The sequence below is a fragment of the Bos mutus genome, chromosome 7 (genome assembly GCF_027580195.1).
Source record: "Bos mutus isolate GX-2022 chromosome 7, NWIPB_WYAK_1.1, whole genome shotgun sequence".
Lineage (NCBI taxonomy): Eukaryota > Metazoa > Chordata > Mammalia > Artiodactyla > Bovidae > Bos > Bos mutus.
This window is the reverse complement of record NC_091623.1, coordinates 83,085,492-83,186,460: the sequence shown is the minus strand read 5'-3', so window position 1 is coordinate 83,186,460 and position 100,969 is coordinate 83,085,492. Positions and strand designations below refer to the sequence as shown.

Genomic DNA, 100,969 nt, shown 5'->3' with positions numbered 1-100,969 from the left:
GAGTCAGTTCTTCGCATCAGGTGGCCAAAGTATTGGAGCTTGAGCTTCAGCATCAGTCCTTTCAACGTTGTATCTTTAGAGAAGAGTAAACTGAGGCGCTCAGCCGGGATCCGGAGGCTGCTCTTTGAAGGAGGTTCCCGGAGGGGGCTGGTGGAAGGAGAGCCCTGCTGCCGCTGGGGGGTGGGGTGGGGTGGTGTGTGGCACGGGGCACTAGGTCTGTCCAAGCATTTGAAAAGGACGTCCCCTTCCTGCCTCCCTCCCCAGGCCTCAATTTCCCCACTGTCCCCCGGGGGCAGGGGTCACAGCCCGGCAGCGGCGAGGGGGCCGCTGTGTCCCCTGGGGCTGGGGCTTCGGTGTCCCCGTCCTTGCCTCGGGGCTGGGTGTCCCTGGCCCGCCGCCGGGGCCTGGCCGGGACGTGGCCGAGCGTCCGCCCGGCGTGTCCAGCCTCCAGGCTCCGCCTTAGCCCGCCTCCGGGCGCCCGTCACTTCCTGCCGGGCCCAGAGAAGGCCCTGCCGGGCGGCGACGGCAGCAGCGGCGGCGGAATCCAAGCTATGGTCGTTCTGGAGAACCCTGAGGCCGGTCCCGAGGAAGCAGCGGCGGCGGCGAGGGTCGTCCCGGGCGGGCGGCGGACGCTGTGAGCGCTGCTTGGGGGCGGGGAGGGCGCGCTTCCGGGGCCCCCACCCCTTACCCATCGCGGGCGGCAGCCCCCGCCCCGCCCCTTTTCCTGGGGGTACCCCACTCGAGTGGAGCTAGGTGGCGAGGGGCTTTGTTGTTACAGGGTGTTCCTGGGGAAACCCCATCCCCGTCACGCCTGGGTACTTGCCAGAGTGCAGGGGCGCACCCCCGCGTCCGCGTTTGCGGAGCCCCGGGCGCTGGAGTCCCGGAGCCTCGGGGGTCCCAGGCGCCGAATAGCCGGCTCCGGGGAGGCGCTGCCGCTGCGCGCGATGTACCCGTCACCGCGCTGGTGGTGATCTGGAGTTTTCCCACTAGCAGCTGTTCGTGTCTCCAAGCTGGGGATTCACCCAGCACCGGTCCTGGGTACCCGTCGGGGTTGTCTGCCCCCAACTTCCAGGCGGACGCGCTCTTTGTTTTTCTCCGGGTGAACACCCAGAAGAAAGGGGGTCTTACACAGCCGGTTAACACGAGGCTGTGTCCTGGGATGTAGACTGGAAGCGGGTGGACGACCCCATATGGGTACCCACCCACCCCCGGGGTTGGGGGGCGTCGTAGGTTTCTTCCTAACCCGAGTATTTATGCAGAAATCCCCGCGGTCCACCCTGGTTGCTTGTTCCGTTTCTGCTCCTTCATGGGCGTCCAAGCGGCCTGGGCAGGTTAGTACCCGCTGTTGTGCCTCGGTCTCCCCATCTGTAAAATGGAACAACGGGCCCCCTCTCAGAGTGGCTGGGGTCGGTGACCCTGCGGTTGGAGGTACCCAGAAAAGTGGACCATCTGTTCTTTGATAATTATCTTAAATAGCATACTATTGTAGGTGTCTTAAAATAATTTTATCATTTTGGTATTTTATGATTGCTTTATTGTATTTTTTATTTGGTGTTATTACTTCCACCCTGCTATTTACCCAGAAGGTATACCGGTGTCTATAGATGTGGTTATTTACCCCCTTTTAAAGGGCCTTAACCACCCAAAGTGGGTAATTTACCTGACAGCAGAGTCCCTCTGACCTGTCCCCACCCTCCTCACCTCTGTGTCCTGGGTGGGGTGGTGGTTTGCTCCCCAGTCAGCCCCACCCCAACCTGAGTCACCTCCGCTCTGAGCCCTCCTTGGTTTCCTGCTGGGGAAGTAGGTTCCTCTCTGGCCTGTCCCTGGGGGAGGGGCTGGTGCCTGAGAAGGTGTATTTTTGCCCAGGGGAGGGGATGTCAAAGGCCAGTCTCAAAACTGGGGAGCAGAGTTGGGGGAGGCAAAGGAGCCTGTCTGTCCTCCCTGGGGCCAACCTGGCTTAGCAGCTGTTCCCACCGTCAGGCCCGTCCATCCCTGTTGGATGTTGGCCCCTGCCAGGTGTAGACTTTTCCCCGAGGCCTGCCTGGTCTAGGAAACCTCAGGTGCCTGTCTGTGTGGTCAGTTTCCCCGTCTGTAAAGTGGTCTCTTTGGGTGGCCAGGGAAGCTGGCCACCCAAATGAACTGGCACTTGGGTGAGTATAAACAGAAGTTCAGGTATTCATTCAACAAATAGCTCTTGAGAACCTGCTGGGGGCCAGGTGCTGAGGGCCCAGCAGGGGCAGAGAGGGACCCTGTCCTTATCATTTGGGGTTAGTGAAGGAGGTGAGAACCAGGAGTAAACAAGTGTGAGGGCCAGCTGGTTGCCGATGCCAACTGGTGAAGCCCGAAACGGGGCTGATTGGGCCAGCTTGGGGGCGGGGTGGTTACCAGGAAGGTAACTTCTGAGCCTAGACTGGGAACCAGGAAAAGGTTGCTTCAGGCAGGAGGCTAAGCACATGCAAAGGCCCTGAGGTGGGTTTAAAATGCAGTAAAAGGACTCAGTGCCTGGAGCAGAGGGAGTGAAAGGGAGAGACAGGGTGGGGCATGGATGCCCTGCTATCAGCCCCAAGGCTCCTGATGGAAGGTGCTGGGATCCTAGAGAGCAGCAAGGCCCAGGAGCCCAGTGGGACCAGGCAAGTGCACTGCCAGGCCAGGGAGGGGCTGAGCCTTGCCTTGAGGGTGCTGGGGAGCCACAGGTAGTGGTGGAGCAGGGCAGGGAGCAGTTGGATCTTAGCACAGTGGGGTGTGGTCTGAGGGGCCCACCAGACCTGAGTTTGAGCCCCTGGCCCCACTGTGGCCCCAGAGGGAAGCAGAGGCTGGTGGCTTGGGAGTGGTCCTGCTCAGACCAGGTTCCAACCCTGGTTCCACGTTGGGTCCTGAGGTAACAGGGAGCCTCACACCCCAAGGGCCTGAGCTCTCCCTGAGCCCTGCCCAGCTCTAATGTTCCCAACAGCTCCCCCCCGGATGTGGTCTTGTTATCAGCCCTACCAGGCACCATCCTGGCATGCGTCCAGCTGCTGGGGTGGAGACCCAGGTTTCAGAGCCCTGAGGAGGCCACGGCTGAATCTGGAGCTTGGGGTGTTGGTGCCTGGGCCTCGGGAAGGTCACATCCAGCCTCAGAGTCATTGGCTATGTGCTGACTTGACTTGCCCCATCCTCTCCTAGCTGCCCTCTTTGCAGCTGTGGGATCTTGGGATAAAGACTTTGCTCCTTGGTTTGCAAATCTGAATAAAGGGTGTCTTGTCTGGACAGTAGTATTTGGCTCCTATTGTGACAGTGATTGATTAACTAAGGACTGTCACTTAACCAGGAATGTTGCTGTGATCAATCTTGTGGCTCAGGGGGTGAGCTCTCACTCATAGGAGGAAACCAAGCAGAGGTGTGTGTCCTGGTTTCTCTTGGCTCTGAGTGCCCCTCCTGGACTGGCAGGGGGCCATTCTTATCCTCTTTGCAGAGAGAGACCTGAGGCTCTGGGTCATATCATTAAGTATCATAGCTGGGATTAAAGCTCAAGGCTGAGATACCAGGCTTGACCCCTGCCTCTGCCTGCATGCTAGTCTCCTATTTTGCTTTTCTTATTGGCTGCTCAGTGCTTCTTGTGGGATCTTAGTTCCCTGACCAGGGACTGAATCCAGGCCCCAGTAGTGAAAGTATGTGAATCCTATCCGCTGATTGTGTGTCTCCACTGATGGGTACTTATCCCAGATTAATTTATCAATCAGCTAATTCTCCATAGATTTTTGCCTAACATATAGTATCATCCATGAAGTCTGCCCCACTCCAATCTCAGGAGACAGGGCTGGGGCTCATCAGCCTGTTTGCTTCCTGATCAAGATGTAACAACCTTTCTGTCCAGGGCAAAAACTTAACGCTGGGGACTCTGTTTTGTTCAATGGCTAAACTGTGTCCGACTCTTTGCGACCCTATCTATGTATGGCCACATGCCAGTCTTCCCCGTCCTTCACTATCTCCCGGAATTTCCTCAAACTCATGTCCATTGAGTCAGTGGTGCCATCCAACCATCTCATCCTCTGCGCCCCCTTCTCCTGCCCTCAATCTTCCCCAGATCAGGGTCTTTTCCAGTGAGAAAGCTCTTCACATAAAGTGGCCAAAGTATTGGAGCTTCAGCTTCACCATCAGTCCTTCCAGTGAATATTCAGGGTTGATTTCCTTTAGGACTGACTGGTTTGATCTCTTTGCAGTCCAGGGGACTCTGAAGAGTCTTCTCCAAGGCCACAATTCGAAAGCATCAGTTCTTCAGTGCTCAGCCTTCTTTATGGTCCAACTGTCAAACATCCATACATGACTACTAGAAAAACCATGGCTTTGACTATACAGGCCTTTGTTGGCAAAGTGATGTCTTTGCTTTTTAATACGCTGGCTAGGTTTGTCATAGCTTTCCTTTCAAGGACTTATATATGTATAAGCCTTAATAAGCATGGCCTTCACTCCTAACCTCTTTGAGGCACCTTGTTTCATATCCTAGGGCTTCATGGCATTTTCTAGCAGCTGTTTGTGCATGAGGACTCACACTGCTGTTTTTAATTTGTGTCTTGGGATCACCCAAACACCAGGAAAGTTTGGGTGAAATTCTGGACTCTGGGTTCTACTCAGTCTTGGAATCATGGAGTTTTGTTGGAGACCTGATTGGGTGATTATTTTCTGAGCACCTGCTGTATGCCAGACCGGGGTGCACTGGACACCAGACCCTACCTGTGCCTGGAGGTCATGGTGGGTTTTAGGCAGGGAGGTAGGAGTTGTGGCCATCAGGAGAAGAAAGCAGTGAGGGGCTGGGGAGGTTTGAACAGAAGGCAAAAGGAGATGGGAGTGACAAGCGAGGAGCCTGGGGCACGGGAATCCACTGGGGTGGGGGACAGCCAGCACAGAGCGGGTGCCTGGTGGGCTAGGGCAAGGAGGAAGGGGGAGTTCTGGCACCCGAGACCCTCCGAAGCTCAGAATCTACCATCAGCCTCTCAGCATGAGGGTTTCTGAGACTGATGGGACCCTCCTCTCAGCCCATAGTCAGGGGCTGATCATGACAGCTCTGCAGCTTCTTACCAGGAAGTTTCCATTCAATACCTGCCCCCTCCCTCCCTCAAAGCCACCTACTGCCCAGCCCTCAGGTCCCCAGTGGGAGGCCTGCCTGGGCCACTAATCCATTTCCAGGATTAGTACCTGTGCTCACAGGGGGCCACTCTGCCTGCTTCCCCCATCCAGGCCTTGAGCACATAGCAGGGGGGCTCTGGGGGCACAAGGCAGGTGGGTTCAGGTAGCGCCTTAGCTTCTGGGGGCTGTTTTCTGGTTTACCTGCTATCAGAGGCTGGGGATTGGGGGGGCAGGTAGGAATGCATCATCAAATTAAATCTCTTGAGAAACTCCCAGAGGAAGGAGACGCGGGCCTCACTGGCTTGCAGCTCAAACCTGGAAGCCCAGGAGCACAGGGAGCAGCTTCCTCAGCCCCCTCACTGCCCCCACCAATGTGTGGCTTCCCTTCAGTGAGCCTTGGTTTACTCATCTGTCCTCAGTGGTATCTGCCTCCTGAGCGATGTGGCACAGTGACATTCTAAGGGTCCAGGGCTCCATGTGCAATGGGGGTGAGCTTCCCACTGCAGAGGGAAACCAAGCTGGGGTTGGCTGTGAGAGAGTGGTGATGGTAGGGTTCTTCCTGGGGGTCCTGGCCTGTTTTGGCCCTGAGGACTGCCCCCCCAACCCCAAACCCGACCCACAGGCCCCTTCCGGGCTGCCTGCCCGCTCTAGCCAGCTCCCAGGTGAAGAGGCTGTCGGCCTCCCGGCGGAAGCAGCACTTCATCAACCAGGCTGTGCGGAACTCAGACCTCGTGCCCAAGGCCAAGGGGCGGAAGAGCCTCCAGCGCCTGGAGAACAGTGAGCAGGGGTCGAAGGGCGCCTCCTGGGGGCTCCTAGGCCTCAGACAGCAATGGCGTGCATGTTCTGTTATCTGAGCCTGGCCCTGAGCTGGACAATGTGAGGAAGCTCTGGGCATTGGAGCTGGGGCCCTAAAGGTGGTGTAGGAATTCAACAAGCCAAGCCAGGGCGATGTAGGAGGAGTTCTGGAGGCTGGATGGTTCCTGTGTCTTCTGGGAAAGACAGCTGGAGTGTGGAGGAGGGGAGGCTGGTGTGAGCCGGAGAGTAAAGGCCCTAAATATAGAAGTGGGGTGGATGGGAGGAAACATGGGCCTCTGGACCCCATGAAGCCTGGGGTGACCCCCAGCCCAGAGACTGTTTGTTTCCATTTAGCACAGTACCTCCTGACCCTGCTGGAGACAGATGGAGCAACACCTGGCCCAGAGGATGGGGACCTGGCACCCCCCGCGGCACCTGGCATCTTTGCAGAAGCCTGCAGCAATGAGACCTATGTGGAGGTGGGGCCCCATGTCCTGCCTGGCTCCCCCCTCCCCCAAACCACCAGCACTGCCTGCACTGAACCCTCTCTGGTTCCTTGATGAACGTCCCTGGGTCTCCCTCAAGAGGCCAGCAACCCCTCCACCCCAAAACCTTCCAGCACCTGAGGTTCGTTTGCTTACCTTGGAATTACTGACAGAATTGGGGATGTATTTGGTCCATACTGACACCCCCCAACACAGATGATCCACAAACTGTTGACCCAGTGGTCAAATGTGTCCACGAGGAGTAATTCCGTGCGCTTGTGGCCCCACCATGTGCATTGGCCAAATAGGGTAACTGAGGCTTGAGAGTGCACAGTTATCAGTCAGGGCCTGCCTGCCTCTCTTCCAGATCTGGAACGACTTCATGAACCGCTCAGGGGAGGAGCAGGAGCGTGTTCTCCGCTACCTGGAGGATGAGGGCAAGAGCAAGGCGCGGAGGAGGGGGCCTACCCGCGGGGAAGACCGGCGGAGAGGTGGGTCTGGATTTAGGGTGCAAGTGGCAGTCAGAGGCATGATGGGTGCGTGGCCTGGGGGGGAGGGGTGTCAGAGGGTGGGGGCGTGGCCTAGGGTGAGAGGGTGGGGCCAGGGAAGGCAGGGAGGAGCCTGGTGTGGGGGTGGGACCAGAACAAGTCGGGGTGGAGTCTGATATATAGGTGGGGCTTGGTAGATGGGAGGACCCCGGTGTGAGCCGGGCCGGTGTGGGTGGGGTGGAGTCTCGTGTGTGGGTGGGGCTTGGGGCTCTGCTCCCTCATCTGCCTCCACTGCTCGGACTCTCGCAGAGGACCCGGCCTATACGCCCCGGGAGTGCTTCCAGCGCATCAGCAGGCGTCTGCGAGCTGTCCTCAAGCGGAGCCGTATTCCCATGGTGAGTACCAGGCCCCGGCCTTGTACTCTCTTGCCTCTCTTTGTCTTTGGTCTTTCTTGAAGGCCTTTTTTCTCAGCTTCTTAATTGGGGGCTGGCTTGAGGGGAGACCAGAAACCCAGTGAACGGGGTGTGATGGAGAAGATGGGCAGGATACAGACCAGTGTGATCAGAGTGCAGGACTCAGGGCTGGTTTAGGGCTCTCCTTGAGGGTGGGAGCGTCAGGGGCAAGGAAGTTGGGTACTAAAGGATGTGTAGGAGTTCACCAGGCAGAAGGCTGAGACATTCAAAAGTGTGGATATGTCTAAGTGCCTGGTATCCTTGGAAACGGTTAAGTAGCTTCATGTAGTGAGTCAGAGGCCACATTTGAACCCAAGGCTTTGGGCTCCAGAGGCTGGCATGGATTTGGGGGGCCAGGGTGCCATAGTTGGCCTGACTGCTGGACCTGTCTCTCCTACAGGAAACACTGGAGACCTGGGAGGAGCGGCTGCTGAGGTTTTTCTCTGTGTCCCCCCAGGCCGTGTACACGGCCATGCTGGACAACAGGTGAATATGTGGGGGCAGGTGCAGTGGGCACCCCCCTCCCACGGTGCCAAGCTCAGGCCATTCACCACCCATTCTCTGCAGCTTTGAGAGGCTCCTGCTTCACGCCATCTGCCAGTACATGGATCTCATCTCAGCCAGTAAGTACCTGGTGGCCCTGGGCCCCAGTTAGCTGATTCTGTCCTGGGGAAACTGAGGCTGGGCTTACTGGAGTCTGTTCACCCAGCAGTAGGCATCAGGGGAGGAGGGACCTCATGAGCACAAAGGTAACAGGGGGATGCTGCCTTAATTCAACAGCAGCTCCTGTACCTCTGTCCCCATGATGGATGATGCTGTGGACACAGACAAGCCTCTGTCTGCATCTTCAGGGGCCTGATGAAATGAGGGGACCCCAGTGTCTGTAGAGTTCTCACTTAGCTGTAGCCCACCTCCACAGTGCCACAAGTGTGACTTTTGGCAAGTCTCCCCTCCAGGGGCCAGCACCCCCTTTTTCAGTGTGGAGGCTCTTGGGACAAAGTCCCCCCAGGGAGGGTCCTTGCAGGCCCTTCGTGGCCCTTGGCATCCCATCCATACTCTCCAGGCCTATATGTCTCCTGCCCAGAGTTGCAGAGGAGACAGTTTCCATGGCAACCCCAAGATGATTCCTCTCAGGATGGCTCTGAGGGAGGTGTAGCTCCCACACTTGCTTTTGTTCCCACTGACTTGGTATGGAGGGGCTGGCTGGGGGTGCTTCTCTGCCAGAGTAGGACCCTGGCCTGAACATAGGAGAACAGCCCTGGAATATGGGGATCAAGGGAGAGGGAACAGCCAGGGCAGAGGCTGGGAGGTGGGCCTAGCTTGGGTTATGTACCTCTATATTCAGGTTTTGGGGTGACACGAGTTGGGAAAAGGGAGGTCAGTGGGGACTGAGTCACCCAGGGCCTGGAGTGTCCTCTGAGGGGGTGGGAGACCAAAGGGGCAGGACCCTCGTTTAGTCCCCTTGACACTGGGCCAGTGTGTCTCAGTAGTACATCTGGGTGCCATTAGGACACGGGATAAGTAATGGGAGAGGGAAGGCAGGCTGGAAGTAGGAGCTGCTGAATACACTGCCCTGGGACCTGGGGGTGGGGCAACCTAACTCACGCGGGAACCCTCCCTCAGGGTGGGCGGAGGGCTCGGTCTCTGGGTGTCAGCACCCTCGCCTTTCTTCCCGATCTTACCTGTCTCCGCTGCAGGCGCCGACCTGGAGGGCAAGCGGCAGATGAAGGTCAGCAATCGCCACCTGGATTTCCTGCCGCCAGGGCTGCTCCTGTCCGCCTACCTGGAGCAGCGCAGCTGATGGCGGCCCCACCCCCATCCCCAACCCCAGCGCCAAGACCTCCAGTACCATCCGCTCAAATATCTTTTATTATTTTTAGAATTCTGCCTTGGAAACGTGCTCTTCCCCTTGGGGTGGCCCCCGCCCCCTCCCCGCCCAGCTTTCCAGATTAAAGCTGGCAGCTGGGCTGCCTGAGCTATCCGCCTCCAGGCTCTGACTGGGGAGGAGGCACCCGGCCTGGTCACTTCCCTGCCACTTCCTCGGTGGGCGATTTTGGCCCCGTGTGATGCTCAAGTGAGGAGGGAGAGGCTGGGTTTTTATCATTCTTAATGAATTTGGCATGATTTGTTGTGGATTTTTACATATCCCTTTTGAGAAGAAAAAAAACCAAAAACTCACCCCAAGTGATAAATCGGGGGGCTTCATTCCAGTCCCTGCTTGACCCTCTCCCAGTTTTTGGCTTGGGTCTCTGGGGCTGCGCCCCTCTTCGCAGGAGTGTAACATTTTTGTGTATGTGTGTGTGCGTGCTCGAGCCTGTGTGTTCCCGGTGACCCAGGACAGGAGCTTCATCTTAAAAAATGTGTCACCCTCTTTGGAGAATGTGTGTTGCCTTCCTGGTGCCCTTTGGTTGCCCTTAGGGCCCCATCTGCTCTACACACCCCTCTCCCATTGTACTGGGGACGTGGGACTTCCAGACAGAAGCCTCCACCCTCAGACTGTCCTCTTCCCCTCTCTGTGTCCTCCGCCCCCAGTCTGGCTCTGAGGTGTCCTCCTGCTGGTCACCCTGGCCTGGCACAGGAGCGCAGGGCTGGGAGACTGCCCCACTCTCTCCCTCCCACAACCCCCGTGGGTGTGGCTAGTTGTGCTTTGGGAAAAGCAGAGTGTTCAATAAATTTCTGGTGCTCTGGTCTCTTGCTGTGGTTTTCCCTTGGGGCAGGGCTGGGGATGCTCCAGGCACTCACGATGCCCTTGGGTCCTGGTCATTGAGGGATGCAGGCCTAAGGAGAAGGCTAGTGCTGAGTGAGACCCCAGGTGGAGGCAGGTGTGTGTGAAGACTCTGCCAGGAGATCCTGGCTCTTGGCTATGCTGCCCTGGCTGGTCCTCTCCTGGGTGCCCAGGCTGAAACCCTAACTCTTCCACCTGCCACCTGTGTGACCTCCAAAGAGGTCACTTGTGTGAGCTTCCCGAGTGGCTGAACACAATACACCACACTGCAGTTTAAAAACCACAGGAATTTGAGGGACTTCTCTGGTGCTCTAGTGGCTAGGACAGCACTCCCAATGGAGGGGGCCTGGGATCGATCCCTGGTCAGGGAAATAGATTGTACATGCTGCAACTAAGACCTGGCAAAAAAACAAAACAGGAATTTATTGGCACCCAGTTCTAGAGTCAGAAGTCCAAGATCAAGGTGTCCCAGTGTCCTACTCCCTCTGGAGGCTCCAGGGGAAGGTCCAGTCCCTGCCTCTTCCAGCTTCTAGGGGCTCCAGCCTCCCTTGGCTTGTGACCACATCCTTCAAGCCTCTGATTCTGTCTTCATATGGCTTCCTCCCCCATGTTTTCCATCTGTGTGTGTCTGGGACTGGCTGTGTGTCCTGCAGGGCCCCTTAGCCTGAGTTTTCTGCTGTTCCCATGGAGCCACACCAGAGCTCCCTGCTTTCCATGGGGATCCTTGCTACTGACCTCTGCTGATCTCCAAGTGTCTGAAGGTGGAGTATCCATGTTAACTACTGAAAATTCTCCAGGAGAGATTTTTCTCTTTCACCCTGTGTATTCAGTATTTATTTAGCCAATTCTATCAGTACGGATGCCTGGGCATTTACTTTTTAGTTTGTGTTGTGATCTAATATTCCTTTTTCTTGCTTAGAGTGTTCAAGATTTGGCTTCTGGGAGCCCCTTCAATGGCTTGTGTACAGGTCTCAGTGAGGCACCCCTATATTTATTTATTTGAGAAACGGCCTTACTTTCTGCTGCTACAAGATGCACAGGGCTTCTTGGTATATTCCTGCTTTATCCTGGTTTGGTGGTGGTTTAGTCGCTAAGTCGTGTCTTGCTACCCCGTGGGCTGTAGCCCGCCAGGCTCCTCTGTCCATGGGATTTTCCAGGAAAGGATACTGGAGTGGATTGCCATTTCCTTCTCTAGGGGATCTTCCCGACCCAGGGAATCAAACCCAGGTCTTCTGCATTGCAGGCAGATTCTTTACCGACTGAGCTACAAGGGTGTCTTCTATTTTAACAGGCATTGAAAAAGTTTTACATGTAGATACTAAATAATGGAACTCCCAAGGGCTTGTTAGGAGGACACAAAGAAATATTAATACTCGAATAACCAGCTTGAAGCTTCCCCACCTGCCAAGGGCACTGAATTTCCAGTGCCCGGAGGACACCCTTATGGGCAGAAAGAGAAGAGGAACTAAAAAGCCTCTTGATGAAAGTGAAAGAGGAGAGTGAAGAAGCTGGCTTAAAACTCAACATTCAAGAAACTAAGATTTTGGCATCAGGTCCCATCACCTCATGGCAATAGATGGGGAAACAATGGAAACCGTGACAGACTTTATTTTCTTGGGCTCCAAAATCACTGCAGATGGTGACTGTAGCCATGAAATTAAAAGACTTGGAAAAAAAGCTTGACCTTGGGAAAAAAGCTATGACCAACCTAAACAGTGTATTAAAAAGCAGAGACATTATTTTGCCTACAAAGATCAGTCTAGTCAAAGCTAGGGTTTTTCCAGTATGGATGTGAGAGTTGGACCGTAAAGAAAGCTGAGCCCCGAAGAACTGATGCTTTTGAACTGTGGTGTTGGAGAAGACCCTTGAGAGTCCCTTGGACTGCATGGAGATCAAACCAGTCAATCCTAAAGGAAATCAGTCCTGAATATTCATTGGAAGGACTGATGCTGAAGCTGAAGCTCCAATACGTTGGCCACCTGATGCGAAGAACTGACTAATTGGAAAGGACCCTGATTCTCGGAAACATTGAAGGCAGGAGGAGAAGGGGACAACAGAAGATGAGATGGTTGGATGGTATCACCGACTCGATGAACATGAGTTTGAGTAAGCTCCGGGAGTTGGTGATGGACAGGGAAGCGTGGCATGTTGCAGTCCATGGGGTCGCAGAGAGTCGGACACAACTGAGCGACTGAATTGAACTGAGAGCACCGGCTGGGGTCAGGGCACGGGTGTGGGGCCCAGGGCAAGCCCACAGGCTGCCTCCAGATCCACGCGGACTCCATCCTGTCCAGCTTCCTGGTTGGCTGTGTGGGTTCTCCACACACCGCGTCCCTAGACAGCCCGGTCCCCAGACCTTTGCCCAGGTGTTGCCTGCTGACTGCATACCCTTCCCCTGCAATCAATCCCTTGTCTTTATGGAAAAGACCTTCCAAACTGGGGAGAGTCCGACAGCTTTTGGAGCAGGAATTGAGGATAGAGACTAATTCTACCGGCCCTTGATGGGTTAAGTTAGCTTGCTTATGAGCGATTTACAACACCTTGGCTAGATATCGTGAAATTAAGCCAAAATATGGAACGCTTCACGAATTTGCGTGTCATCCTTGCGCAGGGGCCATGCTAATCTTCTCTGTATCGTTCCAATTTTAGTATATGTGCTGCCGAAGCGAGCACGAACTAGAAGGAGACGCCAGAACTATTTATAGTAGAAAGAATCAAATACTTTTCGCTGAGGGTGAATTCTATTAAAACCCAATCGAGCAATTTTCCCCTTTTCTTTACGAAACTAGTGCAATCACAGCTTAATCTAAGGGAATTATTCACTTAATTAAGAAAGTGTTTGTTTTTTCCACCAAATATAACGCAGATGGCTGTTGGAAAGCCGCGATCGCATGCAAATTACCCCGGAAGCGGGGCGGAGCCACTGAGGTCCCAGAAGTCTCCGGGAAGCAGCCGGGCTGCGCGGGAGACTCGTTGGTCCTGGGAAGATGGCGGCGCCGGAGTTGGGGCGTTAGAGCGAATGCAGACGGCAGCCTCCTTCTCGGTGGGCGTACAGGCTGGTCCAGTGAGTGCGGGGCTGGGGGCTTGGGCAGTCGACCAGCCTCCGGATGGCGCCGACGCTGCTGGGATTGTGGGTCGGAGCAGGGCCTGTGGAGTCAGAGGGCGGTCCTGGAGAGCAGAGGGTGCTGGGTACGCTCCCTGAATGCGCTGGGCGTGGTCTGGGGGTCGTGGCGGAAATTTGGGGTGACCTGAGGCGCCCTGCGTTGGGCGGTGGAAAATCGGGGAGGGCCTAAGGTTGTACCTCCCCGGGGAGGGCCTGGGATGCATTTGAGGCGGATCTTAGGGACTGTCGGGTGGCTTGGGGCGGGTCCTGGGTGGCCAGGTGTGTGGAGGAGGCGCTTTGGGATTGTTTTGGAAACTTTGGGATAAAAACAGAAGTTCAGGCCGGGCCAGGGGAAGCCAGGGACAAATTGAGAGTGGGGTCTGGAAAGCACATTTTGTAGGGGCGGGGCCGGAGGGCTTTGGGGCAGAGCTTAAAAAGACTGCTGTTTGGGCTTGTGGACGGGGTCTCAGTGTTCCGGGGCGAGGCTTTAAGAAGGAGCGGGTAATGTGATTGGGAAGGTGAAAGGAAATAACCTTAGTCGCTGCTGGGCGCAAAGAGCTTGCTCAGGAAGGGTTCACTGACCCTTTCTGTACCCCTGGAAGCCAGGCCCCAAGGTGCTGCCTAACCCCCACCCTGCCTCCCTGCCTCTGTCTAAGGCAGCCTCACTGGTTCTCCTGTGTCCACGGGCTCCTTCTTAAGAATAGACCTGGGTGCTACCTCTCATCGCAGCTTTCACTGTCCTCGTCACGGTGCACCTGGACCAGTGCCATCACCTCTACCCCATTCCCCAGCCGTGCCCTCCAGACAGCCAGAGGGGCCTGTGAAACAGAAACAGGCTTCTTGGGGCTCCCATCTCCCTCCAGGTGAAACCCCCAGGCCCTGCAAGACCTGCCTCATCCCCTCCCCATCCTTACCTTGCTCCACGCCCCCACTCACTCTGTTCCTGCTCTGCAGGCCCAGACACTGCTTGAGCACCCCAGGCTCAGTCAAGCCTCTGGGCCTTTGAACTGGCTCTTCTCTCCGCTTGACATGCTCTTCCTTCCAGCTGCATGGATTGATCCCTGGCCATGCTTGTGTAAAACGCAGCTCCCTGGCCACACGCAGGGCAGGGGTTGAGTCCACTTTGTCCCCTGTGGTAACCAGCATCCATCAGCGCACTCAGGGCCTGCAGGCACCCTGTGAAGATGGATGACAAGCCTGTCTTCCCTCCTGTAGGAGCTGGTGACCGTCCTCCCTGTGTGACCTTGGCAATTGGGAGCCATGGACCTGGCTTACATCTGTGAGTGGGAGAAATGGCCCAAGAGCACCCACTGCCCGTCGGGTCCCCTGGCCTGCACCTGGTCCTGCCGCAACCTCATCGCCTTCACCACAGACCTGCGCAGTGATGACCAAGGTGTGCCACCCCCCATCCCAGGGCCCCTCATAGGGCCCTCCCCCCCCAGCTCCCATGGGCTTTCCTCCTCTGAGACAGGGGTGGTGAGGGGCACAGAGATAACCTTGAGGAACGGCCGCGGCTGCGGGGCAGGGGGAGAGGGGGCAGTGGCCGCTTGTGGCTTGCTGAGGCTCCTGAGGGAGTTTTCCAGCCGCGTGTGTCACCATCAGCTTTGCGGTGCACTCAGCCACAGGGCTGGTATTCTTCCCACCACAGAGCAATATGCACTTCTTAGAGAGAATTAGGAAAACATGAAACTTTAGCATGAGAACCCTAACCTTCCATGGAGAGACACCTGCTGTTAGTGTTTTGGGTCCATTTTGAAAGCACAGTTGTAACCTCACAGAAGGCAGGGTCATGGGTCTCCCCTCAGGCTGCCTGTGTATAAATCATGTTTCTGGAGCCCCTGCAACCTGGCTTCAACACTTCCTAATGGGCTTCGACACCCCAATCCCCTGGGGTGGTTGGGCACCAGGCCGTTGTTGCTGCACTGACCTCACTGTCCTTGCAGACCTGACCCGCATGATCCATATCCTGGACACTGAGCATCCCTGGGACGTGCACTCCATCCGCTCAGAGCACAGTGAGGCCATCACCTGCCTGGAGTGGGACCAGTCCGGTGAGGGCAGCCCCCACCCTGAATGCCAGGGCTACCTGCTCTGTCTTCCTGGCCTTGGCCCTGGGCTCAGAGCTGGGACTTGAAACCCTGACCTGTGCCTTTGAGGCTTCTGCTCTTCTCGCCCCTGTTTCTGAACTCGCCTGTGCTGGTCCCTTGCTCTACACCTCCAGTCTGGCCCCCCACCCTGATGGACTGTGGAGATGGGGCTTGTGACAGAGGTTTGCCCAATCTCCCCCTTCTCCCCAGGCTCTCGTCTGCTGTCAGCTGATGCCGATGGGCAGATCAAGTGCTGGAGCATGGCTGACCACCTGGCCAACAGCTGGGAGAGCCCCGTGGGCAGCGTGGTGGAAGGGGACCCCATTGTGGCCTTGTCCTGGCTGCACAACGGTGTGAAACTGGCCCTGCACGTGGAAAAGGTGGATGTCCTGCCTGGGGGAGCAGGCCTCAAGCCCAAGGAGGTCTTGGCTCCTCCTCTCATGGTGCCAGGCTGTCATACCTGCCACCCAGTTGTCAGCATCTGTGTTGCTAGCATCTCGTACATGGTTGATGTGGTGACAGCCCTTGATTCCTGTCTGCACCCCACGGTTCAGCCTGGTGTCCCCCTGAGAGGGGAGCCTCCTGGATTAGGGTGCTGAGTTCAGTCTCCAAGTCATACCTCAGCCATCCTCATTGTCAAGTGGGGCCAGGGGCTGGGCCAGGGTTCAGTATGAGAAAGCAAGGGGGGCTTGGTCAGGGCCATGCCTGGGTGAGGCCTATGGCAGCAGCAAGAGCTCACGTGGCTTGGTCAGCTCTGCTCCCAAGCCAGGAGGCCCTCCTAGAATGATGCTGTGGGAAATGACCTTTCCGTCCCTTCCCTGTGTCTGCCTCCTGTTCCTTCTCCCCTAGGGAGTGACTCATTGCAAGGCTTACTGCCTAACCATCTGGACCGTTTTTTCTGTGGGAGGTTTCTTTTTCAGACTTTTAGCATCTCCCCTTGGGGCTCATTTGGGGGCTTTGGCTTCTTTCTTTCCAACACTGCTCTCACCTACACGTCCGGGAAACTCAGCTGGGGCTGTGGTCAGCCCTGCCCTCCCTGGATGTCTAGTCCCATGAGCCTGGGGGTGCCTGGGTGAGCTTAGTAAGTCTGCTCCTCGTCCCCAGACAGAGGGGCAGAGTCTCCCACTGCTCGGAGGAGCTCTGTGCAGTCTCCAGCTCGTGCTGTTTCAGTGACAGATGCTTTGTGCTGACAGAAAGGAGTCAGGGGGGCAGGCCTCCCTAGGGTCTGCCCCTAGGGATGCTGGGAAAGGCAAAGCTGGGGCAGAGGCCAGCGCAGCAGTGGCTGGTGGCCCAGGGGCGAAAAGATGAAAGAGCAGTGGCAGCTGCGCTTCCCAGCACTGCCTGCAGGGGGCATATCTGAGTCCTGCAGCCACTTGCCTGGTGCCCAGCTTGTTCTGTGCACTGGCTCAGGCGTGCTCCCACACTGCCCACGCACGGAGCCCGGAGTGGCTGAACTGAGCAATTGAGAACACTGGATGTCTGTCTGGCCCTAAGGAAAACACAGCTGACTGCTGTCCCTCATGTGTCTAGCTATGACCTCCTTATGCTTGGACATGCAGACAAGGACACTGAGGGTCAGAGAGGCCTGTGTCACCCAGCGCTCAGTGGCTGAAGCTGAATCTGACCTCAGGCTTGGACTCTTGAGGCTTCTGCTGCCTGGTTCCTCTGTGTTCCTGAGGGTGCGGTTCCCAGGAGGGGGTCCTTGGGCCACGAAGGTAGACCCCTAGAGGCCGAGCATGAACTGGACCCCCCACCCCCACCCCCCTGCAGCTGACCCCTCCCCTCCCTTACAGTCTGGTGCCTCCAGCTTCGGGGAAAAGTTCTCCCGCGTCAAGTTCTCGCCATCGCTCACACTGTTCGGGGGCAAGCCCATGGAGGGCTGGATCGCTGTCACGGTCAGCGGCCTGGTCACTGTGTCCCTGCTCAAGCCCAGCGGGCAGGTGCTCACCTCGACTGAAAGCCTGTGCCGGCTGCGCGGCCGCGTGGCTCTGGCCGACATTGCCTTCACAGGTGGCGGCAACATTGTGGTGGCCACGGCGGATGGCAGCAGTGCGTCACCGGTCCAGCTGTACAAGGTGTGCGTGAGCGTGGTCAATGAGAAGTGCCGCATTGACACCGAGCTCCTGCCCTCGCTCTTCATGCGCTGCACCACCGACCTCAGCCGCCGCGACCGGCTGCCCGCCATCACCCACCTGAAGTTCCTGGCCCGCGACATGTCGGAGCAGGTGAGCCCACCCTGCCACCTCAAGGCTAAACCCCCACCTGGGCGGGGCTGCTCCCTCCAGGGGCTCCTGCCTTTTCCAGCTTCTAGAGGCACCGCATCTCTGCCTTGCGGCCCCTCCCTCCATCTTCACAGCCAACAGTGCAAATCCCCCGTCTCTCTGCCTCTGACCCTCCGCCTCCCTCTTATAAGGACCCTGTGATGACACTGGGCCCCCTGGGGAAACCAGGGTCATCCCTATCTCAGGGGTCTTAGCTTAATCCCTCCTGCCAAGTCTCCTCTGCTCCATAAGGTGATGTATCCCCGGGTCCCAGGACCAGGATGCGGGGGGGGGGGTCTCTGGGGGCAGAGTTGAGCTACCTGCACCAGGTTCCCTGAGGTCCCTCGTAGCCTTGTACTGACCAGCCCTAGCTTCACCAGTCCCTGATGTGTTTCCCTGGTACCTTTGCTTCCCGCCAGGGCACCATGGATGACCGTCTCCAGCACAGCACAGCACTCCCCAGGGCAGTGAGGACAGTGGGTGGGCAGATGCAGACGCGGGCCAGGCGGGCCTGGGTTGTACCCACAATGGCATGTGAGCCCTAAGACGAGCCAGAACCCCGCAGAGGCCATGGGCTGTTCTAGGCCCCTCACCACGCACCCATCCCTAGGTACTGCTGTGTGCATCCAGCCAGACGAGCAGTGTGGTGGAGTGTTGGTCGCTGCGCAAGGAGGGACTTCCTGTGAACAATATCTTCCAGCAGCTCTCTCCGGCTGGTGAGTCGCCCAGGTGGCCAGGCACACTCAGACTACCCTGGGTGCAGCGAGGCGGCACCATGGTGGCCTGAGTTTGCTAGAACGTGCCCACCTCTCCCTCCCTCTCTGACCTTGCACCCACGTGGATCCCCACGTCCCCGCCAGAGGGGCCCGCTTCCTGATACCTATGTGGCTGAGATGCCGGGGGTGAACCGCGGCCACATAGCCCGGGGCGTTCCTGCTGCCAGTAGTGCTCATGGCCCTGGAGTGACTGGCCTGAGTCAAGAGGCCCCTGAGGTCCATCCACCCGCAGGTGGGTTACATACGCTGCTCAACACAGTCCCAGAGGAGTTGTGTGAGGGTGGTCGGCTGCACCTCCTGAGTGGGGTCCTGGCCCTTCCCGAGTCCCAGGCTGGCCCTGCTCCCCACCTGCTGTGCGGTCCCACCCTGGGACCTTATCACAGTAGGACCAGACTTCACTCAGAAGGGCCTCCCGTCCTGGTGGAGCCTCTTCCCGAGGCAGGCATCCAGGTGCTCAAGGGTCTCTGCTGAGTTCACCTGCTGCCCCCACACCCCATCCCTTGTCCCAGCCTCACGGCCCTGTGGGCTCTTAGACCTGCCTCTCCTGCCCCTTCCTCCTAACCTTTGCCCACACTGGTCTCCCTCGGGCCCCACCCTACCAGCTACTGTCCAGCCCGCAGTAGAGGCGGTGGCCTGACTTGGGTGGATAGTGGGTCCAGGTAGACTCAGGCAAGCTGTTCAGCCTCTGACAGCAGCCACTGTCCTCTGTGACCTAGAAACGGCCAAGGCCGTCAGGAAGCCAGTGTGGGCAGCTGGTGCGGGCCTGGCCTGAACGTGCTCCCTCTCTAGGGATAGCCTTGGCTGTCACCGTGACAGCTCTGCTCAGTGCTGCCCCTCTCTGGGCCTCTCTCTCCCTGTGGGATGACATTTTCCAGGAGACTCCTCTTGCTGAGACGTCTGGGGCAGAGCTCTCAGGACAGGTGGGCGCAGAGGTGTGTTATCACAGCCAGCCTCAAACTCTGTTTCAGAAACAGAGCTGGACACTCCTGGGTCGGGCCACCTCACTGCTCCTGGATGCTCCTAGGTTGGGCCACCTCACTGCTCCGGCCTGCTTCCCTAAGTCTGCCGGCCCCCTGGGGCAGCTGGAGTGCTGGCCACCAGCTGGGTGCCTGGGCTTGTCTCAGCGTCACCTTGGTGTCTGGGCACCTCTGCCCACAGCACGCAGAGACCAAGCCCAGATGGATGGGAACCACCCCGCCTCTTGCTGGGGGGCTCCATTGTGGCACCGAGGGTATGGGTGCCAGGAGGGGCCTGTCTGTCCCCCTCCTGAGGGAGCTGGGGTCCACCTAGGACCTCTTGGACCACAGGGACAGAGAACCCCGTGCACACCAGTCAAGTCCACAGGAGAATTTTGGGGTTTGTGTGGCAGCAAGGTCTGGGATGGGTTCCCCTCCTCGGCACGTTGGCTCCTTCGAGGGGACAAGGTGGCCACCCCTGCCCCCTGACAGCTGCTTGCCCAGGCAGACACCTCCTCCCGTCGCTGTGAAGGGCCCAGAACCGGGCCCTGTGGGGGACCCCCGCCCCCTTCCCTGCTCCTGTGAGTTGGCTGGGAGCCCCAGGAGGGGAAGGGCGCTGGGTCCAGTCCACCCTTGTTGCGTTTCAGTCTCGTCTTCGTTTTGTTGCCCCTTGTCTCCCACACCCCCTTTCAGTTGGTGACAAACAACCCACAATTCTCAAATGGCGGATTCTGTCAGCCACCAATGACCTGGACCGTGTGTCTGCTGTGGCACTGCCCAAGCTGCCCATCTCACTCACCAACACTGACCTGAAGGTGGCCAGTGACACCCAGTTCTACCCCGGCCTCGGTACAGTGTTTCAGGGTTCCTGGGGGTCAGAGGGAGGGGTGCACTGTGGCCTTGGCCTCCAGTCTCAGGGTCATGGGAACCTGGCCCAGCCTTATGTCAGTCCCAGTGGGGATGAGGACACTGCTCTTGATATCCAGTGAGCTAGAAAGGCTCTGAGGTTGCCAACAAGCTGAGCACGGTGCAGCCACTTCCCATTGTCCAAGGCTGGGCTCAGCCGCTTGACCTGCATGTGCCCCCAGGGCTGGCCCTGGCCTTCCACGACGGCAGTGTCCACATCGTGCACCGGCTCTCACTGCAGACCATGGCCATCTTCTACAGCTCTGCCGCCCCGCGCCCCATAGACGAGCCAGCTCTCAAGCGCCCCCGGACCACAGGCCCCGCCGTCCACTTCAAGGCCATGCAACTCTCCTGGACCTCCCTGGCCCTCGTGGGCATTGACAACCACGGCAGGGTCAGTGCTGTGCTGGGGGTGCCAAGAGTGCGGGGCCTATGCCTCTGTGGGGTGTGGTCATTGTTGCAGGGTGAGGCCTGTGGCCTGCGGGGGTTGCGCAGGAGGTGGCTTAGGGTGGCTTCTCCTCACGTGGGGTTCTGACGCCTCCCCCACCTTTCCCCCGCATGCACGCCAGGTGCCCTGTGTTGGCCTCTTGCCTCTCAAAAGAACCCATCCATGGCCTGGCAAGAGGACAGGTGCCTCGCAACATCCACTCTCACACTTGCTTACACACATCTACATGTGTTTACACACTTGGTCACACATGCATGTGCCCCCTACTCCCCAGGAAATCACTATCGGGCAGTGTACCTACTTGGCCCTACCCTCGGCATCTGGGATGGGTGGGGTAGGGATGGGTTTGGCCTGGTGAGAGGGACCATGCGGCCCCCAAGTGGACTTGCAGGCCCTGCCACCCCACAGGCACACCCTTGGTGGAAAGGGCTCTGTTCATGCCCCCTGGCCAGGCTGTGGCTCTGTAGCCCTCCCAGGTGACAGGAAATGAGGCAGGCCAGGACCCCACATGGGCTGAGCCCGCCCTGTCCCTGGTGCTCAGACTCCCATCCCCTCACGCCCCGCCCTCTCCCCACAGCTGAGCATGTTGCGCATCTCGCCATCCATGGGCCATTCGCTGGACGTGGGGTTGGCCCTGCGGCACCTGCTTTTCCTGCTGGAGTACTGCATGGTGACTGGCTATGACTGGTGGGACATCCTGCTGCACGTGCAGCCCGGCATGGTGCAGAGCCTGGTGGAGAAGCTGCATGAGGAGTACACACGCCAGAAGGCCGAGCTGCAGCAGGTGCCGGCCCCTCCCCGCCCTCCCCTGGGGCCCCCTTCTTACCCGTGGGTCAGGCAGCCCACCTCCCTGCCTTCTCAGCCCAGGAGGGTGCGGTTGCAGGCCTGGCTGCACCTGCCTCTGAGTGTCAGTGGAGGCCTTTGCCCCTGCGATAAGAACAGTGACCTCGAGTTTTAAAGATGAGAGGGGCAGGAAGAAATGATCCCCCAGACGCAACCTGGCGTAACTGCAGACCTAGAGCCTCCATGAGGTCAGCACTGCTAGGAATCCGGAATTGTCCTCTGTGCCTCGGTCTCCAACACGAGGAGGAAACAGAAAGGAGAAGTCGCGTGGTTTTTAGCAGCCCGCTCAGATGTGCGAGAGCTCGGATGTGCGGGGCTTAGATCTGAGAGAGCTCAGATGTGAGAGGGTGCTGCCGGTGTGAACTGCACAGGAGGGAGCTGGCTTCAGAGCCAGGAATGCCGCTAGCGTCCAGCCACTCAGTGCTCGGCTGAGCTGTGTACGCGCACATTGATGCTGTCAGTCCTTCAGTCGTGGCATCCCAGGAGACATCAGGGTCGAGGAGTGAGGTGGGGTAGAGCAGCATCCCCGCCCCTATCCACTTCATGCCAGGCACCCCCAAATCGTTAGGGATCCCAGACGTGGCCCTTTGGCCCCTGGGGTAGACCCACCCACAGGTTGAAACCCTGCTGTCCTGTGAGGGAAGGTTCTACTTGATTCTGCCAGAAGGAGGGCAAGGCCCAGAGATTTAGCCCCTTGCCCATTGGGCCCAGCGCCTTGCTCTGGCCCCGCCCTGAGGCGCGAGCCCCAATTGCTCACATCATGGCCACCCAGGTCCTGTCCACCCGGATCCTGGCCATGAAGGCCTCGCTGTGCAAGCTGTCGCCCTGCACGGTGACCCGCGTGTGTGACTACCACGCAAAGCTTTTCCTCATCGCCATCAGCTCCACGCTGAAGTCGCTGCTGCGCCCGCACGTGCTCAACACACCCGACAAAAGTCCTGGCGACCGGTTGACCGAAATCTGTGCCAAGATCACAGACGTCGGTGGGTCCAGCTCCATCCTGCAGGCCACCCTGGGTCCCACCCCCACCCTCCAAGTGCCCTTGCTGTCTGCCAGGGAGGATCCCTCAGGTGTCTTGCATGTGCTCCCCTCCCCCCACCACTGCCCTTGGGGACATGGTGGGTGTTACTGGGAACAAAGATGAGGCAGCCTGGGTGGCATCCCCAGGGGCACTGTATGTGTGGGCGCCTGGAGGCCGGTGGGAACTCCAGGCTGTCCTGCCCAGGGGGTCCAAGGGGCGTCAGGTGTCCTGAAGCCCTGCTGTGGGTACCCGGAGCCTCTCCCTCCAGCCCTGCCCTCCAGGACCCCCTATGTGAGGTCCCAGCCTCCCCTGACTGCCTGTCCCCTCCCAGACATTGACAAGGTCATGATCAACCTCAAGACGGAGGAGTTCGTTCTGGACATGAACACGCTCCAGGCACTGCAGCAGCTCCTGCAGTGGGTGGGCGACTTTGTGCTGTACCTGCTGGCCAGTCTGCCCAACCAGGTGTGCCCTCCGCCCCACTTCCTCCAGCTCAGCTCCTCCCAGAAGCCCCACCCTTCCCCAAAGGCCATCTGATGGCAACTCACAGAGGTCCTGGAATGCTCAAACACGAAAGTACACAACCAGAACCTTCCTCCCCATAGGGCTCCCCGCTGCGACCAGGCCACAGCTTCCTGCGGGATGGCACGTCGCTGGGCATGCTGCGAGAGCTGATGGTTGTCATCCGCATCTGGGGCCTGCTGAAGCCCAGCTGCCTGCCTGTGTACACGGCTACCTCAGACACTCAGGACAGCATGTCCCTTCTCTTTCGCCTGCTCACCAAGCTCTGGATCTGCTGTAAGACAACTACTCCTCTTCTCTCATTTCCCCACCAAAATACAAGCCCTGGCTGAGTCCCCCCAGCATAATGTAATCTCCTATTGGTCAAATTTGCTCTGTTGTGGTCCCCCTACTATTTCCCCAGCACCTAGCACAGATCCAGGCACACCGTGGGTGCTCAGTAAACATTGGCCACTCTTAGGCTCCTATTTGTCCTGTGTCATGTGTTTCTGGGACCAGGCTTTGTCATTGTTGCCTCCCTGATGCCAGGAAGGGCACCCAGTACTCGCTGCACATTTTTTAAATAAATAAACGGGTCCCCATTTTACAGAGGAGAGGACCAGGCCCGAGAAGGGGGAAGAGCTTCCCAGGCTCCTCAAGAAGTCAGGGCAGGGCTGGGGCCTGCACCTGGCGCTCTGTGAGCCTGGAGGAGGCCATGATGCCTCCTGGTGGGCAGTGCTGTGGGCAGGGCCGCTAAGCATGATGTCCTGTGTCCCCTGTTCCCCCCGCAGGTCGTGACGAGGGTCCCACAAGTGAGCCAGACGAGGCGCTGGTGGATGAGTGCTGCCTACTGCCCAGCCAGCTGCTCATCCCCAGCCTGGACTGGCTGCCTGTTAGTGATGGACTGGTCAGCCGCCTGCAGCCCAAGCAGCCCCTGCGCCTGCACTTTGGCAAGGCCCCTGCTCTTCCTGGTAGCTCCACTGGTCTGCAGCTGGATGGCCTCATCAGGTATGCGCACTCACCTCTGACTCAGGGCCCTGGATACCTTTTCTTTCAGAAGAGTCTCCCTTAGACCTGCCTGACATTCCCTGTCACACGTCTGTCTCAGGGCCTCTGCCCATGCTGCGCCTGCTGCTTCCTTCCAGCCTGACCTGAGTGCTACCCCCGATACTCCTCCCCTCCCTTGCCCCTGAGATTCCTCCTTGCCCCCAGACTCCTCCCCGCCCCACCCACCTCCCCTGCCCTGTCACTTCCCTCCATCCAGACACTATACTGTACTATAGTGTACAGGTCATCGGCTTGTACTAATTTGTGTCCTTGCTTGTCCGGGTGACGTCATCTTCCCCCTAGCCTGTCACGGCCCGCATGGAGGGCCCACTTGGCCAACCTTGGTTACTTGGGCTCCAGCCCCTCTGGAGCTCAGGTTCACACCCCAAGCCCCCACCATAAATCGCGCTGCAGCCCAGAGTGCCTGGCAGGTCCCAAGGTGCCAGGAAGCAGAACACTCTTAGGCAGACCTTGCTGGGAGTGACCTCGGGGGCCATTCTTTGGATGTACGGAGTCCAGAAAGCCCAGGCCTGCTGAGGGAGCAGCACCCTGGGTGGGGGTTTGTCCCCACTTTACAGGCAGGTAATCTCAATCTCCGAGGGACAGTCCAGAGATAGACACCAGGCCAGAAGGCGAACCTAGGACTCCACAGGCCACCTCCCATTCAGGGTGTCATGGGATGGATTCTCAAGTGGTCCTTTACTGGGGAGGGGCCTTAGCGTCCCCACAGCCCCCTTCCCCTCCGGGAAGACTCTGGGCCTTCCTCCTCCACTTCCGGATTTTCTTTCTCATCTCTAAAGCCGTGGGAGGAACGGCTTGATGAATCACACACTTGTGGTTTGTGCTCGAGTTTCAGGAAACACTTTACACAGAGAGGCGGCTGGTCGCCAAAGGGCTTTCACACTCTAGGAAGTTTTCAAACTTGTGTGATACGAGTGCCCCAGCCTCAGAAATCCTGATGGGCTCGCTCCACTCTGCTCCAGGCGTCACCCTCAGCAGGGGCCTGTGGGCAGAGGGTGTGTAGGAGTCTGGCTCCTGGATTCTCCGTGTTCTTACACACGCTTTGCCTCTAGGAGATTGACCCGTACGTCTGTATGTGCGCATGTGCTTGTGTCTGCGTGTGTGCATGCATGTGTGCGCCCATGCACGTGCACACCCCCGAGCCTTCCCCTGCTCCTCTCCATCAGGGCGCCGGGCCAGCCCAAGATGGACCACCTGCGGAGGCTGCACCTGGGCGCCTACCCCACGGAGGCCTGCAAGGCGTGTACCAGGTGAGTGGCTGCAGGAGATGCCATTCCACTCCGCCACTGGCAGCTTCGCAGCCGACGGGCCAGGGTCCCAGGATTGTGTCTGTCTGGGGCTCCTGAGTGGGTATCCCTGGCGGTCTTGATAAAGGGTGAGGCCGAGGTGGGGGGTAGCAGCGAGCGGCTGGCCCAAGCCTGCCTTCTTGGGGCTCCCAGTGGTCTGACAAGGGCAGAGATGGAGGAGTGGCCGCCTCCGCGCTGCTCGTGCACATGGGGCCTCGCTTGCTGCCAGACGACCCCAGGGTCACACCACTAGGCTTGGCCCAGCCTCTGTCCACTCAGGGAAGTGAGGGGTGGTATTGAGTGGGGACAGAAGGCTATAGAGGAATTAGCTCACTGTGTGGGGTGTAGGGGTGCAGGGAACACGATCCTGAGGTGGAGTAGCATGTGCCAGGCCCTGTGGCTACAGCCGGCCTGCCTGGCACCCCACCCACCTGCTTGCTCTATCTGCAGGTGCGGCTGCGTCACCATGCTCAAGTCGCCCAACAAGACCACCGCCGTCAAACAGTGGGAGCAGCGCTGGATTAAGAACTGCCTGTGTGGGGGGCTCTGGTGGCGCATGCCCCTCAGCTACCCCTGACTACATCCCGGCTTGTAAGTGCATTCTTTTTCTTTCTTTTCTTCTCTCTTTTTTTCACTTGTTATGGCCTTTAATTCTTAGTTGAATAATTTTTTTAAAGTTATTATAGTAAGGATTACAGTGTTGTTTCTGGCATACAGCACAGTGATTGAGTCATATGTATACACACGTGTTCTTTTTCATACCTTGTCCATTATGGCTTATGATAGCATATTGAATATAGTTCCCTGTGCTGTACAGTAGGACCTTGTTGTTCATCCTTTTTATAGTAGCAGTGTGTATCTGCTCTTCCCACACTCCCAGTTTACCCCTCCCCTCTCTCCCTTTGGTACCATAAATTGGCATTCTTTGTTTGAGTTGGGTTCTGTTTTGTAAATAAGTTCATTTGTGTCATAGTTTAGATTGACATGTAAGTGATACCAAGTGATATTTGTCTTTTTTTGTGTGTGTCTGACTTACTTCACTTAGCATGACAATCTCTGGGCCCATCCACTGCTGCTGAAAGTGGGACTCTTCTTTTTTGTGGCTGAGCGATATTGCATTGTGTATCTATGTGCCATGTGTCTATCCATTCATCTGTTGATAGACCTTTAGGTTGTTTCCATGTCTTGACAGTCCTGAATGGTGCTACAGTGAACATTGAGGGGCATGTGTCTTTTTGAATTATAATTTTGCCTGGATATTTGCCCAGGAGTGAGAATGCTCATTTTCTGAGGAACCTCCGTACTGTTCTCCACAGTGGCTGCACCAACTTACATTCCCACCAACAATGTAGGAAGGTTTCCTTTTCTCCATGCCTTCACCAGAATTCGCAGACTTTTAAACTATGGCCGTTCTGACTGGTGTGAGGTGAATCCTCATTGTAGTTTTTGTTTGAGTTTCTTTAATAATTAGCGATGTGAAGCATATTTTCATGTGTCTATTGGCCACCCATATGTCTTCTTTGGAGAAATGTCCATATAGATCTTCTGCCAATTTTTTTGATTGGGTTGGTTTTTGATATTGAGCTATATGAGTCGTTTATATACTTTGGAAATTGCACCCTTGTCAGTTGCATCGTTTCCAAATATTTTCTCCCATTCTGTAGGTTGTCTTTCGTTTTGTTTATGGTTTCTTCTGCTGTGCAAAATGTCAGTGGATTCCTGAGGAACTTACAGGAAAGCCATGCTATCCTCTTGCCAGTGACAGAGCAGCCATGTGCTCCAGACCTTCGCTGGGTGTTCTTAGACACCACCACCCTGGAACTATGCTTTGGGGGCCTTGTCTGCTGCGCCAGCACCCCTGTAACCTACAGGGCCAGTGAGGACACAGCCTGAAGCCTCAAGTTGGCACCTCAGCCCAGCCGTCAAGCCTCTTTCTCCCTCGGAGCCTGTTGATTTATCTGGGAGGAGGACCTAGCCACGTGATCACCCTGCGAGGTGGTAACTGAGATAGGCTGGGGCCTGCCCCAGGCAGAACCACGGCAAGTGCCGCCCCTCAGGACCCCAAGGACCCCTAGGTCCCAGTTCAGAGGGTCCAGGATCTGAGGACTCTGCTTTAGAACATGACACATGAAGCTGCCAGGCGTCCAGTGGCCGCTGTCAACTGACACCAACCGGGTGTCAGCCTCGGGTCCCCCACCTGTACCTGTCACTGCTGTCTCTGACATGGGCAGGCCCCAGAAACGTCCCCCTGGGCAGCAGGTGTCTTGTTGGTGTCCTGGGCGCCACCCCCCCACAGCCCATCCCCCTCCACAGGCATGGGATTCTGTGCCTGTGTGTGTTGCTTTCCTGCTTGGCCAGCATTTATTGAGCACCTACTGTCTACCAGACGCAGGCGTCCCAGCGGGGAGCAGTGGGCTGGATGTGGGTGGGGGCTGCTCCCTACTGCCTGGGTTCCTGCACACAGGAGTATCTCTGTCTCTTTCTGCCTCCCTGCCTTCCTCCCCTCCCCCACCAGGTTTTTGGGAGCTCAGGCTGTGGCCCCCAGGGGTCCTGCCTCACCAGCAACCACTCTCACCGATTATGTGGCTCCCCAGAGTCCAGACACAGTACTTGCCTGTTAAGCAGTAATTGCTTCTCTTGTTTTCCTTCTGGAAGCTCGAGGGAGGGCAGGCTGGGTAGGCGTCCTGCGGAGGTCAGCATGCTGCCTGCTGTGTCAGGCTTTCAGGGACTGGCAGCGCTCCAGGGGCCCCATTACCTGGGCCAGTTGGCCCACCTGCCTGTGGCCCCAGCACTCAGGGGTGTCCATGTCTTGCTATCTGAGTGGTGCTTTCTGCAGGGACCTGTGGGGTACCCCCCACCCTGTGCTGCTGCTGGCACCCCAGCCCCTTGGAGAAACGGGCCTGAAATGGGCAGCCTCTCTGGCGGAGCGGCACATGGCCCAGGTTCTTGCATATATTTTCTCAGCCTTTTACCTCATTTGACCATGTATTTTTTAAGCCACTTACCTTTCTGAAGTCATTCTAAAGTCTTTAAAGCAGCTACTTGTTTTAGAAAAGTGAGCGTGTTTCTTGCACTCATATTTCATTGCTGTAAGGTTAAATAGTGGGGGTTTACACCACAGCCACCATCCTCAGATGCTCCCTGGAGGACGAGTCCTGGTCCCTTCCCCTTGGACCTGCTCCGACCCATCCTGTGCAGGGGAGGTGGTGCCGGCTGACCTGGGGTTGGTGGGACCTGGCCTGGCTCCTGGGCCTCCTCCTAGAGCCTCTGGACACCTGCAGGCTGGCCCCTTGGGTCTGGTCACCCAGGGGATGGAGCAGGGACACCCCCATGCCTGTGTGACCCCGACCCGCACAAGCTGAGTGAGATGAAGGGGATGGGATGGCTCAGCATCACCGAGTTTAGGGCAGCTTGTCACTGAGTGGTGGATGACCGGAGTGTCCAAGAGCCGCTGTGACGAGCCCAATGGGCATGCCCATGCCTGGCTATCCAGAAACGTCAGGTCATCTGAGGGCCCTGTTGGAAAGCCTTCCAGGTTGGGAGGGGGTTTGTGGGTGGGGAGGTTTCCTTGCCCCTCATCCTTCCCCCACCCCATGTCCACACAGGTCCCCTTCTGGGGACAAGAGCAGGCATTCCTGTGACAGGAAGAGGCAGTTCGGTCCCTCTGATTGGATGTCTCCTGTGCCCTCAGTCTCCTCAGAGCCAGGCCCATGGGACCCCATTGTGGCTGAGGAGGCTGAAGACACCATCCTCCAGATAGAAGTGGAAGCAGAAGCCCTTCAGGGTCCAGGGTCACAGATGACTGCAGCAACGTGCCCCCCACACACACACACCCGGGTATATGGTAGGAGCCTGTGTCTCCCACTGGAGGCCTACAGTCCCCTCTACCTCCACCTGCCCCACCAGCTCCATCTGGTTCTGCTCCAGCCACTGACCTCAGGGGCTGTTGCTCACTGTTTTATCTCATCTGTACCCCCAACTAGTGTTGCCAGATAAAATGCAGGAGAACAGTTAAGTCTGAATTTCAGATGGACAATGAATGGTATTTTAGTCTAAATCTGTCCCCAATATTACATGGGACATAGGACATACTTAACAAAATTTTCCTGAAACTCTCATGTAACTGGACAGCCTGCATTTTTGTTTGCTAAATCTGGTAATCCTACTGCTCCACCTCCCAACTGGATCATTTCAGGGTCACTTCCCAGTGTCTTGGCTTAATTCAGGAAGTAACCATGGGAGGAGTGAGTCTGTGATGGCTGACTGACCAGCAGTTACGTTTTCCTTTCCACTCTCACTTAAGTGCATGCAGCTTCTTAAATCCCACATGAAAAAAAAATCCTGAGCACACCTAGGAGAACCCCCAGCCCATCATCAGTATCACTCAGAAGTTCCATCCATGCATCTGGGAATATTTGACCTGGTTGCTATGAGCAGGGCTGGGTCTTAGCTGTGTCTCAAGAGCTTCCATGTAAATGAACGCTTCATAGCAGGAAAACACCTGGCCAGTTTCCAGTTCCAGTTCCTCGGGCACATGACCATCTCTCAGACCCTCAATCTCTTTATTGACCAAAGGGAGGTCAGAGGTTCCCTTTGTGGGTCAGGCTTAACATCTGGGGCCAAGTAGGTGCTGGGCTTCAATGGCCCCTTGTCCAAGTGGGAGAGGGCCCAGGGCCTCAGTCCCTGGGTTCTGCCCTGTCATCTTGCACAGAAGGGTAAAACCAAGACCCAGGAAGGTGGTGAGTCATCTGGGCCCCCAATCAGTGGAGCTGCTCTGGGACACCAGTCAGCTTTGGACAGTCAGTGAGTCACACTGCATGTGAGGCCGGCCTCTGAACGCGACCAGGTGCCTTGCTGGGGGCTGAATTCCAGGCTGCTCAGGAGAGTCGCATAGCGTCTCTGAGCGTTTCCCCATTTGGGACACGGTTCTAAGAACACAAACTGTCTGTGTACCTAGATCTCAGCCCAGAGCAGGGTCTTGCACACAGTAGGCCTTCACATTCCTCTTGAGAAGTGGAAACCAAGGGGACACTACCCCAACCCGCACCCCTTGCTAGGTCTCAGGACACTTCTATTTCCTGGGAAGAGTAAGGGCGCCACCGTGTGGCCTAGGCATAAAGTGAAGCCAGGCTTGAAGGGCATGGGGCCTCCGGACTTGAACCTGAATGCCCTTCCTTCAGGCACGTCTCAGCCTTTCGGTTGCCTTCTGGTACATCATTACCAGAACTCCGCCACCCCCTCAGTCTGCTCGCTTTGGTCGACTCCTGCAGGCAGCATGCAATCAATAAAGGCGGACCGGGTGCAGGAATGGATGATTTTATTGCTCGGGCCCCGTGACCGCAGCCTCTCAGGGCCTCCTCAGGCGGCTGCGCCCTCAGCCATGACGCCGTCGATCCAGGACACGTAGCTCGCCAAGCGCGTGTAGATACCGGGCTTCTTGTGGTTGCCGCAGATCCGTGAACCCGAGGTGACCACGCCCTCGGCCACGCTGCCGCACACCAGCGGGCCTCCGGAGTCGCCCTGCGGGGAGCAGGGTCGTGAGGTACGGTACAGGCCCGCCCTCCCGCATCCTGGTTCGGCTCCACTAGAGCCTGCTGCCGGAGAAGGCAATGGCACCCCACTCCAGTACTCTTGCCTGGAAAATCCATGGACAAAGGAGCCTGGTAGGCTGCAGTCCATGGGGTCGCTAAGAGTCGGACACGACTGAGCGACTTCACTTTCACTTTCCACTTTCATGCATTGGAGAAAGAAATGGCAACCCACTCCAGTGTTCTTGCCTGGAGAACCCCAGGGATGGGGAAGCCTCGTGGGCTGCCGTCTCTGGGGTCGCACAGAGTCGGACACGACTGAAGCGACTTAGCAGCAGCAGCAGCAGAGCCTGCTGCAGTTCCAGCCTGTTGCAATTCCGCTCAGCCCTGAGGCCCCAATCATTCCCTCACTGTTCAGTTTCCCCAGGGTACACCCACCTCCGCCCGTCAAGGCCTCGCCTCCGGATTTTCGGTTCCGCCACTTCAAGCTCCACTCCCGCCCTCCGTCCCAGTCTCTGCGCAGCAGCCCCTCGAAGCCTTCAAGCTCGGGTCCCAACGCATCCACATCCTCTCCCAGTTGTCACCTCTCCTCCCAACCCTTTTTTGTCCTCAGGCCAGCCGTGCCCGTCCGGCCTGTCCGAGTGCGCTGCCCTTCTGCTGGCCCCGCCCTCCAACATACGTGCCCTTCTCTGCCCCGTCCCCAGGGCGCCCGCCCCTCTCCTGGACCCACCCCCAACAGGCTGGTCCCCTGTCTGTCCCGCCCCTCTACTGGCCCCACCCACAGTAGATCTGCCCCGCCGCCCCGCCCCTCTACAGGCCCCAACCCAAGCAGGCTGGTACCCTCTCCGTCCCGCCCCGCCTGCGCACCTTGCAGGTGTCCCGGCGGTTGCTCTCCGCGCACATCATTCGCTCAGTGATGGTGCCGTCGTGATACGTTCGCAGGTTGCAGGTGGCGCGGTCGAGCACCGGCAGGAGTAGGTGCTGCAGGCGGTCGGGTTTCCGGCCGGTGTGGCTGACCACGCCCCAGCCTGCCACATCGCAGAGAGTGCCCGCAGCCACGTCGCGGTCTTCGCGCTGCCATGGCAGGAGCTGCACGGCAGGGCCCAGCACGGCTTTCTCAGAGAGCTGGGGGATGGGGCAGAAGCCAGTGTTATGGCCAGGGCGGGGCGGAGCCCCAGAGCAACGGGGGGACTGCGGCTAGACCCAACAGACCTGCAGCAGGAGTAGGTCGTGGTCTATGGTCTCTGTCCGGCTGCCCGGGTGGGGCACTACTCGGAGCACGTCGTACAGGCGCTTGGAGGGCTCCGGCTGCGACAGGGAGTGCGCGCCCAGGAGGACCTGCACCTTCCCATCGGCCCTGGGAGTGGGGTGGACGCACATCAGAACCACGTCCCTTCGCTCCGCCCCGCCCCGCCTGGCCCCGTTCTTTGCCCCGGGCCACTCACACGTCCTCCAGGCAGTGCGCTGCGCTCATCACCCACTGCTCTGCTATCAGGAAGCCTCCGCACACGTGCTTGCCGTTCACCTGCACGGATGCCATGTAGGGCCGGGAGTGGGATGGAGCCTCCTGGCCACGCAGGATCCGGCCACGGGGCTGTGCCGCTAGAAGTAGGCAGGTCAGCGTGAGGACCTCGGGGGTAACTGCAGCCCAGCCCTCGGGATCCCCCATCGACTGCAACACCCCACCCTCCATTGGCTGTAACACCCCCTCAGACCTGGAATTCCATCCTGCAATCCTCCCCAACAGAATCACAACCTCCGGGGGCCCCAGGGAGGAACAGCTGAGAAGACATACAATAGGGAGTGAGGGAACCTGGGGAAAACCCCATGCCTACACACTGGGCCTGATGGCTTCAATTTAAACACGAGGAAAGTGGGGCTGCCCAAACCCAACATCCCTGCCAGCATTTGCCTCTCGGTTTTCCAGTGTGTGGAAAGCTAGATGCAAAGTTTTAAGAATATCCCCTGGCAGTCAAGTGGTTGGGACTCTCATTGCCAAGAGCAGGGGTTCAATCCCTGGTCAGGGAATAAGATCCTGCAAGCTGCTTGGCACCTCCAAAACAAAAAACAACCCCCAAATCCCTAAAATTTGGAGAATTCCTTGGTTTCCAGAGCCTTCTGTTCACGTGGGGCTGGGGAATAGTCCCGTTTGATGGAGGGGCCACCTCGATGACTGCCCTGCAAGCTGGTGGCCCCCATTGGTCATCCCGCATCCACTCACCACACAGGGCTGTCCCGAGGAGGATCAGAACCACCAGGTGCAGGGATCTGTCTGCCATGATGCCTCCGTGGCCTTGACACTGACCCAGTCAGGACCGTGGGGGTGCTTTTATGAGGCTGGAAGGAGGCGGGCGCTCCCACAGGCCCTATCTGCCGGGTGGGCATCGGCCCAGTTGGAGAAAGGGAAGCTGCCTGTCCATTCTCCCCAGGGGTGCGGTTCTCTCCCACGGACTTTGTACTGAGTATAGACGGGCTGCTGGGTATGCCAGCTACCCCTGTGAGCCTGACCCAGGGCCAGCCCTGGTGTGGGAAGCTGCCCCTCCGATGGGCAGCAGGCTGAGCAGAGGGATGGACCCACCCTTAGCCCCCCAGCCCAGTCCCCCCTAGTGCCTACCCAGCTCCAAAAGTTTCGCAACAGCAGCTGAAGACCACAGTCTGTAAACAACCCACTTCCTCCTTTTCCGCTCCTCCCTTTTTTCTCTTCCTCCTACAACTTGGAGAAGAGGTCCGGTGGGGGTGGGGAGAGGTCATCCAACACCCTTGTTCCCACTGGTGTGGCTCTGGAGCTTGATACCCCAAGTAGAATATGGGAAAAGTGATGTGTAGGGGTGACTGGAAAGACTGGATAAAAGTGACAGAAAACCAAGGCAAACCGGGTAGAACTTTCAACAAGGAAATTACACGCAAAGTTCATGGGTCCACCTTCAGCTATAGTTTGATCCAGGCACCTTAACAAGGTCAGGTCTCCCTCTGGTTCCTTCTTTCCTCCTTGATGACTTTTTTCCTTCATTGTTGTGGCCCCAGGGGCCCTAGACTCAGCCCAGAAGCTGGGTCAGTCCCTCTACAAATTCCCCATCACTGTAGCCAGCGTCTCAAGCCTGTCTCGGATTGGCCGAACTTGGATCTCATGCCCCTAAACCATCTTTTGCAGGCAGAGGATGAAAGGTTCTGATGAGCAGAACCTGAGTTACATGGTCCTCTGTAAGTTGGGGATGGTGGGTCAATATCTCATGAACCTACTAGAGGGAGATGCTGGGTACTCCCAGAAGAGTGGGGAGGACCTCAAGCTGTGAGCTGTTCCCAGTGGAAGCAGTGCACCATCTTTCCCCTTCTCCTTCTTTTCACAGTGAAAAGAAAATTAGAAAACAACATAGCAAATGTGATTTGTTAGATCCTGACATGTTTCCATACTAAAATCAGAATCTCTGAAACAAAAGCACATTTGCAAGTGGAGTCCAGATTATGTAAGTAAGCGTATTGGAAATTGCGACAAAATTTGGAAATGACCCAACAAGACAGGTCAGTTCAATGAATAACCCCACGTGTCCCCAGATGCTCTGTTGACCTGGGAAGACTTCCAGGGTATAGTATTAAGTGGAAAAAGCGATTGCTGGGCAGTGGGTCACATTTCTGAGCCACTGGCACTAGTTGGGAGGTATACCTTCAGGAAGAGCCAGCAGACAGAGGGACTAGCAAAAGTCAGGACCTTCAGGTAGGGCCAGGCTGGTGTGCCCCACTAGCGGGATGGGGGGGTGTGGTGCAGAGAGGAATTTATCCTGGCCTCGTGGTGTGGGGTCAGGGGTGGGGGAGGGGGCACTGCCTGATGTTACTTCTCAAATTTATTTGCTGGCTTAGGCAATTGATTCTCCCACCATCAGCCTGTGAGCTGCATGATGGCAGAGGCCGCATGTGTTGTGGGCCCCTGGGGGTTCCTTCCCAAGCCCAGGGAAGCAAAAGAGGGGTACAGGCTGGTCGCCTCCCCAGGGCTGTTGTGACCCCTTCGGGCTGAAGTGTTTCCTTGTGAGACATCTGACATCTTTGCCTCCCTCCCCCCCCCCACCTCCCCACCAAGGCTGAGGAGAAGGGGGAGGGACTGTCTCCCCACTCAGTGAAGCCGAGGCTGGCCTAGGACCCCAACTCCTGGCTGGCTGCTTCCTAGACAGTGCCTCACTCTTTACTGCAGGGAAACAGAGGCTCAGAGGCAGCACACAAGTTACTCAAAGTCACAGAGCTGGGGCTCGAACCCAGGCTCTTGAGAGTGACTTCATAGCTGTTTGCCCCTCTGCTTCCTCATCTGTAAAGTGGGGCACTCATGGGACCTGCCTCAAGGGCAGAGAGAGGACCAGCTGAGTGAATACTTGCAAAGACTCAGAATGATGTCTGTGCTTGTAAGCACGTGTGAACACCTGCTGTAGTGCTCTGCGTTATCACCACCTGCAGCACTGGTTTAATTGTTTGCTGCTCCTGCTAAGTCGCTTCAGTTGTGTCCGACTCTGTGCGACCCCATAGATGGCAGTCCACCCGCCTCTCGCATCCCTGGGATTCTCCAGCCAAGAACACTGGAGTGGGTTGCCATTTCCTTCTCCAGTGCATAAAAGTGAAAGTGAAGTCGGTCAGTCATGTCCAACTCCTAGTGACCCTGTGGACTGCAGCCTACCAGGCTTCTCCGTCCAAGAAATAGCAACTGGGATCCTTTTGTGGAAGGTAGAGACGGGACTTCTTACCCCAGGGCCCTGAATCAGCCACCACCTGGTGGCAGCGTACTCGTGACACTCCCAAGACCTTCTCCTGAGGACTTTTCAAGACTCAGTTGTACAACCAACAAACACGCAGACACCTTCTACAAAACAGAGAGAGGTTTTTATTGTGCCAGATGCTGAGTGATGCTTCATGGGAAGGGCCCAGCCAAGGGCAGGTGAGGGGGCGTGACAGGTACAGCCTTTCTAGTGGGTCCTGCCCGTGGGGTCCCTGGGGTGGAGAGAGGGGCCATCGTCGTCACTGTAGCGCCGGATGATAGAGTTGATCCAGTTGGCAAACTTGGCGACAGAGGCAAAGGAGTCTGGGAAGACCCCAGAGCCGCAACCCCCACGGATGAAGGAATCGATCCCATGGACCAGCCCGTTGCAGACCAGGGGCCCACCGGAGTCCCCCTGTGGAGCCAGACAAATTGGAGGCTAGGGTTCCCGGCCCAGCCCTCTCAGTTCCACCTACCTGCCCTTCAGGGTGGGGAAGATATTCCAGGGGTCTGGCTACAGCAGCCTGGGAGGGGGTGGGGTAGGGGCTGGGGGCACCCAGGGTACTTACAAAGCAGATGCCAGCGTGCCGGCGTGGCACCAGGGTGCACACGTTGGTGGGGCGGCAGAGGCCAGTCACCACAGTCACGTTGAGCTGCTGCAGGATTTGGGGCGGTGGCCGGTTCGTGCCCAGACGGCCCCAGCCCATGGCCACGCACCGAACACCTTCGCCCACGCCCTGGTCCTGGGCAGGCAACCGGGCCACCTGCACGTTGGCATTGAGGGTGGCCATCCTATTGAGCTGCAGAGGAGGGTGGTGGGGTACGAAGCAGTCACGGGGGAGTGGCGGCGAGCCACAGCTGTGACTCTGGGGCCAGGTTCCCCCGCGGAGGCTCTACCATTGTCCCGGGGTGTTTAAGAGCAGGACGCCCACCCTCTGCATGCGTCCCATCGAGCCTCACTTTCCCCGTCTGTAAAGTGGGAGGAACCACCATGGCCGAGGCCACGTCTCTGGACGTGTCTTTTATATTTTATTTATTTATTTGGATGCGTGGGGTCTTAGTTGCAGCATGCGGGATCTAGTTTCCCAACCAGGGATTGAACCTGGGCCCCCTGAATTTGGGCGTGCAGAGTCTTCCCTGGACCACCAGGGAAGTCCCTGAATGTGTCCTGTCTTGGGTGCAGTAAACAGTAGGTGTTCAACAGAACAAACCGTGGGCCACACCAGCGACCATAAGGCCCTTGTTCTAGAACATTCTCAGAGAATAATCATAGCTGTGCAAGCAGAGGGGAAAGGTAGGTTTCTGCCTCCAGACTCCCACCCACCGAATGTAGGTAATTTTGCCCCATTTCCAAAGAGGGAGGCCGTCGGTGCCCACCGCTAGCAAAGACAGCTGCTCAGAGCTTCTGGCTGTCTTATCTAATCTCTGGCAGCCCTGCGGGGTGCGGGGGTGTACTTCTCCATTTCACAGCGGGGTGATTGAAGCACCGGGATTAGTGGAGACACCAGGTCTGCCCCCGCCCGCCGCACCCCCTAGTCTCCTGCCCCTCCCCCCCTCCCCAAGCCTCTCAGGGCGCTGCACCTGCCCTGCCCGCCCCGCCCCCCGCGCACCTGGAGAACCACGACGTCGTTCTGCAGGCTCAAGGGGTCGAAGCCGTTTTCAAAGACCCTCCGGACTCTGAACATCTGCCGGGTTCGCTCCTGCCGCCGCAGGTTATGCGCCCCCAGCACCACGCGCACCGATCGAAAGTTCCTGGGGTCGGGGGCGGACAGGAGGTGATGGCGGCGGAGAGACCCTGCTGGGGCGCAGGGGGACCCTGCAAACCCTCGCGCTTTTGCCGGAAGCCCCCACCCTGGGCCGGCCCCACGCCCCTCGCGCCGGGACCCCGATGTGTGCGCGCGCGGAGACACTCACAGGCCGTTCAGACAATGCGCTGCCGACAGTACGAAGTTGCGCGCAATGAGCGTGGCGCCGCAGAAGTGGCCTCCGCGCCGCTGCAGCGAAGCTATGAAGGGCCAGGCATGCGGCCGGGCCGCCCGGCCCCCCACGATCTCCGAGGCCAGCGCGGGGCCTGGGGGCACGGGCAGGGGTGGGGCGGTAAGCGGAGGAGGAACCCCCCGACCCCTGGAACCCCCACCAGGGCCCCGCAGGGTTGGGCTCTTCTATTGCTTGTCACCCAGAGAGGGGAGGGGGCGTGTACGGTCCTCTTGCTCCGTCGCAGCCAGACCTGAAGTCCCCACAGGGTGCGGGGTGAACCCCCCCCCCGTCACCCTCACAACTCAGAACCTCAGTCTCCTCCTCATCCCATGAGGAGGAGGGGGCCGGCAGGGTCCAGGGTGAGTGGAGAGGGGGAAGCAGAAGACCAGGGACAGACTCGGCCCCACTCACCACCCAGCAGCAGGGCCAGCAGAATGGGGGCCAGGGCGGGGCTGAAGTGTCTGCAGCTTTGGGTCATGGTCGGTTGGGGGCTCCAGGGTTTCTGCCCTCTGTGCCCACCTGTCCCTCTTATAGTCCCCACTCCCGGAGGCAGTTGCAGTTGTTAACGGTGGGGTCAGGTGCCCCTACTTCCTCTCCCCATCCCGGGGACTGGGGGACGGCTGACTGGGTGATGGGAAGAACAGTTGGGGAAGGACCTGTGCAAGTGACCAGGAGGCTCCAGGAGGGTCACCAGTTCAAACTCAGGGTGCATGATTAAACCCTAATGTCAGATAGACATCTTTTTAACATAAGTGTATCCCACATATGAGCATGGGATGTAGTTATGAACAAAGTTTATCCAACATTGAAGGTTAGTAGGGTGTCCTATGTAAGTGAAGTGAAAGTTAGTCGCACAGTTGTGTCCGACTCTTTGCAATCCCATGGACTGTACCCCCCCAGGCTCCTCTGTCCTTGGAATTTTCCAGGCAATAATCCTGGAGTGGGTTGCCATTTCCTTCTCCAGGGGATCTTCCTGAGTCAGGGATCGAACCCAGGTCTCCTGCACTGCAGGCAAATTCTTTACCACCTGAGCCACTAGGGAAGCCAATATTTCCTACATGTAGTTATGTTCAAAGTTAGTTTATCTGACATTCAAAGTTAGCAGGGCGTCCTGTATTTTTGCTAAATGTGGTCATGCACGCATGCGTGCTAGGTCGCTCAGTTGTGTCCGACTCTTAGCAACCCCATGGACTGTAGCCTGCCAGGCTCCTCTCTGTCCATGGGATTCTCCAGGCAAGAATACTGGTCACTCTGGCCCAAAGGAATTGTTTGGGATGCCACGTGCCTCAGTTTCACCAGGGCTCTCTGATAACAGCAATCATGTGCACCCAGCTCTGTCCTAATATTTTGCAGGCATAGCGGGGTCTCCACATCAGCCACCTGCCCAGTGACATGGTTGGGGGAGCTGGGCTTTGAACCCAAAATTCACAGCTATAGGGGGGCTTGCTGACTTCCTCGGCTTTGGATGTCCCTCTGGGAGCCTGGATTTCCAACCTCTGGTCTTTGGTTGCTGCTCCTAACAGGGAACTCACTTCTACCTGGGATTCGGTCAATCTCTGGGGCCCTCCGAGGTTCTGGGAAGGAACCCCTCCCAACCCATCCCACCATTGCCCCTCTGAACTCTGAAACCCCTTCCAGCCGGAGCCAGGGGAGAGAATTCCCTCCTGGGCCTGGAGGTTGGACCATGGATCTCCATCCAAGTTTGAGAGCTTTGGTATGGACCTTGGAAGAGCTCAAGCTGGACAAGGGAGATGGGGTCCCCCAGGGCCAATCCCCAGCCCCACGGCACCCGTCCCCCTCCCCCCACCCACCTCCCAACCCCAGCTGCTCCAGCTGCAACGGCCGTAGCCAAGGCTGTCGCAAGAAGCAACGTTCTCCTGGCTTGGAGCAAGCCTTGGGGCGGGAACCAACGGATCCATCTGAGGAAGAGGTGGGCGGGGGCACCCAGGGACACCCAGAGCCCAGCTAAGGTGGGAATCCAGTTTGTCCCTGGATCCCCCCACCCCTGGTGTGTGGCCATAAGCAAGTCAACCCCCACCTCTCCCCTCTTGGCAGGCTCCCCACTTTGTTGAGTTAAAGCTACCATAGAGCACTTGGTAAGCACCTGCTGTATACATAACCCAGTTTCCAGAGGGGGTGGGGAGAATGGAGGAGGCTTAAACAAAGTTAGATCTTTTGAGGACCACCTGCATGCTACATCCTCGCAGGTCACGATGGCTAAACTTGTGGACTCCAGGGGACTTGCCCTCTGTGACTTCAGGCCCTCTCCAAGCCTCAGTTTCCTCATCTGTAAAATGGAAGCTGTAGGTTCCCATCTCACGAGATTGTCCCACGGATTAAATGAATGAACTTGTGTGAAGTTCTTAGATAAGAAAGTGCTGTCCTTGAGGGTTTGTTAACCATTAACCCTCTCCCAGAGGGTATGGTGATGATTCTCTTGGGGGTGTTCTGGTTCCCATCAGAGTAGTGATGCCACGTGGAGCATCTCACAGGACAATGCTGCTCTGGAGGCCAGGGGATCCTGTGTTGTTGGGGGCCGCCCTGCTCTCCCGGCCAGCCCCCTCCCTGGGTCGCTTCTCCGCGGCATCCTGTTTATAATTCCTGTGGCTTGGTCCTCCCCTGAATGTCAACAGCCTTGTCAACCTCCAGAAGTCAGCCCCAGCTCCCAGGCCTGTGTTCTCTCCTCCCCTCCTTGGAGCTAATCCTTTTTGTGCAGAACTTTCCTCTGACTCATCAAACATACACACACACACACACACACACACCACACGCACACTCATGTGCTGGAGCTCATAGAAAATAGAAAACACCCGGGGCTGTTTTTTTCTGGGTCTTTCGGTTCCCATCAATGGGCTCAGTCCAACATGCCCTCCAGCAAACCTCATTTGTCCCCAGTGTGGCGGGAGAGGTCCCTCTGGGCTTTTTATAGAAACCACTTCCCTGCGGTGAGCCTGTGGGAGCTGTGGGGGGGAATTCCCGGCCCTCCCCTGACGTTTATCAGCGGGGGTTTCCCAGAATTCCGGCCTTGCCCCAGGTCTCAGCGCAGGCTCGCTCCTGCTGCTGCTACAAACCAGCTTCAGCTCCTCCACTGGGGTGGTCAGCTGAGTTGTGAAACAGTTAAAAAGGCAGCTGGCCTGAGGGGATTCTGGCTCCAGCTTGAATTTGTGTGCCTCCACCAGGTGGCAGCAGAGTAAATCAATAACCAAAGAGCTGCCTTCCAACACTGGTGTGTGCCCAGAGCAGGTTGGCTCCTCTCTCTGAGCCTCCGTTGCTGCATTGCCATGGCCACCTGCCCTCTCCATGGCTGGCCCGTGACCCCTACCTCTGCCTTGCCTCAGGCTCCTCCTCTAGACCCCAGGTCATCTGGTGGCCGTGTGTGCTCCAGCCCTGCCCTTCCCTGACCTGCTCTCCCTCCCCAACTCAGCTGGCCTTGCTGTTCCCCACATCCCCAAGCTACTTCTGATGTAGGGCCCTTGCCGGGTCTGTGCCTTGTCTGCACAACCCTTCTTTTGTTCCTATTCCTCCACTGGGAGTCAGCTCAGGCATTGCCACCTCCTCCAGGAAGCCTTCCTGATAGCCCTGTACTGGCCCCTGACTTGTTCAGGAGCCCCACAGGCCCTGGGTATCCCAGGTTGTGATGGCTTAGTCAAGAGGCCATGTTGATGAAAGGGCTTCCCTGGTGGCTCAGACAGTAAAGAATCTGCCTGCAATGCAGGAGTCCCGGGCTTGATCCCTGGGTCAGGAGAATCCCCTGGAGAAGGGAATGGCTACGTACTCCAGAATTCCTGCCTGGAGAATTTCGTGGGCAGAGGAGCCTGGCAGACTGCAGTCCATGGACTCACAAAGAGTCGGACATGATTGAGCAACTAACTAATACACACAGAACTGGACAGGACACCCCCAGCCCCCAGAGCCAGAGTGGGGCTCCTTGGACACTTGGAAATGTGTGGGGTGACTCCATTTTCCAGATGAGGAAACAGAGGCACAGAGAGGGGCAGCCACTTGCCCAGGGTCACACAGGCAGGGTTGTGGGCATCTGGGGAGTGGGATCCATGGTGACCTGGGCCCTCATCTGACCTCCAGGCCTTTGTTCTCACCCCCACCTCGAGTTTGGGGTTTCAGGACCCAGACACTGAGGAACCTGACCCACTCTCCCCGACATCGCCCTTGGGAAGGACACACAGGAGCCAGGGAGGTGGTTCAGCTTTTATTGACGGCACAGGTGGGGCTGCCAGGGAGGGGGAGAGGGGGCACAGACACAGAAACAGGCCTCTGTCCACAGCGCCTGCAGGGGTTCTGGGGGCCTCAGGGGCTGTCCTTGCCCCCCACGCTGCTCAGCACGGAGTTGATCCAGTCCACATAGAGGGAGACGCGAGCAAAGAAGTCGGGGTACTGGCCAGTGGCACATCCCCGGATCACGAAGGAGTCCACGCCATGGAGTACCCCATTACAGATTAAGGGGCCCCCGGAGTCCCCCTGTGGAGGGGCAGATTGTTCCATCCCTCAGGCCAGGCCAGCAGCCAGACGAGGCTGCCTGGGGAAGGGGCCGAGCAGGGGTGAAATGCTCCCCCTTCTCACTGAAGGCACTCCAGTGAGACAGGGAGATGGGTGTGGCCACAGAGTGGGAGTTGGTCACCCACTCGAGGGGCTTCCGGATGGATGAGCCCCCAGACCCACAAAGGCCACATCACCTTTGTGTGCCCACCTTCCAGATGGGGAGGTGGAGGTGCAGCAGCTGCTCAGGAAGGAGAAGGCAGAGCTGGGTCCCCGCTTCCCACCCTCCCTCCTGGGGCGGTTCCTGCGGTCCCTGCGCCAGAGCCGCCGATACTTACAAAGCAGATGCCAGCGCTGCGTCGGGGCACGTAGGTGCACACGTTCTGTGGCCGGCACAGGAAGGTGACCACGGTGACATTGAGCTCCTGTAGGACCTGGGGCAGCGGCTCGAGGGTGCCCAGGCGGCCCCAGCCCATAGCCAGGCACTGGGTGCCATGGGGCAGTGGCTGGGCCTGCTGGGGGAGCTGAGCCACAGCTACATGGGTGTTGAGGGTGGCCGGCTGGTCCAACTACGGCAGAGGGCGGGGGTGGGGAGGCAGTGAGCTCCTGCCTCCAGACCCACATCCACCCACAGACCATTATCCCAAAGTGCCTCCTCCTGGCTTTCGCACATGCTGTTCCCTCTGCCTGGCTCAAGGGTCACCTCCTCAAGGGAGGCTGTCCTGATCACCCTCCAAACTCACAAGGGCTCAGTTTAACCTTCCTTGAGGCCGTGAGCCACCTGTTTGTAGCACTGGTCACTGTGGTGTTCATTCACATACAAAGCACTTATTGAGCACCAACTGTATGCTTTTTTTTTTAACTATTTATTTGACTGTGTTGGGTCTTCTTAGTTGCAGCATGCGAACTGTTTGTTAGGGCATATGGGATCTAGTTCCCTGACCAGGGATCGAACCCAGGGCCCCTGCATTGGGAGCACAGAGTCTTGCCACTCGACCACCAGGGAAGTCACCCAACTGTATGCTTGATCCTGGCTAAGACCTAGGGACACTACGTCTCTGCTCTGGGAGCTGATCTTTGGGCCAGGAAGGGCTGAGAAGAGGAGGGCAAGTGGCACAGTCAAGGGAAGTAGAGCCTCATCCTGAACAGTGAGTGGGGGGGCATCACTCAGGTGACACAGGGACAGACTAGGGGAGGCCTCCCTGAGGAGGGGAGGCTGGTGCCAAAGCTGTGGGTGTCCAGTCGCTTCAGTCATGCCAACTCTTTGTGACCCCATGGACTGTAGCCCGCCAGGCTTCTCCATCCATGGGATTCTCCAGGCAAGAGTACTGGAGTGGGTTGCCATGCCCTCCTCCAGGGGATCTTCCAGACCCAGGGACTGAACTCTCATTTCTTGCATCTCCTGCATTGCAGGTGGGTGATTCTTTATCCACTGAGCTATCTGGGAAGCCAAAGGTGAGGGTATCTGGGAACAGTGCAGGGAGGGGGTAGGGGACACCGCTGGGCAAAGTCCATGAGGGGGGTGGGGATGGGATGGGGGGTCCCCGCATACTCCGAAGTTGGTGCCTGGCTCGGCCTCCGGCTGGCAGCGAGAGGCACTGGAGGGTGGAGCACAGCGCAGGCACCGCCCACCTACCTGCAGCAGGAGCACGTCATTCAGCTTCTCCTGCGGGTTGTAGTTGTTCTCAAACAGGCGACTGATGCCGAGCCTCTGCTGGGTGGGCTCGGGGGTCTGCAGGCGGTGGGCCCCCAGCACCACGCGCACGCGCTGCGGGTTCCTGACGGTCGGGGCGTTCGTGCTAAGCCTATCCGTGCTCCCTACTCCCGTCCTGAGGCCAAGGTGCAGCCCCTCGGGAACTCCCCACCGCTGCCCCAAGAGACCCGCCACCCCGTCTGCATCTTGCCCCCGAGGGTTGGGCCCCTGGCTTGAGCTCATCCTCCTGGGGCATCAGGGGGCCACGTCGGGCGGGGCGGGAGCGGGCAGGGCAGGTGCCCGCCTAGTCCGGGATGACAGGGTTGGGCAGGTGGACGGATGGAAGGGTGAGGCCAGGAGAAGCTCAAGCAGGGCCTCAACCCCGACTCGGACCCTCGGGCAGGCCCGCCCTCCGCCCCCCGGACCCTGGACCCCACAGCAGGTCCGTCCTCCCCCTCAGACCCCGGCCCATCACTCGCCGGCGCACTCACAAGTTGTTCAGGCAGTGAGCGGCGGTCAGCACGAAGCTCGGGTGCACCAGGGTCCCCCCGCAGAAGTGGCTGCCGGAAGCCAGCTGCAGCGACGCCACGTAGGGGCGCGAGTGGGGCTGGGCTTCCCTCCCGCCCACGATCTCCACGGCCCGGGCTGCTCCTGGGGACGCGGGGGTCAGGGGCAGTCGCCTCTTCTGACGCCCCCGCCCCACCTCCAGGGAACCCAGACAGGGGACAGGGGAGGAGGCAGAGTCGCTGCCTGGCCCGGAATCCCACGGAGCCTGCGTTTCCCTATCTGCAAATTGGGGGTCCCATGGCAACACCGACTGGGGTCTGATGGGGGAAAGGGACCTGGCCTGGGACTGTTAGTGCTGGGTGGAGAGCCCCGAGGTCATCATCATTACTCCTGGAGGCTCTGGGAGGCCCGGTGCCCAGCCCTGGGGGCCAGGAGATGGACAAGCTGAGGCATGAGTCAGCCTCCTTGGGGTGAGAGTGGAGGCCCCTCACCCGGGGCCTCCTATGACACCTGCCTCATTCATCCGGTCACATGTTCATTGGTGTGCCTTCACACATGTATTAAGCGCTTGCTGTGTGCCAGGCACTGTGTGGGGATTCCGGTTACACTGTGTCCCCAGGACACCTGCCTGGGCAGGAGGTACTAGGTTTTGCCCACTTCACAGATGGGGAAACAGACCCTCCCCCTCCTTTCCTCCTACCTTCCCCTTGAGGCCCCCATCCTGAGCCTAAGCCTGCCTCACTCTCCCCACCTGGGCGGTGAGGGTGTGGGACAGGTGGACAGTTGGGCAGACATGGACCCCACTCACCACCCAGCAGCACGGCCAGCAGCACTGGGGCCAGGGAGGGGCTAGGGCGTCTGCAGCTTCCAGGCATGGTCCAGCGGTGCCCCTTGCCCACCCGCCCACCCCCTCTTATAGTCTCATTCAGCAGGCCGTTGGGGTTGCCCCACGCCTGAGTTGGGCGTCCCCACTTCCTCCTTACAACTCCAGGGCCTCAGGAAGCTTGGGGTTTAAAGCTACACCCCAAGAAGGCTGCAGGGGCTTCAAGCTCAGGCTCAGGGTCCCGCCCCACCTCCAAGAGGTGTGGGAAGCTGGCTAGCACCCACCCCCTGCTGAGGTCCTCTGGGCCAGGGGGCAATGTGGCCACAGCCCTCCAGCCTTCCACATTTCCAAGGGGACATTGCCCCCCTCCTACAGGGTCCCCGTAGCCCCAGCAAGGTGGGACGTGGCTGGTGTGTGCAGGGCTTAGGGTGAAGCCCCTTCTGTGGGACATAAAAGGGAATGGGGGGCGGGTCTCAGCACCCTTCACCTTCTCACACCCACAGGGTCATCTCTCTGCCCTGACTTTGTCTGAGGGATTCATGCTTCATTCCATAGCAGAGTTCTGGCCTGGGGTGGTCTTCCCCCAGGGATACCTGTGGTCATCATGACTGGGGTGGGGGCACCTGGCATGGAGTGGCTGAGGCCAGAGATGCTGCTCTGTATCGAGGGTGGGAGGGTGGGGGAGACTTGGGTGCCCAAGAGACATTTATTTATTTGTGTTTTTATTTATAACTGGCTCAAACCTACAGAAGCATAGGTAGAAGAGCTCATGAAATTGGGGGGCAAAAACACACTTTTCAGGTTTTTTATGTTGAAACCATTTCACGCTTACAGAAGCCTGCAAAATTCCCAGACTTGCTGCCACGGCATCCCTGGGACCCTGGTCTTGCACAAATGTTATCTCTTCCACAGGTTGCCTGGATGTCACAATCACCCGTCTCTGGTTCAGGAGCCCTCCTGTGTCTCCTCGGCTCTGGGGCAGCTGCTCAGCCTTTCCTGTCCCTCCTATTGTGTACTGGTGGGCATTTGGAGCTTATGTGGGGCCCCCACAAGGAGTCGGGATCTGCGTCCTGGGCGGAGGTCCCACAGACTCCAGGTCCCTCCTGCCAAGTCACACTTCCCCCTTTGGAAAGATCTAGTGTCTGGGAGGATCGTCCGAGGCAGAAACAGCCTGTTCTGCCTTTTGCCCGCTGAGGTCCCCTGCATCGGCCGCCCCATCTCTGCCAACGTACTTTTATTTTCCAAATTTTATTGAGTATGGTTGATTTACAACATTGTGTTAATTTCTTCTGTACAGCAAAGTGACTAAGTTATACATATATGTATATATATCCTTTTCCATCATAGTTTATCATAGGATATTGAATATAATTCCCTGCGCTCTACAGTAAGATCTTGTTGTTTATCCCTCCTACTTATACTAGTTTGCATCTGCTAATCCCAGACTCCCAGTACAGCCTTTCCCCACCCTCCTATCCCCTTGGCAATCACAAGTCTGTTCTTTATGTCTGTTTTGTAGATATGTTCATTTGTGTCATATTTTAGATTCCACATACAAGTGATATCGTGTGGTACTTGTCTTTCTTTTTCTGACTCACTTCATTCGGTCTGAGAGTCTCTAGTCCGTCCATGTTGCTGCAGATGGCACATTCCATTCTTTTTTATGGCTGAGTAGTATTCCATTGTATGCACATGCCACAGCTTCATTCTGTTCTCAGTGGATGTTTAGGTTACTTCCATGTCTTGGCTATTGCAAATGGAACTGCTGTGAACATAGGGCCGCATATATCTTTTGGAATTCTAGTTTTGTCTGGGTGTGTGCCCGGGAATGGGATTGCAGGATCATATGGTAGCTCTAATTTTAGCTTTTCAAGGAACCTCCATCCTGTTCTCCACAGTGACTGTTCCAATTTACATTCCCACCAACGGTGTAGAAGGGTTCCCTTTTCTCTACACTCTCTCCCTCATTTGCTGTTTGTAGACTTAAAAAAAAAAATTATTTGGCTGTGTCAGGTCTTAGTGGCATCATGTGGTATCTTTCATTACTGCACACAGACTCTCTAGTTGTGGAGTGGGGCCTCAGTAGTTGCAGTGTGTGGCATTAATTGCTCCAAGGCATGTGGGATCTTAGTTCCCTGACCAGGGATTGAACCCATGTCCTTTGCATTGCAAGGCGAATTCTTAACCACTGGATCACTAGGGCAGACCCATTTGTAGACTTTTTTAAAGTTAATTATTTTTGGCTGTGCTGAGTCTTTATTGCTGTGCACAGGCTTTTCTCTAGTTGAGACAAGAGGGGGCTACTCTAGTTGTGGTGCACAGGCTTCTGTTTGCAGTGGCTTCTCTTGTGGAACATGGGCTCTAGGCATCTGGGCTCAGTAGTTGTGGAGCAGGGCTCAGTTGTCCCTCGGCAGTGGATCAGAGATTGAAACTGTGAGCCCTGCATTGGCAGGCAGATTCTTTTTTTTTTTTGAGACATTTTATTTTTTTAATGCCTACATAAACTGCTTTAGTATGGATGCACCATGAATTTTTTTCCCTGAACTTTTAACTTTTTGTTTTGTATCTGGGTACAATGGCAGCCCACTCCAGTACTCTTGCCTGGAGAATCCCATGGACGGAGGAGCCTGGTAGGCTGCAGTCCATGGGGTCGCTAAGAGTCGGACACGACTGAGCGACTTCACTTTCACTTTTCACTTTCATGCATTGGAGAAGGAAATGGCAACCCACTCCAGTGTTCTTGCCTGGAGAATCCCAGGGACGTGGGAGCCTGGTGGGCTGCCGTCTATGGGGTCGCACAGAGTCGGACACGACTGTGGCGACTTAGCAGCAGCATAGCTAATTAACAATGTTGTAGTAGTTTCAGGTGAACAGCTAAAGGCCCCAGTCATACATATGCATGTATCCATTCTCCTCCAAACCCTCCTCCCATCCAGGCTGGCACATAACATTGAGTAAAGTTCCATGTGCTATAAAATAGGTCCTTGTTGGTTTTCCATTTTGAATACAGCAGTGTGTACATGACCTTCCTAAACCCCTTAACTATCCTCCCCCTGCCCTCGCAACCATAATTTCCTTTTCTAAGTCTGTGAGTCTTTTTATGTTTTGTAAGTAAGTGGTTTGTATCGTTGCTTTGCAGATTCCACATGTAAGGACTGTCATACCGTGTCTCTCCTTCTATGTTGGACTTCACTTCGCTCAGTGTGACACTCTCTAGGTTCATCCATGTTGCTGTGAATGGCATTATTTCATTCTTTTAAATGGCTGAGTAATATTCTATTATATATATATACACATATGTTATATATATATATACACCACATTTTCTTTATCCTTTCCTCTGTTGTTGGACATTTAAGTTGCTTCTGTGTCTTGGCTATTTTAAACAGTGCTTCTATGAACATAGGGGTGCAGGTATCCTTTCAGATAATGTTTTTCTCCAGACATATGCCCAGGAGTAGGATTTCAGGGTCATATGGTAGCTCTATTTTTAGTTTTTAAGGAACCTCCATACTGTTCTCCATAGTGGTTGTACCAGTTTACATTCCTACCAGCAGTGCAGGTATGTACACTGTATATACAGTGTACCTTTTCTCTATACCCTCTCCAGCATTTGTTATGAATTCAAAAATACATTTATTTATTTATTTGGCTGCACCAGGTCTTAGTTGCAGCATGTGGAATCATTAGTTGTAGCATGTGGGATCTAGTTCCCTGACCGGGGATTGAACCCAGGCCCCCTGCATTGGGAACGTGAAGTCTTAGCCATTGGACTACCAGGGAAGTCCCTGTAGTTTTTTTGATGCCGGCCATTCTGACTGGTGTTTTGATTTGCGTTTCTCTAATAATTAGCAATGTTGAACATCTTTTTACCTGCCTGTTGGCCATCTTTATGTCCTCTTTGGAGAAATGTCTATTCAGGTCCTCTGCCCATTTTTTGTGTGGGCTGTTTGTTTTGATGCTGTTAAGCATCATAAACTGCTTATATATTTTGGAGGCTAATCCCTTATTAGTCACACTTTTACAAATATTTTATCCCAATCTGTGGGTTGTCTTTTCATTTTGTTTTTTGTTTCCTTTGCTATGCAAAAACTTTTGAGCTTAAGTAGGTCCCATCTATTTGTTTTTATTTCCATTTTTCCAGGAGATGGATCAAAAAAGATGCTGCTGTAATTTATGTCAGAGGATTTTCTGCCTATGTTTTCCTCTAGGAGTTTTATAGTATCTGGTCTCACATTTAGGTCTTTAATCCATTTTGAGCTTATTTTTGGGTATAGATGTAAAGAATGATCTGACTTCCTTTTTGCATGTGGCTGTCCAGTTTTCCCAGGACCATTTGTTGAAGAGACTGTCTTTTCAGCATTGTATAGTCTTGCCTGTTTTGCCATAGATTAATTGGCATAGGTGCATGAGTTTATTCCTGGGTTTTCTCTCCTGTTCTCTCCTGACCTATGTTTCTACTGTTGTGCCAGTACCATACTGTTTTGATGACTATAGCTTTGTAGTATAGTCTGAAGTGAGGGAGCCTGACTCCTCCAGCTCTGTTTTTCTTTTTCAAAATTGACTTGGCAGGCAGATTCATAACTACTGGACTGTCAGAGAAGTCCCTTGAAGACTTTAATGGTGGCCATTCTGACTGATGTGAGGTAATACCTCATTGTAGTTTTGATTTGCATTTCTCTATGAATTAGCAATGTAGAGCAGCTTTTTGTGTGCCTGTTGGCCATCTGTATTGCTGACACATTTTTAATTCATGCATCAGCCCAGTCACTTGGGAAAGGTCCCCAGGTCCTCCTGCAGGGCGTCTGCCACAGCTCTGGGTGTGGCTCTGACGTGTCCCCACAGAACCCCGGGGCTGCTATGCTCTCTGCTTTCAGAACAGGATTTTCTCTTTCAACAAGAGCATCTTTGCAGACTAGCTCCTTCTGGTCCAGCAGGCTGGTTGCTCAGTGCCTCGGTTCCCCCACCTGTATGGTGAGGTGGGGCTCTCACGGCAAGTATACTGGAGTGGTTTGACATTCCCTCCTCTGGTGGATCAGATTTTTTCAGAACTCTCCACTATGACCCCTCAGTCTTGGGGTGGCCCTACATTGCATGGCTCATAGCTTCATTGAGTTATGCTTATGCTTTCGGACTGTGGTCCTGGAGCAGACTCTTGAGAGTCTCTTAGACTGCAGGGAGATCAAACCAGTCAATCCTAGAGGAAATCAACCCTGAATATTCATTGGAAGGACTGATGCTGATGCTGAAACTCCAATACTTTGGTCACCTGATGTGATGAACCAACTCATCGGGAAACCAACTTTTCCTGATGCAGGGAAAGATTGAGGGCAGGAGGAGAAGAGGGCAACAGAGAATGAGATGGTTGAATGTCATCACCAATTCAGTGGACATGAACTTGGGCATACTCCGGGAGATGATGTGAGACAGGGAAGCCTGGTGTGCTGCAGTCCACAGGGTTGCAAAGAGTCGGACACAACTTGGTAACTGAACAGTAGTGGGGTGATGGTAGTCATAGTCCCTCCCCAGGGCTGACAGTGGGAGGGGGCATAAATGAGAGCATAGGAGGGTGCTGGGCACACGGTGAGCAGAGGTGCCAGCCTGTCACACCAGGCTCCATAGTCCCTCACCTGGGTTCACATTCTGCTGTGCTTTGTGAATCTGGGCTGGGCACACCACTTCTCTGAGCCTCAGTTTCCCCATCTGTTAGTGATGGGGGTGATGAGAACATCCCCATGTCAGGGGTTGATTCACCGGATACAGAAGAGAGTTCCATGAACTGTCAGCTGATGAAATAGGACACACACACAGAGCATCACTCAGTCCTGAAAAGGAGAAACTTGCTACCACGTGGACAGTCCCTGAGAACACGATGCTCAGTGAGAGGAGCAGACACAGAAAGACACACAGGGTGTGAGTCCACTGATGGGAAACGTCCAGAACAGGCCGATCCACAGACACAGAGAGTGGGTTCCTGGTTGTCAGGGGCTTGGGGAGAAGAAGGGTGACTGCTGATGGTGATGGGGCTTCTTTTGGGGTGATGGAATATTCTGGAATTAGAGGTGGTGGTTGCACAATCCAGTCACTGTACTAAATGCCACTGAATTGTTAAGTGGGTGAATTATATGTATGGTATGTGAAGTACATTTCAATAAATCTTTAACCAAAGAAAGAAAAAGAAACACACACACATAACTTTGCTAGAGAATGGCCCAGGAGGTCCTGGCAGGGAGCTCTCACCCACCAAAGAGCCTCTCAGAGTCAGGGGGCATTCACGGCATCGGTCACAACAGGAGGATGGCCTGGGGTCCGCCTCTCTGCTCCAGGCCGGGGATGGGGGCCGGCAGGTGAGCGCAGGACTCGGGGGCTTCCTGAAGGCAGAGGCTGGTCTGGAAGATGGGACAGTGTGGGCCTGGGTGGGGAGCTGGGGGCACTGGGGGCCGTAACTTGGAGGAACTCTCTGGGGCCTCTGGGGGTCAGGCCCATGGGTGGAGAGGAAGCAGGGCTAGAAGCTGCGGCTTTGTCCCCTTCCTACTCCAACTGTGGCTGGCGCAACAGACAACGGTCTTGGGAACTGGAGCTGGGAGGGGGCCAAGCAGACCTGAGCGACACACCTGGGATCCAGGGAGGGTGAGGGAGAGAGGCTCATCCTCAGAGTTTCTGCCTCTTTTTGCTCTTCTCTCTTTAAGAAAGGAAAACACTCCATCCTCGAGGGTGTCAGTGTCTGGGGCTCCAAGCTGGGACCCTCTGCTCTGGGACCCCAATCCCCAGGGCCTCAGTTTCCCCATCTGAACAATGAACAGGTGGGGCCCCTGGACTGTTCTGGGCTCCTGAGACACACGTTTCTCTCTGGGTTTCAGTTTGCCCCTCTGTAAAGAGGACCCATTATGAAGCCCCAATACACCTCCTGGTAAAATCATGGTACTAAATATCAATGTTCAAGTAGAACTTGTACATGAATGTCCATAGCAACCGGCTTCACAACAGCCAGGGTGGAACCAACCCAGATGACCATCCACAGATGATGGTTACACATCACAGGAGCATCACTCAGCCCTGAGAAGAGGAAAAGCCCTGACACATGCTATCACACGGACAGACCCTGAAAACATGATGCTCAGTGAAAGAAGCAGGCAGGACATACAGGGTGTGATTCCACTGATGGGAAATGTCCAGAACAGGCAGATCCACAGACACAGAGACTGGGTTCCTGGTTGTCATGGGGTGGGGGAGAAGATGGGAGGTGATGTGGATGGGAGTGGGCTTCTATTGGGGTGATGGAATGTCCTGGAATTGGATAGCGAGGTTTGGATGGTGAGGGCTGCACAGCCTAGTGAAATACACTAGTTATATTTTGAATTATACACTTAAAAAAAGTGAATGTTATATTATGTGAATTTCATCAATAACTTATGAAAAACAAATAAACTCAATGAATATTAAGGGTTGATTTTCTTTAGGATTGACTGGTATAATCTCCTTGCAGTCTAAGGGACTCTCAAGAGTCTTCTCCAGCACCACAATTTGAAAGCATCAATTCTTTGGCGCTCATCCTTCTTTATGGTCCAACTCTCATATCCATACATGACTACTGGAAAAACCATAGCTTTCGCTATACAGGCTTTTGTCAGCAAATGATGTCTCTGCTTTTTAATACACTGTCTAGGCTTGTCATAGCTTTTCTTCCAAGGAGTAAGCATCTTTTAGTTTCATGGCTACAGTCACAGTCCACAATGATTTTGGAGCCCAAGGAAATAAAATCTGTCACTGCTTCTACTCTTTCCCCTTCTATTTGCCATGAAGTGATGGGACCACAGATGTCATGATCTTAGTTTTTCTAATATTGATTCATTATTCCCCAGGTATTTTTATAACGTTTCATGTCTTGTTCATTTATTTTTGACTGTGCTGGGTCTTCGTTGCCACATGCAGGCTTTCTCTGGTTTGTGGCGAGTGGGGGCTACTCTTTGTTGCACTTCTCAGGCTTCTCATTGTGGTGGCTTCTTTTGTTGTGGAGCACAGGATCTAGGTGCTTGGGCTTCAGTATTTGCAGTACTGGGGCTTAGTTGACCCTCAGCATGTGGGATCTTCCCAGACCAAGGATCAAACCTGTGTCCCCTACATTGGCAGGCAGATCTTTAACCACTGGACCATCAGGGAAGTTCCTAAGTATATTTTTAAAATGCATGTATAATATGTAATTGGTACTAATATATAATGTAAGATTTAACTTAAAAAAATATATATATATATATTTATTTATTTGACTGTGCCAGGTTTTAGTTGTAGCATGTAGGATCTAGTTCCCGACCCAGGATTGAACCCAGGCCGCCTACATTGTGAGCATGGAGTCTTAGCTACTGGACCCCAGGGAAGTCTGTGATTTACAATTTTATTTTAGTTTAATACATTATATGTATTAAGTTTTACGTATCATTTATACAGTTATATTTATTATGTTTTATAGGTTCTTTATACAAGTATATTTATGTTTTATACATCATTATATAATTATATTTATTGTTTAATGTTTATATTTTAGTTCCTTTCATATTAGGCTCATTATCTTTCTGTGATTCAAGTGGCAGTCTAAAGCCAGTTTCTCATTTGTTTCTTGACTTCGCTGTACAATATACAGCCGGCCCTCAGTGGTCGCACATTCCACACCCACGGATTTAACCCACCACAAATCAAAAATATTTGGAAAAAAATTTACCAGAAAGTTCTAGAAAGTAAAACTTGAATTTGCTGTAGGCAGGCAGCTATTTGCACAGCATTGACATTGTATTATATAAAGTGCACAGAGGATGTATGTAGGTCACTTGCAAATATGACACCATTTGATATAAGGGACTTGAGCATCTGGGGATTTGGGCATCCATGAGGGTCCTGGAGCCAAGCCCCTGCAGACACTAAGCGTTGGTAACAGTGATCTGTTAGTCGCTCAGCCCTGTTCCACTCTGCGCAACCACAAGGACTGTAGCCCACCAGGCTCCTCCTTCTATGGGATTCTCCAGGAAAGAATACTGGAGTGGGTTGCCATTCCCTTCTCCAGGGATCTTCCCCACTCAGGGATCAAACCTACATCTCCTGCATTGCAGGCAGATTCTTCACCATCTGAGCCACCAGGAAAGCCCCAGGGGTGACTGTATTCCCCACCAACATGACAGATGGTTCGTGGGGGCTGTAATCTCACAGGTGTGGGTTCAGAGCCCAGCTCTGGCTGTGTGGCCTCAGGGGAGTCACCCAATCTCTGTGAGCCTCGGTGCTGCCTCTGTGGAGTGGAGGTCACGAGAGCCCCTGGTTCCCAGGACCGTGATCAGATTCCATGAGTGGAGACCCCTGGGGTGGATGCCACTCTTGTGGGCAGAGGTCCTGGCACTGGGCCCCCAGCCCCCGCCCGCCCCCAAAGAGCAGAGTCAGGCGCCGTGGGCAGAATGGGGACAGATCCTTTATTAGAGTCACAACCGCGGGGGCCGGGGTGGGGTAGAGTGCAGGTCGGGGCTGAACTCTGGCTGCGGAGCGCCCCCTGCAGGCTGGGCAGGGTCCGTCAGGCCGGCTGGTTTATAACTGAGTCAATCCAGTTCCTGAAGAGGGCCACGCGCGCGAAGAAGTCGGTGCCCCTACCGCAGGGCCCCCGGGACCAGGAGGCCACGCCGTGTGCCAGGCCGTTGCAGACGAGAGGGGTGCCGCCATCCCCCTGCAAGGGCGGCAGGAGGGTCAGGGCGCCCGAGGCCCAGCCCTCCACCCCGCTCCTGCCCAGAACACCACCGCTGCCACCCACAGAAGCTGCTCATGCCCCTGGCCCTTTCTACGTGCTGTTCCTCTGCCTGTGCTTTTTCCTACTTTTGCTCGCAGCTCGGGTCTTAAATGCCGCCCCCATCTCCTCAACTTCCTAAGGCCCCAGGCTGCTGCACACCCCTGTTTTTTTTTTTTTTTCCACATCCCTGTCTTAATAGCTGATGCCCAAGCCCTTCAAGCACAAGCTATGGGAGCTCCTGGCTCCAGAAGGGCAGTCTCTCCTGTTCCCTCTTGTGTCTCCAGCCCCCAGCATAGGGCTTGGCAGGCAGAGTTGAATAAATACTGTTTCTCAGGCTCCAATATTTGAAACATCTAGTTCTAATTGAATACTTAATCCCAGGGTGAGTTCTGAACTTGCTTTCTCTCCCCCAAGAGGAGCTCACAATCTCTCAAGACCCCTCCTCCCCCACCACACCGAGCCCACACCAGATAACACCCAGCGGGTACCTGGCAGATGCCACCCCGTCGGGTGAGGACGCCAGTGCACACGTTGTTGGGGCGACACTGGTTTGCAGGTGTCACGGTAACATTGAGGACCCTTGGAACTCGGGAGAGACGCCCCCTACGCCGTCGGGTGCCCCAGCCTGCAACCTGGCACCCGGTGCCGGCTTCCACTGTGGCATTCTGCTCCGGCAGTGGTACCAGCGCCACGCTGCTGGTGAGGTTGGCCTGACGGTCCAGCTGGTGAGGGAAACTGGGTCAGGAGAGGGCATAACTGGGGGCCAGCTGGGAGCCAGAGAGGCAGCAACATGAGTTCTGATCTGGAAAGCAGTTTGGGTTCAAACCCCAGTTTAGGCAGTAATCTGCTGTGGAGTGAGTGAGTGAAGTCGCTTAGTCCTGTCCGGCTCTTTGCAACCCCATGGACTGTAGCCCACCAGGCTCCTGGCCAAATGAGTTTACCTTTTGGGCCTCTGGTTCCTCCAGAGAAGGAATCAATGGTCCTTACTGCAAACGTGGTTGAGAGACCATGAAGGTGAAGAGCTCGCCCAGGAAATGCAGATAAAACAAAGCACCACCCTCCATCCTCGGTCAGGATTGGCAGGAAAAAAATTTTTTTTTCCTAAATATGGAACACTTCACGAATTTGCATGTCATCCTTGCGCAGGGGCCATGCTAGTCTTCTCTGTATCATTCCAATTTTAGTATATGTGCTGCCAAAGTGAGCACTGGCAGAAAAATTAAAAAAATCATAATATGCAGTGTCAGTAAAGATGTGGCGAAACGGGCAGTTTTAAATTCTGCTAGTGGGAGAGTAAGTTGGCCTAGCTGTTGTGGCTGCTCTGGAAAAACTTTCACAAAGAAATATGCACAAAAACTCACTGTGATTCTGTCATAACAAAAACATCTGGAAACAACTTCAGTGTCCAGGATCCAGAGGTTGGCTAAGTGGATTGTGCACTTGGCTGTACGATTTACACACTAGGCTCTGTGCACATGGCTTGTCCCCACTTAGCCCCTCAGGCCAACACCAGCTCCCTGCTCATTTTCCCACCTGCAGCAGCAGCACGTCGTTCAGGTTCTGCTGGGGGTCATAGCCATTCTCGCTGACACTCCTGATGAAGAAAGTCTGCCGGGACCGCTCGCGACGCCTCAGGTCATAGGCACCCAGCACCACGGTGGCAATCCCGGTGTTCCTAAGAGCAGCGGGGGCAGATACCAGGCTGGGCTTCCCCAGAAGCCCCCAGCCTTCTACAACCACTGGGTGGGCACTTACACAGGGGCAGGCTTGCAAATAAGGTAGGAAATTACAAGCCTGCTGGCTCGCGGCCCGGGAGCCAGAGGAAGGACATCAGTGATAGTCAGGCCTCTGTCCATCCTCCTTTTGTGGCTGCATCTCGCTCTGTTTCCAGGGCCCCATTTCCCTCTCTAAGCCCCTCAACCCTTCCTAAGACCAGCCCCCCTTGCCAAGCCCCTCCCCTCCTCACCTGCGAGGCACACCCACCCCCCCACTCTCCCCCAACCCCTCTGAGCTCTCTCCCTCTCCCAGCCCCCCTGCCCACTCCATGGCCCTCGGCTCACCGGCTCTGGAAGCAGCTGGCCGCTGTCAGGACAAAGTTGGGGTGGATCAGAGCGCCCCCACAGAAATGCCTCCCTTGGTTCTGGATGGAAGCCAGGAACGGGAGCTCCTGCGGCCGGGCCTTCCTGCCTCCCACTATGTCCACCAGAGGGGCCGAGCCTGGGGGGAGAGGAGGGTGTGCTGCAGCCTCCCAGTCTCAGCCCCATACCCAGGGAGACCCCAGCCTCCCGCACTCCTGTTCCCTAAAAGGACAGGTCCCCACCCTCCCAGGGCTGGTCGGGGCCAGCTTGCCTGTGTGGCCTGGGCTCGGTTGCTTCACTGTCCCTCCCTGAGCCTTGTGTCTGGGAAACTGGGGCCAGCACCCGCCAGTCCCTCTCCCCCAGGCCTGTCCCCTGCAGTTGAACCTCTGCACAGATGCGGACGCCCGGCCTGGGGTGAGCACTCACCAGCCCTGGAGGTTGCTAGCAGGCTGGCCAGCATGGCCAGGAGTCTGAGTGCTGTCATGACGGGGCTGCTGAGGGTGGCTGGGGACAGGGCGCCCTTATACCCTGGGGCCTCAGCCGTTAGCGCATACCCGCCCAGGCCCAGCCCCTCCTGGCGGGAGCAGAGGAAGTTGCCCAAAACCTCCCCAGCTGGCTGCTCCTGGAACCTGCCTGGATCCTCCAAGTGCCAGCTTGCACCCTCTGTCTTCCCCTCTGGATACTGGGCCACCCCTCAGTGTGGGTCAGGCCACCACCCAGCTGCCACTCGTGGCTCTGCCCAGCTTCCTAGCCTGAGCACCGGGGCCCACCACTGCCCACCTGGTCTGGGATTGAGTCCTGCTGCCTTTGTGTGTGTGTGTTCTTTACTGCTTTTTATTTTATTATTTATTTGGCTGTGCCGGATCTTAGTTGGGGCATGTGGGAATCTTTCAATCGCAGCGTGCGGGATCTAGTGCCCCTACCAGGGACTGAACCTGGGCCCCTGCATTGGGAACGTGGAATCTTTGCTGCTGGACCACCAGGGAAGTCCCTGTTTTTTTTTTTTTTTAAACAGCTTTACTGAGATATAATTCAAGTACCACACAATTCACTGAATTAAAGTGTGCAGTTTCATGGTTTTCAGTATCTTCACAGAGTTATGCAGCCATCACCCGAATTTTAGAACATTCCATCACCCCAAAAGAAAAAAGTAGCTATGGGAAGTCACACCCCATCCCCCAACTCCTGATAACCATGAACCCACTCTCTGTGCCTGTGGATTTGCCTGTTCTTGACGTTTCCCATCAGTGGAATCACACACTCTGTGGCCTTTTGTGGCCAGCTTTTTACCTACAGGATTTTTATCTGTAGGTACGTGGCTGGGTCCTTCACCTGCCCTTAGTCTGTGCATCTATATAGTGGGCAGGTGCGTGGAGCCCCCAGAGCCTTGAGATTCTGGAGACATTGCCTGCCCTTCTCTGGCCTCAAAGTAGGGTCTTCAGAAGTTTTAGGCATCCAGTACCTGAGCAAGAGATGAGGCCAAGCGGGGAGGAAGACAGGGTTGCATATCCAGAATATATAAAGAGCTCTCACAGCTCAACAACAAAAACAAACCATCCACTTAAAAATGGGCAGAGGGTTTGAATAGACATCTCTTCCAAGATACACAAACAGCCAACATGCCATGAAGATGCTTAAAATTATTAGTCATCAAGGAAATGCAAATGAAAACCACAGCGAGACACCACTTCACACCCACTAGGATGGCTAGGATGAAAAGGGCAGAACAAACACAGTGTTGGTGAGGAGGTGGGAAACTGGAACTCAGACACATTGGCTGAGATGCAAAACCCTGCAGCCGCTAGGGAAAGCCAGGCAGCTCCTCAAACACTGGATTATCCTGTTACTCAGCAGCTCCACTCCAAGGTGCAGGCCCAGGAAAACTGAAAACAGGGCCCAGAAACCTGCACACGCATGTTCACAGTGTGAGTCACAGCTGCCAGGAGTTGGAGGCAACCAAATGCCCTTCAGCAGACAAACGTGTCCCTCCACACATGAGAGCATCCCTCAGCTGTGAAGAGGGGTGAAGCCCTGACACTTGCTACCACGTGGACAGACCCTGAGAACACGATGCTCAGTGAGAGAAGCAGACACAGAAAGACACACAGGGTGTGATTCCACTGATGGGAAATGTCCAGAACAGTTCGATCCACAGACACAGAGAGTGGGTTCCTGGTTGTCAGGGACTGTGGATTTAGGGGGTTAGGGGAATAATAGCTGAAGGAAACAGGGTTTCTTTGGGGGACATGTTCTAGAATTAAGTGGTTGCACAACTCTAAATGTTCCAAAAGCCAGTGGATGGTATAATTTACGATGGCTGATCTTATGTCACGTGAATTTCACATCAATTTAAAAATTTTACTTATTTTTGACACCTCAGCTTTTATTATTTATTTATTTATGGCTGTGCTGGGTCTTTGCTGCCATGCGGGCTTTCTCTAGTTGCAGTGAGCCAAGGACTACTCTCTAGTTGCATTGTGGGGGCTTCTCACTGCAGTTGCTTCTCTTGTGGAGCACGGGCTCTAGGGCATATGGGCTTTACCAGTTTCACCACTTGGGCTCAGTAGTTGTGGCACATGGGCTCAGTTGCTCTGCAACATGTGGGATCTTCCTGGACCAGAGATTGAACCCACATCCTCTGCATTGGCAGGTAAATTCTTAACAACTGGACCATCAGCGAAGTGTTCTGACAGGTGACACCAAGCGGTTGGACTGGTGGTGGACCCCACGTCTCAGATCACCAGTTGGTGTCTGGGGCTGTTGGGGGCTGTTCCAGGGCAGTCCTGGGGAAGGTGGAGGGAGCAGGTGTCAGGGTCCTGTGCTAGGCCTCAGGGTCCTCCGCCTTGCTGAAATGGTGGGGTCCTCGGGTTCAGACTGATCACTGCTGTGTTTATGGTCCCACAGCTGAGCCGTGTCCCCAGCATGGCCCCCAGGACCGGATCCTACCCCAGTTCAGTGTCCGCCCCCGAAGACTGCTTCCCATCTCCACCCTCCTAGGATCCCACCCATGCACCCCCGCTACCCCCTGCCCCGAGTCCCCAGCATGCCACCCACCCTGTCCGTTCCTTGGACCCAGCTGCTGTCTTGCTCAGAGCACAGCCGGTTGAGCTGGGTGACCCTGGGGTCCAGAGGTCCATCCCTTCCTACTGGGTGACCTCAGGGGCCCCGTTTTGGGCCTCAGTTTCCCTGTCTGTGCAGCAGGACATTAACGCCCCCCCCCCATAGAGCTGTGTTGAGCGTCAAGTGTATTAATGTGTTCAGGAGTCTCTGAGCAGCACCTAGTGTGTTCCACCCTCTTGCCTGCTCTAAACTCTGCCATGGCTCCCTAGTGCCCAGAATCAAGTTGTCACCCCCCCACCCGCCAACCCCTCACCCCTGGCTGCTGCTGGGCCATGTACCATCAGAGCTGGACCTCACTCCCTCTCCACCACTGGGGATCGACAGGAGGAAGAAGCCCCCCACCCCTCCTGATACTGCTCCAGACTCTCTCCTGGTTCCCCAAGCTGTCAGGAAGGTCTCCAGGGACATCCCTTCGTTTCTGCCCAGCCCCCAGGAGGCATCAAACATGATTGCCCCATTTCCCTTCCTCCTACCTCCAGAGGACAGTTTGTGGTCACCTTTCAACACCAGCGATTCCCAACGGCTGTCCAGCCCAGGCTCTGCCCCTGCCTGGCAGAGAAACGGAGTCCAGGTGGGCATCAGGCCTGGGGAGGTGGGACAGACATGCCAAATGTGTCACGTACACCAAGCCATCTTGTTATGCCCATTTCCAGGTGAGGAAACTGAGGCCCCGGTGGGATCAGCTCTCTGGACCCCACCCTTAACCACACGGAGGATCATCTTTGAAGACACATGGAGTTGATTCTCTTAACCCAAGAAAGGCCACAGTCAGGAAGGGTCTGGAGTATGGCCGGCTGCACACACTGGGCTCTCCGGCAGCGCAGCCCTCCCCCACCCCACCCCCATCCAACTGGACGTTTAACCGCGGGTCTGATTTTGAGGGTCTGTCTCGGTTCTCGACGGCTCCCCTGAGACTGTACCGAGCTAGGTGTATAGGAGATAGTGAACAAAATGAGCCGAAGAAAATTCTGCCGTCTGGGGCCTGGAGACTGTGGACAGTGATTTAAGTGCTCGGGGGCCTGTTTCCCCACTTGTTAAACGACGGTTAGCTGGCCCCCACCCCTCATGACTGTGGAAACACCTGCAAACAGCAAGCGCTGCCTAAGGAGCCTCACGTGAATTCACCACGAGGGCCCTTCCGCCCCGCGAGCATCGCGGAGCATCCCGGGCTGTGCGCCTCGGATGCTGTGAGCCAGGCGAGGGGCCGCGGTCGGACCAGGGGAGGGTGGACCCCGAGTGGCTGAGGGAAGATGCAGGGCAGGTGGGCGAGGCGCGGGCCCGGGAGTGAGACAGCGCCCCCATCCCCACCCCCAGCTTCTTTTGTCTCCCGATGGCCCGGGCGCTCAGGGAACTCGCCATGGAAACGCGTACCGGGGAGGGGGGCAGAGACGCGGGAGACCCGGAGATCCCGCCCGCGTCCAGCCTGGATGGGGCTCCCCGGGACCATCTGAGCCGCTCGGGAGGGGAAGAGCCCGCAGACCCCGGTTCGTGCTCCCTCCTGCGGGGGACGTAGATCTGAGAGACCCAGAGACCGAGGGCGCGGAGCAGGGAGGCGGGGACGGCGACGGACGCGCGCGGCGCCCTCAACGCGCCGAGACAAAGAGCCCCCGCCCCTCGCGCAGCCTCCAGGCCGCCCGGCGCGGGGTCTCAGGCCGGGCGGGGCCGCTCGCTCCCCGCCCCCCCTCCGCCCCTGCGGGGGCGGGGCCGGCTTTGTGCCAGCAGCGCCGCAGCCCCCGCCGCCGCCAGCTCCGCCCTCCGAGCGCGGGCGCGCCAGGTGAGGGGCCTGCGGGCGGAGCGCGGACCCCACCCCTCCACCGGCTCCGGCCCTCGGGGTCCTGGAGGCCCCAGCCCTGACTCGCGGGTGGGACCCCAGCCCGGAGGCTCTCGACCAGGCCGACCCCGCCCTCTCTGCCGAGCCCTCTCGCGGCTCCTCCATCCGGGGAGGCAGCCGGAGGGTTGGGCAGGACCGCAGTGCGCCAGGGGCGGCCACGGCCCCCGCCTCGCGGCCTCAGTTTCCCTGGGCGTTTTCTGCGCATCCCGGCCCGCCCCTCCTCCGCGGGCGCCGGGCAACTGGTCCCCCAGGGCTCAGTCTGCGCCTCCCCTCCTCCAGCGCGGCTTTGTCCCCTCCAACTACGGTTTGTGGCGCCCCGGGCACGATGATCTCAACCAAGGAGAAGAATAAAAGCCCGAAGGACAGCATGACGCTTCTGCCCTGCTTCTACTTCGTGGAGGTGACTGGGGGGAGGTCGCGCTGGTGGGGGCGGGGCAGAGGCCTCCGTTCAGCCGGCCCTCGGGACCCCCACGCCGAGGGACCGGGGCGAGCACAGCAAGGGACCTGGGTGTGTGGGGCAGCGGGGAGGGCTGTCAGAACAGTTGGGCTCTGCAGGACGAGTAGGAGTTGCAAGAGAATGTTCTAGGCTTTGCGGGAGCTGGATAGATGCTCAAGGCGGGATCTTCAGTCCGGGGTTCCGGTCAGCAGCTCACACGAAGGGGCTGGAGCAAGGTGCTGGGGGCGCGGTGGGCGGGCGGGGAGTGGGGCGCGCAGTATAGATATGATGTCTTCCTGCAATGTGAAGGCCGGAGGCCTGAGTGTCTGAATTGAAATTCCTCCTCTGCTAATCGTGGAGGCTCGTGCACTTCCCTGAGCTCTGACAGAACAGGCTCCGCATGTAGTGAGGGCCTTAGGAGTGCTGCAAAATAAGATAGTAAGTGCAGCCACCGGGCACATACTGAGCGCTAATGAAGGGTTGGTGAGGCGAATCCACCTGATCAGAACCTGGGTTACCCACAATGCCACAATGCTCGCCAGGCCAGGAAACCCGGCTGGAGTGAGGGGCCCAGACTGGGCGTGGGTGGAGAAGTCCCCCGGACCTGAGCAGATAGTACCCAACCCTACCCTGAGCAGGGTCACCCAGACAGCTGGTTACCTCCCCCACAGGCAGAAAACCTGGTTAGTTTTTCAAGTTTGCATTTGAATCCTTATTACAGTAGGTTATTCCTCCTCAGTGTTCTACAGGCCACACGGAGGCAGCCCCTCACCCTCAGTTTCTCCCAACTTCCCACTACTCTCACCTGTGTGCCTTTCCAGAACACCTTTCACCCAGCCTTTCACTTTTCACCTGGGCTTCCCAGGTGGCGCTAGTGGTGAAGAACCGGCCTGCCAGTGCAGGAGAGTAAGAGATGTGAGTTCAATCCCTGGATCGGGAAGATTCCCAGAAGAGCAGGGCAGCCCACTCCAGTATCCTTGCCTGGAGAATCACCATGGACAGTGAGCCTGGTGGGCTTCAGTCTGTGGGGTGGCAAAGAGTCTGACAGGACTACAGCCAGCCTCCCATTCAAGTTCACCATATGTAGCCCTTCCCCCACCACCTGTAGAAACGCAGGTTCTGCCTTCAGCCTTTTTTTTTTTTTTTTTTTTGGCTTCAGGCAGGGTCTTAGTTGTGGAATGCAGGATCTTTAGTTTCAGCATGTGGGATCTAGTTCCCTGACCAGCGATCAAACCTGGGCTCCTGGGAGTGCAGAGTCTTAGCCACTGGACCACCAGTGAAGTCCCTGACCTTGGCGTTTCTAGCAGAGATCTTTGTTTACCATCGCCCCATCATTTTTCACTGCCCTGTAGTACTCCAGTGCCAGCCCTAGGGAGTTGGGCGTTTGGGGGGTTCCTAGTCTTGATGTCTCACAAACATTCCTGCTGCCAAGTCGCTTCAGTCGTGTTCGACTCTGTGCGACCCCAGAGATGGCAACCCACCAGGCTCCCCCATCCCTGGGATTCTCCAAGCAAGAACACTGGGGTGGGTTGCCATTTCCTTCTCCAATGCATGAAAGTGAAAAGTGAAAGTGAAGTCACTCAGTTGTGTCTGACTCTTAGCAACCCCGTGGACTGCAGCCCACCAGGCTGCTCCGCCCATGGGATTTTCCAGGCAAGAGTACTAGGAGACTGTAAACTCTTTGGCCTGTGTCATCCTGCACAGAATGCAGAGCTTGTCTGCATTGTGCATCTCTATTGAGCAGGGTGTGGAAAGACCCCAAATTCCTCCTACTGAGGCCCCTGCACTTGCCTGTTTCCCCATAGTTGTGTCTGCACCTGTGTTGGTGATGTTTGAATTTTGACCAACCCAAGAGGTGCAAAGCCATATCCCAGCCCTGGTGTGCATTTCCTGTACTGCCAGCATTATGTTTGTGTGTGCGTGCTAAGTCCCTTCAATAGTGTCAGACTCTTTGCAACCCTGTGGGCTGTATCCCACCAGGTTCCTCCGTCCATGGGCTTTTCCGGGCAGGAATACTGGAGTGGGTTGCTAGTTGCTATTTCCTCCTCCAGGGGATCTTCCAGACCCAGGGATCGAACCTGCATCCCTTAACATCTCCTGGATTGGGAGGCAAGTTCTTTACCACTAGTGCTGCCTGAAAAGTCCAAGAATACTGGAGTGGGTAGTCACTGCCTTTTCCAGGAAGTATTCCCGACCCAGGGATCGAACCCAGGTCTCCTGAATTGCAGGCAGATTCTTTACCGTCTGAGCCACCGGGGAAGCCCAGTATTACATTTATTCATTCTTAAATACACATGCCCCCAAAGCAAGCACAGTAGCTTGCCATTGTGAGTGTGTGAATGATTTTCCTTTGGGGCGGATATGCTCTGAGGGGTTCCTGGTTTTCAGCTGAGGGTCTCTGGAAGCAGTGAGAAGTGGGTGATGTGATTTAGGAGGCACTTACAGACCCTCAGGGAGTGGCAGACTCTGAAGTGGGGCCTCTGCCACTAACCCACCCTGCCACCAGGTGCTTCCAGCTGGATCTGGCAGGGAGATGTGGGCAGAGGGCTGGAGGAGAAGCAGGGGGAGCTGGCCAGGCATTACAGCCACTTTGCCGGGGACTTGGAAAGACATGGGGGAGGTCTTCAACGTGACCCTCTAGTGGAAAGGTTTGCTGGTTTTAAGTTGTACGCTAAACCCTCTCTGTGGCCGGACACCATCTGCCCACTGAGCCAGATGCTAAGCACTTGGACTGTGTTTGCTCGTCCAGTCCTACACAGACATCCTGGGGGGTGGCCACTGTATTGTTCCTGTTTTCAGCTCGGAAGACTGAGGCACAGGGAAGGGGAGGAGCCATGATGCAAGCCCAGGCAGGTGGCCATGAACTGCTTCACTCAGCTGCCTTGGGCCTCCTGCCTTCATGCAGCAGGTGCTCTATAAATGCTCCTTGGACACCAGCCCAGCTCCTTCAAACCCAGCTCACCCAACTTTGGCATTTCCCCTCTGGAAGCCTCCAGCCAGGATTGCATGGAGGGTGGAGGCCCCGCTCAAGGCACTGTAGAGACAGAGCTGGGAGCTTCCCAAGGCAGCTGAGCCCCCTTAGGGGCCCACCTACACTCTGGTCCCAGAGGTGGCCCCAGTGGATATGTCAGGTTGAGACCCCTGGACCAGAAAGGGAGGCAGAGGACACTGGGAGGGTTTGCCTCCGTTGGAATCTGCTCAGTCAGTGCTTTGCAGTACGAGTAGCTGAGTGAGTGGTGGTGTACAGCCTGCCCCGCTGCCCTCCTCGAGCACACTGTTGGTGACTCGGTCAGGTGCAGCTCAGCTTTCCCGAACCTCAACCTCCCACCTGTTCCTCATAACTGCTCTGAGCAAGAAAAAACGTCACGTGTGCCCTCTGCCTATCACCTGGGGGCACATGATCAGGTTGTGCAGAAGGACAGTTGTATGAATGAGCAACTCAAAAGAATTCATTTATAAATAAAAATTCATTTATTCAGGCCCAACACCCATGTTCCTGGGGCTTAGTGTGAAGCTGGCATGTAGGGGTATGGGGTGCAGAGGAGAAATAGCAGCAGAAGAGATGAACAGGCTGGAGCCAGGAAGGGTGTCTCCAAGGAGGGCAGGACCCCAGAGGCAGGTCTAAGTGCATCCATCCATCCATCCCTGAGAGAAGAGGCCAAGAGGCAGGAACCTGTCTGCCCTTCCCAGATTGTTCAAGGCAGCAAAGGTGCCTTGGAGAGAAATGAATGAAGTGATTAGTGGGTGGATGGATGGATGGAAGGATGGGTGAGTGGGTAAGTGGATGGGTAGAAGGAATGAAAAAAAGAAGCAAGCAAATGTGAGTGGATGGATGGAAGGTAGATTGATCGGTGAATGATGGAGAATGGTTGCTTGGATGGATGGGAAAAAGGGAGGATGGATGGTGGACTGGATGGATGACACTTGACTGGGGGGAATAAATGAGTTGATGGATGGGTGGGTGGGTGGGTGCATGATGGGTGAGTGGGTCAATGGATGGGTAGATAGATGGGTGAGCAAGTAGGTGTATATATGGGTGGATGAAAGGAAACAGCCAAACAGGCATAAGTGGATGGATGAATGAATGGTGGATTGATGGATGGAGTTGAGAGATGGATAGATGGATGATAGGTGGGTGGAATAGTCAGGGCATGGATAGATGGGTGGTACATGGGAGCATGGGTGGTCAGATGGATGGATAATGAATAAATGGATGGAAAATTGTTGTAAGTTTATGGATGATGTTTTTGAATAAATGAATGATAGATGGATGGGTTAATGGAGGGACGGGTCAATGGGTGAGTGGATGGGTGGGTAAGTTGATGGGTGGAAGGAAGGATGGAGGATGATGGATGGCAGGGTAATGTGGCTGGCTGGGTGGGCTGATGGATGGGAAATGAATAAATGGATAGAAAGAATTGGAAGTTGATGGATAGAGGGATGGGTGTTTGGACAAATTGATGATTCAATGTGTGGGTTGATGGATAGATGGTAAGTGGATGGATAGTTGGTTCATGGATGGATGTGCGGATGGGTGGATGGAAGGAAGGAAGGGTGGGTGGGTAGATGAGTGGTGGGCAGAAGGATGAATGGAAGCATGGGCAGGTGAGTAGGTGGGTGGATGGAAGGATGGATGAGTGAGTGGAGGGAAGGAAGGAATGAATCATGGGTGAATGGATAGGTAGGTGGATAGATAGATGGAGGTAGATGGCTGATGGAAATTTATGGAAGGATGGATGGGAGAATGGGTAGATGGACGAACAGATGGGTGGATGGGTGAGTGGTTTGATGGTTAGAAAATGGATAAATGAATAGATGGGGGTTAATGGATGGAGGGATGATTGAATGGATGGGTAATGGATGTATGGTGGATTTATTTTGGGAGGGGGGATGGCAGGTGGGTAGATGGATGGATGGGAGAGTGAGTGGATGGATGGATGGGTGGCCAGATGGAAGGGAGCAGGTGTGGGTGGATGAAAGGATGGTGGATGGATGGGTGAATACATGAAGGAAGGAAGGAGGGGTGGATGGACGGTAGATTGCATGGATGATGGAAGGACAGCAGAAGGGATGTGTATATGGATGGATGGATAGAAGGGAGGGTGGGTGGATGGATGGATGTTGGAATTTGGGGGTGGAGGATAGGTGTTTAGATGAAAGGATAATTGGATGAGTGGATGAATGGAATGATGGATGGATGATAGGTGGATGGATGGGAGGATAGGTGGGTAGATAGGATGAATGTAAGGAAGAAAGGAAGGAAAAGATGAGTGGATGGATGGATGGATGATAGATGGGAGGAAGGATGAGTTAGTAGGTGAGTGTCAGATAATGAATAAATGGATGGACAGATGTTGCAAGTTGATGGACAGAGGGGTGGGTGTTTGGATGAAAGGATAAATGGTTTAATTGGTGGTGGCTGGATGGATGGGCTGATGGAGGAAGGAAGCAAGCATGAGTAAATGGATGAATGGATTGTGGATTGATGGATGGATGATGGAAGACAATGGCTAGATGGGTGGGTGGGTGGATGGATAGAAGGAATGAAAGATGAGGGGATAGATGGATAGAGGTGGGTGAGTGGATGATGGAAGGATGGATGAATTGATGGTGATGATGGTGAATGCATAATGGAAGATGATGGATGAATGCTGGATGGGGCAGTGGGTGGATTGATGGATGGATGGACAGAAGGAAGGGAAGATCAGCAGATAGATGGGTGAGGGTCAGATGGATGGAAAATGACTAAATGAATAGATGGATGTTGGAAGTTGATAGGGTGATTAGTGGATTGACGAATTAATCTTGGGTGCACGAATGGCTCTGTTAGATGCACAGATGGGTGGTGGGTGACTCAGTTGATGAATGAGCTGATCAGTGGGTGAACAGCACGGATGGGTGGACAAGTCAGTGACGGGACTGAATTTGTGGGCGGATGACTCACTCAGTGAATGAGTGTGGTGTGACCCTGGCCAGCGTTCTTCCTGCAGCTGCCCATAGTGGCATCCTCCATCGTGTCCCTCTACTTCCTGGAGCTGACCGACCTCTTCAAGCCAGCTAAGGTGGGCTTCCAGTGCTACGACCGCACGCTGTCCATGCCCTACGTGGAAACAAGTGAAGAGCTCATCCCACTGCTCATGCTCCTCAGCTTGGCCTTTGCTGCACCTGCAGCCTCGGTGAGTCCCAGGGCAGGGCGGGGCTGGCTGTGGGCCCCCGGCTGGAGCCTTGCTGAGCACCTCCATGTCCACAGATCATGGTGGGTGAGGGCATGCTGTACTGTCTACAGTCCCGGCTGTGGGGCCGCAGCGGGGGCCCAGGTGGGCCCGAGGGCAGCATCCATGCCGGCGGCTGCAACTTCAACTCCTTCCTTCGGCGGACGGTGCGCTTTGTAGGTGAGTCCCCCATGGCATCTGCACACTGAGGGTGGTGGGTCTGGCCCCAGCTCCCGTGTCTGGCCCTTGCACTCCCACCCCACAGGTGTCCACGTATTTGGCCTGTGTGCCACGGCCCTGGTGACTGACGTGATCCAGCTGGCCACGGGCTACCACGCACCCTTCTTCCTGACTGTCTGCAAACCCAACTACACCCTGTTGGGCACATCGTGTGAGGCCAATCCCTACATCACACAGGATATATGCTCTGGCCACGACACCCATGCCATCCTGTCTGCCCGGTGAGCATGCCTGGCCCTGTCCCAACAAGCATGTAGGGAAACTAAGGCAGGTCCCAGAGCCTTAGGGCTCACATGGGTGTTTCTTACAGGAAGACGTTTCCGTCCCAGCATGCCACTCTGTCTGCCTTTGCTGCTGTCTACGTGTCGGTGAGTGCTGCCCCACACCCCAGATGCCCCACAGGGACCAACTGCCCTAACCACCCACCTGTCCCCCGGCAGATGTACTTCAACTCGGTCATCTCGGACACCACCAAGCTGCTGAAGCCCATCCTGGTGTTCTCCTTCGCCATTGCAGCGGGCGTCTGCGGCCTCACCCAGATCACGCAGTACCGCAGCCACCCGGTGGACGTCTACGCAGGCTTCCTCATTGGGGCTGGCATAGCGGCCTACCTGGTGAGGGGCCGAATAGGGAGGCCCAGGGGGAAGGCCAGCCACCCCTCCCCACCCCCGCCCAAGGGGATGCTGCCATCTTCTCCCTTGGGAGCTGGAGGCAGACTCTCATGAGCCCAGACTTGCCAAATGTGCAAAGTAACCAGAAGCCAGAATTTGTCCTGTGGGGAAAAAGGTGGACTTCCCCCTCTCTGACCCCCAAGGCATGTCTGTGGCCCGGTGGGGACCCTAGTCTCCAGCCACAGGCCTCACACCCAGTCCCCATCTCATCTCTAGGCCTGCCATGCAGTGGGCAACTTCCAGGCCCCACCAGCAGAGAGACCAGTGGCCGTGGTGCCAACTAAGGACGCGCTAAGGGCTCTGACCCAGCGGGGCCATGACTCGGTGTACCAGCAGAACAAGTCCGTGAGCACCGATGAGCTAGGTCCACCCAGCCGGTTGGAGGGTGTGCCCCGGCCCGTGGCCCGCGACAAGACCTCGCTGGGCAGCCTAAAGCGGGCCAGTGTGGATGTGGACCTGCTGGCCCCGCGCAGCCCCATGGGCAAGGAGAACATGGTGACCTTCAGCCACACACTGCCCCGTGTCAGCACGCCCTCGCTAGACGACCCCGCCCGCCGCCACATGACCATCCATGTTCCACTGGACGCCTCCCGCTCCAAGCAGCTCATTAGTGAATGGAAGCAGAAGTCACTGGAGGGCCGAGGCCTGGGGCTACCGGATGAGGGCAGCCCTGCACACCTGCGGGCACCCGCAGAGCCCATGGCTGAGGAGGAAGAGGAGGAGGAGGAGGAAGAGGAGGAGGAGGAGGAGGAGGAGGAGGGGAGGAAGGGGGTCCAGCACCTCCCTCACTGTACCCCACAGTCCAGGCTCGGCCAGGGCTCGGGCCACGCGTTATCCTGCCGCCTCGGCCTGGACCGCAACCTCTGGTTCATATCCCTGAGGAGGGGGCCCAGGCAGCAGCTGGCCTGTCCCCCAACAGCAGCGCAGCTGTGCGGGCCAAGTGGCTCATGATGGCTGAGAAGAGTGGAGCAGCAGCGGCCATAGCCTCGGCCCAGCCCCGCATGGCCAACCCGCCCCGGCTGCTGCAGGTCATTGCCATGTCCAAAGCTCCAGGTGCACCCGGCCCCAAGGCAGCCGAGACGGCTTCCTCATCTAGTGCCAGCTCTGACTCCTCCCAGTACAGGTCACCGTCTGACCGCGATTCTGCCAGCATTGTCACCATTGATGCACACGCACCCCACCACCCTGTGGTCCACCTGTCTGCGGGTAATGGGCCCTGGGAGTGGAAGGCAGCGGGAGTCGGGGCCAAGGTCGTGGAGGGAGAGGGTGGCTATGAGCTCGGGGACCTGGCCCGCAGCTTCCGCGGTGGGGCCAAGCCCCCAGGCATCTCCCCAGGCTCATCAGTCAGTGACGTGGACCAGGAAGAGCCACGGTTTGGGGCCGTGGCCACTGTCAACCTGGCCACGGGTGAGGGGCTGCCCCCACTGGGCGCAGTCGATGGTGTGCTGGGACCAGGCAGCCGGGAGTCGACGCTGCGTCGAAAAGCAGGCCCAGCGCTTGGTGATCGGGAAGCAGCGGAAGCCGAGGCCGAGAGCTACTACCGGAAGATGCAGGCTGCGCGCAGGTTCAAGGACTGAGGGCGGGGGTGGGGGTGGGGCAGGGGGGTCTTGGTAGACAATAAAAGGTGATCCTGGAGAAGAGCTCACAGTCTGAGTCTTTCTGGAGTACTGGGTGTAGGGGTGGGGCCGAAACCCCCACACATGAAGGGTAACATGGCTGAGTTTACAGAAAGGAAACAGCAGTGAAATCAACAGGCCCAATAAAGAGGGGAATCAAGTGCAGGATACAGAGAGTTTATTCAGAGTCCAGTACAGACTGGCCAGACCGCCTTCTACATGTGGACAGGAAAAAAGAGCCTACAGAAAAGGTAGGAGTTGTTATAAAATCGCTTTAATTCAGTTCTCTCTGCATTACAAGCCGGCAGTGGGCGGGGCCTGCCGTGCTCCTTACAATACTGAGCCTGTAATTGCTGTTATCAAAATATACATCTGTGTCACCATAAAAAACCGCATTTGCTGCCCCTCACGTCTTACAACAGGTATAAAAAATTATAAATATTTACACCCTTGTTCCACCCCGACATGGAAACTTGAGGCCCAGGCCCCGAAGTGAGGGCCGGCCAGCAGAGGCCTGCGTGCAGGGCACCCCTTGGACCCGTGAGTGCAGGACGAGGCGTGAAGACCGGAGGGGAGGGCTGTTGCCCCACCTCCTGGGGTCCCAGCATTAGAGGCAGGAGAAAAACAGAAACAAAACTTTGGTCCAAAATTTGCAGGAAAAAAAGAAACCCTGAAAGTTGAAGAGCACTTGTCCTCAGAGAAAGGACAGTCAGGTGTGAGTAAGGCATCGGGCGGCAGATGCCGGCCCCGCTGTGTCTGCCCTGGAAACTAGATCCTGCCCTGCGACTCAACGACAAGGAATAAAATAAAAGTACAGTATACAAGGTCATACCACAAGGAGAAAGTTTAGGTTACACTCATACCATTTTTATCATCTTGCTATATAAAAAGTTACTTAAAACTATTTCTTTTGCATATAAATGAAAAAGATTAGAATATTTGGTCAACTGGAAATATTGCTAGGCACAGGTGTCTGCAGCTGCATCGAAGCATAATACAGAGATTACAGTGAAAACAAAGCTGAAGAAGCAACAGGGAAGGGTCCGGGGAGGCCCCAAGGCTGGGGGAGAATCACACACTTGATTAAAGGATTGGGTGGCGGCCACAGCCCCCCACCACACCAGGCACATGATCCCAGGGGAGGCTGACCCCGCAAGCCCTGCCAGGGCAGCGGGTTTAAGGCACAAGAAAGCCAAGTGGGGGTTTAGGAGCGCCCGCCCTGCAGGCGGCAAAGGCACAGGCAGGGGCCGGGCGGGTGGTGCCATCCACCGTCACCAAGAGCTTGAGGCTGGCACCCCACCTCCCCAAGGTGAGCAAGTGAATTAGATTTAATTTCTTTTAAAAACAGGTAAACTGATTTCTCTTTTAAAAAAATAAAATCTCTGGTCTTTTAAGGTCACTTCAGCTGCTTTTTAAAGTGGCTTTTTATCTGGAATGATGGAAGTTGTTGCCGGGTGCCCGGCAGGCTGGTCCTGGGTGGCGGCCTAGATGGTGGACTTGGAGAAGGACACCCGCAGGTGGTGGTTCTCACCCAGGTCATGGTTGTGCAGGTCGATGAGTGCCTGGATGGCCTCCTCCACTGAGCCCATCTGGATCAGCGCCATCTTGCGGTCCTTCCTGCAAGGAGTGGGAGAACACAAGCATGAGGAGCCGCAAGGGGCCAGGGAGCCTAGGGGCAGTGGGGGAGGGGACTCTGCTTACTGGAAGAACTTGAACCCTTTGACGATCCCGCCGTTACTGGAGAAAAGAATCTTGAGGTCATCCTCAGAGATGGAGGGCCTGTAAGTGGAGAGAGATGTAAGCCTGTCTGTGCAAGGTCAAGGTCATTCCCTCAGGACAGGAATGTCCAGGGATTCGGGGGTGGGGGGGTGCCCAGAAATGAGGGATAAGATGATGGAAGCATCTGAGAGGCAGAGGCACTCACGGGATGTTGGAGAGGTGCAGAGTGGCCGAGGGTGGGAAGATGTTCTGGAAGTTCTTGGAGCCAGGCTTCTTGAAGCGGTGCAGGGGCGAGTTTCCATAGTCCTTGGTCAGGCCCTGGTCCTCCTGGCCCTCGCGGGGCAGCTGCACACTCTGGTGCTTAGAGAGTGTGATGCGCACTGGCTTTCCGTGCAGCTTGTGCCCATTGAGGTGACTCATGGCTGGGGGCGGGGCAGAGGGAGAGACAGCATACGTGACCTGAGGGCCCTGGGTACCACCAACAGCCCTGCCCTCCCTGGCCACCCCTTACCCAGCTGTGCCTGGCTCCCATCGGCCATCTGCACCAGGGCGTTCTCCTTCTTGTTGAACAGGACCTTCACACGCTGCACATCTCCATACACGCCTTCAAAAGCACAGGGACAGGGGGCTGAGCCCCAGGCCCCAGCCACCCACCCACCGTCCCCACGACCCACACTCCCACACAGGGCTGGCTCTCCCCAGTTTGCTTATTCTGCCTCTGAGAACCTGTCTAGACACAGGGAGCATGACTGGGAGGGCTGCCTTCCGCAAAGAAGCCATAAAATCCAGGAAAGGTCAATTGCCAAGGAACCATCCTGTAGCATGCTACCGACACATTTACGCTGCCAACAGCATGCGGGTAGGGAACCATGCTCTATAGAATCCAAATAAATACGCAAACCGCAGCCCAGACCGCACGCATCGGAATCTCAGGGCGTAACAACCACCTCAATTACATGAAAACAAGGTAATAAAAGTGTGAACGATAACATACCGAAAAGAATAAAGAGGCTTTGGGGTGTGACTCTCTTTAGAGGACAGCAGAGCAAGGCAGCGAGGGACAGGGAAAGGGAGAGGTCAGGGGGCGAGTTGCCAATCGTCCACCACGAGGAGGCAGCCCCGCAGGCGTGCAGGTTGATGGATGATGAAGTTGTCAGGATGTTAATATTCAAGGGCAGGTTGGTTTCCGGAGAGCAGGGTTTGAGGGGGAATTTTTTTTTTTTTTTATTTATTTATGGTTTTGTTTTGTTTCAAGCAACAACAGGAAGCAGAAGTACCGTGCAGTCAGTTGGCAAAGAAATTCCGGATCAGGGCAAGAAAAAAAATTGGGAAAGGGGAAGGGGAGAAAAGAAAAAAAGTAGCAAAAACACAGGTCAGTAAATACATAAGAAAACACGCGGTGCCCCATCAGTCAAGACCACACACATTACAGGCCACACGCCGGGCAGACAGCCGGAGCACCCTCCGCGGGGAGGAGGCGGCGCCTGCTGGCCCCCCACTCGCTCCCCCAACCAGGCCCTCCAGGAACCGTCTCCTCAGCCCGCACCGGAGCCTCCAGTCAGGCTCGCCGGGCGCTGCGAGCGGACAGCTTGGCCAGAGGAACTGGGACAGGACTGGGGAGACTGAGAGTCACACGAGGTCAGACAGGCAGGAGAGCAGCTCATTAAACAAGAACCCCGTCTCTCGAGAAGCAAATACTGAGCCTCGCTCACTGGACCCCAGCTCCCTGAGCTAATCCAGCCCCAAGACAAGCCAGGCCTGGCTGCCACCTCAGGGACTGCCGGGTGGCCTCAGCTTGCACCCTCCCCTCAAGGCGCCCCTCTGCAGGCCAAGGTTCGCTGGGCTGGAAATTTCAAGTTTGTTCTCATGTACCAAATACTTCAACTCTCAACATCGTGAAATTAGGAACGTAAATTAAGATGTTAAGGAAACAAGAGAACTCCAAGCACTGCGGGAAAGGAGGCAGCAGTGAGTGACGTCAGCGCAGAGAGGAGGATGGGGACGCCCACGGGCACTGGCTGGGCCTGGCCCAGCTCCAGAGCCCAGTGCCCGGTCAGAGGCTCCATCTGCACTAGGACTAGGGGCACTCCCAATTCCTAATTCCCGGAGGCGCCACGTACCTCAGGGTTGAGATTGCTGACCAGCAGGACAGAGTTGCCTGCCCCCGCCAGGCCTGGGATGGCGATCCGGCCCGCTGCCGCTGCTGCTGCCGCTGCCGACGGAATAGCCAGAGGGGCCAAAGCCCCATGCACATTAGGAACAGAGAGACCTGCAGGGTGAATGGGGTTAGCTGAGTGTGGTGCCCACAGTCTCCACAAGGAAATCGGTCTTGCCCATCCTCATGCAAACAGAGATGCAGGGGGTGGGTGGGGGCATCAGCCTGGCCCCCAGCCCTGCAACCCTCCATGCTCCTCAGAGCACACCACCGTACTGGCCTGACCACCTATATGTGCCAACAACACAGAAGACTCAGGCTTCTCAGACACAAGATCGAGCCCGGTGGCCTCGGCTGTGCGTGCACGCAGGTGCCCGTCACCATGCAAACAGCATGCCGGGCATAACAGGCTCAAGACTATTCCGCGTGTGGGCGCCTGGCCCCCGGGAGGGATGCTCAGGTGTGCTCACCCAGCGCATGCCGCTCCGCTTACCAGGCCGCTCAAAATGCACTACTAGGGGCGCATCCCTCCAACCACAGGCGCTGGTCCTCAGCGGCTCAGCAGCCCGGCCACGCCTGCCCTGTCCAGACTCCGCGCCCAGAAGGCTAGACCCCCGTACTGCGCCACGTTGGCCGCCGGGGAAGCAGAGCTACTGGCGAGATGTGGACATGCAGAGGCGGCGCTGGGGCGAGTATGTGAGTACCTGCGGCTTGAGGAATTGCAAAGGTGGGAGGGAAACCAGCTCCTGCATACGGAGAGGCTGACATTATACCAGGCGCACCTAGAAACAAACGAGACACTAATCATCGCACCCACGGGTGCGAGCCGGCTGCCAGGGCCCCACCCGCAAGTGCGGGGTGGGCTGTGCGGGCGCCTAGCCTGAACTACGAGTCCTGCCTGGGTGGCCTGCCCCCCGGCGTCTCACCAAAGGCAGCAGCCATGGTCTGGTCCAGCGAGGGCTGGCTGTCACCGGACGGCAGGTCAGGGCGCGTGTAGTCGCGGCTCTTGTCGTTGTTATACTTGACGTTTAGGCTGGTGAGCTTGGAGAAGTCGATGCGCAGTGTGCAGCATGCGTTGTAGATGTTCTGGCCGTCCAATGACTGTGAGGACAGTGAGGAGGCTGTCAGCAGGTGCCTGGCGGCCAGGGGCACGGCTGCCCTGGGGACCACTCACCAGCTTGGCGTGCTGGGCGCTCACGGGGTCCGCGTATTGCAGCAATGCCTGGAACTGGTTGTTCTTGGTGAAAGTGATGATCTTAAGAACAGTGCCAAACTTGGAGAAGATCTGTGGGAGAAGCTGGTGGGTCAGCCTGGGCCCAGGCACCAGCCCCACTGCCCACAGCTGAAGCCCAGTGCCCTTACCTGGTGCAGCACGTCCAGGGTCACTGGGTAGAAGAGGTTCTCCACGATGATCCTAAGCACTGGGCTCTGGCCAGCCATGGCCATGCCCGCATCCACCGCCGCGGCCGAGGCTGCCAGGGCCAGGTTTCCTGACTGGACTGAGTTCACAGCCTGCAAGGCCGCCTGGGCCCGCTGTGAGGACAGTACTGTGAGTCCCCCAGCCCCAACCCCGCCTGCCCCACCCTGCCCCCACCCACCCACACCTGAGGGTGCCGCACCGCCTGGTTAGGGGAGCTGTCTGTCTTGAGCTCCTTGTGGTTGGAGAACTGGATGTAGATGGGCTGGCCGCGCAGCACAGGCGTCACCGACGTGTAGTAGTTCACCATGGTGTTGGCAGCCTCTTCTGTGTGCATCTCGATGAAGGCCTGGGCATGGGAACAAGGTGAGCTGACTCATACCAGGGATGCCTCTGGGACCCACCCCAACTGGCCCAGGCCTCGTACCTGATTCTTCCCTTTCAGCATCAGGAGATTGGTGACCTTTCCGAAGGGCAGCCCCAGGGAAATGACCTCCCCCTCGGTGACATCGCCGGGCAGCTTGCGGATGTGGATCACCCTGGAGGGCACGCCGCACTCCTGCTGTCCCCCTTGAACTTCTTGCTGTCGTTTCCATTTGCTGCAAAAAAGCACTGAGTCACATAGGGCACCCCAGGCTCCCTCAGAGCGGGGCGCTCCCTGGCACCGGGAGGTTTCCGGGCTGAAGTAGTCCCCACACTTGGCTCCCAGAACTGTGCAGTAGGCAGGTGCAGGGACCAGGCAGGGCAGTGGGCGGGTGGGGTTACCTGTGGACGCCGAGGTGCCGCTCATGATAAAGGGTCCGTTAGTGACGCAGGCAGAGAAGAGTTCGTCAGATCCCCGCTGCAAGAGAAGCAAGGTGAACCCAGTGTCCTCGCTGAGGCCCCTGATCCTCCCTACCAGGGCCCACATAGTTCCTTTCCCGCCGGTGGAGCCCTTGGGGCTCTCCCCAGGCAGGGACAGAGGCTGTCCCCTCCTAGGCCTCTGCGTGTCATGGCCACCTCCACCTTCCATCTCCCCACCCCCCTCACCAGTGTCTGGGGTCTGCATGGCTCAGGCTCACAGACCGTGAGGACAAAGCCCCCTTGTCCCCCTGTGGCCACCCGCAGGAGTATGTCCTACTTTCCAGTCTGAGGAAACCGGAGCCCAGCGACCAGAAACACCACCTCTTCAGGCGGCAGGTACCTTGGTGACCAACAGGCTTCCCAACTGCCCCTGTGGGTGGGCTCCCAGCCCATGTTATGTCCAGAAATTCCCTCGTTAGTCTCAATCTAATAGAATCAACTTCCAGAACCCCTTGAGAAGCAGCTTAAACAAGGAGAAAGGCAAACAGCCTCCTGCCGGCTGGGCGATGAGACCCCAGAGGGCCATCCACCTGTGATTTCCTCGATACATGAAACCAGCGCCTGGCAGCAACAGGAGACCAGCCTCCCAGCCTTGACCCTTCTCCCTCAACCCGCCTTTCCGCCAGCTCGCCCTCCTCACATCAAGGACACCTTATCTCTGCCCTTCCCCTAAACTGCCAGCCAGTTCAGCCACTTACAAACAAGTAGGCTCCACATACAGGACACCTCCCCACCTTCCGTGGTCCAGCATTGAAGTGCCCCAGAGCCCCTTCAGGTGCTGACCCCCTCCCCAGCCCTCAGGACAGAAAAGTGGGCACAGCCAGGCCAAGGCTATGAGGCTAAGAGAATGTTCTGGGCCTCCTCACTGCCAGACCGCCAGCTATAGGCACGCCGACGAACCCAGATCCCAAACTCCCCAGCACCAGAGGCTCTCAGAGCACTGCTTGGTTTTAATGCGTACAGGTTGAAGTTGGATGTAAATGAAGCAAAGTGTTAGCCCCACCAGCAGGCAGACCTGCCCCATCATGCCTTTCCTCACTGCCCTGGCGTGGGGCGGGGGGGACCTGGACTCATCCAGGCTAAACAAACCAGAAACCAGGTGGAACACACCTGAGCCCCATTCCCACCTAAGCTGCAGGGAAGTCGACTTGGAGGCCTACCAACCCCTCCCCTCAGGTCACAAAAGCCCCCTGGCCAGAGCTAGACAAGAATAGACAGGGCACCCAAGTGGCTCCCACACAGACGCCAGCTGCACAACCTTAAAAAGGGCATCTCAGCTCCTGTCAACAGGTGATGGACGGGGGAAGAACTCCCTCCAGAGGGGGTCGTTCTTAGCTCCAACTCCCTTTTCACAGCAGATTGCCTGGCATGAATACCTATGTGGTCTGCCCACTTGGCAACCCCCCTCCCCCCAGCATAAGGAAGTGCAGGTAGTGACCTGAGGCTCACCAGGGACTGCCCACTGGGGGCGCAGAGAGCGCACACAGACAGAACCCTGGGGGGACAAAGAGCAGGCCAAGCTGCACTAGAGCCCCTGCTCTAAAATCAACTCAGCACCACCAGGAAGCCCCCGAAGCGTGCCCGGAGCCAGGGACAGCAGCAGCTAAGCACCACTACATCCCAACACCTGTCACTCGGGGCACAGCTCGTGCTTATCCTGAGAGGGGGGACCCAGGATGCCCTCCCGGAGGCACCCACGCTGGTGCACCCTCAGCCTCTGGAAGCGGCCTGGCTGGATGGGCCCCCACGGAAACAGGGGGGTGGGGGGTGTCACCGTGCCAGTTACAAGCACACCTGGATGAGATCCCCTCCCTCCCTCCTCTCGCCACCAAACAGGTTTTATCTGCAGGAAGATCAGGAAGGCTTGCGTGTGAAGAGTCCACCTGGGAAAACCGAAACCAGCCCAGGCCCCACAGCCAGAAACTAGCTGCTGCCTGCTCCCAGGGATAATGGGCTACCCCCAGGGCTGAGGTGGACACCCGGTCTCTGCCAGCGAGGCCCCCTTCTCGGAGCAAAAGTGAGCTCGACGAGAACATCCTCAGAAGCACCTCCATCCGCCCCAGAATCCCCAGGGATCCTCCCAACCCATGCCCACCCCTTAAACGGCCTGGGGAAGAAACTTCCACTTTTTCCACTTGAAACTGTCAAGAGTCCCATCAGCCCGCGGGCATCCCAGCTCCAACCAGATGCAGTTCTGGACTTCAGGGGAAAGGTCCTGAAGTCAGGGCGGGTGCCCCTCACCTCAGAGGAGCCACCCACCCCGTACTCCTACTACAGAGCAGGCTGTGGCATACCACCCCCCACCCCCAGCCCGGCAATGGGAGCACACAGGCCGCAGAGTGAACGGGCGGAAGGAGAAAGCGACGTCCCCAGTGCCTACCTTTGTACCAACTGCTATGTCTGGGACGATGCTGCAGAGAGAGAGAGAAAAAGGAGACATCAGCAAGGAGCACCCACCACATGCCAGCAGCATGGGCTCCAGGGGCGGCAGGAGCCCCTGCTCCAGGACTTCAGCAATGAGGCGGCTTGGGGAAGGGAAGGGAGGTGTCCTCTCTCTAATCGCCACTTGAAAAGGAGCCATCATTGTCCTCGGGCTCCTTTCCCCTCCCTCCCTCCCGGCAAGACCCCGGCCCCGCCTCCGATGCATCCAAAGACAAAGACACCCCCTCTGCAGGCCCTCAGAAAGACACTAGATGCTAATTAGGATTGAAATGCCGTTGCTTGCTTTCTAGAAACACGCAGTGCTTGGGAGAGGTTTCCAGCAGAAGGCAGGCTGTGAAAAGGCAACTCAGGGGCCCAAGGTTAGAGCTGCCGCCCCAGGGGACTGAAAAGGGGTCGACCCAGTGAAAAGGATCAGATAAAAGGGGACACCAGTTACTCATCGACTAGGGTCCATGTGACCTGCTAGGGAAGGCAGGGTGTGTGACTGCCCCAGGCTCCAGGGTCCTGCAGGCCAAGCCCTCGGGACAGTAGAGCCCTTGAAGGGTGCCACCTAAAGACTCAGGAAGGGTCTGCTCAGGAGAACTTGGCCAGCTACACCCCACCAGGTCACCTGGCCACCAGCCTGCCATCACAGGAGACCAGAGCCTCCGGTGATGTCACATGTCCCCTGGCCAAGCCCCTGGCTGACAGAGGCCCTGGGGCCACTGCCTGCAGCATCGGGCTCAGGGTTCACCACAACCTGGGATCCGACCCTCCCACAGCCTCACCAGCCTATGCCGTGGGACTGCCACTTCTTCCCCACAAAAACCTTAAGGGTTAATGTCAACGATTTTTAAAAATCTTACTGAGCCAAGAAACAACTTCCCAGAAAAACAAAGAATGAAAAGCACGCAGTTTCCCAACTGCTAACCCAGGACGGCTGGCGGCTTCCTACTCAGGGAGGACCGCAGACGCAGGAAGTGTTTCAAAAAAGATGGCCTTTCTGCAAAAGGTCCCCCGACTTTCAAAAAGGCAGGCCAAACTGCAGCTGCACCAGCAGGCCAGGCCAGGCCCGGCTGCCTAGACAACCACACAACCGACCAGAGGCCGCAGACGCGCCCCAAACTACGTTTCCGTGACGAGGAAGGGAAACTCCGAAATTTGACCAGGGGGCCAGGAGAGCTCTTCCCACCGGGCTTGACCGGCGGGCTTCCCGGCTCCCAGCTCAGGAAGGGGCTTCTCTGGGAAGGTACGTCCCAGCCTAAGCGGACGACAGACCACGAGATCAAGTTCCTCTTGTTGCAGCAATTTTTCTAAAAGGCTAACCTTAATTCAGCCTGCAACCTATCATTTCAAACCCGAGGCACCGAAGGCACGTGACCCTCCAGGCACTGGTAACTGCCCGCCCCACCGGGTAGGGCCGACAGAGGAAACAGGGCTGGCTTGAAGCTCCCCATCACAAGACATCCGCAACTGCCCCCAGACGCTTCCAGCGGGGCCCAGACTCGAGAACGCAGCTCCACCGGGTTCTACTAGCTTCCCAAGGCTGAGCCCCGCCGCCGCGGTGCCTACACCGACACCTCCGCACGCGGGGAGCGGGCTCAGGTCCGGAGCCGCCCCGCCCCCAAGGCGCCCGGGGCACCACCCCGGGACGCCGGGCGGGAACAAAGGGGGCGGCGGAGGGCCCGCGCCCTTCCGGGCGGGAGGGCGGCGTCTCCAGCCGCGCCCCGGCCCGCGGCGGGCGGGGGAAGCCGGAGTAGAGTCCGCGCGGCGGGAAAGGCCGCGCACGCGCGACAGAGTTGCCGAGAGCGCGCGGAGCCGCGCACGCGCGCGGGGGCCTCAGGGGGCGCGCGGAAACTGTACGGGGCGCCGCAAGGGCCACACGGCGGGCCGAAGGCGGCGCGTGCGTTTGGGGCCCAGACGGGAAGCGGGAAGGGCGGCGCAGCCGCCGCGTGCTCTCGGGACGGGCCGCGTGGGCACCGGAAGCGGACAAGGCTCGGCCCGGCCGCCCCCAGCCCCCGATCCCTACAGCCTCTCGTCCGGCTACTCATCCCGGGCCGCAACCGCGCCAGAACTTGGGGGAAGGGAGAGAAACCCCGGCGGCGCCCGAGGGCCTGGAGTGGAGGCGGAGCGGCGCCCCGAATGTACCGCCCCGAAGAGGCCGGGGCGGCGGCGAGGCAAAGGCTGGATCGCGATATAGGCGCCGGGAAGCGCGAACCAGCACTACTCACCCGTCCATTGCACACACAGGAGACCCGCGGGGGACGGAGTGGAGGCGCCGGAATAGCAGGAACCGACCCAACGGCTCCGAGTTATAGACTCACAAAATGGCGGAGACGCCCGGACACGTCCCCCGCGCGCTCTGCCCATTGGCTCCCGCCGCGCAGATGGGCGGGGCGAGCCCCCTTGGACCCCGCCAGCGCCTCCCAATGGCTAGGAGGTCGCTCGAGGGGTGGGCCCAAGAACAGTGGCAAGCGGGCATTGGATAAGGCGGCCGTCCGTCAGACCTCGAGGCGGAAATGGCCCGTTGAGTCGGAGGAGGTGCGAAGAGGTGAGACCATGTGATGGCGCCAGAGCCAGTTAGCGGAGCTGACCTCGTTTGTGGGGCTTTGCGGGAGAAGCCATCTTGGGAGTGGGTACGTGGCGGATCAGGCGGTGGGAAGCGTGCTTTCCCCAGCCTCCCGCCATCTTGCAAACGGGCAGAGACCACCTCGACCTCGGGCGTGATGTCAAAGGGAGGCTCACTGCCATCTTGAAGTCGGGCAGAAACCTACAGGGCTCCATGTTGTTTGTGGGCACCTGGCCGAAGTCCCTTTCGAATTCAGACGTTACTCAGGTTAGCGAGCGGAGCAATGGCAGCGGCTTAAGGCTTTCTGGAGACGCCGGGGTTCTTTCCACTGCTGGCCACAACGCCTGCGGCACGACGAGGCCACGAGTGGCCTCTGACTGTCTTTTGTCCGCCCCAGAGCAGCGAACCCTGACCACGATCCCCTCGCGTGACTGCAAGGGTGGGGAAACTGAGGTCCGGGGCGCACGGCGAACCCCTCCCTGCCTGTCTGTAATGGAGGGAAACGAGGCCCGGGGTTCAGGGTGGACCCGGCCTGCCTGCTGCAATGGGGAGAAACTGAAGCCCTGGGGTGCAGGGTGGACGCTACCCACCCGTCCAGCACGCAGGGGACTTGAGACCCGGGGCGCGTAGAGCCGACTTCGCCGTCCCAGGATGTTCGGGACGGGACGGGTCTCCATCTCGGGAGAGGAACACTGCAAACTTATCCCGGAGAACGCCGATACCAAGAGTGGAACAGGGCTGTGGGTGATAAGGGAGCCTTCAGGATAGGAGACGGAAACCAGGCGGCTGCGGGGGACGAGGGGGAGAGGCGCAGACGGAGTCAGGGAGGGCCCGCGGCGGTCCGGTCCGGTCCTCCAGACTTCTGGAAGCATCTGGGAGATGACGGGCATCCAGGGCTGGCGCAGTTGCAGCGTGGCTTAGACGTTCAATAAATAGAGGACATTGGCCTCAATACCGTTTGCTGTAAGTCGTGCTAAAAAAGGGAAATTTAACTGGTACCAGCCTAGAGAGAGAGAAAAAATGATCCTTCTGGCTTCCCTAAGACCAGTTGCTTAGGGGCCCTTGCTCCCGCCTCTCAGGTCGGTTTAGCTTGGGCGAAGTCATGGCAACAGTTCCCATCTCAGGGCCGCGCGGGCCTGGACGGGGCCCAGGAGCGTTGAAACCCGGCTCGAAGCCAAAGGGCTTTCTCGCATTGGGGGCGGCTGCCGATTTCCACGGAGACCTCCGCCCTGCGGTCCTTGGCCGGCTGTGTCGCCGAAGGCCAACTGAAGCCCAGGAATGGCTAATCAGGAATGTCCCGGTGGATTTGGGCGAATCCCCGGCGCATTCCTGCGGATTGGCTGTCCCCAGGCCTCCCATTGCCCTCCGCTCTGGGCACCACCAAGGGCAGCTGCTTATCTTTGTTGCCATAGTGACTGGTGCCAGGGATGCGCCCCCCCCCCCCACGCCGTGACAGCAGGGAGGATGGTTGGAGACGCGGGAGTGTCCGTGGACCAGAAGGAAAGGAGGGGGCAGCCACGTTCATGGACCCTCCACCAGATTCCCAGCATGGATCTAAACGGTTGGAATCTATTCAAAACCACTTGTGATCACCAGCGTCCAGGCTCAAGAAAGCGCAAGCCGACGTTGTGGCCCCACAGAACCCCACACTGCCAGCACCTTTTGGTTTCTGGCCTCATTTACATAGGTCTTCTGTGCAAGGCTTTCCCCTTAAGGAAGGTTCCTTCACTCCTTCCTTCACTGCCTGCTGTAAGGCAGGCCCTCTCATCAGAATAGCCTCCCAGCCTTTCAAAACGGTTGAGGATTTCTGTCTTGCCTGCCACCAGAACATAATAGGGAGAAGACAGCCCCTGCTCAAATGGGAAAAGTGCCACAAACTAGGTGACATAAAACAACACAGGTTTATTCTCACTCTGGAACTGAAGTGTCCACAAGGCCAAGCTCCCTCCAGAGACTCCAGCGGAGGATCCTTCCTGCTTCATGAAGCTCTGAGGGCTCAGGTGTCCTTGGCTTGTGACATCCCTCCAGTCCCTGCCTCTGTTGTCACATGGTCCTGTTTTCCCTCTCTGTCCTTCCTCTGTGTGTCTCTAAAAAGGACCCTTGTCCTTGGATTTAGAGACTGCGGGATGATCTCACGTCACTCACCACCCTTCATCTCACCTGCAAACCATCCTGAAGGGGGGGTTATGTTGGGGGATGGAGAATGTGGACACACCATTTTGGGAGCCACCCATTAGCCCAGGACCCCCTATGGAACCTGGATCAGACATGAAAGTTTGCTGGCAGGCCTTCCACATTTGCACTGAGCAGAGGTGTCCGGGGAGCCCCTGGGCCCCACGTTTCAGCTGGATCAGTGCCCTGGTTCATGGGAGCTGGCTGGCCTCCCTGTCTGCCTGCTCCCTGCTCAGCTCGCCTGCCAGCTGCCTGCCTCATCAATGATTTAGGCTGAATGTGGATGTGTGATCACCTTGCAATTGTCTGAGAATTCTGAAAATGATACTTTCCAGGGCCGGAGCAAGGGAGGTGGGCGGGAGCCAGATGGGGGTCAGTGTCCCATGCGCTGGCAGGGACCGCTGGGTCTTATCAAAATTTCTCTTTTCAGATCTGCTGGGGCTGCCTCAGTTTACTCCTTTGTCAACACAAGCGGCAGGCCTGGGCCACTGCCCCCTTCCTCCCCATGGGCTTTCCCCAGTGTTTCAAATGGAAATGGCTGGGTAGTTCGGGAGTATTTGGTCCTGTGTTTATTCACTGCCTTGATCACAGCAGCGATAGCCACCCCTACCAACCCCCTCGCCGCCAGCGCCCCCCCAGCCCCGTGGTCTCCTCAGTTCAGTTCAGTTTAGTCACTCAGTCGTGTCCGACTTTGCAACCCCATGAATCAAAGCACACCAGGCCTCCCTGTCCATCACCAACTCCCGGAGTTCACTCAGACTCAACGTCCATCGAGTCAGTGATGCCATCCAGCCAACTCATCCTCTGTCGTCCCCTTCTCCTCCTGCCCCCAATCCCTCCCAGCATCAGAGTCTTTTCCAATGAGTCAACTCTTCTCATGAGGGGGCCAAAGTACTGGAGTTTCAGCTTTAGCATCATTCCTTCCAAAGAAATCCCAGGGTTGATCTCCTTCAGAATGGACTGGTTGGATCTCCTTGCAGTCCAAGGGACTCTCAAGAGTCTTTTCCAGCACCACAGTTCAAAGGCATCAATTCTTTGGTGCTCAGCTTTCTTCACAGTGCAACTCTCAGATCCATACATGACCACAGGAAAAACCATAGCCTTGACTAGACGGACCTTTGTTGGCAAAGTAATGTCTCTGCTTTTCAATATGCTATTTAGGTTGGTCATAACTTTTCTTCCAAGGAGTAAGCGAGGTCTCCTAGCCTCTTGCTAAGTTGCTTCAGCCCTGTCTGACCTGTGACCCTATGGCTGGTAGCCCACCAGGCTCCTCTGTCCATGGGATTCTACAGGCAAGAATACTGGAGTAAGAGTTGCCGTGCCCTCCTCCAGGGGATCTTCCCGACCCAGGAATCAAACCCACATCTCATTATGTCTCCATTAGCAGGTTGGGTTCTTTACCTGGGAAGACCAGCCTCTCTGACTCATTTTCAGATTTCTGTGGGACGGAGCCTTGAGTGTGCTGACCTGAGAGGCTATCTTCAGCCCCTCCAGGCTGGAGCCCCACCCCTACCCCAGCCTCCAAAACTCAGGGGTAGAACAGACACTTAATGTTCACTCAGGCCTGAGTAAAATCTGCCTCCTGCCCCCTGACAGGGTTCCTCAGGAACAGCAGGTTCCCCGGCCCCAGGTTCTGAGATCAACGTGCAAACCTTATCTGCCCAAACCAGCAGGCCAGCCGCTCCCTCCAGGAAGGACCCACAGTGTCCCCAGACCCTGCCTAGGACAGGAGCAACGCCGCCTCCCGACCCCCGCCTGCCCATCCACACCCTTGGGAGCTCAACCTGTGCTGGCGCCTCCCTACAGGCTCTGTTTTAACTCTAATCCTCTGAGTCAGAAACAGTCTCCTTTTCCCAAGCCCAGAGCGGCTGAGTGAGCTGCCTGGGGCCTGTCAGCCTGGAACCCCCACTCCCATCCCTGCCTGAGCTTTACCCAGGCTGCTCTGCCTTTATGGGAGCACCAAGGAGGGAGGGCAACAGTCTAGCCAGTCCTCAGATGGTCAAAGTAGAGTTATCACCTGACCCAAAAGTTATGGTATGTGCCCAAAAGAAACAAAAACAGATGTCCACACAAACCCTGAACACGCATGTCCACAGCAGCGTGATTCACAACAGTCCCAAAGTGAAAACAACCCAGGTGACCACTGACAGATAAACACAACGTGGTCCCTCCACACACAGGAACATCTCTCAGCCATGAAAAGGAGAGATGCCCTATGGACGGACCCTGAGAACACGATGCTTAGTGAAAAAAGCAGACACAGGAGGACACACAGGGTGTGATTCCGCTGATGGGAAACGTCCAGAACAGACAGATTCATAGACGGTGGGTTCCTGGCTGTCAGCGGCTGGGAAGTGGCTGTCAGGGTCTGGCATTTCTTCCCCAGTGATGAATTGTTCTAAAATTGATCACTGCATAGCTATGTGAATAGACTGAAAACAATTCAAGTGGCTAGGCAGTATGGATATGTGAATTGTATCTAATAAACCTGTTTTTAAGAAATTATTAGGATGAAGACCAGAAATGACAGCACTGGCGAGGATGGGGCAGGTGAACGCTAAATGCTGCTGGGGAGCGGGCAGTGCAGCCACTTTGCAAAACAGCTTGGCAGTTTCTTAAAAAGTTGCCTGTATGCCTTCCCTAAGGTCAGGCACTTGTGCTCCTTCGTGCTTACACAACAGTCAACAAAAACCTGGGCAAGAAACTCTGTAGCAGCTTTGACAAAAGGACATAACAGACCAACACTGGAAAGAAAGGAGGTGAGCAACTGCCCAAAGGATGCAGATAGGCCATGTGGTGCCTCCACTCAGGAGCCCACGTGGCAGCGGAGAAGCACAGAGACCAGCCAGGTAAACCTTCATTCCAAGTGTACAAATGGAAGGTCAGCATCAGGCAAAACGCACCCACGGTGCCAGAAATCGGGACTGGACGCTCTTGGGGAGTCAGTGGCTAAGCATGGCAGCTTGAAGGGGTGTTTTGCTGCATGTAAGTTGCAGCTCAGTAAAAATTCTGCTTAGAAAATCCAGGTGATGGGACTTCCCTGGTAGTCAGGAATCCACTGTGCAGTGCAAGGGATGCAATCAATCAATCCCTGGTTGGAGAACAAAGATGGCACATGCCACAGGGCAGCTAAGCCCACTCACAACTAATAGGGCCAAACACAGCCAAATAAATATTTTAAAAAAGAAAATCCTAGTGATTGTCATCTTTCTCACATCCAGGGTCTGTAAAGTTGCAGCAAGTCCTGGCTTGGGGAACACAGATCCCCAGTCCTGGGGGCAATGCAGGGTGAGTGAGGGTCCTTTGAGCCTCTCTGCTCAAAACACCATCACCAACTAGTCAACACACATCTTGTTTCGTGCAAGTTTCTGTTTGAAGACCCCTTATTCAACATATATTGATTCAGTGGCTAGCAGGGCCATAGAAAAACTTAGGTCAAATACTTTTATTCAAAACCACCCACAAAAAGCCCTAATGTGAAAAACCAGGCACTAAACAAGCAAGGAAAAGACCCTGGCTTCCATCCTGGATTAGACCCAGAGGCAGAGTCCTGGTTCCACATCTCCTGGGCTTGGATGCCATAGTGTGTTCAAGAGTGACCACAGGAGCACCGGGCACATTGACTGACAATAAAACAATACATTTTACAGATAAATACAAATCAACTTCAGCGAGAAGCTGAATTCACAGATACAGAATTTGTGAAAAACCAGAACTTACTATTGTTTGAATCTGTGCCACCTGGTGAGGTGGCCACTGGTCCCATGTGGATTTTTTGTTTTAAATTTGTATTTATTTGGCCACCCACTGTGGCTTGTGGGATCTTATTTTCCAGACCAGGGATCAAATCCAGGCCTTCTAATGGGGGAGCACTTGGAGTTTGGGCTCGTGTGCAGGAGGGACCCACAGAGACCCCACCAGGGGTTGGTTGGGTCCTCAAGGGATGCCCACGTCCTGACCACCGGCACCAGAACACAACCTTGTTTGGAACCAGGGTCTTCAGGGATGTCAGGAGCTGAGTCACCCCAAGTGGGTGGCCCTCATGCCAAGGGTGGTGTCCTTCTGAGAAGAGAAGACACAGAGACATGGGGAGGGGCCATGTGATGTGGGCTCCCCTTCCCAGAGCGGTGATGTGGCCCCAAGGTGGCCAGCTGCCCCAGGAAGCTGGCTCTGCAGGGCCTGCAGGAGGGGCCAGTCCCTCAAGACCTTGACCTCAGGCTTCCGGCCCTCACTGCAAGAGGAGAGCCCTGTGCCCTTTTAGGTGCCCACCCCAACCCCGCCCCTGGGGCTCTCAGCAGCCAGGGCCACAGGAAACCACTCTGCCCCCCAGGAAAAGGGGAGGAGGGGCCAGCCAGGCGGGGAGGGCAGCTGCTTCCACGAGCTTGCAAAATTCATGACAAGGACAACATCTCGATAAGGAACATGAGCCCAGCTGTAAGCGATCTGAGGCCACCTGCTCACCTGCCCCCCAACCCCCACTGCCTGTCTGCAGGGTCATGGGGCAACACATGGCTGCCTTCGGGATCCAGGCTGGACATGGGCCCGGGTGAGGGGAGTGGAGACCCCAGACTTTCCCTGGCCACCCCCTGGGCTGCCTCGTCTGGAACTTGCTCTGGGAAAGTCGGTCAATGCCTTGTCCAAATCTTGGCTTGTGACCCCGGATGTGTGTGAGACCGGCTTGAAAAGGCCAGACCAAATCCAAGACCAGAATTAACCACAGTAAAGCAGCGGTTCTCACCTGGGGAGATTCTGCCCCCGGGCACACCGGGGTGCATGTGGGGACATCTGTGCTTCTCTTGGGGCAGAGGGAGGCTCCTGACATTGAGTGGGTGGGGACAGGGAGGCCTCCCCACACCCCACAGCTCCTAGGACAGCCCCACAGAGGATGCTGTGAGCCAAAGAGATTCAGCCCAGACACTCTGGTATTTCTGAATGTTTTCTGGGGCCATAGGGGCCTGCAGGGAGATAGCCCAGTTCAACGAAACCCTCCTGGGCCTCTGCAGTCCTGCTTCCTGGAGGTCAGGACTCCTTGGGAGTGGGAGCCTTCCTGGTAAGAAGCTAATTCTGGAACGATCCAGGAAGGGGAAGAACTGTGCCTCCCAGGTGGGCTGTGGGACTCCAGGACAGAGCAGCAGCAGCCCTCCGGTTTCTCCGCCAGTAACACCTGAGACTCACAGACCTCGAGCGGCTGACATCACTGGCATCAATAGTTTATAGCAGGGAATGGACACCTGATCCCACATCGCGGGCTGCTGGCTAGGGCGCCTCAGGGCCACCTGTGCAGGAGGCTCCTGATGACTGCCCCCCAGGGAACAGGATGGGCCCCTCTCAGTCTGAACACACCAGCAGGCATGCGTGTGGTGCCATGGTTTTCACAGAAGTGTCTCCTTCCTGGGGTGGAGATGGTCTGTCACCAATTCACTCTCATTTCGATGGGCCAAGGGGTGGCGGCTACTTGACATTCACCCAGAGGGGTGGGGGCAAAGGCAAAGACTCCAAATTCCTCTCCATTTCTGCAAAAATAGATGATCAGCCAACCAACATGCCCATGAAAAGATGCTCAGCATCACAAAGGGAACGAAAGTCAGACCACAGCAACACTGCACATCCCGACTGCAAGGGTGGATGGTGTCCATACAGCAGTCACCAAGTGTGGACCAGGGTGTGGGGAGGCTAGAATCCTTGTCCACGGACGGTGGGAGATGAAACTGTGCAGCTGCCATAGACGACAGTGGCTATTCCTCCAAAGGGTAAAAGTAGAGTTACTGTATGGCCAGCAATTCCATCCTGTGAATTCCACCCTAGGAAAATGAAAACATGTCAGATAAGTACTTTTACATGAAAGTTCACGGTAAAGGGATGAACAGCAGATAGAATGTGGACACAACCTGAGTGTCCATCAGCAGACAGACACATGGGTCTGCTCCCTCCACACACAGGAGCATCCCTCAGCCAGGAAAAGAGGAGAAGCCCTGACACTTGGTACCATGTGGACAGACCCTGAGAACACGATGCTCAGTGAGAGGAGCAGACACAGAAGGACACGAAGGGTGTGATTCCACTGATGGGAAACGTCCAGAACAGGCTGATCCACAGATACAGAGAGTGGGTTCCTGGTCAGGGGAGGAGCAAGTGACTGCTCAAGGGGTGAGGCTTCTCTTTGCTCCTGAGCCTTTTAGATGTGTTTTTTCTTACCAACTTTAACATTTATATATATTAAATACACATTCTGCACAATTAGACAATGAAATAGAAGAAAACTAAAAATCATCTGTAACACCTGGCCCCCCCCCCAAGTCAGCAGTAACTACCTTTAACATCAGAGGTTTTGCCTTCAGTATACTTCCTGAATCTATGTAGGTTGTATGGGAAGCGTGTATATATGTAAACATAGATGTGCACATGTGAACATATGTATACACATGTATGCATATATATAATACTTACACACCATAGATTGTTGTTGCTGTTTAGTCACTAAGTCGTGTCTGATTCTTTGCGACCCCATGGACTGCAGCACCCCAGGCTTCCCTGTCCTTTACCATCTCCCAGAGTTTGCTCAAACTCATGTCCATTGAGTCAGTGATGCCATCCAACCATCTCATCTTCTGCTGCCCCCTTCTCTTTGTGCCTTCAATCTTTCCCAGCATCAGGGTCTTTTCCATGAGTCGGCTCTTAGCATTAGGTGGCCAAAGTATTGGAGCTTCAGCTTCAGTTTCAGTCCTTCCAATGAATAGTCAGGGTTGATTTCCTTTAGGACTGACTGGTTTGATCTCCTTGCAGTCCAAGGGACTCTCAAGAGTCTTCTCCAGCACTATCGTTCGAGGCATCAATTCTTCAGCACTCAGCCTTCTTTATGGTCCAACTCTAACATCTGTACTTGACTACAGGAAAAACCATAGCTTTGACCATATAGACATCTGTCAGCAAGGTAATGTCTCTGCTTTTTAATACACTGTCTAGGTTTGTCATAGTTTTCTTCCAAGGAGCAAGCATTTATTGATTTCATGGCTGTAGTCATTGTCTGCAGTGATTCTGGAGCCCAAGAAAATAAAATTTTTCACTGCTGCCATCAATTGATACATACACAAAATTGGGATCACACTGATATCTTCCAAACCTTGCCTAAAAATTACTGTCATTGTAGCAAGTTTGCACAACTATGAAAAAATATAAAATAAGCGTGCAAAGCTCTTCTCTCCTGGTCCTGTCACATTCCTGTTGCTCCAAGCTCACGCTCTTTACTTGCAGGCATTTTCCACACCCCAGCATCTGTGGGGATCTGGGATTGTAAAGGTGGCACCTCACTCCCAGGTGTTACACAGGTTCCCTCCTGTGGTTTGTAAACAGTCCTCAAGCCTTTTGTATCCATTTTTCCTTGATACAGTTAACAACTAGCTCTGGCATCTCCAAAGCTTAGGCAGGAAAAACATTTTTTAAAAGTCCATGCAGAAAGGGAAACAAACATTCCAGGAATCCAAAGGTAAAACATGCAGCAGGTCTTTAAGTCTTGAATTTGTTACATGGTTGCTTCTGTTGTGTTTTAAATCCTAAAGTTTATATTGAAGGATTTGGAAACTGATTTCAGATGGAAGCTCCACAACGATTGGAAGAATGAGGATCCAAGAAGGGAATGCATGTGTAGATAGACAAAACTGCTCATGATCTATATTAAAGTGAATGATGTTTCCTTGTGAAGTTAGAATGATGGTGATGGAATTAATATACAAAGTCTCAGTCCCACAGACTGAAGTAGGATTTACTGGTTAATGTTCCAAGTGCCTTACATAGAAAGCAAAAAGAAAAAGTATTTATAATTCTGTGTTCTGCTGCTTTTAATAAGTGCTTATAAATCTGTGTGCATACTAAGTTGCTGCAATCACGTCAAACTCTTTGTGACCCCATGGACTGTACTCCACCAGTCTCCTCCGTCCATGGGATTCTTCGGGCAAGAATACTGGAGTGAGTTGCCATGCCCTCCTCCAGGGGATCTTCCTGATCCAGAAATCAAACCTGTGTCTCTTAAGTCTCCTGCATTGGCAGGCGGGTTTTTAACACTCGTGCCACCTGGGAAGCCCTTCATAAATCTTAGCTTATGTTCTATTTTTGGCAGCAAGGGATCTTAGCCCCGTGACCAGGGACAGAACCTACACCCCCCAAATTGAAAGAGGAAGTTTTAACCCCTGGGCCTCTGGGAAGCTCCCTGGAACAGGTTTTTAAATTCTTACTTTGTAGTTTTATTCTGTTAACCAAGGGGAGAGATCTGTCTCCTTGTTAAGATGGTTTCCTCGTTTTCCTTTCCACTTATTTGATATTTTGAAACTTTCTGGATGATACTAATATTTCTTCTGAATCATCCTTTTTCTTGTTTTAATGGTGGTAAAGAGACAGAACATACAATTCACCATCTTCTCCATTTCTAGCACAAAACACATTCACACTGTCATGCAGCCGTCCCCACCATCCATCCACAGGACTTTCCAGAAACATCGATTCTTTTTTTTCCCCACTCCCAAGACTTCCAGGGCTTCCCTGATAGCTCAATTGGTAAAGAATCTGCCTGTAATGCAGGAAACCGTGGTTTGATTCCTGGGTCAGGAAGATCCGCTAGAGAAGGCATAGGCTGCTGCTGCTGCTGCTGCATCGCTTCAGTCGTGTCTGACTCTGTGCGACCCCATGGACTGCAGCCCACCAGGCTTCTCCGTCCATGGGATTGTCCAGGCAAGAACACTGGAGTGGGTTGCCATTTCCTTCTCCAATGCATGAAAAAGTGGAAAGTGAAAGTGAAGTCGCTCAGTCGTGTCCGACTCTTAGCGACCCCATGGACTGCAGCCTACCAGGCTCCTCCGTCCATGGGATTTTCCAGGCAAGAGTACTGGAGTGGGGTGCCATTCACTCCAGTATTCTTGGGCTTCTTCCCTTGTGGCTCAACTGGTAAAGAATCTGCGTGCAATGCAGCAGATCTGAGTTTGATCCCTGGGTTGGGAAGATCCCCTGGAGAAGGGAAGGCTACCCACTCCAGTATTCTGGCCTGGCAGATTCTATGCACTGTATAGTCCATGCGGTTGCAGATAGTCAGACAGGACTGAGTGACTTTCACTTTCAGGACTTGCAGGATCTCAGTTCTCTGACCAGGGACCGAACCCTAACCCCTGGAAACAATCACCTTTAACTCTAACTGGATCAAGGTTGAAACACTGCACGTCCTTGGCTAGCTGTCCAAGTGGGAGCCCCTGGCTGAGGCCACGGCCCTCACACCGCTCCCTGGGCCCTCATGCGGGCCACTGCCCTGCCAACTCTGAACTCAGGATTCACCCTGGGCCCAGGTGCATGCACACTGGCCCCTAGTCCCATGTCTGGGAGCCCCCTCCCCAGCCCCGCTGACCTAGAACCTGTGGTCTCCCCAGGGCGTCCAACACCAGAACCCTGCCCCTGGGCCTTCCTATCAGAGCATCAGAGCTGGACAAACAACCAGAAAAAAACCTGAAAGCCTGGGGCGATCACCTTTCCTTCCCTGTGATCCAACTTTTTTTTTAAGAAATTCACATTTTACACCCCCTGCCCCCACCCCAAGCTTCTCTGTGGAGCCAACAGGGTTTTAAATTCCCACCCATCACCCTGAAGGAACATTCTAGAAGCAGCTGGGCAAAGGAAGGCCCCACCAGCTTCCATTAGCCTGTTTTCTTGGCGACTTCCTTTCTGCTTAAGATAAAATAGGTCCCATAATAAAAAAAAAAACAAACGTACTGAGAGTCTTGTATTTATCTCCAGAGAGCGGCCTCTGGACTCCGGAATGTTCTGTGTCATTTCCAGATATTGTCTGGGGTTCCGGCAAAGCCACGGGGACATACAGGGACAGACCAGGCCAAGGTTTTAGAAACACAGTTTTAAATTCCGGTGGGCCACTGACACCCTGAAGAGTTCATGGTTATTCCTGCCTATGAAACCCTTGTCTCTGGAACCTTCCACGGGGTTTCTCTTCCATCCCAGAGCTTGAAGAATTCAAACTACCAGGGACTCCCCGGCCAGACCCCTAGGTCCCCTTACTTGAGGGCCGGCAGGGCAGCCGAGATCACGACCCCAGACAAGGAAGGAAAATTCCTTTGGTTCCTAGGCACCGCTTTTGATATTAATAATTTTTCCCTTTTACTTCCGCCTGAGGGATGACGAGCAAAACCAAAAAGTGAAAGAAAACCAGAGAGAGGGTTTGAAGCAATTTTAATGGCTCTGCTTCTTCCAAGCTTGTTAATAATTGTCTTTGTCGCTTGGTGGAGCACAGAGGCTGGGGGTGGTCTGGGTGGGCCTCTGGGTGGGACTGGAGGCTATCGGCCAGGGCCCCACCCGCGTGGGGAACTGGCCGCATTCCTGGCATTCCTCCGCTCCTTCCCACTTTTGTTTGTTTGTTTGTTTTAAGTCAGAGGCCGCCAGGAACTGCTTTTTCCTTTCTGATTCTGCTGAGTTCCGCCTGGCCAAGCCTTAGGCACCCTCCCAGAGGCCCCCTCCTGCCCCGCCCCCCACTACCACACTGTGGGCTATTTTGCATCTCAGCGGGCCCAGCATCTACTGGACCCCAGGCCCACGACGCAGGCTGCTTCTCCCCCATCCCCCGACTCCCGCCCTCCAGCCGGTGCCGCTGGGCCGCCCCCACGTGGCCGCTGTAGGGAGGAGGGTGGGCAGGAGATTCTGCCACTGGCAGGCCAGGCTGGATCAGGGAGGGAACAGAATTTTAGACGCCAAGTGGACAGCTGACATCCAGCTTGCCGACGACGAAACTGAGGCAGAGGCTACCACCCCGAGGCTTGCAGGCTGGGCAGCTCCTCGACTGTTGTGATCCAGTTCGGGTTTCTGTACACAGCACAGAGTTAGTGAGGCTGACCACCCTGGAGCCGTCCCTGTGCCCTGTGCGTAAAAGGGCTCACTTCTAAAACAAGGGCAAGATTTGCCCCTTGCAGAGCCTGGTCAATGCAGTGAGAAGCCCTTTGTGTGGTCTTGACCTCCACACAGAAAGACAGGTAAGACCAAACTGGAGAATATCCGTCAGGCTTCAGGGGGCTTCGGCACTCAAGTGGGACACCAACAGAGTCAGCGATACTGCTGTTGTTGAAATGGAATATTTTTTTCCGGGAAATTGGAGGCTGGAGGCCAGGTTCAGACGTTCGACGCATACTCAAGATGGTGGCCTTTATGATTAACCTGGGCCCGTAATCTCTGCCCAGCATAGGGCAGGCACCCAGCCAGTAGAATTCTGACACTGAACAAAGGAAACCTCACTTAAAATGGAGTCAAAAGGAACTTCTGGAGTGATCCAGTGGTTAGGACTCCACACTTCCACTGCAGGGGGCATGGGTTCCATTCTGCATGTCCCCCACCCCCAGTAGCAAGGCCAAAAAATGAAAAAAAATACATCACTTGAATTAAATAAATAAATAAAGTGGAGCTGGAGGTGGAAGGGGACACCCTCACCCCCACTACTGCAGAGCCCAAATAGGAAGACTTACTTTTTCATCCCACCAGGAAGGTTACTACTTCTCACCCGCTGAGAAGGAAGCGTTTCTCCTTGCCCAGCAACAGACCAGCCAATGAGGGACCACCACAGCCCACCCAATGAAGGATCATCTCAGCCGAGCCAATGAGGGGGATCACAGCTGCCCAGCCAATGAGAGACCACCCCAGCCCATCAATGAGAGACCATCACAACCCAGCCAATGAGAGACCACCACAGCCCAGCCAATGAAAAACTGTCACACTCCTAGCTCCCAGTTTCCTCCAATGGGCTCTTTGCTTACAACAACCCTCCTGACTTTTATTCTCTATAAAAGATTCCTGGCTTTGTCTTCCATACTGGCCTATGGCTCCCAGGAGTGTGTGTTCCAGATTGTAACTCTTCTGCTGTTCCACACTAAACCCATTTTGCTGGTAAGATGACCGGCTCTTTTAGATTTACAGTCAATTTCATGATCAATGAAGTCTCATAGGGAGTAACATTGTTTTGAACATGATCCTAATCCCCCAACCAAGGATCTAACCTGGGTCTGGGCAGTGAAAGTGCTGAGTCCTAACCACTGGACCAGCAGGGAATTCCCAGAGTTGACCATTTTCAAGTGAACAATTCAGTAGCAGTACATTTGCAATGCTGTGGAACCATCACCTCTATTTAATTTCAGAACATTCCATCACCCTAGAAGGAATGTGGTCCCTGTTAGCAGTCACCCCCACCCCCTCGGCAGCCTCTGACAACCACTAATCCAGTCTCTGTCTCTACACTGACCTCTTCTGATAGTTTCCCATTAATGGAATCACACAGTGTGTCCTTCTGTGTCTGTCTCTCCCACTGAACATCACACCCTCAGGGTCCATCCGCATGGTAGCTCGTGTCCGGGCTTCTCTCCTTTTCATGATGAGTGGTGTTTCCGTGTGTGGAGGGACCATATTTGTGTATACAGTCACCCATCAATGGACACTTGGGTTGTCTCCACTTTGGGGCTGCTATGAACAGTTGTGAGCACATCTTTGTATGAATACCTATTTTCAGTTATTCCAGTTTCCAGGCTTCCCTGGTGATTCAGTCAATAAAGAGTCTGCCTGCAATGTGGGAGACCCAGGTTCAATTCCTGGGTCAGGAAGATTCCCTGAAGAAGGGAATGGCAACCCACTCAATTATTCTTGCCTGGAGAATTGCCATGGACAGAAGAGCCTGGTGGGCTACAGTCCATGGGGTCACAAAGAGTCAGACACACCTGAGTGACTTAACACTTTTCAGTTACTGGGGGTGGGGGGGGTACAGTCCTAGGACTGGCATTACTGGGATGGATGGTACCTAGGTCTGACTTTTGGAGGAACTGCTGTTTTCACAGCAGCTGCCCCGTTTTACTTCATTCCACCTGTGAGCAGGATTCTTTGTCTGGTGAACAGAACATGAGTCCCCAGGTTCAAACCAGCGGACTCCGGCTTTTCCCAGCGGCCCTTGAGGCTGTGGTGGGGTGGGGTCAGGACATGGGAAGTACCTGTCAGACCACATGGGAGTTTCCCTCATTTGAGATCTGTGTGCACAGGAGGGAAATTGGGAAACTTGGACAAGTTCAGGCAGCCCAACGGTGAGTTACCACCTCGGACTCCGTGGGCCAGAAAAACCTGCTGAGGACATTTTCTGCCCCACTTTTCCGTGTCTGGAGGCTCTTGTCCCTGACAAGCAAGGATTCAAGGGTGATGGCTGTCCACCTGTGGCTGCCCCACTGGCTGCTCACGAACATCGTCCACCTGAAGCAGGGGAAAATGAAGGGGAGAAGGGAGAAGATGGAAGATGGGGAGGCCTGTGCCAGCAGCCCTCTTCCCACTGCTCCTCTGGGCCTCATGAAGCTGCGCACACTGAGGTTCAGCTCACAGCTCTAAGTGGCACTTGGAGCAGGGTCTGTCCAACCCAGCCTCTAGCTGCCCCCAGGCTCAGCTCCATAGGTCCCACCCTCACGCTGTCACTGGTGGTGGTGGACATTGGCCCAGGGCTCCAGGATTCAGCAAGACCTTTGCGGCGAGTGGCCTGAGCTCTGAAGAAGTAAGAGCAGGTGACACATCCACACAGAAACCTGCACCTGGGCATTTACAGCAGCTTCTAACTCTTAACTGCCCTAACTGCCTTGCCAGGAAGCAACCAAGGTGCCTTCCAGCAGGTGGATGGATAGACACACGCTGGACCTGCAGACAGTAGAATGTGATTCAGGGCTAGGAAGAAATGAGCTACGGCAGACTTCCCTGGTGGCCCAGTGGCTAAGACTCCAGTGCTCCCCATGCTGGGGGTCCGAGTTTCAGCCTTGATCAGGGAATTAGATCCCACGTGCCACAGCTAAGAGTTCAAATGCTATGACTAAAGATCCCACACGCCACAAGATCAAAGATCCTGCGTGCTGCAACTAAGACCTGGCACAGCCAAATAAATAAAAATAAATATTAAAAAGTTACTAAAAAAAAAAAAGTTACTAAAGAAGCATAACCTGTGTCACTACCACCTTTGTGAATAGTAGAGTATCACAGTTGATCGTGGGCTGTAACTCTGTAGCACAGCAACGCCAGACATTCATGACCAAGGAAGAAACAGCAGGGAAATGAGTGTGAGGGTGTCTAAGTGGGAACTCTGCCATTTCTGCTCAATTTTTCTGCCTAAAACTGCTCAAAAATGGAAAGCTATTTTTAAAGGAGGGAGCACACTGATAAGAGCAGGGCAAGGGAGGTCCATATGTGACAACAAAATAACAAACAGCTAGATTTTGTGAAGAAAAAGAAAAGCAGAGGGGACTTCCCTAGTGGTCTAGTGGCTAAAACTCTGAGCACCCAATGCAGGGGCCTGGGTTGGATCCCTTGTCAGGGAACTAGATCCCACATGCCACAACTAAGACTCAGTGCACACAAATAAATATATACTTTTCACTTGGGCAGAGGATCTGAATAAATACTTTTCCAACAGGTACGTGAAAAGATGCTCAACATCACTAGTCATCAGTTCAGTTCAGTTCAGTCACTCAGTCATGTCCAACTCTTTGCGATGCCATTGACTGCAGTATGCCAGGCTTCCCTGACCAACTTCCAGAGCTTGCTCAAACTCATCCAGGCAGTTGGTGATGCCATCTAACCATCTCATCCTCTGTCAGCCCCTTCTCCTCCTGACTTCAATCTTTCCCATCATCAGGGTCTTTTCCAGTGAGTGGGTTCTTTGCATCAGGTGGCCGAAGTATTAGAGCTTCGCTTCAGTCTTTCCAATGAGGATTCAGGACTGATTTTTTTTACCATTGACTGGTAAAGTCTAAGGGACTCTTAAGAGTCTTTTCCAACACCACAACACAACACCACAACTCTTCAGCGCTCAGCTTACTTTATGGTCCAAATCTCACATCCATACATGACTACCAGAAAAACCATAGCTTTGCTTTCATCAGGGAAATGCAAATCAAAACCACAATTCGATACCACCTAACACCACTCAGAATGGAAGTAAGGAAGTAATAGTGCTCAGTCGTGTCTGACTCTGTGACTCCATGGACTGTAGCTCGCCCGGGTCCTCTGCCCATGGAATTTTCTAGGCAAGAATACTGGAGTGGGTTGCCATTTCCTTCTCCAGTGGATCATCCTGACTCAGGGATCAAACCCTTGTCTCCTGCGTCTCCTGCATCGGCAGGCGGATTCTTTACCACTGCACTACCTGGGAAGCCCGCTTAGAATGCCGATCATCAAAAAGAACACAAACAATAACTGTTGGTGAGGATTCAGAAAAAGAGGGAACCCATGTGCCCTGTCAGTGGGAATGTAAACTGATGCAGCTACTGTGGAAAACAGCATGGAGGTTCCTCAAAAAATTAAAAATAGAATTACCATATCATCGTGCAATTCCACTGCTGGGTATTTCTCTGAAGAAAATCAAAAAACACTAAGCAGAAAAGATATCTGCACCCCCATGTTCACTGCATCACTATTTACAATGGCCAAGATATGGAAACAACCTGTGTCCATTGATGGATGAATATATTTTTTAAATGTGATATATATATATATGATGAAATGTTATTCTATCTTAAAAAAGAAGGCAGTCCTGCCATTTGTTACAACATAGATGGACACAGAGGACATTATATATCAGATGGAGAAATGCAGGAACTTCCCTGGTGGTCCTGTGCTTAGGACTCTGCACTTCCACTTCAGAGGGCACAGGTTCAATCCCTGGTAGGAGAACTAAGATACTGCATGCCGGGTCTGCATGCTGTGCAACCAAAAAAAAAAAAAAAAATCAAGCTCAAAGAAGCAGAATGGTGGTTACCAGGGACTGGAGGGTATTGAGTTATGAGATGAATAAGTCCTGGGGATCTAATCACAGTGATTACAGTTAATAATATTGCTCAGCGTCTTTGACAGTCGCTTAGAAAGTAGATTGTAAATGTTTTCATCACAAGAGCAGAGGTAACTACATCAGGTGATGTCTGTATTAATTAGCTTGATTGGGTCATCACTTCACAATGTAAACATGTGTCAAACCATCACATTCTGCACACTAAATATATACAATTTTTATTTGCCAATCATACTCAATAAAGCTGGGAAATAAAAGTGTTTGCTCCTATAGAGACAGCTTGATGGAATTATGGGAAATGATGAATTGGGACAGGCTTTTAAGAAGAAATTATACCCTGCTGTATTGTATACCTTAATTTGTGCAAAAAACTAGTAAACATTTTTTAAATTATACAAAAAAAATTTAATTATACAATTTAGTGGTTTCTTATATATTCAGTTATGTGACCATCAGCTCTATCCTATACCTAAACATTCCATCACCTCAAAAGGAAACCCCACCCCATGAGCAGTCACCCCCCTCCCCTGACAACCAGGAACCCACTCCTGTGTCTGTGGACCAGCCTGTTCTGGACATTTCCCATCAGTGGAATCACAACCTGTGTGTCCTTCTGTGTCTGCTTCTATCACTGAACATCTTGTTCTTGGGGTCCACTCATTTTGGAGGGAATGTCAGGGCTTCTCTTCGTGGCCTAGTGATGCTCTTGTGTGGGAAGGGACCACACTGCGATCACCCGCCCTCCACAGATGTGTGTCTGGGCATGTCCACCTCTTGCTGCTGTGGACGTGGATGAACAGATTTGTGTGGACTCCTGTT

General features: G+C 55.6%; 8 protein-coding genes, 1 long non-coding RNA gene and 3 other non-coding genes across 17 annotated transcripts; 3 read left to right on the top strand and 9 right to left on the bottom strand.

Moving 5' to 3' along the window:
- The first annotated feature begins 464 nt into the window (after positions 1–464).
- Positions 465–10,013, top strand: R3HDM4 (R3H domain containing 4). Of its 2 annotated transcripts, XM_070374252.1 has the most exons (9): positions 465–634; positions 1,260–1,331; positions 5,726–5,880; positions 6,253–6,377; positions 6,751–6,874; positions 7,181–7,266; positions 7,724–7,809; positions 7,891–7,946; positions 9,021–10,013. In XM_070374252.1, exons 1-9 carry the CDS (start codon positions 552–554, stop codon positions 9,122–9,124), a joined length of 891 nt encoding a protein of 296 aa, XP_070230353.1. In that variant the 5' UTR covers positions 465–551; the 3' UTR covers positions 9,125–10,013. The 2 variants fall into 2 exon arrangements, with proteins under 2 accessions (XP_070230353.1, XP_070230354.1); XM_070374253.1 differs by lacking the exon at positions 1,260–1,331 and having other exon boundaries at positions 472–634.
- Positions 10,014–12,614: 2,601 nt separating this feature from the next.
- Positions 12,615–12,721, bottom strand: LOC138988730 (U6 spliceosomal RNA). The gene has a single exon (XR_011464985.1). It is a non-coding gene; the product is annotated as a U6 spliceosomal RNA (small nuclear RNA).
- Positions 12,722–12,980: 259 nt separating this feature from the next.
- On the top strand, positions 12,981–30,467 carry MED16 (mediator complex subunit 16). 5 transcript variants are annotated; one of them, XM_070374248.1, is made up of 17 exons: positions 13,021–13,112; positions 13,881–14,014; positions 14,367–14,544; positions 15,095–15,202; positions 15,449–15,618; positions 17,032–17,463; positions 18,110–18,215; positions 19,925–20,080; positions 20,320–20,531; positions 21,163–21,369; positions 22,201–22,411; positions 22,781–22,914; positions 23,055–23,247; positions 23,742–23,958; positions 25,185–25,268; positions 25,755–25,895; positions 26,969–30,467. In XM_070374248.1, exons 3-16 carry the CDS (start codon positions 14,412–14,414, stop codon positions 25,879–25,881), a joined length of 2,490 nt encoding a protein of 829 aa, XP_070230349.1. In that variant the 5' UTR covers positions 13,021–13,112; positions 13,881–14,014; positions 14,367–14,411; the 3' UTR covers positions 25,882–25,895; positions 26,969–30,467. The 5 variants fall into 5 exon arrangements, with proteins under 5 accessions (XP_070230348.1, XP_005909781.1, XP_070230349.1 ...); XM_070374250.1 differs by having other exon boundaries at positions 13,075–13,091; XM_070374247.1 differs by lacking the exon at positions 13,881–14,014 and having other exon boundaries at positions 12,981–13,091.
- A 137-nt stretch (positions 30,468–30,604) lies between these two features.
- On the bottom strand, positions 30,605–33,304 carry CFD (complement factor D). The gene is made up of 5 exons (XM_014482932.2): positions 33,054–33,304; positions 32,278–32,434; positions 32,045–32,189; positions 31,700–31,957; positions 30,605–30,824 (listed from the first exon to the last, which is right to left on the bottom strand). Exons 1-5 carry the CDS (start codon positions 33,109–33,111, stop codon positions 30,663–30,665), a joined length of 780 nt encoding a protein of 259 aa, XP_014338418.1. The 5' UTR covers positions 33,112–33,304; the 3' UTR covers positions 30,605–30,662.
- A 2,390-nt stretch (positions 33,305–35,694) lies between these two features.
- On the bottom strand, positions 35,695–38,022 carry LOC102274925 (neutrophil elastase). The gene is made up of 5 exons (XM_070374745.1): positions 37,942–38,022; positions 37,482–37,729; positions 37,178–37,319; positions 36,137–36,367; positions 35,695–35,982 (listed from the first exon to the last, which is right to left on the bottom strand). Exons 1-5 carry the CDS (start codon positions 38,020–38,022, stop codon positions 35,776–35,778), a joined length of 909 nt encoding a protein of 302 aa, XP_070230846.1. The 3' UTR covers positions 35,695–35,775.
- A 3,827-nt stretch (positions 38,023–41,849) lies between these two features.
- Positions 41,850–45,113, bottom strand: LOC102277748 (myeloblastin). Its single transcript, XM_005909727.3, has 5 exons — positions 45,047–45,113; positions 44,223–44,382; positions 43,675–43,816; positions 42,377–42,607; positions 41,850–42,020 (listed from the first exon to the last, which is right to left on the bottom strand). The coding sequence occupies exons 1-5, from the start codon at positions 45,111–45,113 to the stop codon at positions 41,850–41,852; spliced, it is 771 nt and encodes a 256-aa protein (XP_005909789.2).
- On the bottom strand, positions 42,973–43,044 carry TRNAG-CCC (transfer RNA glycine (anticodon CCC)). The gene has a single exon. It is a non-coding gene; the product is annotated as a tRNA-Gly (tRNA).
- A 9,498-nt stretch (positions 45,114–54,611) lies between the features above and the next one.
- On the bottom strand, positions 54,612–57,383 carry AZU1 (azurocidin 1). The gene is made up of 5 exons (XM_005909726.3): positions 57,326–57,383; positions 56,882–57,038; positions 56,355–56,496; positions 55,310–55,543; positions 54,612–54,761 (listed from the first exon to the last, which is right to left on the bottom strand). The coding sequence occupies exons 1-5, from the start codon at positions 57,381–57,383 to the stop codon at positions 54,612–54,614; spliced, it is 741 nt and encodes a 246-aa protein (XP_005909788.1).
- LOC138988738 (U6 spliceosomal RNA) lies at positions 55,923–56,029 on the bottom strand. Its single transcript, XR_011464993.1, has one exon. It is a non-coding gene; the product is annotated as a U6 spliceosomal RNA (small nuclear RNA).
- Positions 57,384–61,431: 4,048 nt separating the features above from the next.
- On the top strand, positions 61,432–71,146 carry PLPPR3 (phospholipid phosphatase related 3). Its single transcript, XM_070374246.1, is given in 9 exon segments — positions 61,432–61,793; positions 62,130–62,250; positions 68,277–68,462; positions 68,537–68,678; positions 68,764–68,959; positions 69,049–69,106; positions 69,179–69,352; positions 69,626–70,168; positions 70,171–71,146. Coding segments are annotated over 8 exon segments (2,190 nt in total). The 5' UTR covers positions 61,432–61,793; positions 62,130–62,175; the 3' UTR covers positions 70,987–71,146.
- On the bottom strand, positions 65,735–69,769 carry LOC138988541 (uncharacterized). Its single transcript, XR_011464819.1, has 2 exons — positions 69,165–69,769; positions 65,735–68,386 (listed from the first exon to the last, which is right to left on the bottom strand). It is a non-coding gene; the product is annotated as an uncharacterized lncRNA (long non-coding RNA).
- A 40-nt stretch (positions 71,147–71,186) lies between the features above and the next one.
- On the bottom strand, positions 71,187–81,939 carry PTBP1 (polypyrimidine tract binding protein 1). Its single transcript, XM_005909713.3, is given in 16 exon segments — positions 71,187–72,642; positions 72,727–72,804; positions 72,950–73,166; positions 73,256–73,348; positions 73,739–73,772; positions 74,865–75,013; positions 75,604–75,681; positions 75,826–76,000; positions 76,074–76,184; positions 76,262–76,432; positions 76,519–76,665; positions 76,744–76,863; positions 76,866–76,915; positions 77,082–77,157; positions 79,540–79,570; positions 81,812–81,939. Coding segments are annotated over 16 exon segments (1,671 nt in total). The 5' UTR covers positions 81,820–81,939; the 3' UTR covers positions 71,187–72,509.
- Between the last annotated feature and the right edge of the window lie 19,030 nt (positions 81,940–100,969).

Bases quoted from the DNA above. Each gene is read 5' to 3' on its own strand.
- LOC102277748 (XM_005909727.3), bottom strand. From the start codon at position 45,113: ATGCCTGGAAGCTGCAGACGCCCTAGCCCCTCCCTGGCCCCAGTGCTG. The intron at 44,383-45,046 runs GTGAGTGGGGTC...CCGCGTCCCCAG, and splicing joins GCTGGCCGTGCTGCTGGGTG to GAGCAGCCCGGGCCGTGGAG. The intron at 42,608-43,674 runs GTAGGTGGGCGG...CCTCTGCCGTAG, and splicing joins ATGACGTGCTCCTGCTGCAG to TTGGACCAGCCGGCCACCCT.
- MED16 (XM_070374247.1), top strand. From the start codon at position 14,412: ATGGACCTGGCTTACATCTGTGAGTGGGAGAAATGGCCCAAGAGCACC. The intron at 20,532-21,162 runs GTCAGTGCTGTG...CTCTCCCCACAG, and splicing joins GCATTGACAACCACGGCAGG to CTGAGCATGTTGCGCATCTC. The intron at 22,412-22,780 runs GTGGGTCCAGCT...GTCCCCTCCCAG, and splicing joins TGCCAAGATCACAGACGTCG to ACATTGACAAGGTCATGATC.
- AZU1 (XM_005909726.3), bottom strand. From the start codon at position 57,383: ATGACAGCACTCAGACTCCTGGCCATGCTGGCCAGCCTGCTAGCAACC. The intron at 56,497-56,881 runs GTGAGCCGAGGG...CGCTGCTCTTAG, and splicing joins GCCAGCTGCTTCCAGAGCCG to GAACACCGGGATTGCCACCG. The intron at 55,544-56,354 runs GTGGGAAAATGA...TTCCCTCACCAG, and splicing joins ACGACGTGCTGCTGCTGCAG to CTGGACCGTCAGGCCAACCT.
- LOC102274925 (XM_070374745.1), bottom strand. From the start codon at position 38,022: ATGACCCAAAGCTGCAGACACTTCAGCCCCGCCCTGGCCCCCATTCTG. The intron at 37,730-37,941 runs GTCTGTCCCTGG...GACAAGCAATAG, and splicing joins TGGGTGGTGAGTGGGGCCGA to AAGAGCCCAACCCTGCGGGG. The intron at 36,368-37,177 runs GTGCGCGGGGGG...CCTCCTCTGCAG, and splicing joins ACGACGTCGTGGTTCTCCAG to CTCAATAGGATGGCCACCCT.
- CFD (XM_014482932.2), bottom strand. From the start codon at position 33,111: ATGGCAGACAGATCCCTGCACCTGGTGGTTCTGATCCTCCTCGGGACA. The intron at 32,190-32,277 runs GTGAGTGGCCCG...CCCCACTCCCAG, and splicing joins GCGCACTGCCTGGAGGACGT to GGCCGATGGGAAGGTGCAGG. The intron at 30,825-31,699 runs GTGCGCAGGCGG...TGCTCCCCGCAG, and splicing joins ACCGCCGGGACACCTGCAAG to GGCGACTCCGGAGGCCCGCT.
- R3HDM4 (XM_070374252.1), top strand. From the start codon at position 552: ATGGTCGTTCTGGAGAACCCTGAGGCCGGTCCCGAGGAAGCAGCGGCG. The intron at 635-1,259 runs GTGAGCGCTGCT...GTATTTATGCAG, and splicing joins CCGGGCGGGCGGCGGACGCT to AAATCCCCGCGGTCCACCCT. The intron at 5,881-6,252 runs GTGAGCAGGGGT...GTTTCCATTTAG, and splicing joins CCTCCAGCGCCTGGAGAACA to CACAGTACCTCCTGACCCTG.